The sequence below is a fragment of the Coregonus clupeaformis genome, unplaced genomic scaffold, assembly GCF_020615455.1.
Source record: "Coregonus clupeaformis isolate EN_2021a unplaced genomic scaffold, ASM2061545v1 scaf0714, whole genome shotgun sequence".
NCBI lineage: Eukaryota > Metazoa > Chordata > Actinopteri > Salmoniformes > Salmonidae > Coregonus > Coregonus clupeaformis.
This window is the reverse complement of record NW_025534169.1, coordinates 125,247-258,499: the sequence shown is the minus strand read 5'-3', so window position 1 is coordinate 258,499 and position 133,253 is coordinate 125,247. Positions and strand designations below refer to the sequence as shown.

Sequence of the window (133,253 nt, the reverse complement as noted above, 5' to 3'; positions counted from 1 at the left end):
GGACAGGCCCGACACAGCTGCGATAGGCTATACCAGGGGTATTCAACAAAATTTAAAAAAGGTCCAGTTAGAGAAAATGTTTTGAAGCAAAGGTCCAGAAGATCATAATGTCTAACAATTTAGTGGTATATATATTTAAGTAGCCTAGTAGTTCTGAATGTAATCAATAACTGACCGTCTAATCAAATTAATTCAGTGCAATTCAAAAACTTGTTGACAATATTTATTATCACGAAACATAGAACTGAACATTAGGGTTGTCCTCGACTAAAGACATTCTTAGTCGACTAACATTATATGAGTTTGTCGACTCAATCGATTAGTTGATTTAATCGACAGAGCTGTGCAAGACTAGAAAAGCGCAATATAAATGTAGTTAATTAACCATCTGTAAAACGGAGTTTCTCCGAAATTAATCCTGCAAAAGCACCACTTTAAATCTCGTGTTCACCAGAAATGTTCTCATAAGTTACTTGGAAATGAGTAATTAAGCATGAATAAGCATAAAAAATGACTTATCGACTAAAGAAATCTTAGTCGACTAAGACCAAAATCGACCGATTAGTCGACTAATCGACTAAGAGGGCAGCCCTACTGAACATATATGTATGACTGTAGATATGTACAATGTGCTCTCATTAATTAACTAAATAAAACTAGGGCTGCATGTCAAAATAAGAGAAAATAAATAAAATGTGAAAATTGTGCATTTTCAAAAAAAGTGCTTAACTTCAGAAAAATAATATAAAGGGAGGAAAAGTTTGAATTTCCCTTTTCTGTTTCACATCTTGACTCAACAGTCTCAACCAATTTTACAAATAATAAATCTCAACAGATCTTAACAATTGAACAGTTTTAGAGTATCACTTTCTTCCCCTCATATCCCACTCCACCATGTTTTTGCTCAGTGAGAGAATTGAGCTTTAGCCTGTCTTGCCAGAATTTTAAACCTGGGCTTGAATGGAGTCAGGGCCATTCTCATACACATGTGAAGGTGCTCATTGGTGAGCCTGGAACGATATTTAGTTTTAATTATGTTCATTGTGGAGAAAGCTGCCTCGCAGTTGTATGTGGAGCCAAACATGGTCAAGATGTATAGGGCTACTTTCCTCAGACCCGGAAAGCAGTCTCAGGGACCATTTGGAACCAGAAAGTGGAAGGGTCAGTTCTTACAAACTGCTCTTTCAGGGCCACATCTGCTTGGAGATCAACCAATTGCATCTGGAGAGACCCAGCATTTACCCATTTAAAGTGCTGTGTGACTTCCTTTGAGAACCCCCTGACATCTGTGATCAGAAATGGGTTCTGAATGAACATGGTGAGCTGCTCTCCAAAGCTGAAGCTGTCAAAACGGTTGCTGAAGTTTACAATCAGCTTATCAATAAAATCAACAAAAGAAGACAAATCTCTCTGTCCCTGAACCTGTTCCTGCACTGCTGGGAAGTGTACACAGTCTCCCCTGCAGGTCTTCCTTGAACACTTCAAGTTTCCTCTGAAAGGAGCGGAACAGCTGTCATCAGTTCACAAATTGAATTGTCCTTGCCCTGTAGCCTCAAATTCAGTTCATTCAGATGTGACGTGATGTCAACCAAAAAGGCCACATTATCCATCCATTTCTCATTTTCTAAAAAGAGAGAAAACTGTGTTGCCTTCTGACTGCTTAGCTCTGCCAAAAAGATGCTAATTCCCTCCTGATGGACCAAAAGCGCTCTAGCACCCTGCCTTTGCTGAGCCATCTCACATTGTTGTGCAGCAAAAGATCATCAGCATTGGCATCAACTTCTCTGAGGAATTCCCTAAGCATGCGATGCTGGTAGGAAGAGGATGCCCTGAGAAAATTTATCATTTTCATCATTGTATTCATCACCTCAGCATGCTCATCTGACAGGGAGGCACAGAGGACAGATTGATGAATGATGCAATGGTAAGATAAAAGCTCAGGATTGTCCCCTTTCAGTCTTGCTACAGCTCCTTTTTCTTTCCCTATCATAGAAGGGGCTCCATCTGTGGTTATTGAAACCACTTGTTTTGGCTCTATTCCTCTTTTGTTAACATCTCCTTAATGGCCAGGTAGATATCCTCTCCTCTTGTACTGGTCTGAAGGGGAGTGACACCTAACATGTCTTCACAGAATGTTTTCTGGGCTGTGTTGAAAAACCTGGCAAACACTAACAGCTGAGCATTGTCACATATGTCAGTGGACTCATCCACAGCTAAGCCTACACATGGTGCCTTATGCATGGCTTCATCTAGCTGGGTTAGCACATCCTGAGTTAATATTTCACTTTTCTTTGTGGCAGATGATGCTGACATGGGAATTTGCTTTATTTTATCACAAAGCTAATTTTTTTGTTTTCCCTCAAGTAGTGTTTCAGCTACTGCACTCATGCATTCTTTGACAACCCCCTCCATCTGTAAATGGCTTTTGTGTTTACCCAAAATCCAAGAAACTCTGAGGGAACACTCAAGAGCACGTTGTTGGGCAGTGAATGTGTTGCTCAGGATCCTGGTGGACTGGTCATATTGGGCTCTGAGACTACTTACTTTCTGTGATCTCAATTCAGATTTGAGTGGGTACGTTTGTTCAAAACCTTTATGTTTTGTCTCATAATGGCGTTTCACATTGCCACTTTTAATAAGTGCCACGGTTTCTGCACATATGAGACACACTGGTTTAGTGCTCCCATTGGGAAGTATGAACAGAAATGAGTCTGTCCATTCTGGATTAAATGCTCTGTTTTCATTGTCCACTTTTTCTTTTTTGGAGAGTGCCATTTGTTCCTTATTTTCTCTAACTGTTACCCTTTTTCTGCCTCACTCGTCTGTTTCGCTCCCTTTCTCCGTCTCACTCATATTTTCGTCAACTTTCTCCGTCTCACTCGTATTTTCCTCAGCTTTCTCCGGCACACTCGTCTGTATCTCTCCCTTTCTCCGTCTCATTCGTCTGTTTCTCACTCGTCTGTTTCGTTCCCTTTCTCCGTCTCATTCGTCTGTTTTCGCTCCCTTTGTTTTCTACATATATCTCTATCTTTTAATCCGACTTTCTTTTCCTTGGTAACTTGCCTCTAAAACTCTCATCTGTCTGCACTGTAGAGTCCCAATGTTTACCGCCAGGAATGCAAAGACTTCATTGGCTGAGTGGTATCACGTGGGATCGCTTAACTCACATGCAATTGGTCGGTGAGTTTCCTCATTCACAAAACGAGTACCGTAAAGACTACAAAAGCTGTGCATATTAAAATAGAAGCGCCCCGTCAGGTTTTAATTCGTAATCTTTTGTTTTGGTCCGGGTCCGTATGGGACGGCTTCTGGGTCCGGATCCGGACCGCGGTCCGCCTGTTAGTGACCTATGGGCTATACAAAACGCTACAACCCAGCAGGCTCGTCGCCGACAGAGAAACAGCCCAGCAAGCAGCAACCGAAAACCGAGCCAGGCTGCCAAGAGCTCAACTCATTCAACGCTTTCTATAGCACTACTAAAGGAAAGTGCTTATTCCTCAACAAGCTCTGTCTCGCTGCAGAATTAGACGGTCATCCACGTTCTGCAAACGTTACATTTTGGAAGTTGCCCCAAACGTCAAATGTCTAAGTGTTTTTGTTGCTTCTGCTGTTCTGTATCGTTCCATTTCTCCAAACGTCACATTTCAAAGTTAAGGGTTAAGTTTAGACACTCATTCTGAATGGTTAAGGCAGTAGTTCCCAAACTAGTGGTTGAGACCCTATGTGTGGTCGCCTGAAATGAAAATGGGGTCGCGGAGAATTTCAAAATCCTGGTATATTATATCATCTTTGTCTCTCAAAATCATTGTAATGTGGTTAACCATAACAAATCTAAATGAAAATTCATTAAATCTAAAAGTTCTAATTCAACCAGAGAGCACCCTCAGATCGTGGGAAAAGGCAGCACTTGACCGTTGCATTTGAATCATTCCCACTGTGAATGGCTAGGCCCACTATGCTATGAAACCACACACTATTGCAGAGACTTTGATATTACTGGCCACAATTGATATGGTGAAAACAATGTGTGGGACCTGGGGAGGCACAGAAACTCACATCAATACCTTTGTCAGATAACACTGTGAAACTAAGAATGTATGCTATAACTAGCAATCAAGAGGAAACTGACTGAACTACTCAACAATTTAAATGTTTATTTAACCGTTATTTAGCTAGGGACTCCCAATCACGGCCGGAATCGAACCAGGGGGTCTGTAGTGACACCTCAAGCACTGAGATGCAGTGCCTTAGACCGCTGCGCCACTCAGGAGCTCCGCCTTAAGCTCTCCAAATAGATGTTAGCTGTGAGAGGCGAGATGAATTGACTTCTGTTCGCTACATGTCAGGGGCTGCTATTCACGAGGACATAATTGTTCTGTCTCACGATTCCCGAGCATGAAACGATTCCCGAGCATGAAACGGCACAGGGGATGTTCAGTGTGCTGCGTGGCTATATTAACAAAAAACAGATTCCATGGGATCGAATGGTGGGCTTTTGCACAGATGGGGCTCCATCTATCACGGGACTGCGGGCAGGCCTCTGCACTCTAGTTATGAATGTGTCTCCCTCTGCCATATGGACCATTGTATGATACACCCACTAAGCTATAATGGATACACCGAGAGCAACTGGCGGCAAAAGAGCTGATCGTAGAACTCAGAGATATGCAGCAGGTAACTTTGATTGTAAACTACATCGCGCACGCCTGTTCGCAAAACTTTGTGGAGATATGGGATCAGAGCATGATAATGTTCTTTTCACACCAGGCTTGGTGGTTATCAAGGGGTAGTGTTGGAACAATTTTTCAAATTGAGACAGGAACTGTTATTCGCAATGGATATAAAAAACAGACTTTGTGTCTCCTTGCCGAAGGTAACAGACATATTTGGAAAACTGAACGAACTAAACGCAGGCATGCAGGGGAAATAAAAAAATCTACAGATGAGTGACCGAATCAGCGAAATCCGTTTGACTGTAATCCTGGCTCAGTTGACGTGCCAGTAAGTGAAATTGAACAGCTGATGGAGCTGTCATGTGTTTGAATGCTACAGACAACTCATTCACGAGTCACTATGGAGGAGTTTTGATTCCTGACTCAAAGGGAATACTGTGCCGTCTCCCTCCGAACATTACAACTCATGCTACGCTGATTCAGTGCTCTCGTCTGTATTAAAAACAAATATCGATCCAGGAGCGATGAGGTGTGCACTGTTGACCACGCCCCTGACTTTGAGAAGCTCCAACGCGTCATGCATCAAGCACACCCATGTCATTAGTGGTGGTGAGATGAGATACATTGTCAGACAATTTGCAATTGACTGCCATAGCTCCAATTAAAAAAGTAAACATTGACAGTTAATTACATAAATGTTTCAAATGTTTTACATGGTTGGGGTTGCGAGAATTTTCAGATATCAAAATTGGGTCGTGGGCCCAATAAGTTTGGATGCCCTGGGTTAAGGTATGTTTTGGGATAAGGATTAAACATTACCTTTAGGCACTCATTCCAAATGGTTAAGGTAAGGGTTACATTTTGGGACATGGTTAAAACCAAACAATTTAAAACAAGGGATTGAACACGCAACCTTCTGCAAAACGAAAGCCTAATTTATGGTAATAGTGCTCACTGTTGTCCCTAGTGGCCAGTTTTGAAAGCATTTTCTGACATCCTCGGGACATGGTTAGATGTCCAATTTTGACATCAATCTGGCTGTATTCCTAAAGTGAGAGTCTAAACCCAATTGTTCAGTGTACGCAGGGGCGGTGTGTTCATTAGGGCGATATGGGCGACGCACTGACAAACGGGAAAAGGAAGGGATTTTTTTCTAATCAATTATATCACGGCAACAGTAGTTCAGTGTTCTAATCTAAACGGCTGATCTGCCACAGTGCCACTAAATGTCCAATCAGGCTAAAGTCGTGCTTCAAATGCCCCCCCTTTTGGGGCGATTTCAGTCAGGTTGAAAATCGCCCAGAAGTCTGTCATAGACTCCCATGTAAAATCTATTTTTTTTCAAATATCAGAGCTTTCAATACAATCTCTATGGGTTTCTGAGGGCTTGCACTTACGCGCTTTCAGCCATACGTAACGTAACCATGAACGTAACTAAGAAAAGAGCGGGTAGCAGCGTCTCTGTTGCGACCTGCAGTGTGGCGTTATCTTATGTTTTTAATTTGTACACTTAGTGGCGTTATTTTATGTTTTTAATTTGTACACTTAGTTTACAAACATTCTGCCAACCATGGATTTCCAGTGGTGGGTTTTGGACTGATCTTGTTGATCGTGTACATACCCGCTACGAACGGACTAAATAATGAAAACGCTGCTGGCAGCGGAATCCAATACAGCAGGGAGTTTTACTACAATGCAACTCAAATACGAACGCGATGGATATCCCAATGGCCACCATCTAATACCTGATTGTCTGCGAGTGGATTACAAACCCAAATGCAAACGTGGAAAACGCGGGGGAATCAGACAACGACTTTAAAAAATTAAGAACAAACTTCCCTTACCCACCACCTTGCTGATTAATGCCCAGTCACTGAGGGGGAAAGCGGATGAGTTGTCAGCGAATCTGCGCCCCAACACGAATATCGGGAGGCCTGTTTGCTGGCATTTACTGAGACTTGGCTGGATGACAGAGTCCCGGACAGAGAAGTGGAGCCGGCCGGCATCACCCTGGTCAGAGCGGACCGCGATCTGACAGTCACAGGGAAAATCGATCCTGGTAAGAGAGCGACTCTGTACCCCGACATTGAACTGCTTTCTGTGTCACTGCGACCTTACTATCTGCCCCGTGAGTTCCCCAATTGTTTGTTACCGTTGTGTACATTCAACCAAAAGCTAATATAACAAAGGCATCAGAGATTATTTATAATCTGTCACAGAAACTGGAATCCATCTCCCGGATCAGTCAATAAATGCTTCTGGTATTGACTTATATGCTGCCCCTGTCTTCATGTTGTTGCTGGACATATCTTTTTTAAAATGTGTGTAGGTCACCTAAATCATCAGAAAAATTGCCCCCCTGAGAATTTTTCAGGAGCCGCCACTGAGTGTACGTTCTAATTGCCTGTTTTGTGTCCCCCGAGACCACAGCCACGGGGGACACGTCGACAACGCTCAGACGCTACTGCTCGGGAAGAAGAGCTGAACCCTCCTTTAAATATTTAGCAGTACTGTAAGTATATTACAAAACTGTCTTCCAAAGATTCCCTTAGCATATCCAATGCACAGTTAAAAGGGTGAGAGAGCGTTTATAGTGCAGGCTGAAATTGTTGAATTCTTTGCCAGACAGCAGAATGTGTATTAAATATTTAAGTCCATATTAGTCCCTTTTTAGGAATGGGCATAATGTCATCATCATCATTTCTTTATCATTATGCCCACATCATAATGCCTTTTATATAATACCTATATTTACTAATTAAATGTATGCATTGTTATTATCGTAACAATAAACTTATTACGGAAGGCTTTGTATAAAATAAATTACATAATGTCTTTACAAAAGTCATACTTCATTTTATATGTCCATTTTGAAAGACAAAACACCCATGTATTGTTTCAGGCTTGTGTCTTGTAATAGTAACTTTATAGATGTCCTTACCTTTGCCTGTTGAATTGGTATCTAGAATCAAATGTCTACAAGTGGAGGTGCAGCTGACGCTTTATAGCGATGTGGGGCCTAGTTGTACTTCATGATGTGATTGGTCACCTTTAGCTTGAAGGTTTTTCTTTTGTAGTCAGTCAGGTGATTTCTTGTAAATCATGAAGGTTGTTCCAGTCTGTCTAGTTCAGGTGCAGGAGCAGTTGCCCCTCCCTCGCATGCCTCCTGCCTGACGTGGGACACATTTAGAGATTCCTGTTTTTCCACGGTCAAAAGACTACAACAGCCACAAGGCTGTTGGCAACCGTGAATGCAGTTGTTTAACATAGCAGTCTACCTATTTCCTGTAGTCTCAAAATGATTAAACATTTTGTTTTAACTAATAAAGTTTACTTTCAATGTATTCTTCAAATGGAGAACATGTATTAAATAATATCATAATATCGTTATTCAAATAAGTTGACTCACCCACATACAGTGGGGTCGGAATTATTGGATCCCTTGATAAAGATGAGCAAAAAATATTATAAAATAAATCAAACAAATATTGTATGCAAAACAATACATAATTATATATATAAATATACTAATACAATTGCTCAGTCAAAGAGATTTAGTATAACAAGTAATAAAAAAAGCAATTTCAAAAAGATAGGTGTCAAAATTATTGGATGCCCTGTTTTCAATACCCTATCACCTTCCCCTTGCAAGCATAACGACGCTGAGCCTTTTTTCAACCACAACAAAATATGAGATTGGAGAACATATTAGGAGGGATCTTAGACCATTCCTCCATACAGAATATTTCCTTATCCTTGATATCCTTCATCTGCGTTTATGGACTGCCCTCTTCAATTCAAACCACAAACCCCACCATCGAAAGCTGAGACTCACATGAACACATACATGTCAGTTGTTTCGCTCTGCGATGAACACAAGCCTCACAGGACTCGTCTGAACCAGGTACCAGTTTAAAAAATATAATTGAATTACTTTAATGACAAAAAAGGGGTTAAATATGGGTAAAATAAATATATAATAATTTCCTGAGCTTTCTTATATCTCAGATATAGGACAGACAGTTTAAAACATATTTCCTTTTTTAATAAATGTTTAACTATCTGGTTTGTTATTCAGTGTGTTTCTATGGGCTAATAGCAGTAAGGCTAAATTCATTTTTTTTATATACCTACAGGGGTCTTAAAATTCAAAATCAAATAGATAAATGATCCTTGGTATGACCATCTTAAAACAATCATCCAAGGATACCTTGACTTGCATTACACACCCTCACTGAATAAAAAATGTCCATGAAATCATGTAAACGCACCCTTCTACAAGCATGAAAGAAGTTATGGACGAACCAGAAATGTGACATATCTGTTAGACAGTTCACACAGTCATCATCCAGGATGACTGTCTTGTCATCTTTTTGGCTAACCACATTGGAACATTCCAATCTTTAAGTACATGAACAGGTTTAAGCGAAGTACAGTGCCATTGTTGTCAGGAAGCTGTCTCCATGGTGATAGGAGGGAAAGGAGGCAGACTAGGGACAAGGGAAGGGCAGCCACCTGAGGTCAATAACTGCCCTACAAAGGCAAAGAGCAGTAACTATGCAAACAGCGAAACTGAGAAAAATAGCTTTACAGGGGCAATCTGCTGTTGCTACATCATTTATTTTAATTTTTATGAATGATATATACCTATTTATTCTAGAAGAATATAACTTATAAATACCTCATGAGCTTAGATCAGAACCCAAAATATATAAGCTTGTTTTACTCCAATGTTTTTAAACAATGTAAATGTAAACAAACACTGTATAGCCTCAAAACATGGTTAAAACTATCATTTTGATATCATGAATGGTCAGTCCTTGCATCCATGGCTCTGTTTATGAATTTGAGAGTGGCTACATTTCTCCAGGCCCATCCCTCAACTTTGGCCCTTTTAAAGTGTTTTGGCTGTCCAGAAAAATATATTGTAAGTAGATAAGAGATAATGCACCGAGGGACTATTATCTTATTATGAAGTAATTTTGTATGCATATCAACCATGAACACATGACCTATGACCCCTAAAATGTTGATACTGCACTCTGCCTTTGTATGAACTTAAACAACTATATGGGTAATGCAAACGCAAAGTGCATTATCTAAAATCTAAATGTGTTAAAGGGATAGTTCACCCAAATTACAAAATTACATATTGGTTTCCTTACCCTGTAAGCAGTCTATGGACATAGTATTTTTTTATTTTTTTATTTTTTAATGACAGCAATCAATGTTTGGTTTTGTTTCCAGGCAACAGGGCCGGCGTTATGGACAGGCCTTAGGAGGCCTGGCCCGCCCTACCGTACGTCCTTGCCCGTCCAAATAAAATATTAAAATATTGATCATTTATTTGACCCAGTTGCGTGCCGACAGAAAGAAGCATCCATTTCAGATAAAGCGTCAATTTCAGATAAAGCGTCCAAGCGAGCAAAACAGCGCCCCTCTGTCTCAGTATGTGTAGACCGTGTATCTGATGCTGTCTGGACCAAAAGAGTATGGCATGTCATACCATTTCTGGCCAGACAACATTAGAGACATGGGCTACACACTGTGTAGTAAGACAGAGGGGCGCTGTTTCGCTCGCTCGGATGCTTTCTCCCGTGAGATAGTTTCAGCGGAGAGGAAGAGGCGAAGCGAGAGGGCTCACTCTCGCCAAAATCTGTCCAGAGTTAACCCAATGTGTTTCTATGAGCATAATATGCAGACCTAAGCTTGTAGCCTGCCTTCCTGCCTTTGAGACAACTAATCCCATTGTTAGGGCAGAGACATGAGCCTCATGTCATTATATACAGATCTCTGGTTTCAGCCTCTTGCGAATTGGAAGGGAAAGTTGCCGGGTGCACACTGTACCAAAATTATACAATTACGCCAGCCTAAATAAAATCATTCAAAATACTTCACCAGAGAGCATGACTTCACCACAATTTTTTTTGTTGTTGCTGTGGATTGATACAAATCACAAGTGCCTAGGCCAAGGCCTATTTGGGATGCCCGCAATTTGGGAAGCGTGCGTGGCAAAAGGACTAGCTGATTGAGTTGCGGCTGTCAGTGAAAAGCATAACAAATATGTGTGAAGATAATGTGTCTTGAGTATAATTGAAAATGTTGCAACAAGAAGAAAGGGAGGGGTGTGTGGCGGATATATGGCATGTCTCTCTCCAGAATGCATGCACTTCAGCAGCTCTCCAGAATGCACTCAGCTGTCTCCCCCCAATTCGTGAGCATTCATTGTTTAATTGTGTGAATTGTTTGCCTTTGTTTATTTTGGATCAATTGCCCATTACATACAGTGGCTTGCGAAAGTATTCACCCCCCTTGGCATTTTTCCTATTTTGTTGCCTTACAACCTGGAAATAAAATGGATTTTTGGGGGGTTTGTATCATTTGATTTACACAACATGCCTACAACTTTGAAGATGCAAAATATTTTCTATTGTGCCATAAACAAGAAATAAGACAAAAAAAACAGAAACTTGAGCGTGCATAACTATTCATTGAGGTGATGTTGAAGTAGTCAGGCGCAGGAGGGTAAATCACAGAATAACAAGCTTTATTCTGCGAATACAGAGTTACGCGGTAATACGTTAAAAACACTCCAGTGGGCAAAACAGGCACACTGGAAAATACAAGGCACCCGGGGAAATACAGTGAGGGAAAAAAGTATTTGATCCCCTGCGGATTTTGTACGTTTGCCCACTGACAAAGAAATGATCAGTCTATAATTTTAATGGTAGGTTTATTTGAACAGTGAGAGAGAAAAATACAACAAAAAAATCCAGCAAAAAGAATGTCAAAAATGTTATAAATGTATTTGCATTTTAATGAGGGAAATAAATATTTGACCCCCTCTCAATCAGATTTCTGGCTCCCAGGTGTCTTTTATACAGGTAACGAGCTGAGATTAGGAGCACACTCTTAAAAGGAGTGCTCAAGGTAGCTGGGACCATAGTAACCAAGGAAAAAACAAATTGGTAACACTACGCCGTGAAGGACTGAAATCCTGCAGCGCCCGCAAGGTCCCCCTGCTCAAGAAAGCACATATACATGCCCGTCTGAAGTTTGCCAATGAACATCTGAATAATTCAGAGGAGAACTGGGTGAAAGTGTTGTGGTCAGATGAGACCAAAATCGAGCTATTTGGCATCAACTCAACTCGCCGGAATGCTACATATGACCCCAAGAACACCATCCCAACCGTCAAACATGGGAGGTGGAAACATTTTGCTTTGGGGGTGTTTTTCTGCTAAGGGGACAGGAGAACTTCACCGCATCAAAGGGACGATGGACGGGGCCATGTACCGTCAAATCTTGGGTGAGAACCTCCTTCCCTCAGCCAGGGCATTGAAAATGGGTTGTGGATGGGTATTCCAGCATGACAATGACCCAAAACCCACGGCCAAGGCAACAAAGGAGTGGCTCAAGAAGAAGCACATTAAGGTCCTGGAGTGGCCTAGCCAGTCTCCAGACCTTAATCCCATAGAAAATCTGTGGAGGGAGCTGAAGGTTTGAGTTGCCAAACGTCAGCCTCGAAACCTTAATGACTTGGAGAAGATCTGCAAAGAGGAGTGGGACAAAATCCCTCCTGAGATGTGTGCAAACCTGGTGGCCAACTACAAGAAACGTCTGACCTCTGATTGCCAACAAGGGTTTTGCCACCAAGTACTAAGTCATGTTTTGCAGAGGGGTCAAATACTTATTTCCCTCATTAAAATGCAAATCAATTTATAACATTTTTGACATGCGTTTTTCTGGATTTTTTTGTTTCTCACTGTTCAAATAAACCTACCATTAAAATTATAGACTGATCATTTATTTGTCAGTGGGCAAACGTACAAAATCAGCAGGGGATCAAATAATTTTTTCCCTCACTGTAGTATTTCTTTGTTGTAGTGGGGACAGTAACATTAGTACTCTCTAAAATATATTTTAAGGAGTGTTTTTATATAGATGGTTTAGCTGACAACTTCACTAAAACAATGTGCACGCTTCCATGGGACAGAAGTCAGACTATAGTCTTCCTAAAGAACATGAAGAAAGCCCAATACACCCTGTTCCTATTGGACGGTTGAGTAACTCAGAGATTCTAGAAAACCTTGATGTCTTTTTGACACACTTGTCTCCGGAGGAAAAAGGGGATATTGTTGCACTGCTTTTAGAATATCAGGGTTTATTATCAGATGTGCCAACTCAGACAAATGTACTAGAGCATGACATTGACGTTGTGGACTCTGCCCCAATCAAACAACATGCCTATCGAGTGAACCCTGAAAAGAGAGAGAAGCTCCGCAGTGAGGTAGAGTTCATGCTTGAGCATGGCATTGCAGAACATGGCAACAGTCCGTGGAATTCGCCCTATATACACTGCTCAAAAAAATAAAGGGAACACTTAAACAACACAATGTAACTCCAAGTCAATCACACTTCTGTGAAATCAAACTGTCTACTTAGGAAGCAACACTGATTGACAATACATTTCACATGCTGTTGTGCAAATGGAATAGACAACAGGTTGTAATTATAGGCAATTAGCAAGACACCCCCAATATAGGACTGGTTCTGCAGGTGGTGACCACAGACCACTTCTCAGTTCCTATGCTTCCTGGCTGATGTTTTGGTCACTTTTGAATGCTGGCGGTGCTTTCACTCTAGTGGTAGCATGAAACGGAGTCTACAACCCACACAAGTGGCTCTGGTAGTGCAGCTCATCCAGGATGGCACATCAATGCGAGCTGTGGCAAGAAGGTTTGCTGTGTCTGTCAGCGTAGTGTTCAGAGCATGGAGGCGCTACCAGGAGACAGGCCAGTAGATCAGGAGACGTGGAGGAGGCCGTTGGAGGGCAACAACCCAGCAGCAGGACAGCTACCTCCGCCTTTGTGCAAGGAGGAGCAGGAGGAGCACTGCAAAATGACCTCCAGCAGGCCATAAATGTGCAGTTGTCTGCTCAAACGGTTAGAAACAGACTCCATGAGTGTGGTATGAGGGCCCGAAGTCCACAGGTGGGGGTTGTGCTTACAGCCCAACACCGTGCAGGACGTTTGGCATTTGCCAGAGAACATCAAGATTGGCAAATTGGCCACTGGCGCCCTGTGCTATTCACAGATGAAAGCAGGTTCACACTGAGCACGTGACAGACGTGACAGAGTCTGGAGACACCGTGGAGAACGTTCTGCTGCCTGCAACATCCTCCAGCATGACCGGTTTGGCGGTGGGTCAGTCATGGTGTGGGGTGGCATTTCTTTGGGGGGCCGCACAGCCCTCCATATGCTCGCCAGAGGTAGCCTGACTGCCATTAGGTACCGAGATGAGATCCTCAGACCCCTTGTGAGAACATATGCTGGTGCGGTTGGCCCTGGGTTCCTCCTAATGCAAGACAATGCTAGACCTCATGTGGCTGGAGTGTCAGCAGTTCCTGCAAGAGGAAGGCATTGATGCTATGGACTGGCCCGCCCGTTCCCCAGACCTGAATCCAATTGAGCACATCTGGGACATCATGTATCGCTCCATCCACCAATGCCACGTTGCACCACAGACTGTCCAGGAGTTGGCGGATGCTTTAGTCCAGGTCTGGGAGGAGATCCCTCAGGAGACCATCCGCCACCTCATCAGGAGCATGCCCAGGCGTTGTAGGGAGGTCATACAGGCACGTGGAGGCCACACACACTACTGAGCCTCATTTTGACTTGTTTTAAGGACATTACATCAAAGTTGGATCAGCCTGTAGTGTGGTTTTCCACTTTAATTTTGAGTGTGACTACAAATCCAGACCTCCATGGGTTGATAAATTTGATTTCCATTGATAATTTTTGTGTGATTTTGTTGTCAGCACATTCAACTATGTAAAGAAAAAAGTATTTAATAAGATTATTTCATTCATTCAGATCTAGGATGTGTTATTTGAGTGTTCCCTTTATTTTTTTGAGCAGTGTATATTCGGATGGGTCTCCGACGGTTTATTTCAGAATTTCGGAAACTCAATGCCGTTACTAAGTCTGACTCGTTGTCACGCGTGCTGTAGGTGGGTGTAGTGGTGGAATCAAACGCAGGACACCGAAGTATAGTCCAACAGACTTTAGTAACTCTCCAACAAGGAAATTACGAGAACACTTGCCCGAAGGCGAAATAACGCACGAAGGCGCACAAAACAAATGCGCACTACACAGGCGCGAAAACACTCCACGCAGTGGAGGGAAGCTCAACCGAGCGAAATAGCGAACATCAGCCCTACACACGACAGACAAAAATCAGACAAAAGCAAACGAACATGAAACATACAACGGTGGCAGCTAGTATTCCGGAGACAACGAACGCCGAAGCCTGCCCGAACAAGGGAGAGAGGCAGCCTCGGCCGAAACCGTGACAGTACCCCCCCCCCTTGACGCGCGGCTCCAGACGTGCGCCGACTCCGGCCTCGGGGACGACCCGGAGGCCGCGGAGCAGGGTGCGTCGGGTGCCCACGATGGAATTCCGTCAGGAGAGACGGGTCCAAAATGTCTCTCCTCGGCACCCAGCACCGCTCCTCCGGACCGTACCCCTCCCACTCCACTAGATACTGGAGACCCCCCATCCGACGTCTCGAATCCAAGATGGACCTCACGGAGTACGCCGGTGCCCCTCGATGTCCAATGGGGGCGGAGGAGTCTCCCTGATCTCACTTTCTTGGAGTGGGCCAGCTACCACCGGCCTGAGAAGGGACACATGGAACGAGGGGTTAATACTTTTATATTCAACAGGTAGCTGTAATTTATAACACACCTCGTTCAACCTTCCCAGGACTTTAAATGGCCCTACAAACCGCCGACCCAGTTTCCGACAGGGCAGGCGGAGGGGCAGGTTCCTGGTAGAGAGCCAGACTCGATCACCAGGTGCGTACACCGGTCCCTCACTGCGGTGGAGATCGGCGCTCGCCTTATGACATCGGAGGGCCCGCTGCAGGTGGACGTGTGCAGCGTTCCATGTCTCCTCCGAGCGCCTCGCCCACTCATCCACCGCAGGAGCCTCGATCTGGCTCTGCTGCCAGGGTGCCAGAACCGGCTGGTAACCCAACACACATTGGAAAGGGGTTAGGTTAGTGGAGGAATGGCGTAGGGAATTCTGGGCCATTTCGGCCCAGGGAACGTACCTTGCCCACTCCTCCGGCCGGTCCTGGCAGTATGTTCTAAGAAACCTGCCCACATCCTGGTTTACACGTTCCACCTGCCCATTACTCTCCGGGTGGTAACCCGAGGTGAGGCTCACCGAGACCCCCAACCGCTCCATAAAGGCCCTCCAGACTCTGGAGGTAAATTGGGGACCTCGATCAGACACAATATCCTCGGGTACCCCGTAGTGCCGGAACACATGGGTGAATAGGGCTTCGGCAGATTGCAGGGCGGTAGGAAGGCCCGGCATGGGGAGCAAACGACAGGCCTTAGAAAACCGGTCCACAACGACCAGTATAGTGGTATTCCCCTGTGAAGGAGGAAGGTCAGTAAGGAAATCCACCGAGAGGTGGGACCATGGTCGTTGTGGCACGGGCAGGGGTAGTAACTTACCCCTAGGCAGATGTCTAGGCGCCTTACACTGGGCGCACACCGAGCAGGAGGAAACATAAACCCTCACATCCCTTGCCAACGTGGGCCACCAGTACTTGGCACTAAGACAGTGCACTGTCCGGCCGATACCCGGATGTCCAGAGGAGGGTGACGTGTGAGCCCAATAGATCAATCGATCCCGAACCTCGAGCGGAACGTACTTCCGACACTCCGGGCACTGTGGTGGACTAGGGTCGGTGCGTAACGCCCGCTCGAGCTCAGCATCGACCTCCCACACTACCGGTGCCACCAGACACGACTCCGGCAGTATGGGAGTGGGCTCCACGGACCTCTCCTCCGTGTCATACCGCCGAGACAGCGCATCTGCCTTACCGTTCTGGGACCCAGGGATGTACGTGATCTTAAACGTAAACCGGGTCAAAAACATATTCCATCTAGCCTGCCGAGGGTTTAGCCTCCTCGCTGCCCGGATGTACTCCAGGTTACGGTGGTCCGTCAAAATGAGGAAAGGGTGTTGAGCCCCCTCAAGCCAGTGCCTCCACACCTTTAGGGCCTGTACCACGGCTAACAGCTCCCTGTCCCCTACGTCATAGTTTCGCTCCGCCGGACTGAGCTTCTTGGAATAAAAAGCACAGGGGCGGAGTTTAGGTGGCGCGTCTGATCTTTGTGAAAGCACGGCTCCTATACCGGCCTCAGACGCGTCCACCTCTACCTGAAATGGTAAAGAGGGATCCGGATGCGCCAGCACTGGAGCCGAGGTAAACAGGTCCTTCAGCCTCCCAAATGCCCTGTCCGCCTCGGCAGACCACTGCAGACGCACCGGGCCCCCCTTCAAGAGAGACGTGATGGGAGCTGCCACCTGTCCAAAACCCCGGATAAACCTCCGGTAGTAATTCGCAAACCCCAAAAACTGCTGCACCTCCTTCACAGTGGTTGGTGTTTGCCAATTACGCACGGCTGACACCCGGTCTACCTCCATCTTCACCCCTGACGCAGACAACTGATACCCCAAAAAAGTAGACCGACTCCTGGAAAAACAGACACTTCTCTGCCTTAACATACAGGTCGTGCTCCACCAGCCTCCGCAACACTCTGCGCACCAGGGCCACATGCTCGACACGGGTCGGCGAGTACACGAGAATGTCATCTATGTACACCACGACCCCCTGCCCCTGCATGTCCCTGAAGATCTCATCCACGAATGATTGGAAAACTGACGGAGCGTTTATCAACCCATATGGCATGACAAGATACTTGTAATGGCCCGAGGTGGTACTAAAGGCTGTCTTCCATTCATCGCCCTCCCTGATGCGCACCAAGTTGTACGCGCTCCTGAGATCTAATTTAGTGAAGAAACGCGCCCCCATGCAAGGACTCAGTCATGGTCGCAATCAGCGGGAGTGGATAACTGTACTTCACCGTGATCTGATTGAGACCACGGTAATCAATGCATGGGCGCAAACCACCATCCTTCTTCTTCACAAAAAAGAAACTCGAGGACGCAGGGGAAGTGGAAGGCCGTATGTATCCTTGTCTCAGAGATTCGTCTATGTAAGTCTCCATAGCTTTCTTCTCCTCCTGAGACAGAGGATACACATGGCTCCGTGGGAGCGCAGCTCCTGCCTGGAGGTCTATCGCACAATCTCCCTGCCTATGGGGCGGCAACTGCGTTGCCCTCGACTTACTAAACGCAATAGCCAAATCCCCATACTCAGGGGGAACGTGCAATGCGGGCACCTGGTTTGGACTCTCCACCGAGGTAGCCCCTACGGAAACGCCTAAACATCTACCCACACACTGGGCAGACCACGAAATATATGGGTTATGGGTACTCAACCAGGGCATGCCCAGCACCACCGGATACGCAGGAGAGTCAATCAGAAATAGCTGAATCATCTCCTGATGACCCCCTGCGCACACATCCTAAGTGGCGCAGTGACCTCCCTGATCAAGCCCGCACCCAACGGACGGCTATCTAGGGCATGAACGGGGAAAGGGACATCAACAGGAAGAAGGGGAATCCCTAAAGCTAAACAAAATTTCTTATCAATAAAATTCCCAGCCGCGCCTGAATCTACCAGCGCCTTATGCTGGGAATGAGGTGCTACCTGTGGAAAACTCACAGGCAAACAGAAATGTGCAATAGAGAGCTCTGGGTGAGTGGGCGCCTACTCACCTGGAAGGAATCCCCAGTGCGGGACCTGTCGTCCTCTCCCCTAGGAGGCCATCCCCAGCACCTAGCCGCGGTGTGTCCTCCCCCGACCACAGTTGGTGCAGGGGATGGACCCCCTAGTAAGCCAACCCCTCTTCTCTCTAGCGCCAGCACCCCCGAGCTCCATGGGACACGGCTCGGAGGCGCTGGAGGGTGAAATGGACGGGCCCCCTCGGAATGTCCGCGGGTAGCTAGTAGGTTATCCAGCCTGATGGACATGTCGACCAACTGGTCGAACGAGAGGCTGGTGTCCCTACAAGCCAGCTCCCGACGGACGTCCTCTCGTAGACTACACCTGTAGTGATCGACGAGAGCCCGATCATTCCACCCTGCATCTGCCGCTAGAGTACGGAATTCGAGGGCGAACTCTTGCGCACTCCTCCTCCCCTGCCGGAGGAAGACCAGACGCTCCCCCGCCGCTTTCCCCTCCGGGGGATGGTCAAACACCACCCTGAAGCGGCGGGAGAACTCGTCGTACGTGATGGTGTCCGCGTCGATCCTCCTCCACTCCCGCGTTGGCCCATTCCAATGCCTTCCCGGAAAGGCAGGAGATCAGGGCGGACACGCTCTCATGTCCCGAGGGCGCCGGGTGCACGGTGGCCAGGTACAGCTCCACCTGGAGAAGGAATCCCTGACACCCGGCCGCGGTTCCATCGTAGGACCTCGGGAGCGAGAGTTGGACTCCTCTGGGTTCCGGTGCTGGAATGGGCGGACTGGCCGATGGTGCTGGCAGGGAGGGTGGCGGTGGAGGCGTTCCCCAGCCTCGAATGGTGGTGATCACCTCCTGCAGTGCGGTCCCCATCTGCAGGATCTGGTCCCGTTGTTCCCGAACCTGGTCCTCCAGCGTCGTCTGGGCTGCTGCGGCTCCTGCTGATTCCATTTTAAGGTGTGTTATTCTGTCACGCGTGCTGTAGGTGGGTGTAGTGGTGGAATCAAACGCAGGACACCGAAGTATAGTCCAACAGACTTTAGTAACTCTCCAACAAGGAAATTACGAGAACACTTGCCCGAAGGCGAAATAACGCACGAAGGCGCACAAAACAAATGCGCACTACACAGGTGCGAAAACACTCCACGCAGTGGAGGGAAGCTCAACCGAGCGAAATAGCGAACATCAGCCCTACACCACGACAGACAAAAATCTGACAAAAGCAAACGAACATGAAACATACAACGGTGGCAGCTAGTATTCCGGAGACAACGAACGCCGAAGCCTGCCCGAACAAGGGAGAGAGGCAGCCTCGGCCGAAACCGTGACACTCGTACCCTTTGCCCAGGGTGGACGATTGTGTGGACCATGTTGGCGCTGCTAAATACGTTAGAAAGTTTGATCTGCTGAAGGGATATTGGCAGGTCCCTCTAACTCAGAGCGCCAAAAACACTACTAGACTATCGAGAAGGAGACGCTCACTTTGGTACTGTCTCTTCAGCATTTCGAGGTTCATGTATTGTTCTCTACCCCTATGGTGGTCTATACCGATCACAACCCTCTAGTTTTCCTGCAAAAGACGAGCTCCACGAACAGCCGACTCCTTCGCTGGAGTCTCATATTGCAGGAGTCTTCCCCCTTGAAATCAGACATATCTGCGGTAAGGACAACTTGGTTGCTGATTGTCTTTCAAGGGTGGGCAGTCAATACGTTTTGTGTTTTGTGTTTAGCCAGTGTGTAGCCCTGGCTCACAATTTATTTTGACTGCACGTTTTGCTGTTTTGGAGATTAGTTTTGTTTTGGTTGAGAGTTATAGAAATGTACATGATTTTACCTCTGTTTTAGGCAACTATATATACAAAAAATATAAAAGATTATACGAAAAAAAAGTGGCTGTTTTGTCTTGTTTCTTTTGAAGGAGGCGACGCATTTAAGTTGATCATATTGTGGGATGGAAGTTACTTTCTGTTGGTTGTGAGCAAACTTGTCCAACAAAAATATAAGATATATTTGTTGTCTTAAGTGGGAAGGTGTTACAGGCTTTGGTTTTTCCATTTCTATTTTGAGGTTAGATGTTAGCTCATTTAGCATGTGGGGCGCACCGATTGGTGTCACCTCGTTAGTCAGTAGGTGTTACACCTGTGCTGGCTTGTCCATCTCGTTAGTCGAAGGTGTTGGCCCAGGTGATATTTAAGAGTGGCTGGCCCAGCACTCCAGTTGTGTTGAGAGTAAACACCTTTAGATGTCTCTCTCTATTTGTGATCTAGAAAACATCCCTTTGTCTGATCTTCCCTGATTTCATTTTGCTCCACTTTTTGGAGCAAAAAGGGTTTTCTTTTGTTTGGCTCTTCTTGGGCAATTTTAGTGGGCGCTCATGGTGGGTGTCTTCTAGGTTCCAGTTGTTGTTGCTAGTCAACTTCCAGTGGACATCTCCATGAGTGTTTTTCAGAACCCCTCCTAAAAAGCACTGGTTTCTTTTTGGTTGTGGTCAGTGACTCTTTGTTAGTTCCCCTTCTATTTGATCTACATTATTTGGTTTTCTTGCTGGGGAATATACAAGTGGTTGTGATTCTGGATGGCCAGATTGCTAGTAAGAATTACAAGAAACTGCCATGTGGGGAATTTGTACGTGGCTTGTTTCATCTTGTTATTCATACTGTGTCTTGTGTTGATTGACTTCACGTCAAAACTTACAGTGAGGGAAAAGTATTTGATCCCCTGCTGATTTTGTACGTTTGCCCACTGACAAAGACATGATCAGTCTATAATTTTAATGGTAGGTTTATTTGAACAATGAATAACAACCAAAAAATCCAGAAAAACACGTCAAAAATGTTATTAATTGATTTGCATTTTTATGAGGGAAATAAGTATTTGACCCCTCTGCAAAACATGACTAAGTACTTGGTGGCAAAACCTTTGTTGGCAATCAGAGGTCAGACGTTTCTTGTAGTTCGCCACCAGGTTTGCACACATCTCAGGAGGGATTTTGTCCCACTCCTCTTTGCAGATCTTCTCCAAGTCATTAAGGTTGAGGCTGTTTTGGGTCATCGTCATGCTGGAATATCCACCCCACGACCCCATTTTCAATGCCCTGGCTGAGGGAAGGAGGTTCTCACCCAAGATTTGACAGTACATAGCCCTGTCCATCGTCCTTTGATGCGGTGAAGTTGTCCTGTCCCCTTAGCAGAAAAACACCCCCAAAGCATAATGTTTCCACCTCCATGTTTGACGTTGGGGATGGTGTTCTTGGGGTCATAGGCAGCATTCCTCCTCCTCCAAACACAGCGAGTTGAGTTGATGCCAAAGAGCTCGATTTTGGTCTCATCTGATCACAAGACTTTCACCCAGTTCTCCTCTGAATCATTCAGATGTTCATTGGCAAACTTCAGACAGGCCTGTATATGTGCTTTCTTGAGCAGGGGGACCTTGCGGGCGCTGCAAGATTTCAGTCCTTCACGGCGTAGTGTGTTACCAATTGTTTTCTTGGTGACTATGGTCCCAGCTGCCTTGAGATCATTGACAAGATCCTCCTGTGTAGTTCTGGGCTGATTCCACACCATTCTCATGATCATTGCAACTCCACGAGGTGAGATCTTGCATGGAGCCCCCAGGCCAAGGGAGATTGACAGTTCTTTTGTGTTTCTTCCATTTGTGAATAATCGCACCAACTGTTGTCACCTTCTCACCAAGCTCCTTGGTAATGGTCTTGTAGCCCATTCCAGCCTTGTGTAGGTCTACAATCTTGTCCCTGACATCCTTGGAGAGCTCTTTGGTCTTTGCCATGGTGGAGAGTTTGGAATCTGATTGATTGATTGCTTCTGTGGACAGGTGTCTTTTATACAGGTAACAAGATGATATTAGGAGCACTCCCAATCTCAGCTCGTTACCTGTATAAAAGACACCTGGGAGCCTATAAATCTTTCTGATTGAGAGGGGGGTCAAATACTTATTTCCCTCAATAAAATGCAAATCAATTTCTAACATTTTTGACATGCGTTTTTCTGGATTATTTTGTTGTTATTCTGTCTCTCACTGTTCAAATAAACCTACCTTTAAAATTATAGACTGATCATTTATTTGTCAGTGGGCAAACGTACAACATCAGCAGAATAATCAAATACTTTTTTCCCTCACTGTATATGGGTAAAATTTGCTATCTAACCAACAACAGTAACGATGTACAGTACCAGTCAAAAGTTTGGACACCTACTCATTCAAGGGTTTATCTTATTTTTTACATTGTAGATTAATAGTGAAGACATCAAAACTATTAAATAACATATATGGAATCATCTAGTAACCAAAACAGTGTTAAACAAATAAAAACATATATATACATATTTTATATTTGAGATTCTTCAAATAGCCACCCTTTGCCTTGATGACAGCTTTGCACACTCTTGGCAGAATTGGTGGAATGGTATCAAACCCATGGTTTCTATGTGTTTGATGCCATTCTATTTGCTCTGTTCCAGCCATTATTACTAGCCGTCCACCCCTCAGCAGCCTCCACTGATGTATATACTTTTACATGAATCATACATGAATCTCACACACACCATGCCTAAGGCTGTCTCTCTGATATCTGGAGGTCATTGCCACCTGTCCTACTGTAGTCAATGATTAGTCCCAGTTAGTTTAGTAACAAAACCATAAACACTGTTTTCATAACTGATGGTTATTTATGATCCAACCCTTCATTCTGGTGATGTCACCGCAAAGAGGTTAAAAATATGAGTTAAAATGGAAACAGTAACATTCACACTCTATCCATAAGTGGCAGAGAAGTGTCTTGTCCTTCTAGATTCCATGTTAATATTAGATCAAGTATAAAACAGAGAGGTGTCTTGTCCTTCTAGATTCCATGTTAAAGATATAAAAACAGAGAGTGTCTTGTCCTTCTAGATTCCATGTTAATATTAGATAAAGTATAAAACAGAGGTGTCTTGTCCTTCTAGATATCATGTTAGATAAAACAGAGTACAGAACAATAATGTACTAGAAAGGAAGTGTCTTTAATCTAGGTTGAATGATTTATTAAAATAGCAGGACGTGGACATTGTTTATGTTCAGTATGATAAAAGCACAAGAAACAAACATACAGTATATCTGAAACATAAACAGTCATTTCAAATGTATTTAGTACTGTAAAACTTAACAGTAATTGATTGACAGCGGCTATTGAATGATATTATACCCCTATTATACAACTCATTGTTTGACATATTAATAAATTGTTGTGTGTCAGCTTGTGTAGAGGACATGTGTCGGTCATGATTGGTTGCTCATGGTCACGTGATGAGGTAGCCCCGCCTGCAACTTCAAAATCAGTGTCTCGGCCCAAAAGGGAATTTCCTCTAACTAAGAGGTTGTTTTCTCCCGTTGGAGACTCAGGTTCAGATCAGTGTGTGTGTGTGTGTGTGTGTGTGTGTGTGTGTGTGTGTCGCGTCTGAATGTGTGTTTGTCTCCTACCTGTAGTTTAGAGTACCATTCTACCAAATCACGCCAGTCTTCAGACCATCATTAACATAAAGTAGATTAATCAGCAGTGCAGAGAAATTACCTATGAGAAGCCTCTTTCTCACAGATCCATTCTTGTGAAAATGAACACTTAAAATCCCTCCATACTTCATGGCCTGTTGACAGGTAAAGATTTCCCCCACAGTTCTCCACTCCACCACCATCAGGCTCTCCACTCCTCCAATAGCTGCAGTAGAAACAACAGAGTTAGACTAGCCACTCTCTTAGAACCTAGAGTATGAACAACACAGAGAGTCAGTCCTACTCCTTCCACTGTGGTCAGTGTTATTACAGCAGTAGTCTCTTACCTTGGGGTGGTCAGTGTTATTAGAGCAGTAGTCTCTTACCTTGGGGTGGTCAGTGTTATTAGAGCAGTAGCCTCTTACCTTGGGGTGGTCAGTGTTATTATAGAGCAGTAGTCTCTTACCTTGGGGTGGTCAGTGTTATTATAGAGCAGTAGTCTCTTACCTTGGGGTGGTCAGTGTTATTAGAGCAGTAGTCTCTTACCTTGGGTTGGTCAGTGTTAATAGAGCAGTAGTCTCTTACCTTGGGGTGGTCAGTGTTATTAGAGCAATAGTCTCTTACCTTGGGGTGGTCAGTGTTATTAGAGCAGTAGTCTCTTACCTTGGGGTGGTCAGTGGGGTGCCGTCCACCCATTTCCAGGTCCCCTCAGTAACAGAGTCAGTCAGACCAATCCAGGCAAAAGTGACTGCTTCAAACCCATTGATGAATGCCTGTTGTGGTGGCACAGAAAAAGCATTGTTAATAATACATGATAAATACAGTAGTTCTCTCTGTCTCTGTCGCTCTCTCTCACCTGTTCCTCTTCACTGTTAATGATCACCAGGTCTGCTCCTCTCTCCAGACAGTCCTGTCTACTCTCAGTCCAGGATTTCTTCTCAGTAGAGAGGTAGTAACAGCTGCAGCCAAACCTTCTCCATCCTTCAGGACAGGACCCTAGAAGTTTGACATTTTTACTATCTTTGACACTCGAATGTTACAAAAAAGAATGTATGAAAAAAAAAAAAGGACATGAAATAGAAAAGTAAAAATATTTAAATAAAATATTCTAATAAACTCTTCCAATGAGCTGATTGAGATGTCACCTTGCAGCTTTAGGTAATAATTCAAATGTTCTGGGGATTTCACAGAGCAATTGTTTGTGTGAATTGCCTGTTTGCCTATACCTTTTACACTGAACAAAAATATAAATGAAACATGCAACAATTTCAAAGATTCTACTTAGTTACAGTTTATAAGGCAATCAGTCAATATTGCCCCACTCCACATCAATGGCTGTGCAAAGTTGCTGGTTATTGGAGGGAACTGGAACACGCTGTTGCACACGTCGATTCAGAGCATCACAAACATGCTCAATGGGTAACATGTCTGGTGAGTATTCAGGCCTTGGAAGAACTGGGACATATTCAGATTCCAGGAATTGTGTACAGATCCTTGCTACATGCAGATGAGCTTCCCTGAGACGATTTCTGACAGTTTGCGCAGAAATTATTTGGTTGTGCAAACCCACAGTTTCATCAGCTGTCTGGGTGGCAGGTGAAGAAGCCAGATGTGGAGGTCCTGACCTGGCATGGTTACACGTGGTCTGCGGTTGTGAGGCCGTTTGGACGTACTGCCAAATTCACTAAAACGACATTGGAGGTGGCTTATGGTAGAGAAATGAACATTCAATTATCTGGCAACAGCTCTGGTCGACATTCTTGCGGTCACCATGCCAACTGCATGCTCCCTCAAAACATGTGAAGAGTCGTCGTCGTCTGGTGAGGTTGTGTCTCTCTCTGGTGGGAGGTAAGCTTGGCTTATATGGCTTATATACATAGTTTGGGCTTTGTCGAGTAAAGCTTAAACTATGTACAGTGGGGGAAAAAAATATTTAGTCAGCCACCAATTTTGCAAGTTCTCCCACTTAAAAAGATGAGAGAGGCCTGTAATTTTCATCATAGGTACACGTCAACAATGACAGACAAAATTAGAAAAAAAATCCAGAAAATCACATTGTAGGATTTTTTATGAATTTATTTGCAAATTATGGTGGAAAATAAGTATTTGGTCAATAACAAAAGTTTGTCAATACTTTGTTATATACCCTTTGTTGGCAATGACACAGGTCAAACGTTTTCTGTAAGTCTTCACAAGGTTTTCACACACTGTTGCTGGTATTTTGGCCCATTCCTCCATGCAGATCTCCACTAGAGCAGTGATGTTTCCTGAGTGGCGCAGTGGTCTAAGGCACTGCATCGCAGTGCTAACTGTGTCACTAGAGATCCTGGTTCGAATCCAGGCTCTGTCGCAGCCGGCCGCGACCGGGAGACTCATGGGCGGCGCACAATTGGCCCAGCGTGCGTCCAGGGTAGGGGAGGGAATGGCCGGCAGGGATGTAGCTCAGTTGACAGAGCATGGTGTTTGCAACGCCAGGGTTGTGGGTTCAATTCCCACAGGGGGCCAGTATAAAAAAAAAAATGTAAGTCGCTCTGGATAAGAGCGTCTGCTAAATGACTAAAATGTAATGTAAATGTAATGTTTTGGGGCTGTCGCTGGGCAACACAGACTTTCAACTCCCTCCAAAGATTTTCTATGAGGTTGAGATCTGGAGACTGGATAGGCCACTCCAGGACCTTGAAATGCTTTTTACGAAGCCACTCCTTCATTGCCCGGGCGGTGTGTTTGGGATCATTGTCATGCTGAAAGACCCAGCCACGTTTCATCTTCAATGCCCTTGCTGATGGAAGGAGGTTTTCACTCAAAATCTCACGATACATGGCCCCATTCATTCTTTCCTTTACACGGATCAGTCGTCCTGGTCCCTTTGCAGAAAAACAGCCCCAAAGCATGATGTTTCCACCCCCATGCTTCACAGTAGGTATGGTGTTCTTTGGATGCAACTCAGCATTCTTTGTCCTCCAAACACGACAAGTTGAGTTTTTACCAAAAAGTTATATTTTGGTTTCATCTGACCATATGACATTCTCTCAATCCTCTTCTGGATAATCCAAATGCACTATAGCAAACTTCAGACGGGCCTGTACATGTACTGGCTTAAGCAGGGGGACATGTCTGGCACTGCAGGATTTGAGTCCCTGGCGGCGTGGTGTGTTACTGATGGTAGGTTTTGTTACTTTGGTCCCAGCTCTCTGCAGGTCATTCACTAGGTCCCCCCGTGTGGTTCTGGGATTTTTGCTCACTGTTCTTGTGATCATTTTGACCCCACGGGGTGAGATCTTTGCGTGGAGCCCCAGATCGAGGGAGATTATCAGTGGTCTTGTATGTCTTCCATTTCCTAATAATTGCTCCCACAGTTGATTTCTTCAAACCAAGCTGCTTACCTATTGCAGATTCAGTCTTCCCAGCCTGGTGCAGGTCTACAATTTTGTTTCTGGTGTCCTTTGACAGCTCTTTGGTCTTGGCCATAGTGGAGTTTGGAGTGTGACTGTTTGAGGTTGTGGACAGGTGTCTTTTATACTGATAACAAGTTCAAACAGGTGCCATTAATACAGGTAACGAGTGGAGGACAGAGGAGCCTCTTAAAGAAGAAGTTACAGGTCTGTGAGAGCCAGAAATCTTGCTTGTTTGTAGGTGACCAAATACTTATTTTCCACCATAATTTGCAAATAAATTCATAAAAAATCCTACAATGTGATTTTCTGGACTTTTTTCTTCTCATTTTGTCTGTCATAGTTGACGTGTACCTATGATGAACATTACAGGCCTCTCTCATCTTTTTAAGTGGGAGAACTTGCACAATTGGTGGCTGACTAAATACTTTTTTCCCCCACTGTATTTAAATTGTAGTTAGGTATTGTAGGTAGTTATCGTGGGTTGTTGTATGTAATTATTGTAGGTTAATATTGTATTCGGCTGAGCCCGGTGAAGCACGAATCTAGATAGCCCACTACCTGGACTAGCTAGCGGGTAGCTACTGGTAAGTATTAGCAACTGTGGATAGTTGTTTCACGCCTGAGAGTACCTGTAATTACGCCAGCTTGCTGCCTACAATAATTACATACAATAATATCTACCATTCAGCTGTTTTTCTAACCTCATTCTTCTGAAGCGTTAACGTTAGGTAGTAAGTGGCTACTGTGCTTGAAATTTAGCTAGCTTGTTGCTACCTGGATAGCTACTAAACAATAGCTGGAATGACCTAGCGAACAGACGCGAACTGGCTGAGTCAATTCAGTGGCTAGCTTTGCACTTGGCTAGCTAACAGTAGCTGCTAGGGGTAGGTTATAACCTACATTTGTGTTTTGTTTTTACATACTGGTAGCCAGAGTCGTTCAAGGGAATTCAGGACATGGGTGACTAGTTAACGTTAGCTTGGCTCTCTCTGTGTGTTCGTGCCATGGGAGGAGGGGTTTCTTCTTTGTCTGAAAGCAATGGCTAGCTAGTATGCTAACTATTCTAGCTTTCTAGCTAACCCTCCAGTCCCTCGACTTCTTGGCGCTGACAGAAACATGGATTACCACTGAAAACACTGCTACTCCTACTGCTCTCTCTCGTCTGACCATCTGTTCTCGCATACCCCGAGAGCATCTGGTCTGCGGGGTGGTGGCACAGGAATCCTCATCTCTCCCAAGTGGACATTCTCTCTTTTCCCCTGACCCATCTGTCTATCTCCTCATTTGAATTCCATGCTGTCACAGTCACTAGCCCATTCAAGCTTAACATCCTTGTCATTTATCATCCTCCAGGTTCCCTTGGAGAGTTCATCAATGAGCTTGACACCTTGATAAGTTCCATTCCTGAGGAAGGCTCACCCCTCACAGTTCTGGGGGACTTCAACCTCCCCTACGTCTACCTTTGACTCATTTCTCTCTGCCTCCTTCTTTCCACTCCTCTCCTTCTTTTGACCTCACCCTCTCACCGTCCCCCTACTCACAAGGCAGGCAATACGCTTGACCTCATCTTTACTAGATGCTGTTCTTCTACTAATCTCACTGCAACTCCCCTCCATGTCTTCGACCACTACTTTGTATCCTTTCTCTCTCGCTCTCCTCCAACACTACTCACTCTGCCCCTACTCAGATGGTAATGCGCCATCGCAACCTTCGCTCTCTCTCCTCTTCTCTCTCCTCTTCCATCCTATCATCTCTTCCCTCTGCTCAATCCTTCTCCCTCCAATCTCCTGATTCTGCCTCCTCAACCCTCCTCTCCCTCCTTTTCTGCATCCTTTGACTCTCTATGTACCCTATTCTCCCCGGCCGGCCCGGGCCTCCCCCTCCTGCTCCGTGGCTTGATGACTCATTGCGAGCTCACAGAACAGGGCTCCAGGCAGCCGAGCGGAAATGGAGGAAAACTAGACTCCCTGCCGGACCTGGCATCTTTTTCACCCCCTCATCTCTACATTTTCTTCATATTTTTCTGCTGCTAAAACCACTTTCTACCACTCTAAATTCCAAGCATCTGCCTCTGACCTAGAAAGCTCTTTGCCACCTTCTCCTCCCTGCTGAATCCTCCTCCCCCCTCCTCTCTGTGGATGACTTCCACAAACATTTTGAAAAGAAGGTTGACGACATCCGATCCTCGTTTGTTAAGTCAAATGACACTGCTGGTCCTGCTCACACTGCCCTACCCTATGCTGACTTCTTTCTCCCCCCTCTCTCCAGATAAAATCTTGCCGACTTGTGAAGGCTGGCCACCCATCAACCTGCCCAGTTGACCCTATCCCCTCCTCTCTTCTCCAGACCATCTCCGGTGACCTTCTCCCTTACCTCACCTTGCTCATCAACTCATCCTTGACCACTGGCTATGTCCCTTCCATCTTCAAGAGAGCGAGAGTGCAAAGAGTGCAAAGAGCCTTGGCGTGACCCTGGACAACACCCTGTCGTTCTCCGCTAACATCAAGGCGGTGACCCGATCCTGTAGGTTCATGCTCTACAACATTCGGAGAGTACGACCCTGCCTTACACAGGAAGCGGCACAGGTCCTTATCCAGGCACTTGTCATCTCCCGTCTGGATTACTGCAACTTCGCTGTTGGCTGGGTTCCCTGCCTGTGCCATTAAACCCCTACAACTCATCCAGAATGCCGGCAGCCCGTCTGGTGTTCAACCTTCCCAAGTTCTCTCACGTCACCCCGCTCCTCCACACCTCCACTGGCTTCCAGTTGAAGCTCGCATCTGCTACAAGACCATGGTGCTTGCCTACGGAGATGTCAGGGGAACGGCACCTCTGTACCTTCAGGCTCTGATCAGTCCCTACATCCAAACGAGGGCATTAAGCGGTTCATCCACCTCTGGCTTGCTGGCCCCCCTACCTCTGCGGAAGCACAGTTCCCGCTCAGCCCAGTCAAAACTGTTCGCTGCTCTGGCACCCCAATGGTGGAACAAGCTCCCTCACGACGCCAGGACAGCGGAGTCACTCACCACCTTCCGGAGACACTTGAAACCCCACCTCTTTAAGGAATACATGGGATAGGATGAAGTAATCCTTCTAACCCCCCTTACACCACCACCCAAAATGTTTTTTTTTAAATATATATATATATATATATATTGTAAAGTGGTTATCCCACTGGCTATAAGGTGAATGCACCAATTTGTAAGTCACTCTGGATAAGAGCGTCTGCTAAATGGCGTAAATGTAAAGTGACATTTATGGCATTGTGTAGTGGACAAAACTGCACATTATAGAGTGGCCTTTTATTGTCCCCAACACAAGGTGCACCTGTGTAATTATCATGCTGTTTAATCAGCATCTTGATATGCCACACCTGTCAGTTGGATGGATTATCTTGGCAAAAGAGAAATGCTCACTAACAGTGATGTAAACAAATGTGTACATACAGAACATTTCTGGGATCTTTTATTTCAGCTCATGAAACATGGGACCAACACTTTACATGTTGCGTTTATATATTTTTTTCTTCAGTGTATGTGTGACATTTTCACATTAAATGTAACTTTTGCAACTACTATTTAATCACACATTCAATAAGTGAGTAGCTTTGCACGAGCCTTGGCTTGAGAGAGTCCGGAACAGCTCATAGGATCTAGGCTCCTGCTCCTGTTTCTGTAGCGTGACCATAGTCACCAAGAAAACAATTGGTAACACACTACGCCGTGAAGGACTGAAATCCTGCAGCGCCCGCGAAAGGTCCCCCCTGCTCAAGAAAGCACATATACAGGCCCGTCTGAAGTTTGCCAATGAACATCTGAATGATTCAGAGGAGAACTGGGTGAAAGTGTTGTGGTAAGATGAGACCAAAATGGAGCTCTTTGGCATCAACTCAACTCGCCGTGTTTGGAGGAGGAGGAATGCTGCCTATGATCCCAAGAACACCATCCCCAACGTCAAACATGGAGGTGGAAACATTATGCTTTGGGGTGTTTTTCTGCTAAGGGGACAGGACAACTTCACCGCATCAAAGGGACGATGGACTGGGCCATGTACCGTCAAATCTTGGTGAGAACCTCCTTCCCTCAGCCAGGGCATTGAAAATGGGTCGTGGATGGGTATTCCAGCATGACAATGACCCAAAACACACGGCCAAGGCAACAAAGGAGTGGCTAAGAAGAAGCACATTAAGGTCCTGGAGTGGCCTAGCCAGTCTCCAGACCTTAATACCATAGAATATCTGTGGAGGGAGCTGAAGGTTCGAGTTGCCAAACATCAGCCTCGAAACCTTAATGACTTGGAGAAGATCTGCAAAGAGGAGTGGGACAAAATCCCTCCTGAGATGTGTGCAAACCTGGTGGCCAACTACAAGAAGCGTCTGACCTCTGTGACTGCCAACAAGGGTTTTGCCACCAAGTACTAAGTCATGTTTTGCAGAGGGATCAAATACTTATTTCCCTCATTAAAATGCAAATCAATTTATAACATTTTTGACATGTGTTTTTCTGGATTTTGTTGTTATTCTGTCTCTCACTGTTCAAATACACCTACCATTAAACTTATTGACTGATTTACATTTACATTTACGTCATTTAGCAGACGCTCTTATGCAGAGACTGATCATGTCTTTGTCAGTGGGCAAACACACAAAATCAGCAGGGGATCAAATACTTTTTTCCTCACTGTAACAGAAACTCAGATTTGTTGTGTGCAAAAATATGTGAACCCCTTCAGTCAATAGCTTGTGGCACCTCCTTTAGCAGGATAACTTGGACTAAACGTCTCCTATAGCCAGTAATTAGTCTCTGACATCTCATTTGAGGGATTTTTTGCGCCTCCTCCTTAGTCAGCATCTCGATTGGATTTACATTTTACATTTTAGTCATTTAGGTCAGGACTTTGACTTGGCCAATCCAAAACACAAATCTTCTTTCTCTTGAGCCATTGTTTGGTAGATTTGCTTTTATGCTTTGGGTCGTTGTCTTGTTGAAAGATCCATTTTCGGCCCAGCTTTAGATCCTTGACTGATGGCCTGACCTTCTGTTCAAGAATCTCCTGGTATACCTCAGAATTCATGGTTCCCTTAATGATGTGGAGTTGTCCAGGTCCAGAGGAGGAAAAGCAGCCCCATATCATGACATTCCCACCACCATGCTTGACCGTTGGGTTAAGGTTATTTTAGTGGTAGGAGGTGTTGGGTTTTCACCAAACATCGCGGGGTGTTGATTGTGACCAAAAGGTCAATTCTGGACTTCCAGAAACCTTCAGGTTTGTCCAAGTGGTCCATGGCAAAGTTAAGATGGGCAGTTTGGTTATTTGTTGACAGCAGAGGCTTCTTCCTAGCAACCCTCCCATGAATGGCATTTCGATTCAGTAATCTTATTGTTGAAGCATGCACAGTTATCTGAGAAGCAGCAAGGAGGTATGCAATCTCTAAGATGTTTGGGTTGGCTTTTACCTGATTTATGATTGTTCTTGTGGACCTTGGGGATAAGTCCATCCACTCCTAGGCCAAGTTGCTGTCATGTTAAATGCTCTCCATTTGTAAATGATTTGCCTCAGTGGACTGATGAAGCTCAAATCTTTTGAGATGATTTATAGCCTTCCCCAGACTAATGTGCCCTCACTACCCTCGTCCTGATGTCCTCAGATCTCCTTTCCTCTCGGCATGGAGTGCTTTTCATTCACCTGGATGAGTAACACCAAACTGACCAGGTTTCTATTTATCAGAAACCCGCCCAAACTCTTTCCTAATGATCTCTCCTTTGATTGGTTCATTTGGTTGCTAATTATTTACCCACCTGATTCTACTTACCTACTTGATTTAATCAATGCAACATGGGGTTCACTTATTTTTGCACCTGCACTAATACCTTTTAAAAATTGTGTTTTTCTACTACAGGCATGATTTCCTCTACACCAACATATGGTATTGGGAAATATAAACCTGTTATGTCAGATAAAAAGACTGGTTCTGATTAAATGAAGATTTCATGGTAAAAACAGAAAAATCTGTAATTGCACAGGGGGTTCACATACTTTCAAGCAGCACTGTATGTCTTGTGTCTGTATAGTTGTGCATATACCTTCGCACTTTTCCACATTTTGTTACGTTACAGCCTTATTCTAAAATGTGTTAAATTGTTTTTTTTACCTCATCAATCTACACACAATACCCCATAAATGACAAAAGGGAAGATTTTCTAATTTATTTAAAATAAAAACAGAAATATCACATTTACATAAGTATTCACACCTTTACTCAGTATTTTGTTGAAGCACCTTTGGCAGCGATTACAGCCTCGAGTCTTCTTGGGTATGATGCTACAAGCTTGGCACACCTGTATTTGGGTAGTTTCTCCCATTCTTCTCTGCAGATCCTCTCAAGCTCTGTCGGGTTGGATGGGGACGTCGCTGCACATCTATTTTCAGGTCTCTCCAGAGAGGTTCGATCGGGTTCAAGTCCGGGCTCTGGCTGGGCCACTCAAGGACATTCAGAGACTTGTCCCGAAGCCACTCCTGCATTGTCTTGGCTGTGTGCTTAGGGTGGTTGTCCTGTTGGAAGGTGAACCTCGCCCCAGGCTGAGGTTGTGAGCACTCTGGAGCAGGTTTTCATCAAGGATATAAGCACTTTGCTCCGTTCATCTTTGCCTCGATCCTGACTAGTCTCCCAGTCCCTGCCGCTGAAAAACAACCCCACAGCATGATGCTTCCACCACCATGCTTCACCGTAGGGATGGTGCCAGGTTTCCTCCAGATGTGACACTTGGCATTCAGGCCAAGTGGGCTGTCATGTGCCTTTTACTTAGGAGTGGCTTCCGTCTACATTTACATTTACATCATTTAGCAGACGCTCTTATCCAGAGCGACTTACAAATTGGTGCATTCAACTTATGATAGCAAGTGGGACAACCACTTTTTTTCTTATTTTTTTAAATGGGGGGTGGGGGAGGGGGAGGTACAAGGATTGCTTTATACTATTCCAGGTATTCCTTAAAGAGGTAGGGTTTCAAGTGTCTACCATGAAGCCTGATTGGTGGAGTGCTGCAGAGATGGTTGTCCTTCTGGAAGGTTCTCCCATCTCCACAGATGAACTATAGAGCTCTGTCAGAGTGATCATCAGGTTCTTGGTCCCTTCCCTGACCAAGGCCCTTCTCCCCCGATTGCTCAGTTTGGCCAGGTGTCCAGCTTTAAGAAGAGTCTTGGTGGTTCCAAACATCTTCCATTTAGGAATGATGAGGCCACTGTGTTCTTGGGGACCTTCAATGCTGCATAACTTTTTTTGGTACCCCTCCCCAGATCTATGCATCGACACAATCCTGTCTCGGAGCTCTGCAGACAATTTATTCGACCTCATGGCTTGATTTTGATCTGACATGTACTGTCAACTGTGGGATCCTGGAAAAAATTTAAATTAAATAGGTACACCGCTGACGCTTAGTTTTATCGTAGGACCACACCTTCACTTTATCTCCTTAATGCTGGAGTGCCAAGCAGACACTCATCGGGTACAATTTTTACAGCCTTTCATATGACTCGGTCGGGGATCGAACTCCCAAACTTCCAACTCAGGGTGGACACTAACCATTCTTAAAGATGCCACAGTGAATTATAAACGATGTCGAACAACAATATATCTAACTTCCCTTGACTGACAAAACAAAATCTAAAGGAAGTTCTAGGTAGTTCTGATTATTTCTGATCTCCTATGGCATGTGTTGAGCTCACGGCAAAACACAGTTCCTGTCATTTGTTTCTGGTCCTAATGGCCACAGCTAAGCGCTGACAATCCTTCTTGAACATGCTTGTCTGTGAGATAACCGGTCAAACTGTGGATCATTATATTTGTTTTTTTGTGGGGGGCTGTCCTTACCTTTCATTATCCAGTTCAGCCTTTCTATCTCCTTCTGTAGCTGGTCTCACTCTGCAGTGGCATCTGTAAAAGGGAAAAGTCAATCAAAATGTGTAACCGTCACAACATTGACTACAAATGTTTTAGTACAAAAAAAAAAAAACACTTACAGGAATCCCACAGGCCTATGATCACAGCCAGTAGAACACACACTGCAGCAACTCTGGAGGGTCTCTTCCACCACTGAAAATGTACTGAATAACAAATTATTAAAGTAAGATCTTTGGTAATGTGTTAATGTGTTTTACTTGTATCATCAGTGCTTTATTTGAGCTGGATCCTGCGGGAACAGGATCCGACACCTCTCCATTTTGGACTGATGCATTACAGAACCTATTTGGCTGGATCCGCTACCTTTCGTAGCATGAAAAATGATTGTTAATGTTTGCAATGTAAAAATTATGATTAAAGCGCTCAAAGTATCCTAGTTAATTCTCCTGCCCCCTAAAAGAAAATGCAATGTGAAAATGTCGATTTTCAGGCCGCGCCTGATATTCTGAGAATAATAAACTTTTAACTACTGTATTACACATGATGTTATTTCTAAATGGTTCACCTGATATGGATGAAAATACCATCAAATTAAAGCTGACGGTCTGCACTTTAACCTCGGTCATGATTTGAAATCCAAACTTTTTGAGTATAGAGCCATAAGAAGAAATGCTGCACTGTCGAGGGCACTGTAGGTAGGGGTAAGGTAGAGGCAGGTAGCCTCAATATTAACGGAGGAAACTGTAGATAGGGGTAAGGTAGAGGCAGGTAGCCTCAATATTAACGGAGGACACTGTAGGTAGGGGTAAGGTAGAGGCAGGTAGTCTCAATCTTAACGGAGGACACTGTTGGTAGGGGTAAGGTAGAGGCAGGTAGTCTCAATATTAACGTAGGACACTGTAGGTAGGGGTAAGGTAGAGGCAGGTAGTCTCAATCTTAACGGAGGACACTAGGTAGGGGTAAGGTAGAGGCAGGTAGTCTCAATATTAACAGAGGACACTGTAGGTAGGGGTAAGGTAGAGACAGGTAGCCTCAATATTAACGGAGGACACTGTAGATAGGGGTAAGGTAGAGGCAGGTAGACTCAATATTAACGGAGGACACTGTAGATAGGGGTAAGGTAGAGGCAGGTAGCCTCAATATTAACGGAGGACACTGTAGGTAGGGATAAGGTAGAGGCAGGTAGTCTCATTATTAACGGAGGGCGCTGTAGGTAGGGGTAAGGTAGAGGCAGGTAGTCTCATTATTAACGGAGGCGCTGTAGGTAGGGGTAAGGTAGGGACAGGTAGCCTCAATATTAATGGAGGCACTGTAGGTAGGGGGTAAGGTAGAGGCAGGTAGTCTCAATATAATGGAGGGCACTGTAGGTAGGGGTAAGGTAGAGGCAGGTAGCCTCAATATTAACGGAGGTCACTGTAGGTAGGGTTAAGGTAGAGGCAGGTAGCCTTGAGGTTACAGTGTTGGGCCTGTAACCGAAAGGTTGCTGGTTCGAATGCCGGAGCAGACAAGTTGAAAAATATGTTGCTGTGCCCTTGAGCAAGGCAAATAATCCTAATTGCTCCAGGGACGCTGTGCATTGGAGCCATTGTGATCATTGTCAAGAAGTCACACCCATTCGCGTTCAGAGTGAGAAAGTAAAGGCTATAGAGAAATAATTACGCTCAAATGATGAGGATTTCTATCATCTTTAACAGGAGGAAAAGTAGAATATTAGTCAAAGTAGAAAATATAATGTACCTTTACATCCCATGCTGACACATCCATTATGATTAGTTCAGTCATTTTGATAACTAGTTAAAAATAAATAAACTTTGACACCAGACATAATACTTTAGTAGGGTACTTCCTTACCTGTGGTGAGGGTTGTTGACACCAGTTGACTTTGCTTTCCATTTTCCAACACAATGCAGACAGTGAAAGAGTACTGAGTACCACACTGCAGGTCAGAGAGAGTGATGCTGTGTGAAGATGTAGTAGTGATGTGTGGTTCTGTCCCTAGACAGTGGTAGGAGATCTGGTAATGATGTTGGGTTTGGTCCAATCCTGGTGGCTGGCTCCAGCTAACAGCAGCTGATGTGGTGTCCACTGAGTCAACAGTCAGCTGGTCTGGAGCAGGAAGTACTAAGGGGAAATAGATTATTGTCAGGGCTATAGTTTAACTCCAGAAATATATTACAGGAGGATTACAGCTTGCAATTCCTTTTGATATGAAAATCCAAATAACAAGGTGTGGATACCAAAAGTTGTTTTCAATTTCAACTTATTTCAGAAGAAATAGGGAATTATTTAAGAGCTGAGTCAAAGATCCATTTCCAGAAGCTCTGCACAGGCAGAAAAACAGGTCTAATTAACTTTAAACAAAAGTCCACTGAAGTTAGACTTTGTCCTATTTTGTTCACAAGCTACGTTGTTTTTCAATGTTTGAGTTTCAACTGCTAGGGAAGAGAAGACTATGCTTCTACTAATCAGACTCAATCTCACAGGAACAAACAGGGTTGGCAGGTCAAGCTAAAATTTCTAGCCCAATGACCACTCAAAACCCACACAAAGGCCTGAAAACAAGCCCCATTTGTTTTTTCACAGCAAGGGAAGAGTTTCCATATTTATACAATAAACCCTTTTCTCATAACGCTAGAGACAATTAAGAATAAATATATTACTACAATTCGGGTTTCCTCAAAATAATAATTATTGCAAGCTTTGACATAATAAAGGAATTTGAATACGTGACAAGAGAAAATATAATTTGCCCTTAAACTCACCAGATCATTTTCCATCAACGGATGTCGATTTAACTTGTTTGACTGCTATGATTAAGCAATAAGGCATAAGGGGGTATAGTATCTGGCCAACATACCAAGGCTAAGGGCTGTTTTTAACATGACACAACGCGGAATGCCTGGGTAAAGCCGTTAGCCGTGGTATATTGGCCATATGGGTGATTCTTTAACTATGGTACTTTTCTTGTCCCTGGATGAAATAATAAAAACTAAAAAACATTTCTTCTTTTTTGTTTTTGTCATACTTACTCCACCCTAAGGGGAACTTATAAAAAATGTATCATGGCTCAATCATTCTTTTTATTATATAATATGAGGCCTTTTATGCATGGTTTTTACTGTTTTCCCTCTGTCCCTAAGCCAGACTTTGTATCTTCAACCTCGCTTAATTCTAAATTAAATATTTAAATAATGTAGATTTCAAGTACAAATGATAAAATACCATTTATTTCAATTCTACATATTATATATTGTGATACATATTCACATTTTCCTATATTTTTCATAAATAGAACCCTTGTCCCTTGGGGTCACTGTCATTTCCACCACACTGTACAAAATAGAATCCTGGGATCAGTGTTTTAGGTTTGTATATTTTAGTAACCATAGCAACAGAAACTCCACAGTGGAACACATGGCTGGATGAAATGGTGTCCTCTACAGGGGTAATGAAAAGAAGAAAAATCAAGGTAAATATGAGTAAAACTGAGAGTATGTTTATTGGTCGTCATTTCCAAACAGCTCATATTTCACATGGACGTAAAAATAACTGGATACATTTAATTTAATAATGTGTAATTTGTGTATATTTAATGCTAACTCTAAAACTAATATTAGCAGGCTAACATAGCATGAGATTTTAGAGGGAAAGTGGGGAAATGTCATTTCCACCACAGTCATTTCCACCACGGTGTTCATTGTGGTGGTAAAGACAGGTTGTGGTGGAAATGACATTGTTCGATGCTAAACAGCAAATTATTTGGGCTATAATACTGATACTAAATTCAAAACAGTTTTAACAATATTACAATATTGTTGGTAAATAAGAGAACAATAGATAAGTAGGTTTGACATGATGTCTTGGCTCTTTCTTTAAGATGGCAAGCAATACCACAGCACAGAGGTCAAGATCATACAGAGAAAGAATAAAATCAGATCCACTTAAATATGCAGAGTCCCTCAAGAAGGACAGATAAAATACCTGAAGAAAAAGCAACAAGGTGTTGTTAAATCTGTGACAGAAATGCCGAAAAGAGAACAACGAAAAATGAGAAGACAGTGGCGAATTTCTCAACGAAACAGACGTAGGGAAATGGAAAATGGTCTCAGCAGTGAATAGTTTCATGGCACATACAACACCACCACCATCACCAGACAACATGAGTGTTAATGCAGAAGACATCCCTGAAACACCTCAGCTGTGTGAGCCTACACCAGAGAGAACTCCACAGAGGAAAAGAGGGAGAAAAAAGGTTGCGAAGGCAAAAGCAAAGGTGTACAGAGATCTTAATGACATTAAACAAAAGCTTGAGGATGCCCTCAGAAAAGTTGAAAAATACAAAAAAATAAGTAATCGACTGAAGAAGAACCTGGGGATCCTAGAGTCACCTAAAATGAAAACAAAGCAACAGATGCAGCAAGAAAGCAAGCAATTAAAGAAGACACTCCTATTCCATAACACCATTATGTCAGAAATAAGAAAAAAGTATCAGAATGTTGACAATCGTAAAGCTCGGCAACTGATCTCCAAACTTGTGGCTGGCAAGATCTTAAAAAAATACCGGCCATCAACTGTCAAGTTAATGTACATCACTGAGGGGGAAATTGAAGAGATGGATAGTCTCCTTCCTGATGACCTGCTGACCATCAAAGGAACCATGCAGATACATCAGGTATCACACATGTCACTTTTGTTATGAGAGTTTAACATTTTTCAATTTATATCTCCACAGTATTCAAATGCACTTTGTTCTTTTAGATTGTCTCTACAAGACCGGAGGAGATTTCTTGGCGAGTTCTCAGCTGCTTTTGTGCAGATCCCCATCCTTGCCAGTGTTTTGGTCTCAAAAAAGTAAACATACTGGGAGCACAGAACATGGAGACTGCATTGGGGATCACCAAGTTCAAGCACACTTACCAGCACATTTCAACCCATCATAGACCTGCATGAGGGACTGATTGGAAGTTGGTGTGTGGTACGGTATGATGGGGATCCTTACCCTGGCATTATACAGGATGTGGACCCTGAGGGTTGTGCTCTGGTGAGAACCATGAGTCATATTGGCAAAAACAAGTTCTTCTGGCCTATGAGAGATGATGTTATTTGGTACCGGCCAGAAGATGTGATCAGGCTGGTCCCAGAGCCTCAACCAGTAACAAAGAGGCATGTGATGGTGGAGCCAACAGTTTGGAAAGAAATATGCTCTGTTCTTGACCATGAAACATAACTGAACCTCTGGCCCATATGCAAGTTTGACAGATACAGTATTTAGCAAATACAATGTCTATTTAGTCAGATTCAACTTGTTATTCCACATGATTACGTTTGACAGTACATGGATTTACGATATAACACACATGACAGTAATGTTTAAGTACAGAGTGTTTGCTCTGGTTCAGCATAGGCATATACGTTTTCAATTTCAAAATATATTGCCTATTTTATCTGTTATTCAACTGGTTATATTAAGGTTATGTTAAGGTAATGATGACATAAAGGATTTGCTCTAGTTTGTACTAGTTTTTGCTCTAGTTCAGCATGTAGAAAACAGTGAAGAAATGATTTGCTGATTTTTAACACAAATTCATGTTTTTTTCATTTTTGGATTGTTTTTAATTTAAAAATATTGGTGATATGTTTTGTTCACAAATGCTGTTGCTTATTGATTTGCTCTGGTTCACCACATAGAGCAGTAGAAAAATTGTTTTTAATTGGAAGTTGCCTATCTGTCATTTCCGCCACACACTGTCTCTTCCGCCACGCCATGTCATTTCCACCACAACACATATTTTAAAGTAAAACATATAAAAAACATACAATCAAACCAACTATATTCAGTGGTGTTGATAATTGTGCAGTTAGGGCTAAGATTTGTGTATACACTATACAGATTTGTGTATACATTGACCTAGTTTTAGGTGTTTTTTAGTGTAAACATTGTAAAATCTCTACAGTTACATTTCTTTAAAAAATAATAAATTACAAATTTGAACAGATATGTGTGTGCTATTTAATCAAATATATTTATAACAGAAGATATTTCATTATTTTCTCTTAAAAATACATGTTTTGTTATGTGATGGAAATGACCGTTTTCTTGGACTGTCAGATAAAAATGGCAAAAAATATATATTAGTAAATACAAATCATCACAGCCAACTTCAGGGAAGGTTTCCAGACAGATTGAGAAACCAACTGATACTAAAAAATTGTTTGTAGAAATGTATTTATTTTCTGAAACTGTCTAGCTCAAAGAGTACCATAGTTGAAGAATTACCCATATACCACAAACCCCAGGGGTTCCTTATTGCTATTATAAATTGGTTTCCAACATAATTAGAGCAGTGTAAAGTAATGTTTTGTCATACCGGTGGTATATGGTCAGTTATAAACTGTGTGGTTCCGCGTTGCGTCGTGTGTAAGAACAGCCCTTAGCCATGGTATATTGGCAATATACCACACCTGCTTCGGCCTTATTACTTAATTATCCCAAAGCTTTCAGCAAATCAGCATTCAGGGCTGGAACCAGGTTTATAATTGTAAATAAATCTCCTTTCTGCATGTGTTTAACTATAGATAAATCCGACAGGAGAATATGAGTGATGAAAGTTGAAATCTCTGAACAAGATACACTTGTTAGGCTGGTTTCTGGGTGCTGTTATTATGTGCCAGATGTTAAGACTACAAACCGTTATAAATGGCCCATTTTACGAGATTGACTTGTCATTTCAATAGGCATAGGCCACAGACTAAAATCTGGGTTTATGATTGTAATTTAATTTCATCATGGTTTGCTTAGATAAAGGCAGGTAGCCTATATCCCCTTGTAGGCCTACATCTCATTTCAGGTAGTCTAAAGTAGCCTAGACAAGATGTAGGCAAGATGTAAACAACCATTTATCAGCTTGGTTAATTCAAATTAACAGACTAATTTATTAAACATGAATAGCGAGGCGATTTAGAGGTAAGAAGTGCTTGTTTCTCCCAATAGCCTGCTGGAATACACTACTGAGGAGGGGGTCATAATTTCAATCACTGAATTAAATATTAATAATATGTACATTAACTGAATATGCTTGTCAACAACAGCCAGTGTTTATTTTTTAGAATGTGTCTTACCTGTAGCCTAATCTGACTACTGTTACCATAATAACTACTGTTCATAACAACACAAGGCTACTACAACAACAAACTGAAGTTATTGGCTATTTATTAAATGGGTTTGCCAGCTACAGGTAGGCTACACAAGTGACACCAATTGATTTGCAATGACTCCAGTGATATCGTCATTTCAACATATTTATTGTATCAAATAGTAGCCTACAATGGCATATAATTTAATAAACTACTTGATGGCCAACAGAGGCAAATGTATCACTCTCCACATTAGCCTAATGGTGTGCTGCTCTCTCTCCTCTCGCTCACGTGACTCAGCCAATAACTGTATCTCAACACACCAACACAAAATCACACCCCTTCGGCCCTCCCCACCACTCACTCAGCAACAGCCAGCCTCACTTCCTGACAGTCAGCAGCAGGTCACAGTGGAAAAAATATATTTTTTAAAAAGAGAAATGCCAATGGCGGCCGCGGTGCAACATAGAAATACCCCAAAAACCCGCAACCAATACATTTTCACCCGCGACATCATTTTCAAATTAGCCAAATATTGTCAAAAACTGCAAACACTGCAACACTGGGCACAAACATGACTCCAGTCGCATTACCACGGTAACCTCTCGGCCTTATAGGGGCAGGTGAACATTGTCTCATCTGTGATATTTTGGTGAAGACTCAGGTCACAAAAAATGTAATTAAACAATTTACCATATTACTTATTACTAGTAATAGATGTATTGTTTTAGAAACATTACAAAGCATGCTCATCCATTTTTTTGTGTTTTGTTGGTAATTTTAGCGAGGGGGAAACAAATATCTTGGCTTGTAAACAATCTGAGTGGCTAGTAGATTTTTAAATCTACCTGCAACAGTTGCTGGTGGAACAAAAAGTAAATTTTAGGCCCTGTAAGCAGCCATGCCGGGGTTCAAGCTTTGGCCACATAGCGCCACCATCAGGACATATTGGACATATTGCCCTAGGATAAGCTACTTCTGTACTCCTTACCACGCTTGCCAAATATCAGTTCAACATCGAACATGTATTTTGGACCATTCTGAATGATGTTGACTACTTTAACTGTCTTCTCCAGAACCGCTGGCTGGAGAAGACGTTTAAAGTAGTCAACTGCTTTAGATATGAGAAGAATAAGCTAAAACAGGAAGTCACACAACAGAAGTTGGATGTGTAATGTAATAACAATTAAGAGTTTCCGCTATATTAACTTAGCAAAGGTGCTGTGAAAAGAATGCTGTGATTTAAAAATATTATCCGCAATAACAAGGGTTGCTCTAAGAAATCTAAGGCTTCATGCCACAATGATTACCGCCCTGTAGCACTCACTTCTGTAATCATGAAGAGCTTTGAGAGGCTGGTTATGGGACACATTAACTCCTTCATCCCAGCCACCCTAGAGACCCACTCCAATTTGCATACCGCCCCAACAGATCCATGGATGAATCAATCTCAATTGCTCTCCACACTGCCCTCACCCACCTAGATAACAGGAATAGCTTTGTGAGAATGCTGTTCAGTGACTACAGCTCAGCATTCAACACCATTATCCCCTCCAAGCTCGTCACCAAGCTTAGGACTGGGTCTGAACACCTCCCTCTGCAACTGGATCCTGGACTTCCTAATGGGCCGACCCCTCCACCACAGTCGTGGGTGACCATTAACACAGGGGGTGTGTGCTTAGTCCCCTCCTGTACTCCCTGTTCACCCAAGACTGTGTGGCAATGCACGACTACAAAACCATTATCAAGTTCGCTGACGACACAACGGTGGTAGGGCTGATCACCGACAGGGAGGAGGTCAGTGACCTGGCAGTGTGGTGCCGGAGCAACAACCTCTCCCTCAACTTCAGCAAGACCAAGGAGCTGTGTGCCCCCATCCACATCGACACAGCAGCAGTGGAGCAGGTAGACAGTTTCAAGTTCCTCAGTGTCCAAATCACTGAATGTCCTGAAAAGGTTCTACAGCTGTACCTTCGAGAGCATATTGACTGGCTGCATCACTGCTTGGTATGGCAATAGCACCACCCCTCGATCGCATGGCGCTACAGAGGGTGGTGCGGACAGCCCAGTACCTCACTGGGACCGAGCTCCCTGCCATAAAGGACCTCTATATCAGGCGGTGTGGAAAGAAGGCTCAGAAAATCGTCAAAGGCCCCAACCACCGAAGCCATAGACTATTTTCTCTGCTGCCGCACGGCAAGAAATACCGGTGTATCAAGTCTGACACTATTGAACAGCTTCTATCCCCAAGCAATACGACTGATGAAAAAACTACAGTGGGGAAAAAAAGTATTTAGTCAGCCACCAATTATGCAAGTTCTCCCACTTAAAAAGATGAGGCCTGTAATTTTCATCATAGGTACACGTCAACTATGACAGACAAAATGAGAAAAAAATATCCAGAAAATCACATTGTAGGATTTTTAATGGATTTATTTGCAAATTATGGTGGAAAATAAGTATTTTGTCAATAACAAAAGTTTCTCAATACTTTGTTATATACCCTTTGTTGGCAATGACACAGGTCAAACATTTTCTGTAAGTCCTCACAAGGTTTTCACACACTGTTGCTGGTATTTTGGCCCATTCCTCCATGCAGATCTCCTCTAGAGCAGTGTGTTTTGGGGCTGTCGCTGGGCAACACAGACTTTCAACTCCCTCCAAAGATTTTCTATGGGGTTGAGATCTGGAGACTGGCCAGGCCACTCCAGGACCTTGAAATGCTTCTACAAGCCACTCCTTGTTGCCGGGCGGTGTGTTTGGGATCATTGTCATGCTGAAAGACCCAGCCACGTTTCATCTTCAATGCCCTTGCTGATGGAAGGAGGTTTTCACTCAAAATCTCACGATACATGGCCCCATTCATTCTTTCCTTTACATGGATCAGTCGTCCTGGTCCCTTTGCAGAAAAAACAGCCCCCAAAGCATGATGTTTCCACCCCCATGCTTCACAGTAGGTATGGTGTTCTTTGGATGCAACTCAGCATTCTTTGTCCTCCAAACACGACAAGTTGAGTTTTTACCAAAAAGTTATATTTTGGTTTCATCTGACCATATGACATTCTCCCAATCCTCTTCTGGATCATCCAAATGCACTCTAGCAAACTTCAGACGGGCCTGGACATGTACTGGCTTAAGCAGGGAGACACGTCTGGCACTGCAGGATTTGAGTCCCTGGCGGCGTAGTTTGTTACTGATGGTAGGCTTTGTTACTTTGGTCCCAGCTCTCTGCAGGTCATTCACTAGGTCCCCCTGTGTGGTTCTGGGATTTTTGCTCACCATTCTTGTGATCATTTTGACCCCACGGGTGAGATCTTGCGTGGAGCCCCAGATCGAGGGAGATTATCAGTGGTCTTGTATGTCTTCCATTTCCTAATAATTGCTCCCACAGTTGATTTCTTCAAACCAAGCTGCTTACCTATTGCAGATTCAGTCTTCCCAGGCTGGTGCAGGTCTACAATTGTGTTTCTGGTGTCCTTTGACAGCTCTTTGGTCTTGGCCATAGTGGAGTTTGGAGTGTGACTGTTTGAGGTTGTGGACAGGTGTCTTTTATACTGATAACAAGTTCAAACAGGTGCCATTAACACAGGTAACGAGTGGAGGACAGAGGAGCCTCTTAAAGAAGAAGTTACAGGTCTGTGAGAGCCAGAAATCTTGCTTGTTTGTAGGTGACCAAATACTTATTTTCCACCATAATTTGCAAATAAATTCATTAAAAAATCTACAATGTGATTTTCTGGATTTTTTTTTTCTCAATTTGTCTGTCATAGTTGACGTGTACCGATGACAAAAATTACAGGCCTCTCTCATCTTTTTAAGTGGAGAATTTGCACAATTGGTGGCTGACTAAATACTTTTTCCCCCCACTGTAAATAGCTAAAGTTGACCTTGTATCTATGTTGACCTTTTATTTCAGTATTTGCACTGTCTCTATGCACACTCACAGGGCCCTACACACTCAAAAACACACTGTCACTCCAACACACACAAACACTTACTCCATCATTTGCTCACTCACACATAATATGCACATATATTTATACTGACTCTACACACCCACTCACATACAAGCTGCTGCTACTCTGTTTATCTTCTATCCTGTTGCCTAGTCACCTTACCCCTATACGTATCTACCTCCATCACTCCATTATCCCTGCACATGTAAATATGATATTGGAACTGACTTTTTAAATATTACCTGTATATAGTATGCTTACTGACTTTTTTGTGCATTTCATATTTCTTATTTCTCTTGTGTTTTTTTGTTGTAATACATTGTTATCGATTATTGCATTGTTGGGTTTTGAGTTTGCAAGAAAGGCATTTCACTATACTTGTGCATGTGACATTAAAACTTGAACTTGTTTAACACTACTACTGATAAAGGTAAAGCAAGCAGAAGCAGATCAACTCCTTGACATAATGACTCAGCACCAAACTGCATTATGACATCTGGGGAATTTACTATCATATAGTTCTCATCAGGTAAGATACTGTACCATTACATCCCATCCTGACTGTTACGGGTTTCGGTTCTGTTACGGTTTCTCTATCCATTTCGAGGTTGACTAGGTTGGGCGCTCTGATTGGAGTCACCTCGTTAGTCAGGATGTGCTACAGCTATGCTGGCCCTTTAATAATAATAATAATAATAATATAATAATAATAATATAATAAGCCATTTAGCAGACGCTTTTATCCAAAGCGACTTACAGTCATGCGTTCATACATTTTTCTGTATGGCCTTTAAGACCTGCTGGCCCTTTAAGAGCTGCTGGCCCTTTAAGAGCTGCTGGCCCAGTGCATCAATTGGAGAGATGTTGGGAGAGCTACACCTCATGTTAGGGCGGCCATGGCATTTAGCCAGAAACTCCTGTTTATTTAGTTCCATATCCTTTTTACTCCAGATCCTGAGTTGGTGTGGTTTTGTCTTTTAGTTTGTCTTTTTGGAGGTAAACCTTAGTGGGCATCCATGGTGGGTGTATTTTAGAACCCCTTACTAGTGGTTTGCCATCTCTCAGTGGGCACCCCCATGGTGCCTTTCAGAACCCCTTTTGAAACCCTTTCTGTTTTTGGTTTGGTTGCCGACGTGATTATATTTGTTAGTTCCCTTTTCTGTGAGCGATGACATTGTGTTTGTCTTTTGGGAACGTAACACTGCACATCCATTATGATTTGTTCATTTACATTAGTCTTTTTGATAACTAGTCAAAGATTGACACCAGACATAATACTTCAATACCTGTGGTGAGGGTTGTTGACACAGGTCGACTTTGCTTTCCATCTACCAGCACAGTGTAGACATTGACAGAGTACTGAGTGCCACCTTGCAGGTCAGAGAGGGTGATGCTGTGTGAAGATGTAGTAGTGATGTGTTTTTTTTTGCCTGGACGGTAGAAGGAGATCTGGTAATGATGTTCGGTTTGGTCCAATCCTGGTGGCTGGCTCCAGCTAACAGTAGCTGATGTGGTGTCCACTGAGTCAACAGTCAGCTGGTCTGGAGCAGGAAGTACTAAGTGAAAACACATTATTGTCAGTGTTACAGTTTAACTCCAGAAATAAACTGCACTAAGAAAAGTAAAATAGTAGTCAAAGTAGAAAAGGCCTTCAATTATTTTAGGTTTGGGAAGAAATAAGCTAAAAAACAGAAGTCACACAACAAAAGTTGAATTCGTAAAATAACAAAAATAAAGGGTTTCTGCTGTATTCATTTAGCAACGGTGCTGTGCTGCTAAATTGTTGCCGCCACTCCAAAAAATATATAAATAGAAATTAAAATATGATTATAAATCCTCTCCACAATAACAAGTGTTTAACACTGTACTACTGATAAAGTTAAAGCAAGCAGAGGCAGATCAACTCCTTGACTTAATGACTCACAGGAATGGAAGAAAGCATGAATTCAGTTACTGTACTATAAACAACGTTTAATGATTTCAGCACCAAACTGCATTATATCATCTGGACAATTCACCATCATATATTTCTCATCAGGGAAGATACTGTACCATTACATCCCATGCTGACTTTTACGGGTTTCGGTTATGTTACGGTTTTTCGATCCATTTCGAGGTTGACTAGGTTGGGCGCTCTGATTGGAGTCACCTCGTTAGTCAGGATGTGTTACAGCTATGCTGGCCCTTTAAGACCTGTTGGCCCTTTAAGACCTGCTGGCCCTTTAAGAGCTGCTGGCCCATTAATAATAATAATAATAATAATAATAATATGCCATTTAGCAGACCCTTTTATCCAAAGCGACTTACAGTCATGCGTGCATACATTTTTGTGTATGGCCTTTAAGAGCTGCTGGCCCTTTAAGACCAACTGGTTCTTTAAGACCTGCTGGCCCTTTAAGAGCTGCTGGCCCTTTAAGAGCTGCTGGCCCTTTAAGAGCTGCTGGCCCTTTAAGAGCTGCTGGCCCAGTGCATCAATTGGAGAGATGTTGGGAGAGCTACACCTCATGTTAGGGCGGCCATGGCATTTAGCCAGAAACTCCTGTTTATTTAGCTCCATATCCTTTTTACTCCAGATCCTGAGTTGGTGTGGTTTTGTCTTTTAGTTTGTCTTTTTGTAGGTAAACCTTAGTGGCCATCCATGGTGGGTGTCTTTTAGAACCCCTTACTAGTGGCTTGCCATCTCTCATTGGGCACCCCCATGGTGCCTTTCAGAACCCTTTTGGAAACCCTTTCTGTTTTTGGTTTGGTTGCCGACGTGATTATATTTGTTAGTTCCCTTTTCTGTGAGCGATGACATTGTGTTTGTCTTTTGGGAACGTAAAACTGACACATCCATTATGATTTGTTCATTTACATTAGTCTTTTTGATAACTAGTCAAAGTTTGACACCAGACATAATACTTCAATACCTGTGGTGAGGGTTGTTGACACAGGTCGACTTTGCTTTCCATCTACCAGCACAGTGCAGACAGTGACAGAGTACTGAGTGCCACTTTTCAGGTCAGAGAGAGTGATGCTGTGTGAAGATGTGGTAGTGTTGTGTTTTTTTTTGCCTGGACGGTAGAAGGAGATCTGGTAATGATGTTCGGTTTGGTCCAATCCTGGTGGCTGGCTCCAGCTAACAGCAGCTGATGTGGTGTCCACTGAGTCAACAGTCAGCTTGTCTGGAGCAGGAAGTACTAAGTGAAAACACATTATTGTCAGTGTTACAGTTTAACTCCAGAAATAAACTGCACTAAGAAAAGTAAAATAGTAGTCAAAGTAGAAAAGGCCTTCAATTATTTTAGGTTTGGGAAGAAATAAGCTAAAAACAGAAGTCACACAACAAAAGTTGAATTCGTAAAATAACAAAAATAAAGGGTTTCTGCTGTATTCATTTAGCGACGGTGCTGTGCTGCTAAATTGTTGCTGCCACTCCAAAAAATATATAAATAGAACTTAAAATAATATGATTATAAATCCTCTCCACAATAACAAGTGTTTAACACTGTACTACTGATAAAGTTAAAGCAAGCAGAGGCAGATCAACTCCTTGACATAATGACTCACAGGAATGGAAGAAAGCATGAATTCAGTTACTGTACTATAAACAACATTTAATGATTTCAGCACCAAACTGCATTATATCATCTGGACAATTCACCATCATATATTTATCATCAGGGAAGATACTGTACTTTACATCCCATGCTGACTTTTATGGGTTTTGGTTCTGTTACGGGTTTCGGTTTCTCTATCCATTTCGAGGATGACTAGGTTGGGCGCTCTGATTGGAGTCACCTCATTAGTCAGTATGTGTTACAGCTATGCTGGCCCTTTAAGAGCTGCTGGCCCTTTAATAATAATAATAATAATAATAATAATAATAATAATAATAAGCCATTTAGCAGACGCGTTTATCCAAAGCGACTTACAGTCATGCGCGCATACATTTTTGTGTATGGCCTGTAAGAGCTGCTGGCACCTTAAGAGCTGCTGGCCCTTTAAGAGCTGCTGGCCCTTTAAGAGCTGCTGGCCCTTTAAGAGCTGCTGGCCCAGTGCATCAATTGGAGAGATGTTGGGAGAGCTACACCTCATGTTAGGGCGGCCATGGCATTTAGCCAGAAACTCCTGTTTATTTAGTTCCATATCCTTTTTTCTCCAGATCCTGAGTTGGTGTGGTTTTGTCTTTTAGTTTGTCTTTTTGTAGGTAAACCTTAGTGGGCATCCATGGTGGGTGTCTTTTAGAATCCCTTACTAGTGGCTTGCCATCTCTCAGTGGGCACCCCCATGGTGCCATTCAGAACCCCTTTTGAAACCCTTTCTGTTTTTGGTTTGGTTGTTGAAGTGATTATCTTTGTTAGTTCCCTTTTCTGTGAGCGATGACATTGTGTTTATCTTTTGGGAACGTAAAACTGACACATCCATTATGATTTGTTAATTTACATTAGTCTTTTTGATAACTAGTCAAAGTTTGACACCAGACATAACACTTCAATACCTGTGGTGAGGGTTGTTGACACAGGTCGACTTTGCTTTCCATCTACCAGCACAGTGTAGACAGTGACAGAGTACTGAGTGCCACCTTGTAGGTCAGAGAGGGTGATGCTGTGTGAAGATGTGGTAGTGTTGTTTTTTTTTTTGCCTGGACGGTAGAAGGAGATCTGGTAATGATGTTCTGTTTGGTCCAATCCTGGTGGTTGGCTCCAGATAACAGCAGCTGATGTGGTGTCCACTGAGTCAACATTCAGCTGGTCTGGAGCAGGGATAACTAGTGGAAACACATTATTGTTAATGATACAGTTTAACTCCAGAAATATATTACAGGAGGAAAAGAAGAAATGGCCGGCTTACAATTCCTTTTGATATGGAAAGAAATAAGCTAAAAAATAGTCACACAACAACAAAAAATGGTTCTGCAATGTAGAAAATCCAAATAACAAAGTGTGGATACCAAAGGTTGTTTTCTATTTCAACTTATTTCAGAAGAAATAGGGAATTATTTAAGAGCTGAGTCAAAGATACATTTTCAGAAGCTCTGTGCACAGGCATAAAAACATGTCTAATTAACTTTAAACAAAAGTCTACTGAAGTTAGACTTTGTCCTATTCTGTTCACAAGCTAGGTTGTTTTTCAATGTTTGAGTTTCAACTGCTAGGGAAGGGAAGACTATGCTTCTACTAATCAGACTCAATCTCACAGGAACAAACAGGGTTGGCAGGTCAAGCTAAAATGTCCAGCCCAATGACCACTCAAAACCCACACAAAGGCCTGAAAACTAGCCCCATTTGTTTTTTCACAGCAAGGGAAGAGTTTCCATATTTATACAATAAACCCTTTTCTCATAACATTAGAGACAATTAAGAAGGTAGTCTACAGTAGCCTAAACAAGATGTAGGCATGATGTAAACTGAACGATTTATCAGCTTGGTTAATTCAAATTTACAGACTAATTTATTAAACATGAATAGCAAGGCGATTTAGAGGTAAGAAGTGCTTGTTTCTCCCAATAGCCTGCTGGAATACACTACTGAGGAGGGGGTCATAATTTCAATCACTGAATTAAATATTAATAATATGCTTGTCAACAACAGCCAGTGTTTATTTTTTAGAATGTGTCTTACCTGTAGCCTAATCTGACTACTGTTACCATAACAACTACTGTTCATAACAACACAAGGCTACTACAACAACAAACTGAAGTTATTGGCTATTTATTAAATTGGTTTGCCAGCTCCAGGTAGGCTACACAAGTGACACCAATTGATTTGCAATGACTCCAGTGATATCGTCATTTCAACATATTTATTGTATCAAATGGTAGCCTACAATGGCATATACATTTATAGGCTACTTGATGGCCAACAGAGGCAAATGTATCATTCTCCACATTAGCCTAATGTCAGTTTCATTGAAACTTTTCCCCATAAAAAGAACCACGGGAGAGAGTTCCATAACTTCCATTTCAAAGTTCCACTCTGCAGCCCCCGAGATCCAAGAACTGAGCATGCATAAAGCACTTCGCTTGATACCGTTTTCTTTAAGCAGTCAACATTAGAATGTAGTTTAAACCACCACCGAACGAATTCATGTATTGCTCCCAAAGTAGTTTTCCAGTGCTTTGTCTCCATTATTTATTAATGTGCATCAGTTCTAGCCTATGAATATGTTTTATAGGAAAAGGGTTGTAAATAGGTGTCTCCATAATGACAATCTAAATAGAATACCTTACAACTGGTAAAAAGTTGTCACAACGTGCGCGCGTGCTGCTCTCTCTCCTCTCGCTCACGTGACTCAGCCAATAACTGTATCTCAACACACCATCACACAATCACACCCCTTCGGCCCTCCCCACCACTCACTCAGCAACAGCCAGCCTCACTTCCTGACAGTCAGCAGCAGGTCAGTGGGAAAAAATATATTTTTTAAGAGAAATGCCAATGGCGGCCGCGGTGCAACATAGAAATACCCCAAAAACCCGCAACCAATACATTTTCAAATTAGCCAAATAACACTGCAACACTGGGCACAAACAACTCCAGTCGCATTACCACGGTAACCTCTCGGCCTTAAAGGGGCAGGTGAACATTATTGTCTCATCTGTGATATTTTGGTTAAAAGACTCAGGTCACAAAAAATTTAATTAAACAATATACCACATTACTTCTTAATAGATGTATTGTTTTATAAACATTACAAAGCATGCTCATCCATTTTTTTTGAGTTTTGTTGGTAATTTTAGCGAGGGGAAAACAAAAGTTTTTCCTGGTAAAAAATCTGAGTGGCTAGTAGAGTTTTAAATCTACCTGCCACAGTGGCTGGTGGACCAAAAAGTACATTTTAGGCCCTGTAAGCAGCCATGCTGGGGTTCAAGCTTTGGCCCATTAGCGCCACCATCAGGACATATTGGACACATTGCCCTAGGATGAGCTACTTCTGTACTCCTTACCATGCTTGCCAAATATCAGTTCAACATCGAACATGTATTTTGGACCATTCTGAATGATGTTGACTACTTTAACTGTCTTCTCCAGAACCGCTGGCTGGAGAAGTCTTTTAAAGTAGTCAACTGCTTTAGATATGAGAAGAATAAGCTAAAACAGGAAGTCAAACAACAAAAGTTGAATGTGTAATGTAATAACTATTAAGTCTTTCCGCTATATTAATTTAGCAAAGGTGATGGGAAAAGAATGCTGTGATTTATAAATATTATCCGCAATAACAAGGGTTGCTCTAAGAAACCTAAAGATTCATGCCACAATGATTACCGCCCTGTAGCACTCACTTCTGTAATCATGAAGAGCTTTGAGAGGCTGGTTATGGCACACATTAACTCCTTCATCCCAGTCACCCTAGAGACTCACTCCAATTTGCATACCGCCCCAACAGATCCATTGATGACTCAATCTCAATTGCTCACCACACTGCCCTCACCCACCTAGATAACAGGAATAGCTTTGTGAGAATGCTGTTCATTGACTACAGCTCAGCATTCAACACCATTATCCCCTCCAAGCTCGTCACCAAGCTTAGGACTGGGTCTGAACACCTCCCTCTGCAACTGGATCCTGGACTTCCTAACGAGCCGACCCCCTCCACCACACTGACCATTAACACAGGGCCCCACAGGGGTGTGTGCTTAGTCCCCTCCTGTACTCCCTGTTCACCCACGACTGTGTGGCCATGCACGACTCCAACACCATTATCAAGTTTGCTGACGACACAACGGTGGTAGGGCTGATCACCGACAGGGAGGAGGTCAGTGACCTGGCAGTGTGGTGCCGGAGCAACAACCTCTCCCTCAACCTCAGCAAGACCAAGGAGCTGACGTGCCCCCATCCACATTGACACGGCAGCAGTGGAGCAGGTAGACAGTTTCAAGTTCCTCAGTGTCCAAATCACTGAAAGTCTTGAAAAGGTTCTACAGTTGTACCATTGAGAGCATATTGACTGGCTGCATCACTGCTTGGTATGGCAATAGCACCACCCTCGATCACATGGCGCTACAGAGGGTGGTGCGGACAGCCCAGTACATCACTGGGACCGAGCTCCCTGCCATAAAGGACCTCTGTATCAGGCGGTGTGGAAAGAAGGCTCAGAAAATCATCAAAGGCCCCAACCACCGAAGCCAGAGACTATTTTCTCTGCTGCCGACGGCAAGAAATACTGGTGTATCTTGATACTGTATCTGACACTATTGAACAGCTTCTATCCCCAAGCAATACGACTGATGAAAAAACTAAATAGCTAAAGTTTACCTTGTATCTATATTGACCTTTTATTTCAGTGTTTGCACCGTCTCTATGCACACTCACAGGGCCCTACACACTCAAACTCCATCATTTACTCACTCACACATAATATGCACATACATTTATACTGACTCTACACACCCACTCACATACCAGCTGCTGCTACTCTGTTTATCTTATATCCTGTTGCCTAGTCACCTTACCCCTATACATATCTACCTCCATCACTCCAGTATTCTTGCACATGTAAATATGGTATTGGAAATGACTTTTTAAATATTACCTGTATATAGTATGCTTACTTACTTTGTGTATTTAATATTTTGCTTGTGTATTTTTGTTGTAATACATTGTTATCGATTATTGCATTGTTGGGTTTTGAGTTTGCAAGAAAGGCATTTCACTATACTTGTGCATGTGACATTAAAACTTGAACTTGTTTAACACTACTACTGATAAAGTTAAAGCAAGCAGAGGCAGATCAACTCCTTGACTTAATGACTCACAGGAATGGAGGAAAGCATGAATTCAGATACTGTACTATAAACAACGTTTAATGATTTCAGCACCAAACTGCATTATATCATCTGGGGAATTTACCATCATATATATTTCTCATCAGGGAAGATACTGTACCATTACATCCCATGCTGACTGTTACGGGTTTCGGTTCTGTTACGGTTTTTCTATCCATTTCAAGGTTGACTAGGGCTGCAGTCCAAACACGTTATTTTTACCCCCTCAGCCCTTGCGCTAGCCACTTTCCCTCGGGGGAATCCCTGTCGAAACCGGATGCAGTTTGATAGCCATCTTAAGTGGAGGTCCAATTCACTAACGATTTAGCTTGAGGGAGCGAGTGAACAACTTTGGTCACTTGCGGGGTTGTTATGACCCACAATTCAATGCAAACTGTAGTCACATGTCAAACTCTGGTGGCCGCGAAGTATCACATTTTATCAACAAGGCTGCATTTTCGGCATGTCAGAAAAAAGTATGAAGCTAGCTTGCTAAAAAATATACAGTTCCAGTCAAAAGTTTGGACACACCTAGTTTATTTATTTGCACTATTTTAACATTGTAGAATAATAGTGAAGACATCAAAACTATGAAATAACACATATGGCATCATGTAGTGAACAGAAAAGTGTTAAACAAATCAAAATATGTTGTATAGCTTCACCTGGAATGCTTTTCCAACAGTCTTGAAGTAGTTCCCACATGTGCTGAGCACTTGTTGGCTGCTTTTCCTTCACTCTGCAGTCCGACTCATCCCAAACCATCTCAATTGGGTTGAGGTCGGGGGATTGTGGAGGCCAGGTTCTTGAAATTGTCCATATTGACTGACCTTCATGTCTTAAAGTAATGATGAAAAAGTAATGATTCTCTTTGCTTATTTGAGCTGTTCTTGCCATAATATGGACTTGGTCTTTTACCAAATAGGGCTATCTTCTGAATACCTTGTCACAACACAATGATTGGCTCAAATGCATTAAGGCACACCTGTTAATTGAAATGCATTCCAGGTGACTACCTTATGAAGCTGGTTGAGAGAATGCCAAGAGTGTGCAAAGCTGTCATCAAGGTAAAGGGTGGCTATTTGAAGAATCTCAAATATAAAATATATTTTGATTTGTTTAACACTTTTTTTGGTTACTACATGATTTCATATGTGTTATTTCATAGATTTGATGTCTTCACTATTATTCTACAATGTAAAAAATAGTAAAAATAAAGAAAAACCTTGAGTAGGTGTGTCCAAACTTTTGACTGGTAGTGTATGTGCACATTGATTTTAGCATTGGCAAATTGGCTTAGTCTCGTAGTGAGGAGCCTATAAATTATAATTATAATTAATTATAATTGGTCATTTAGCAGACGCTCTTATCCAGAGCGACTTACAGGAGCAATTAGGGTTAAGTGCCTTGCTCAAGGGCACATCGACAGATTTTTCACCTAGTCGGCTCGGGGATTAGAACCAGCGACCTTTCGGTTACTGGCACAACGCTCTTAACCACTAAGCTACCTGCCGCCCCGCGCCACCACTATTGCTAGATTCATAAACATATTTTTTGCAATTCTGAAATGTATTGGAATAAATTACCAAACTATAAAACTAGCTAGCCAGCTATGGGTAACTGTAGCTAGCTACCTGACAGGAGTGCTAGCTAGATAGGTTAGCTTACTAGGTACATGAATAGCTTTAGGTTGGTTGTTTTTAAGATTTCCATCAAGGACGTTGCCTCACCGATCATCACTCTCCCTCGCTTGGGCAAGGGACATTTAAGGTACAGTCGGATATGACGATGTAAAACGTCATTCAAGGGCTGAGGGTTTAGTGCAGAGGACTGTCTACTTTGAGTTTGAAACGCAGCCTAGGTTGGAAGCTCTGATTGGAGTCACCTCGTTAGTCAGGATGTGTTACAGCTATGCTGGCCCTTTAAGAGCTGCTGGCCCTTTAAGAGCTGCTGGCCCAGTGCATCAATTGGAGAGATGTTGGGAGAGCTACACCTCATGTTAGGGCGGCCATGGCATTTAGCCAGAAACTCCTGTTTATTTAGCTCCATATCCTTTTTACTCCAGATCCTGAGTTGGTGTGGTTTTGTCTTTTAGTTTGTCTTTTTGGAGGTAAACCTTAGTGGACATCCATGGTGGGTGTCTTTTAGAATCCCTTACTAGTGGCTTTGCCATCTCTCAGTTGGCACCCCCATGGTGCCTTTCAGAACCCCTTTTGAAACCCTTTCTGTTTTTGGTTTGGTTGCCGACGTAATTATATTTGTTAGTTCCCTTTTCTGGGAGCGATGACATTGTGTTTATCTTTTTGGAACGTAAAACTGACACATCCATTATGATTTGTTAATTTACATTAGTCTTTTTGATAACTAGTCAAAGTTTGACACCAGACATAATACTTAAATAGGGTACTTCCTTACCTGTGGTGAGGGTTGTTGACACAGGTCGACTTTGCCTTCCATCTTCCAGCACAGTGCAGACAGTGACAGAGTACTGAGTCCCACATTGCAGGTCAGAGAGAGTGATGCTGTGTGAAGATGTGGTAGTGATGTGTGGTTCTGTCCCTGGACAGTGGTAGGAGATATGGTAATGATGTTGGGTTTGGTCTAATCCTGGTGGTTGGCTCCAGCTAACAGCAGCTGATGTGGTGTTCACTGAGTCAACAGTCAGCTGGTCTGGAGCAGGAAGTACTAAGGGAAAACACATTATTGTTAGTGCAGCTACAGTTTAACTCCAGAAATATATTACAGGAGGAAAAGTAGAAATGGCCGGCGTGCAATTCCTTTTGATATGGAAAGAAATACGTTAAAAAAACAACAGAAGTCACAACATTGGTTAGATTTGTAAAGTAACATAAATTAGGGGTTTCTGCTGTATTCATTTAGCAACGGTGCTGCTACATTGTCGCCGCCACACCAATTTCTTTCAATATAAAGAATGCTGTGATTATGAATACTCTCCACAATAAGAAGTGTTTTACACTAGTACTGATAAAGTTAAAGCAAGCAGAGGCAGATCAACTACTTGATATATTGACTCACACTAATGGGAAACAAGCAAGAATTCAGATACTATAAAAACGGTTAATGATTTCAGCACCAAACTGCATGATGAGATCTGGGGAATTCACCATCATATATTTCTCATCAGGGAAGATACTGTACCTTTACATCCAATGCTGACACATCCATTATGATTAGATCATAGTTATTTTGATAACTAGTTAAAGTTTAATCAACTTTGACACTAGATATAATACTTAAGTTGGATACTTCCTTACCTGTGGTGAGGGTTGTTGACACCAGTTTACTTTGCCTTCCATTTTCCAGCACAGTGCAGACAGTGACAGAGTACTGAGTACCACCTTGCAGGTCAGAGAGAGTAATGCTGTGTGAAGATGTGGTAGTGTAGTGGGGTTTTGTCCCTGGACAGTGGTAGGAGATCTGGTAATGATGTTCGGTTTGGTCCAATCCTGGTGGTTGGTTCCAGCTAACAGTACCTGATGTGGTGTCAACAGTTAGCTGGTCCGGAGCAGGAGGTACTGAGGGAAAATAAACTGTTGTTAATCTCTAGAAACTACAGAAGGGAAAGTAGAATAGTACTTGAAAAATAAAAAAAGGTCAGCTTGCAATTCATTTTGATATGGGAAGATATAGGCTAAGGCAGAAGTCACACAACATAGGTTAGATTTGTAATGTAACAGAAATGAAGAGTTTCTGCTATATTCATTAAATTACAAGAATGGTGTAACAACAGTGGCTTGCGGAAGTATTCACCCCCCCCCCCCCCTTGGCATTTTTCCTATTTTGTTGCCTTACAACCTAAAATTAAAATAGATTTTGGGGGGTTTGTATCATTTGATTTACACAACATGCCCACCACTTTGAAGATGCAAAATATGTTTTATTGTGAAACAAACAAGAAATAAAACTTGCATAACTATTCACCCCCCCAAAGTCAATACTTTGTAGAGCCACCTTTTGCAGCCATTACAGCTGCAAGTCTCTTGGCACATCTATCAACTGGGATTTTTGTCCATTCTTCAAGGCAAAACTGCTCCAGCTCCTTCAAGTTGGATGGGTTCCGCTGGTGTACAGCAATCTTTAAGTCATACCACAGATTCACAATTGGATTGAGGTCTGGGCTTTGACTAGGCCATTCTAAGACATTTAAATGTTTCCCCTTAAACCACTCAAGTATTGCTTTAGCAGTATGCTTAGGGTTAAATGTCCTGCTGGAAGGTGAACCTCCATCCCAGTCTCAAATCTCTGGAAGACAAACAGGTTTCCCCTCAAGAAATTCCCTGTATTTAGCACCATCCATCATTCCTTCAATTCTGACCAGTTTCCCAGTCCCTGCCGATGAAAAACATCCCCACAGCATGATGCTGCCACCACCATGCTTCACTGTGGGGATGGTGTTCTCAGGGTGATGAGAGGTGTTGGGTTTGCGCCAGATATAGCGTTTTCCTTGATGGCCAAAAAGCTCCGTTTTAGTCTCATCTGACTAGAGTACCTTCTTCCATATTTTTGGGGAGTCTCCCACATGTCTTTTGGCGAACACCAAATGTGTTTGCTTATTTTTTTCTTTAAGCAATGGCTTTTTTCTGGCCACTCTTCCGTAAAGCCCAGCTCTGTGGAGTGTATGGCTTAAAGTGATCCTATGGACAGATAGTCCAATCTCCGCTGTGGAGCTTTGCAGCTCCTTCAGGGTTATCGTTGATCTCTTTGTTGCCTCTGATTAATTCCGTCCTTGTCTGGTCCGTGAGTTTTGGTGGGCGGCCCTCTCTTGGCAGGTTTGTTGTGGTGCCATTTTCTTTCAATTTTTTTATAATGGAATGGTGCTCCGTGGGATGTTCAAAGTTTCAGATATTTTTTTTTGAACCCAACCCTGATCTGTACTTCTCCACAACTTTGTCCCTGACCTGTTTGGAGAGCTCCTTGGTCTTCATGGTGCTGCTTGCTTGGTGGTGCCCCTTGCTTAGTGGTGTTGCAGACTCTGGGGCCTTTCAGAACAGGTGTATATATACTGAGGTCATGTGACAGATCATGTGACACTTAGATTGCACACAGGTGGACTTTATTTAACTAATTATGTGACTTCTGAAGGTAATTGGTTTTACCAGATCTTATTTAGGGTCTTCATAGCAAAGGGAGTGAATACATATGCACATACCACTTTTCCGTTATTTATTTTCTATAATTTTTTTAAACAAGTAATTTTTTTTCATTTCACTTCACCAATTTGGACTATTTTGTGCATGTCCATTACATGACATCCAAATACAAATCAATTTAAATTACAGGTTGTAATGCAACAAAATAGGAAAAACGCCAAGGGGGATGAATACTTTTGCAATGCACTGTAAATCATATCCACAATAACAAGTGTTTAACACTGTACTACTGATAAAGTTAAAGCAACCAGAGGCAGATCAACTCCTTGACTTAATGACTCACAGGAATGGAAGAAAGCATGAACTCAGATATTAGTGCATTCGCGAAGTATTCAGACCCCTTGACTTTTTCCATATTCTGTTACGTTACAGCCTTATTCTAAAATGAATTAAATTGTTTTTTCCCCCTTGTCAATCTACACACAATACCCTATAATGACAAAGCAAAACCAGGTTTTTAAAATTTTTTGCACATTTATAAAATAAAATAAACTGAAATATCACATTTACATAAGTATTCAGCCCCTTTACTGAGTACTTTCTTGAAGCACCTTTGGCAGCGATTACAGCCTTGAGTCTTCTTGGGTATGACGCTACAAGCTTGGCACACCTGTATTTGGAGAGTTTCTCCCATTCTTTTTAGATCCTCTCAAGCTCTATCAGGTTGGATGGGGAGCGTCACTGCACAGCTATTTTAAGGTCTCTCCAGAGATGTTCGATAGGGGTTCAAGTCCGGGCTCTGGCTGGGCCACTCAAGGACATTCAGAGACTTTTCCCGAAGCCACTCCCCAGTCTGAGGTCCTGAGCGCTCTGGAGCAGGTTTTCATCAAGGATCTTTCTGTACTTTGCTCCGTTAATCTCTCCCTCGATCCTGACTAGTCTCCCAGTCCCTGCCGCTGAAAACCATCCCCACAGCATGATGCTGCCACCACCATGCTTCACCGTACGGATGGTGCCAGGTTTGCTCCAGACGTGATGATTCCCATTCAGGCCAAATAGTTAAATCTGGGTTTCATCAGGCCAGATAATCTTGCTTTCATGTGCCTTTTACTGAGGAGTGGCTTCCGTCTGGCCACCCTACCATAAATGCCTGAATGGTGGAGTGCTGCAGAGATGGTGGTCTTTCTGGAAGGTTCTCCCATCTCCACAGAGGAACTCTGGAGCTCTTTCAGAGTGACCATCGGATTCTCGGTCAACTACCTGACTAAGGCCCTTCCCCCCTGATTGCTCAGTTTTGGCCAGGTGGCCAGCGCTAGGAAGAGTCTTGGTGGTTCCAAACTTCTCCCATTTAAGAATGATGGATGCCACTGTGTTCTTGGGGACCTTCAATGCAGCAGACATGTTTTGGTACCCTTCCCCAGATCTGTGCCTCGACACAATCCTGTTTCGGAGCTCTACGGACAATTCCTTCCACCAAATGGCTTGGTTTTGCTCTGACACGCACTGTCAACTGTGGAACCTTTTATATAGACAGGTGTGTGCCTTTCCAAATCATGTCCAATCAATTGAATTTACCACAGGTGAACTCCAATCAAGTTGTGGAAACATATCAATGAGGATCAATGGAAACAGGATGCACCTGAGCTCAAGTTCAAGTCTCATAGCAAATGGTCTGAATACTTTTTTATTTGTAATATATTTGCAACAAATTCTAATAACCAGTTTGTGTTTTATCATTATGGGGTACTGTGTGTAGATTGACGACAAACAAAATATATTTTATAAATGTTTTATTAAGGCTGTAATGTAACAAAATGTGGAAAAAGTTAAGGGGTCTGTATACTTTCAGAATGCACTGTATAAACAATTTTTATTGATTTCACTACCAAACTGCATTTCGAGATCTGGGGAATTCACATAGTCATTTTGATAACCAGAAATAATACTTAAATAGGGTACTTACCTGTGGTGAGGGTTGTTAACACCAGTTGACTTTGCTTTCCATTTTCCAGCATAGTGCAGACAGTGACAGAGTATTCAGTAGCAGGTTGCAGGTCAGAGAGAGTGATGTTGTGTGAAGATGTGGTAGTGATGTGTGGTTCTGTCCCTGGACAGCGGTAGGAGATCTGGTAATGATGTTGGGTTTGGTCCAATCCTGGTGGCTGGCTCCAGCTAACAGCAGCTGATGTGGTGTCCACTGAGTCAACATTCAGCTCTTCTGGAGCAGGAAGTACTAAGGGAAAATAAATACATTATTGTCAGGGCTACAGTTTAACTCCAGATATACACTGAGTTTACAAACATTAAAGATACCTGCACTTTCCATGAAAGACTGACCAGGTGAATCCAGATGAAAGCTATGATCCCTTATTGATGTCACTTGTTAAATTCACTTCAATCAGTGTAGATGAAGGGGAGGAGACAGGGTAAAGAAGGATTTTTAAGCCTTGAGACAACTGAGACATGGATTTTATACATGTGCCATTCAGAGGGTGAATGGGCAAGACAAAATATTAGTATGGTATGTGCCAGGAGCATACATTTTGGTCAAGAACTGCGACGGTGCTGTTTTTTTCACACTCAACAGTTTCACGTGTGTATCAAGAATGGTCTACCACCCAATGGACATCCAGCCAACTTGACACAACTGTGGGAAGCACTGGAGTCAACATGGGCCAGCATCCCTGTGGAACGCTTTCGACACCTTGTAGAGTCTGCCCCAATAGATTGAGGCTGTTCTGAGGGCAAAATGTTTGTACACTCAAATGTAATTAAATGTTTAACAGATGTCCCACTTAACATTTCTCAATTTTATAAATCAGAAAAATGTAAAAGTTGTAAAAAAATAAAGTCCTCAAGCTTTCGATAAAGATACATAACTTCCTCTCAGATAATGGCTGAATGTTGCTTCTTTCAGCCTCCCCAAAAGGCCAAAATCTCTTGATTAGGCTCAGCGTTGCACTAAGATTGCCGTAGTATTTTAAGATGTTCTAGCTAGGGCAGTGGAGGTCATGACATTTTGTCAGCTGGTTATTGTCATGCAATAGACTGCCGGTCTCACAGTAATTGACCGTGAATTAACATACCATAAAACTTATATGAAATGCTGAGTCTCAAGTAGCCTCCTGTCCTTCTTAATATCCTAACAATGACAAACATTTCAGTCAATAAACGCCTGTTTCAAATAAACGCCTGGTCTAAATTAATTATTTACGAGGTTACCATGAATTACTATGAATTGTTTACAAGGTTTAATGTTTGATTTGTTACATTAAATAATTCAGTAAAGATTCGAAATAAATGATGGCAATCAACCATTTTATAGCCAGTAAGAAACTGGCTAACAGCTGACAACTGCTAACTGGCAAGCACAAAAACAGTGAACAGCTTCGGGAGTACAGACCAAGAAATCGCCCGATCGCCCTCTAGTGGCGCAAGTAAGAACTGCCGAAAATGCACAGTTAGAGGATAATATTTATTCTGTCAAGGAAGTTATTTTTTTTCTCGAAATAGAGGCATACTAAGACAAAATAAATGTGACATGTAAATGATAACACATTAGTGCAGGATATTAATACATTTATTAAAATTCTGGAAGTGAAAGCTGGAATTAAACAATTGACTATGCAAATTAGCAAAAGCTGTGTGGTCCTCTGTAGCTCAGCTGGTAGAGCACGGCGCTTGTAACGCCAAGGTAGTGGGTTCGATCCCCGGGACCACCCATACACAAAAAATGTATGCACACATGACTGTAAGTCGCTTTGGATAAAAGCGTCTGCTAAATGGCATATTATTATTATTATATTATTATAAAGGAAATAGAAGCCTGGCTCAAATAGAAGCCTGTCTAAAAATCACCTGTTGTGTCCAGTGATTCATGCAAATAAACACCTGGGCTATGATGCGTGCCTTTGAAACATCAACAATTTTAAGAAGTCTAAATGATTTAATATACACCATCACAATAAATCAATGATTTATTTTAGACTAAAGAAACATGATGATATGAAGAAAATGTATTTCAGAAGAACAGAAGAGTTGGCCTACTGTATATTATCTGGCTATGCACCATGCCATAGGCTTGTTCATTTAGCAGACAAGATAAACTCAAGTCCCGTGCAATTATTTTATAGTAAGAAGAATATAATTGAATTCATGTGAATAAAATAGAAAGGATATTTCTCCCAATCCAGAGCCCATGCGCATATGAAGTGGCTATGCTGAGCGTAAAAGTGATCATTTGAAACAGGTCCTATATGCTAGATTTAAAGTTATTTGGCAACTTTAGTTGTGAATTACAGAAACCTTAGAATGTCTTACAAACTAAAACATATGGGCTGCATGATGGGACTATAGGGACAGAGTGCAAGCAAAAAAAGCTTCAGGCTGCACACACTGTTCTCTCATCAAGTAATCACATTTTTACCCATCAGACTAGTCTCAATTTAATCTTGTCTTTACTATACTGAACAAAAATATGAACGCAAAATGTAAAGTGTTGGTCCCATGTTTCAGGAGCTGAAATAAAAGATCCCAGAAATGTTCCATACGCACAAACAGCTTATTTCTCTCAAATTTGTTTACATCCCTGTTAGTGAGCATTTCTCCTTTGCCAAGATAATCCATCCACCTGACAGGTGTGGCATGTCAAGAAGCTGATTAAACAGCATGATCATTACACAGGTGCTGGGAACAATAAAAGGGCACTATAAAATGTGCAGTTTTGTCACAACACAATGCCACAGATGTCTCAAGTATTGAGGGATTGTGCAATTGGCATGCTGACTGCAGGACTGTCCACCAGAGATGTTGCCTGAGAATGTAATGTTCATATTTCTACCATAAACCGTCTCCAGCATTGTTTCAGAGAATTTGGCAGTACTTCCAACTGGCCTCACAACCACGCCAGCGCAGGACCTCCACATCCGGCTTCTTCACCTGCGGGATCGTCTGAGACCAGCCACCCGGTCTGTAATAAAGCCCTTTGTGGGGAAAAACTCATTCTGATTGGCTGGGCCTGGCTCCCCAGTGGGTGGGCATGTCTCCCAAGTGGGTGGGCCTAATCCATAGATTAGGGCCTAATGAATGTATTTCAATTTACAGATTATCCTGTAAGAACTTTAACTCAGTAAAATTGTTTAAATTGTTGCATTTATATTTTTGTTGAGTATAATACGTAGCTGTGCGTGGGTAAAATCACCATCTGCTACCCTGCTCAAACCACCGTATTACGCTACTCTCATCACCCCACTGGGGAACCATCGATACGGCTGGCTAGCCTATCTTCAAAGAAGCAACTTTAAGAGCGTATGGAAGGAAAATCAATTTTGTAGTTCTGTTCAGGACTACATGACAAGTCACCGGATACCAGACAACTACAGAGGAGAAAAACAAGACTTGTTGGAACCCTTTTGGACAATCAGAGACTTACAAGCGTTCCGCGAAAAGGCCCAACTACCTTTCCAAGGCGGCCCTGTCCACCGAGAGAGATACATGGCGAACCAGGCATTTCAAAGAGGGCGGCGGTTTGTGTGCAAAGTATATGGTTACAGTAGAGGAGAGTAGTTTCCGAATGTGGCAATGTTAAGTGATTCTCTCCCTCTCTTCTTTAACAAGCATCAATGTTGTTGTCATTCCGCTAGGGACCTATTTTCATCGCATTAAGTTTCCAGTCAATAACCAGTAGAGTGGGTGTGTTTATCCTGTGTTCCCATTTAATTAGCTACTAAATAAATAATTAAACACATTTCTGTAGTACTGAATCATAAGTAAGGTTCGGGTTTTTGCAGATGAAAGGAGGTTATGACTGTTCAGAATGATGATATGATACGAGGTTATGATTAATACCTCCATGGAATCCAAGATGGCGTAGTAGTGCAGTTCTGTTTTTGTCGTGTGTCTGTAAATAGCCTGTAAATACCCTGTTTTTTTTGTATTTTTCGTACATATTTTCCTATCAGACTTTTCATCCTTCTACAAAATATACTTTCCTGCAACCCGCCTCACTCAATGTGGAACGGATTCTATTATTGACTTACCTTTTATCTAGAATCTCCAGTTGAAACTAGCTAGCCAGCTAACTAGCTACTTGCTATTAGCCACAGTTAGCGGTATTTCACCCAGAACATTGGATTTTTCTGCCGGAATAATTTAATCACTGGACATTAATCACCGGATCGCAACTAGCTAGCCGCAACCGCATGGATGTTGCTGTTTGGCTAATCACCACTGCCCCCGATGCAAGCACCAGTTAGCCTCGAGCTAGCCTAGAGCCAGGCTCATATCCCGGCTATCTACCTCTAGGTCTACCGGACGGGAGTAGCCAGCTAACTAGCTACTTGCTATCAGCTACCGTTAGCGGTTTTTCACCATTGTCCGTGGCCTGCACCACCTACCAGCCAGCTCTAGTCTGGACTATTATTCGGCCAGTCTGCACTGTCTGCACAGCGTGTTATCGACCCAGAACATATCAGTTCTTCTGCCGGAATCACTGAATCACTGGACCTTTAACTCCGGATTCATCGCTACCAGCTAGCTGCAACAAAATGGACGTTGTGGTCTGGCTAATCATCCTGAGCTAGGCCCATCTCCCATCTCCCGGCTATCTACCTCTCTGTCAACCGGACGAGACCACCTAGTGTTGACACGGAGCCCCGCCGATCCTACACGACTGGTCTGCCGACGAAATCGTCTGATGTGGTTACAACAGGCTTCCCGTTACGACATAGACCACGAAGATTCCATCTGCTAGCCCCGGCCCGCTAGCACACGCTAGCCGTGGCCTCTTGCTCGCTAGTGCTTTAGCAGCCCCCGAACTACCTCCAAACTATCCTATTGCTGTTCACCGGACCTTATGATAACTCAGCTATACAGCTGATGTCTGCTGGACTGTTCCTTTTTACGGTACTGCATCCTGTTTATGTTTAGCCTCAGCCCAAACTGTGTCGTCATTACCAGCTGTTGTCTTAGCTCTCTCAAATTACACCTGTGATTGCTTTATGCCTCTCTCCCTTGTCAATATGGTTAGCTTATTGTTGTTTCGGTTATTTCTAATTGTACTATTTCACTGTAGATCCCCCAGCCCAGCTAAACCTGCCTTAGATAGCTCCTTTGTCCCACCCCCCATACACGCGGAGACCGACTCAATTGGTGCCTCCAGTGATGCCATCTCTTTCATTGTTACCCAACGCTTAGGTTTACCTCCACTTTACTCATATCCTTCCATATCCTTGTCTGTACATAATGTCCTGAATCTTTTCTACAACGCCCGGAAATCTTCCCCCTTTATTCTATGTACCCAACGCACTAGAAGACCAGTTTTTAAAGCCTTTAGCCGTATCCTTATTCTAGTCCTCCTCTGTTCCTCCGGTGATGTAGAGGCTAACCCAGGCCCTGCAGCCCTCAGTATCACTCCTACTCCCCAGGCGCTATCATTTGCTGACTTCTGTAATCGCAAAAGTCTTGGTTTCTTGCATGTAAATATCAGAAGTCTACTTCCTAAGTTTGAGTTATTCACTGCGATAGCACACTCCGCCAACCCTGATGTTCTAGCGGTGTCTGAATCCTGGCTTAGGAAGGCCACCAAAAATGCTGAAATGTCCATCCCCAACTACAACATTTTCCGTCTAGATAGAACTGCCAAAGGGGGTGGAGTTGCAATCTACTGTAGAGATAGCCTGCAGAGCTCTATCATACTATCCAGGTCTGTGCCCAAACAGTTTGAGCTTCTACTTCTAAAAATCCACCTTTCCAGAAATAAGTCTCTCACTGTTGCCGCTTGCTACAGACCACCCTCAGCCCCAGCTGTGCCCTGGACACCATATGTGAATTGATTGCCCCCATTTATCCTCAGAGTTCGTACTGCTTGGTGACCTAAATTGGGATATGCTTAACACCCGGCCATCCTACAATCCAAACTAGATGCCCTCAATCTCACACAAATTATCAACGAACCTACCAGGTACAACCCTAAATCCGTAAACATGGGTACCCTCATAGATATCATCCTGACTAACTTACCCTCTAAATACACCTCCGCTGTCTTCAACCAGGATCTCAGGGATCACTGCCTTATTGCCTGCGTCCGTAACGGGTCCGCGGTCAAACGACCACCCCTCATCACTGTCAAACGCTCCCTAAAACACTTTAGCGAGCAGGCCTTCCTAATTGACCTGGCCCAGGTATCCTGGATAGATATAGATCTCATTCCATCAGTAGAGGATGCCTGGTTGTTCTTTAAAAGTAATTTCCTCTCAATCTTAAATAAACATGCCCCATTCAAAAATACAGAACTAAGAACAGATATAGCCCCTGGTTCTCCTCAGACTTGACTGCCCTTGACCAGCATAAAAACATCCTGTGGCGTACTGCATTAGCATCAAATAGCCCCCCGCGATATGCAGCTTTTCAGGGAAGTTAGGAACCAATATACACAAGCAGTCAGGAAAGCAAAGGCTAACTTTTTCAAACAGAAATTTGCATCCTGTAGCACTAACTCCAAAAAGTTTTGGGACACTGTAAAGTCCATGGAAAATAAGAGCACTTCCTCCCAGCTGCACTGAGGCTAGGAAACACTATCACCACCGCTAAATCTACAATAATCGAGAATTTCAACAAGCATTTTTGCTACGGCTAGCCATGCTTTCCACCTGGCTACCACTACCCCGGCCACCAACTCTGCACCCTCCGCTGCAACTTGCCCATGCCCCCCCCGCTTCTCCTTCACACAAATTCAGACAGCTGATGTTCTGAAAGAGCTGCAAAATCTGGACCCCTACAAATCAGCTGGGCTAGACAATCTGGACCCTTTCTTTCTAAAACTAGCCGCCGAAATTGTCGCAACCCCTATTACTAGCCTGTTCAACCTCTCTTTCGTAACGTCTGAGATCCCCAGAGATTGGAAAGCTGCCGCGGTCATCCCCCTCTTCAAAGGGGGTGACACTCTAGATCCAAACTGTTACAGACCTATATCCATCCTGCCCTGCCTTTCGAAAGTATTTGAAAGCCAAGTTAACAAACAGATCACCGACCATTTCGAATCCCACCGTACCTTCTCCGCTATGCAATCCGGTTTCCGAGCTGGTCATGGGTGCACTTCAGCCACGCTCAAGGTCCTAAACGATATTATAACCGCGATCGATAATAGACAGTACTGTGCAGCAGTCTTCATCGACCTGGCCAAGGCTTTCGACTCTGTCAACCACCGCATTCTTATTGGCAGACTAAATAGCCTTGGTTTCTCAAATGACTGCCTCGCCTGGTTCACCAACTACTTCTCAGATAGAGTTCAATGTGTCAAATCGGAGGGCCTGTTGTCTGGACCTATGGCAGTCTCTATGGGGGTGCCACAGGGTTCAATTCTTGGGCCGACTCTTTTCTACGTGTATATCAATGATGTCGCTCTTGCTGCTGGTGACTCTCAGATTCACCTCTACGCAGACGACACCATTTTGTATACATCTGGCCCTTCATTGGACACTGTGTTAACAAACCTCCAAACGAGCTTCAATGCCATACAACACTCCTTCAGTAGCCTCCAACTGCTCTTAAACACTAGTAAAACTAAATGCATGCTCTTCAATCGAACGCTGCTGGCACCCGCCCACCCGACTAGAATCACCACTCTCGACGGGTCTGACCTAGAGTATGTGGACAACTACAAATACCTAGGTGTCTGGTTAGACTGTAAACTCTCCTTCCAGACTCACATTAAAATAATCTCCAATCCAAAGTTACATCTAGAATTGGCTTCCTATTTCGCAACAAAGCCTCCCTTCACTCATGCTGCCAAACATGCCCTCGTAAAACTGACTATCCTACCGATCCTTGACTTCGGCGATGTCATTTACAAAATAGCCTCCAACACTCTACTCAGCAAATTGGATGTAGTCTATCACAGTGCCATCCGTTTTGTCTCCAAAGCCCCATACACTACCCACCACTGTGACCTGTACGCTCTTGTTGGCTGGTCCTCACTACATGTTCGTCGTCAAACCCACTGGCTCCAGGCCATCTATAAATCACTGCTAGGCAAATCCCCGCCTTATTTTAGCTCATTGGTCACCATTGCAACACCCACCCGTAGTCTGCGCTCCAGCAGGTATATCTCACTGGTCATTCCCAAAGCCAACACCTCCTTTGGCCGCCATTCCTTCCAGTTCTCTGCTGCCAATGACTGGAACGAATTGCAAAAATCTCTGAAGCTGGAGACTCTTATCTCCCTCACTAACTTTAAGCATCAGTTGTCAGAGCACCTTACCGATCACTGCACCTGTACACAGCCCATCTGAAATTAGCCCACCCAACTACCTCATCCCTATATTGTTTTTATTTTGCACCCCAGTATCTCTATTTGCACATAATCTCTTGCACATCTAGCATTCCAGTGTTAATACTAATTGTAATTATTTTGCACTATAGCCAATTTATTGCCTTACCTCCATAACTTGCTACATTTGCACACACTGTATATATATTTCTGTTGTATTTTTTGACTTTATGTTTTGTTTACCCCATATGTAACTCTGTGTTGTTGTATTTATCGCACTGCTTTGCTTTATCTTGGCCAGGTCGCAGTTGTAAATGAGAACTTGTTCTCAACTGGCTTACCTGGTTAAATAAAGGTGAAATAAATAAATAAATAAAAATATGTTGACTGTTAATAGATGTGATTGGTAAAGAACTTTTAGAGTTTAATTTGGGAGATGGTAACTAAAGAACTGCTCTCGTGGTGCCCCAGATCCTAATGAGTTCTTGTTACATTATTCATCTAAAATCGGGTAACAATTAATCATAGTTGATTAGATAACAGTCCTCAGATTAATGTTAAAGTCAAGTCATGACACTGTCCATGGTTCTGATATGAAGATGTTGAAAGGTCATGTAACTGTTTGTTACTGTACATTCAAGCCTTAGTTCTACCTTAAATTTTAGCTCACCTCATTTTCAAAAAATGGTATCACTTAAACATTTAATAAAATATTTATAGCCTTACGGGTGGAAAAGTACAATAAATCCAGGGCTTTTGATATGGGGAAAAAAACTAAACAATCAAAAAACATAGAACATTAAAAAACCAAAAATGTTATTTGTACTGCAACAAAATCACTGTAGTTTCTGGTAAAGAGATGATGAGCTGTAATTGGGGGAAGATCTCTTACTAGTGCAGATTGTTGTAGACACAGGTTCACTCTGTTCCCCATTGCTCAGCACAGTTGAAACACTAACAGTGTACTCGGTGCCAGGTTGCAGGTTTGAGAAGGTTTTGTGGCAGTCGTCAGTAATGGCTGCGAGGGGGTCTCTTCCTGGGATGCAGTTGGATATGAAGAAGCGCTGTGGGACTTTCTCCATCCCTTCAGCATTGGACCAGTGGAGAGTGAAGGAGGTCTCTTCCAAATGGTCTATCTTTAAATCTCTGGGTGGGATCACTGGAACAAAAATCAAGATTTGTTTAGAATAGAGGATGTGCTGTTTTTGACAGAGAGTCCAAAAATGTCTCTAGGAATGAATAAAAACACAAGTTAGCCTACAGTACCTGTGGATAGGGATGCCGAGACACATCTGCTTTGGCTTCCATCTTCTCCCTCTGTAGCCACGTTGAACTGGTACTTTTTACCAGGTTGGAGACTGCTTATTTCAAGATGATGCCCACCTTTCACTCTTGTTGAGCTTGTTTCACCGTCACACCCCCAGGTCACTCTGAATGTCTGTGGTCATGTCAGCCCCTGAGGAGAACCCCAGCTCAGAGACACTGAATCTAATGTCAGCAACAGGACCTGGATGTCACCAGGAGGGGGCAGCACTGGTGAAGGAATAATGAGAGAGAAACAAACTTTATTGACAGTAAAATTACATAAACAGCAGTTAAGGGACAACAATTGATATCTTACTAAATATCCTCTTAAATTGAGATTTAAATTAAATAATATAGCTTGGGTCAGTTTATTATGTGTTTCCATACCTACCATCATCATCTGAGGCCAGCATTGTGTGCTGGTCGCCATCACAACTCTTAAAGTGTGAGAACAAAATATGAAATCAGTCATTTCTTTAAAAACACAGAACTTGTTACTTTGCTAAATGTACAACAGATATTTTAAAATCAAGATACATCAACTGCTTTTGACATACAGGTAACTGCCAAAATAAAGGAAACACTTGAGTAAATGATGGAACAAAGTATATTGAAAGCAGGTGCTTCCACACAGGTGTGGTTCCTGAGTTAATTAAGTGATTAAAACATCCCATCATGCTTAGGGTCATGTATTAAAATGCCCAGGTGCCCATTATTTTGGCTACCATGGCTAGAAGAGATCTCAGTGACTTTGAAAGAGGGGTCTCAACAGAGCACAGGGGCTTTAAAGGGTGTGTGTCTGTCGCCTGATCTCAAACCAATGGAACACTTATAGGAGACTCTGGAGCCTGAGGCAGCGTTTGACTACAATCAACAAAACACCAAATTATGGAATTTCTTGTGGAAGAACTCCAATAGAGTTCCAGACAGTTGTAGAATATATGTCAAGGTGCATTGAAGCTGTTCTGGCAGCTGGTGGGGGCCCATCTCCCTATTAAGATCCTTTATTTAGGCAGATACCTGTATATTCATTTTACATTTACATTTTAGTCATTTAGCAGAAGCTCTTATCCAGAGCGACTTACAGTTAGTGAGTGCATAAATTTTCATACATATTCCTTCACAGCGTTCCGACTTATACGGGCACTGAAGTTCTCCTGAATGTTTTGCCCATGGTGAAAGAAACAAGCACAATTGCACGTTTCATTCCATTCAACAACAAAAAAATATTGTTGGTATATATATTGGTAGCCAAAGTTGAAATAAATATGCAAGTTTAGCCCACTTGATATAAATATTATAGTCCATATGTAATTAGGTTATTTCGTTGTCTTTTGTCATGTCGGTCATCTTTTAGGAAATTGTATTAGCCGGGTCATTCCTACAATGTGGTGCATTTTGGACCTCATAACTATTGGAGAAAAAAGTAATAATTGAGTGTAGTATTCTATCAGAAAAAGGACGTCTGACTTTCAGAAAAATATATTGGTCAAACTCAGGCACTTAATTTTTTTGCTGCATTTTCCAACTTGTTAGGTGCATAATCCTAACAGGGTGGCAACTAACTGGGTGGACATTTGTTGGCTAAATTAGCCATAGTTTTGTGAGTGAACAAGTTTTAGCTAGAATAATGCTGGACCTTTGAACATGATTTTAACTTCTCTATCAAACATATTTTAACATTTTGAAATGTGGTTAATTTTCATGTAGCTTTAGAACATTGTTTTCCCACCAAAGAAATTATGACAATTCCTGAATGTGGGGTCATTGTAGGAAAGGGTTGTTTTCATAAATGGAGATTTACAACAAACTAACAGGGTGGAAAGTGATATCATGGACACAGAACATCTTAAATACAATAATAAAACACCAACATCCACTGAAGAAAAGTGTTCAAAATACATACAATTCCCTTTCAATATCCATATTTTGGTGTTTTTAAGGACGGCGGACCTTATATTTAAAGCCTTTTGGAATCCACATGTTAAACTAAATAAGAATAGATATTTCCTGGAGACAGAAAACGCACCGCATTGTAGAAATGACGCAGCCCTTGGCTGGACGCCACTTTGACACCTAACCTGGTCAATGCTAGACGGGATACAGTTTATGTCTAATTGACGTCAAAAGTTGATTTCCTTTTGCATTTAAGTTAACCCTAACCCTTTTCCTAACCTTAATTATCCTAACTTTCTGCATAATTTATCCTAACCAACCTGCTACGAAAAGTCAAACCTGGTCATTTCTGACTAATGGTATCCCTTCTAGCCCAAACCATAGAGAATGATAGAGGCCTCTAGCGGCCAAAAGGCCACGTTAGAATGGCCAGCGCCATTGAGGGATGCCATCATATTAATGTAGTCAACTGGGTGGGACTTCCAACATCACTGGCTGAAGAAGAAAATGTACTCCTTTAAAATGGAGATAGCCTCATCGGCTCTGCCCAAGCTGTCAGAGATGCTAAATAGCACAGATACAAGAGTGAGTCCTCTATCTAGCTCTATGGTTCCAACTTAAACCGAAAGTGGTCCCGTTTTTACGCGTCCATGTTGTGCGGTTTGACTGGGTGCAGCTGCGACGGGAAGTCATAGGCCATGTCTGAAATCTGTATTGCCCACTACTTACTAAAAGCACTCAATTTTCGAAATGTTACATTATTTTCGAAATTTCACATAATATAAAAAACGCCCTATTTTCGCATACCTAAAATGCCTACTAATTAAACATAAGTATGGGTATTCGGACACAACCACTGTAAAAATGTACCGCAAGTCAATTAGGCCTACAGAGCACTCATCGACATGACCACCTATCAACGTTTGAAAGAAATACACTGTATAGGCACGATTGTCTATTGTTTCTTTCGACATAAGCATGTATTATTTTAGGATAAATATATCAACATATCGGCTTAATAGATTACATCTCAGCGTCAGATCGCCGTGTAAAAGACAACACCTTTCGTAGACTTCCTTGTGCGCACTCCGCCGTAGTGGGCCTAGTTGGGTATTTGTCATTTTTACCTGCCATTTATTAGAAAGAGAAGTTGAAAACCGGGCCTTATTATGTTCACGTATCGTTGGGATAAATAAGAATTGCCTCCTAAAGAATCTTACACCTGACTTATTTAATACAAATATGAACCTACCATTTCTCCTGCTGTCGAAAAGCTTCGGGTGAAGCCAAATAAAATAGTTGTCGAATTGACTTTCCTCTTCTTCTTTTGTATAATGACAATCGCAACAATTTTATCTGCATTCCGCCACCTACTGTACAGGTAGATAATAAGGATCCTTGCAGTGCTTCTGCTGTTAAGTCATGGAGGCCCAAAAACGTATCGGCTGCAGATATAATGCTGTCCAGCTTCTTGGACACTTGTGCAGTACAATTAATAACTGTGGCTACAAATACACCTTCTTCACAATAAGTGTATCCAGATCACTTGGTTGATGTATAACATGTGCAACTGGTTGTGGTGGATCCACCGCCATATCTTCTTCAGAACTGTGGCCTCTTTCCCTTCAACGTTCTTCACCGCCTCCACATAGGAGATTTGCTTGATAGCTCAACCTCTTTCACCCTAACAGGGCACTCAGGGAATTCGGAAATATGATCCCCACCACAGTTGCAACATTTTACATTCAGACTCTTCAATAACATATTCCTTCCGTCTGTAAACACTGGACACATGGCCACACGTTTTACACTTCTTGCATTGTTTTGCACGAACGCTCTTACGGCGTATCTTATACATCACAACTTTATATAGGGTGGTAAATACTCATCAAACATCAATAATACAGAAACTTTGCTCGTTTTTCCCATTCTCCATACGGGCCAAGCAACGTGCATTAACTACTCCTGGATTTTTTAGCCTAAGATATTGATTATCAATGTCCAACTGGACGCCAGAAATAGCACATTTTACCAGTGCCCTGCTCCGACAATCACAGCTGTTCACTTCATGTGTCAATAATTTCTCGAGCCACAATGCACACTCCTTTTGTTCTTTAGATAGACACGATATCAACACCATACCACTCCAGGTTACTATGATATCAACACCATACCACTCCTGGTTACTTTGACTGCATCCACTTTTCCCAAAGCCTTCTTCGCCATCCTCATGACTTCAAAAGGGTTTCCCAAATAAACATCTTTAACAAAAAAACGTATTCCAACAAGGAACAATTCATCACTCATTTTCCACAACAATTGTAACACTTTTTGTTCCATTCTTGGACTTCACTGTTGTCCACTCAACTTTCTCGCTAACTGTCCTCGACGTTCTTTCAGCTTCAAACGACACTTCTGCTTCCGCCATCTCACGGTCCTACCACACCCCGCAGCTGAACACCCCCCCATATTCAATAAATTCAATGTGTTTATGATATAAAGAGATTGGTCACAGATATTAAATTACATAATTTTCTCTCAACCCGCTTTTTTCTACACTTTTCTCCCTGTCTCTTTCATCTCTCTCTCTCTCCCTCCCTCCATCCCTTTTCTTTCCATTCCCCTCTGTGTTCATACTTATTGTAGTTTATTTGGGAACAATCACCACAATTAGAAATACTGTTCATTCAATGAGTTGTATTTATTTTTTATGTCTTCATTTATTTTCCTATAAACAATTGTTATTTTAAAAAGTACTTAATGATAAATCGTGTACATCTTTGTTTGTGTAATGTTTAGCAGATGAATCGAGATATGTTGCATGTTTCTATAATTAAAGAATGCTGAGATTTTAAAAATAAATCAGAAGTCATTCTTTACATGTTCTTTGACAAAGATGCAATACACTTTTCTCTCACATACTGTATAGTTGTGTCATTGTGTTTATGTGAATGAGTCCTTGCAGCAATAATCAGTATATTCAAACAGGTCAGTGATTGCAGTGCTATAATACTGCAGAAAGTATTCATACCCCTTGACTTATTCCACGTGTTGTTGTATTACAGCCTGAATTCAAAATGGATTCAATTGGGGGGGTTTTCTCACCCATCTACACACAAAACCCCATAATGACAAAGTGAAAACATGTTTTTAGAAATGTTTGCAAATGTATTGAAAATGAAACACAGAAATATCTCATTTACATAAGTATTAACACCCCTGAGTCAATACATGTTAGAGTCACCTTTAGCAGCGATTACAACTGTGAGTATTTCTGGGTAAGTCACCAAGAGCTTTGCACACCTGCATTGTACAATATTTGCACATTATTTGTAAAAAAAAAAAAGTATTCAAGTGCTGTCAAGTTGGTTGTTGATAATTGCTGGGCAGCCATTTTCGAGTCTTGCCATAGATTTTCAAGCCAATTTAAGCCAAAACTGTAACTAGGCCACTCGGGAACATTCAGTGGCATCTTGGTAAACAATTACAGTGTATTTGACCTTGGGTTTTAGGTTATTGTCCTGCTGAAAGGGGCATTTGTCTACTAGTGTCACGCCCTGGCTCTGGGGACTCTTAAATGTTGAGCCAGGGTGTGGATTTTCCTATGTTTAGTTGTTCCATGTTTTCATTCTAGATCGTTTAGATCTATGTTGGCCAGGGTGGTTCCCAATCAGAGGCAGCTGTAGCTCGTTGTCTCTGATTGGGAACCATACTTAGGCAGCCTGTTTTCACTAGTCATTGTGGGATCTTGTTCCGGAAGGTTTGTCTTAACCTAGGATTTCACGTTTCGTTTGTTGTTTGGTTCTTGGTGTGTACACAATAAAGTATGTACGCCTATCACGCTGCGCCTTGGTCTGCATCTGTCAGCGATCGTGACAACTAGTGTCTGTTGGATAGCAGACAGCCAGGTTTTCTTCTAGGATTTTGCCTGTGATAAAGCTGTATTCCATTTCTTTTTATCCTAAAAATCTCTGTACTTCTTTGCCAATGACAAGGATACCCATAACATGATGCAGCTACCACCATGCTTGAAAATATGAAGAGTGGTATACAGTTATGTGTTGTGTTGGATTTGCCACAAACATAACACCTTGTATTTAGGACATACATTTCATTTCTTAGCCACATTTTTAGCAGTTTTTAGTGCCTTATTGCAAACAGAAAGGGATACCTAGTCAGTTGTACAACTGAATGCATTCAACTGAAATGTGTCTTCCGCATTTAACCCAACCCCACTGAATGCGGCAACTGAGTTTGGAAGGAAGCCTGTATCTTTGTAGTGACTGGGTGTATTGATACACTATCCAAAGTGTAATTAATAACTTCACCATGCTCAAAGGGATATTCAATATCTGCTTCTTTTTTTTTACCCATCTACCAATAGGTGTCCTTCTTTGTGAGGAATTGGAAAACGTCCCTTTTCTATGTGCTTACATCAGTGTTTTAAATTCACTGCTCGGCTGAGGGACCTTACAGATAATTGTATGTGTGAGGTACAGCGATGACAAAACACTATTAGTCATGTTAACACTATTATTGCACACAGAGTTAGTCCGTGCAAATTATTATGTGACTTGTTAAGAACATTTTTACTCCTGAACATATTTAGGCTTGACATAACAAAGGGGTTGAATACTTATTGAATCAAGATATTTCTGCTTTTCATTTAATTAATTTTTAAACATTTCTGAAAACATAATTCCACTTTGACATAATGGGGTATTTTGTGTAGGCCAGTGACCCAAAATCTGAATTTAATCAATTTTAAATTTAGGCTGTGACACAACAAAATGTGGAAACATCAATTGGTGTGAATACTTTCTGCAGGCACTGTATGTAGTGTTTGACAGTGTACAACTACATTCACAATTTTAATTGGCTGATGCGGATTTTGAGACAGAGGCAAAAAGTTTAATGTTTGTTAAAAGGGATCCCTGTTACCATATTTATTTACATTTATTGTTGTATGTTACACATTTACTTATGAGCAATTCTAATATCTTATAGTTGATATTAAGGCGTTATAAATGCACTTACAGGGAATTATATGTGTATGCATCATAGAAATTGTTACTGGATATTTAACTTGTGTTGCAGAAGATGTCTTCAAATTCAACCAAACAGAAATTACCATATCAAATCTAATAAATTATATGTGATCTGATCTCATACAGTATCATATCATATCTGATCTCATATCATATCATAACATATCTGAACAGATCCCCTAATGATGTACCCAGGAAGGTTGTGGGTGGTGAGGAACAGATCCCCTAATGATGTACCCAGGAAGGTTGTGGGTGGTGAGGAACAGATCCCCTAATGATGTACCCAGGAAGGTTGTGGGTGGTGGAGAACAGATCCCCTAATGCTGCATTCAAAACACCTGGGAACTCAGAAATCTCAGACTTCAGTATGTTCAAGACACCTGTTAAGGTGTAGATGTGTAGAAATTATGTTGAATATAATAATAACCTACATTTATCAATCTGACTCCATTATTATGTGAACGCTATAGGTCCATAATGGTATCCAGTGGGTATAGCTAAGGTTGGAGCCTTAGAAGATGCACATGTTTAGGTTTTAAGTTCAAGTTCCAGAATACTGCACAGAAGTTCTAAATGTGAATATTTCATCCAACAGGAGTATTGTGTTGCTAGTTGGGCAGAGTTTGCTCTTTTGGGACTATCCCATCGGTTCCTTTGTACTGGGTAAGCTAAGTAAAAAAAAAAAAAAAACGAACATTACCAGAGAGAGGTCAAAGACAAAACTGATCCTAGATCAGCACTCTTACTCTGGGATGCTTTGTGAATACGGGCTCTGGTCACATGTCCATGGATGACACAACCTATCTAGTGGTCAATTCTGGTACTGCTATAACTTTACTGATAACGACTGTTTTCTATCTATTAACTAAAGTGTTTTTACTGTACTACGTCAACTAATAACTGACACCATTTAGAAGGAAAACATTGGAGTTACTATTCATACATTACAACACTTAGTGTTACAGTATTCCTGACAAGTAAATGACATACCTGGATCACAGTATATAGATGTATTTAATCAGTAGAATGAACACATGGTACATATGGAACAGAATGGAAGCAAAAATAGAAAACTACTGCATTTGAAATGGATTGATAACTGTAAAAACTTAAATGAAAACAGAATCTTATTCAATTGTTATATGCACACATTAAATGGTAAAAATTGTAAATATAGTTTTTAAAAATGTCAACCACAGTTAGAGCCTACTAGACCACAGTTAGAGCCTACTAGACCACAGTTAGAGCCTACTAGACCACAGTTAGAGCCTACTAGACCACAGTTAGAGCCTACTAGACCACAGTTAGAGCCTACTAGACCACAGTTAGAGCCTACTAGACCACAGTTAGAGCCTACTAGACCACAGTTAGAGCCTACTAGACCACAGTTGGAGCCTACTAGACCACAGTTAGAGCCTACTAGACCACAGTTAGAGCCTACTAGACCACAGTTAGAGCCTACTAGACCACAGTTCCACTCCCCTGGGCCTGATGAATGGTGGACAAACTCCACATAGCCCTGGTCTCTTTAAAGACATCAAATACATATTTCAATATAGATACACATAGAAACACGTTAAGCCTAACAAAGGGAAAACCAGTGCAACTCCATAAGATAGGGGCTTACATTAGTGATTATAATTAGACTACGGTGTGAACGGTTTTTCACACACCCAGTAATTTGAAGTACATATTCCACCCTTCCAACTCTTCAATGGGTCTGATGCCGTCTGTGAGATCTCAATACAAGCCACCTCGTCATTCAAGTTACTTGGTTCCCCTTCCATCCAATAGCTATAAACAACACAGAGAATCAGAGTTTAATATCATCCAATAGAAAATAGAGAATCAGACGGTTAACCTAGTCTCCAGGCTCAATTGCTACCATTCGACAGAGAGTGAGAGAGACAGCTGGCTGAGGACAAGATTATCAGACTGTAAAAAGTAATTTATTACAACAGAAAAAAAGTCCTCCAGAACCTGTTCACTTACGTAGGTTTAAATGCTGTGTCGTCAACCCACTTCCAGATTCCGTCTTTTTTATATGCACCAATCCAGACATTCTTCTTTAATCCATGGATAAATATCTATAATATCATTTTGGAAGAAAAACAATGACCATTATTTAATCTCCACAGCAGAGGAACACTTTTACATGTGTATAAATAATAATAGTACTAGTAGTCTAATAGTAGTAGTAGTAGTCTAATGTACTGAGCCTGGTCAATAGAAATACAAGGGGATTTAGGATGTTTGAAAAGGTCCTGAGAACTTTGATATATGCCTTCTTCAGCGCTCACAAAAAAATACAAAAATGTTGCCGAGCACTGGCGCAAACTCAGGACACTTGGAGGGGAAGCGTGCTCACACCACACAGACCAATCTGCACTGACGACTGCGCCACGGCAGTTCACAATGATCAGGCAAGAGGGAGAGTACTTGATGGAAACAGAGCGTTGTTTTTAATCATTTTTGTTTGAAGCCTTCCCCAACCCATTGCCCTAACCTTAACCATAACCCTTTGAGTTGTTTCCGTTTGAACCCTGTAACCTCACAGAATTAACCCTGTAACCACATGGAATGAATGCGTCAAAAATATACTTTGATCCAGATTACGTCGAATGTCGAAGTGAAACTATGAGATCAGGTTGCAGCCTCAGCTGCTATACTATAGTATAGGTATAGATATAATCTCATGCAAACTTGCTTTGCTGACAGGAAGTATATTCTATAAATTGACAGTGACATGAACATTGGTGATACAATTATTTACACATATTGAATACTAATCAGAGATGTAGACAATGATTAATAATTATAATAATAATAAAGAAACAGTAGTATTATAGCATTACTAATGTATTCTCTATTACCTGTTCTTCTCTGCTGTTTATAACAACCAAGTCAGCACCCATTACTCTGCACTGCCGCTGACCGTCCCCGCCTGAGTCCCTCGTGGAGGAGACATAATAACAGCTGGTGCCAAACTTCCACCATTCCTTCAGACAGGGTTTCTCTGAAATAAACGAAATAGAACAGAAGGCATTTCAAAGTCTACAAATATATGAAATCTCTTCTAAGTATGAAATAAAATGATACTATAAAATACTGCACTCACCATAGAACCTAAGCCTGGTATTTAACTGGTCTCTCTCAGTGGTCCTGGTATTTAGACTATTCTGTAGCTGGTCTCTCTCGGTGGTCCTGGTATTTAGACTATTCTGTAGCTGGTCTCTCTCAGTGGTCCTGGTATTTAGACTATTCTGTAACTGGTCTCTCTCCATTGTTATTGTGCTGAGATTATTCTGCAACTGGTCTCTCTCCTTAGTTTTGGTTGTGAGACTATTCTGTAGCTGGTCTCTCTCTGTGGTCCTGGTATTTAGACTATTCTTCAACTGGTCTCTCTCTTTGGTCCTTGAATTAAGATTATTATTTAATTGATCCCTTTCAGCAGTCATAACGTTAAGTCTATCTTTCTGCTGGTCCCTGTCTTTGGTCCTTGTGGTGAGACTATTTTGTAGCTGGTCTCTCTCTTTGGTCCTGGTATTTAGACTATTCTGTAGCTGATCTCTCTCTGTGGTCCTGGTATTTAGAATATTCTGTAGCTGGTCTCTCTCTGTGGTCCTGAAATTTAGCCTATTCTGTAGCTGGTCTCTCTCTGTCGTCCTGGTATTTAGACTATTCTGTAGCTGGTCTCTCTCCTTAGTTTTTGTGTTAAGGCTATTCTGCAATTGATCTATTTCCTGTGTTTGTGTGGTGAGAGTATTCTGCAACTGGTCTTTCTCCTTAGTTTTGGTTGTGAGACTATTCTGTAGCTGGTCTCTCTCTGTGGTCCTGGTATTTAGACTATTCTGCAACTGGTCTTTCTCCTTAGTTTTGGTTGTGAGACTATTCTGTAGCTGGTCTCTCTCTTCAGTCAGGGTGTTGTAACTGGTCTGTAGCTGGTCTCTCTCTTCAGTCAGGGTGTTGTAACTGGTCTGTAGCTGGTCTCTCTCTTTAGTCAGGGTGTTGTAACTGCTCTGTAGCTGGTCTACCTCTTTAGTCAAGTTATTATAACTGGTGGGTTGCTGATCTCCTTCTTTAGTCAGAAGGCTGTAACTGGCCTGTTGGTCTCTCTCTGTTGAGTAGTGATGACCAATAACTCCACCTTTAAAAGGGAAAAGTTAATCAATTATTCAAATATGTGTAACTATCACACCATGGAAGTTTACAAATGTTTCTGTCCAAACCTTCTAAACTTACAGTAGACAGACAGGCCTATGATCCCAGCCAGTAGGAGAAAACACAGCAGCCCCAGACACACTGCAGCAACTCCAGAGGGTCTCTTCCACCACTGAAAATTAGCTGAATTACAGGGAATTATCATGTAAGGTCTTTGAACTCTCTCTGGTAATGTTAAAAATACCTATATCATCCAGGATTGTAAGCAACAAAAGCTGTGGGTTTGTACTTGAATTGATACCTGAAAATGTAACACTGGGCTTGTTGGGATACGTGTCGTCATCAATATCCATGGTCTGCATTGTTGGATTCTCCACCTGTGGTTGTATAGATTGTCTCTTACATTTCTAGAAATCAGATGCTATATTTTTCTCTGTTACTTCAGGAATCATCATCTAGATTCAGCCATGTGACCATTTTGTAGGTTTGTATCTGTGCCTTATGTATCATCAACTCAAATACTTGAGGTGAGCTTGACTTCGCTTACCCGGTACAAAGGAAAAAATAGGATAGTCCCAAGTGCAAATTTTACCCAACTAGTGACACATGCACGGTGGTCAAGTTCAATCAAGCTTACTTCAGTATTTGACATACAGTGCATTCGGAAAGTATTCAGACCCCATGACTTTTTCGACATCTTCTTAAGTGGCAGCCTTATTCTTAAATGGATTAAATTACTTTTTTTTCCACATCAATCTACACACACAATACCCAATAATGACAATGTGAAAACTGTTTTTTAGAATTTTTGCTAAGGTATAAAAAAACAAAAACAGAAATACCTTAATAACATAAGTGTTCAGACCCTTTGCTATGAGACTCGAAATTGAGCTCAGGTACATCCTGTTTCCATTGATCATCCTTGAGATGTTTCTACTACTTGATTGGAATAAACCTGTGGTAAATTCAATTGATTGGACAGAGTTGACAGTGCATGTCAGAGCAAAAACCAAGCAATTAGGTTGAAGGAATTGTCCGTAGAGCTCAGAGACAGAATTGTGTCGAGGCACAGATCTGGGGGAAGGATACCAAAACATTTCTGCAGCATTGAAGGTCCCCAAGAACACAGTGGCCTCCATCATTCTTAAATAGAAGAAGTTTGGAACCAGCAAGACTCTTCCTATGGCTGGCCACCTGGCCAAACTGAGCAATCGGGGGAGAAGAGCCTTGGTCAGGGAGGTGACCAACAACCCGATGGTCACTCTGACAGAGATCCAGAGTTCCTCTGTGGAGATGGGAGAACCTTCCAGAAGGACAACCATCTCTGCAGCACTCCACCAATCAGGCCTTTATGGTAGAGTGGACAGACGGAAGCCACTCCTTTGTAAAAGGCACATGACAGCCCACTTTGGAGATTGCCAAGAGGCACCTTAAGGACTCTCAGACTATGAGAAACAAGATTCTTTGGTCTGATGAAATCAAGATTGAACTATTTAGCCTGAATGCCAAGCGTCACGTCTGATGGAAATCTGGCACCATCCCTACGGTGAAGCATGGTGGTTGCAGCATCATGCTGTGGTAATGTTTTTCAGTGGCAGGGACTGGGAGACCATTCAGGCTTGAGGGAAAGATGAACAGAGCAAAGTACTGAGAGATTTTTGATGAAAACCTGCTCCAGAGCACTGAGGACCTCAAACTTGGGCGAAGGTTAACCTTCCAACAGGACAACAACCCTAAGCACACAGTCAAGACAACTTAGGAGTGGCTTCGTGACAAGTCTCTGAATGTCCTTGAGTGGCCCAGCCAGAGCCCAGACTTGAACCCAATCGAACATCTCTGGAGAGACCTGAAAATGGTTGTGCAGCGATGCTCCCCATCCAACCTGACAGAGCTTGAGAGGATCTGCAGAGAAGAATCGGAGAAACTCCCCAAATACAGGTGTGCCAAGCTTGTAGCATTATACCCAAGAAGACTCAAGGCTGTAATCGCTGCCAAAGGTGCTTCAACAATGTACTGAGTAAAGGGTCTGATTACTTATGTAAAACAGTTTTTTTTTAAACCTGTTTTTGCTTTGTCATTATAGGATATTGTGTGTAGATTGATGAGGAGAAAAAACAATTTCATACATTTCAGACTAAGGCTGTAACGTAACAAAATGTGGAAAAAGTCAAGGGGTCTGAATACTTTCCGAATGCAATGTAGATGTGTACTTTGTCCCAGTTACAGTTCACCTACTTAGTATCCCAGAGACTCTAACATATTACAAAATAATTAGACAATGTATAAAATAATAATATCTGGTGAAATAGAGAAAATAAATCTTACCACAGTCTTTGAGAGTTGAAAACGGATACATACAACTAAGTTATATTGGTTTGTTACGTCGACCTAATGAATGAGCATGACATGTCAGATTGGAGTAACGTGTCCACAAGTTTTTTATAGTCTAAGCGACCCCACCTTTCGTGTCAACATCAGCATTTCCTTTACCTTATTTAGCCTAACAATTATGAACTAATATACCACTGGATGGTAGGTTCAGATATGAGGTAACGTGGTTAACATGTGGTCAAGCTCAAGTCAAACTGAAAGTTCAAGTTACAGAATGCTGCATAGAAGAGTTTAATTTCCCCTCTCTCAAGCACATAAACTACAGGAGTATAGTTTATACTTAAATTTATGGTTGAATGTTCAGCTACTCCAAAATTCTAAAGCTTGGTAAACTTGGAAGGCTGAATGTGGCAAGGCAAAATGTGTCTATACCTTATTGAAAGCCCTGTCAACTGCCATTATATAACAATGTTCAGTGTTCAAACTTGGTTCTGAACTTTCTAACCCTTTTCCTGTCCCGACCTACAGTAACTCAGTAACTGGTTGTTGAACCCTGTTCAGGAGGAGGGTGCTAGAATGGTTTTAGCCAACAACAGATTCACCGAAATGTCCATGACAGGCATAGCTGGTAACATCCTAATCATTCTGGATGCAACGTTAAACATTCCCCCTTCACTTTAATGGATTTGACATCCTGCAGTCAGTGCGTCAGCATCCTGTAACGCATTTGTCATTCCCAAGTTTTCATCACTTGTAAAAATACAGCTTTCTCTTTGACATAGGGTTGCTAGCTAGCCTATAGCCTATTGTAGGGTGCTGTCTTCATTTAGACTTGCTAGTTAGCCTATTGTAGGGTCGATAGCTTTAACACCCCTGAGTCAATACATGTTAGAGTCACCTTTAGCAGCGATTACAACTGTGAGTATTTCTGGGTAAGTCACCAAGAGCTTTGCACACCTACATTGTACAATATTTGCACATTATTTGTAAAAAAAAAAAAAAAAGTATTCAAGTGCTGTCAAGTTGGTTGTTGATAATTGCTGGGCAGCCATTTTCGAGTCTTGCCATAGATTTTCAAGCCAATTTAAGCCAAAACTGTAACTAGGCCACTCGGGAACATTCAGTGGCATCTTGGTAAACAATTACAGTGTATTTGACCTTGGGTTTTAGGTTATTGTCCTGCTGAAAGGGGCATTTGTCTACTACTGTCACGCCCTGGCTCTGGGGACTCTTAAATGTTGAGCCAGGGTGTGGATTTTCCTATGTTTAGTTGTTCCATGTTTTCATTCTAGATCGTTTAGATCTATGTTGGCCAAAGGGTGGTTCACAATCAGAGGCAGCTGTAGCTCGTTGTCTCTGATTGGGAACCATACTTAGGCAGCCTGTTTTCACTAGTCATTGTGGGATCTTGTTCCGGAAGGTTTGTGTTAACCTAGGGCTTCACGTTTCGTTTGTTGTTTGGTTCTTGGTGTGTACACAATAAAGTATGTACGCCTATCACGCTGCGCCTTGGTCCGCATCTGTCAGCGATCGTGACAACTAGTGTCTGTTGGATAGCAGACAACCAGGTTTTCTTCTAGGATTTTGCCTGTGATAAAGCTGTATTCTATTTCTTTGTATCCTAAAAATCTCTGTACTTCTTTGCCGATGACAAGGATACCCATAACATGATGCAGCTACCACCATGCTTGAAAATATGAAGAGTGGTATACAGTTATGTGTTGTGTTGGATTTGCCACAAACATAACACCTTGTATTTAGGACATACATTTCATTTCTTAGCCACATTTTTAGCAGTTTTACTTTATTGCCTTATTGCAAACAGAAAGGGACACCTAGTCAGTTGTACAACTGAATGCATTCAACTGAAATGTGTCTTCCGCATTTAACCCAACCCCTCTGAATGCGGCAACTGAGTTAGGAAGGAAGCCTGTATCTTTGTAGTGACTGGGTGTATTGATACACTATCCAAAGTGTAATTAATAACTTCACCATGCTCAAAGGGATATTCAATATCTGCTTCTTTTTTTTACCCATCTACCAATAGGTGTCCTTCTTTGTGAGGAATTGGAAAACTTCCCTTTTCTATGTGCTTACATCAGTGTTTTAAATGCACTGCTCGGCTGAGGGACCTTACAGATAATTGTATGTGTGAGGTACAGCGATGACAAAACACTATTAGTCATGTTAACACTATTATTGCACACAGAGTTAGTCCGTGCAAATTATTATGTGACTTGTTAAGAACATTTTTACTCCTGAACATATTTAGGCTTTACATAACAAAGGGGTTGAATACTTAACAGCTTTTCATTTAATTAATTTTAAACATTTCTGAAAACATAATTCCACTTTGACATAATGGGGTATTTTGTGTAGGCCAGTGACCCAAAATCTGAATTTAATCCATTTTAAATTTAGGCTGTGACACAACAAAATGTGGAAACATCAATTGGTGTGAATACTTTCTGCAGGCACTGTATGTAGTGTTTGACAGTGTACAACTACATTCACAATTTTAATTGGCTGATGCGGATTTTGAGACAGAGGCAAAAAGTTTAATGTTTGTTAAAAGGGATCCCTGTTACCATATTTATTTACATTTATTGTTGTATGTTACACATTTACTTATGAGCAATTCTAATATCTTATAGTGGATATTAAGGCGTTATAAATGCTTTACAGGGGATTATATGTGTATGCATCATAGAAATTGTTACTGGATATTTAACTTGTGTTGCAGAAGATGTCTTCAAATTCAACCAAACAGAAATTACCATATCAAATCTGAATAAATTACCATATGATCTGATCTCCTACAGTATCATATCATATCTGATCTATATTACCATATCATATCATAACATATCTGAACAGATCCCTAATGATGTCCCAGGAAGTTGTGTTAACAGATCCCCTAATGATGTACCCAGGAAGGTTGTGGGTGGTGAGGAACAGATCCCCTAATGATGTACCCAGGAAGGTTGTGGGTGGTGGAGAACAGATCCCCTAATGCTGCATTCAAAACACCTGGGAACTCAGAAATCTCAGACTTCAGTATGTTCAAGACACCTGTTAAGGTGTAGATGTGTAGAAATTATGTTGAATATAATAATAACCTACATTTATCAATCTGACTCCATTATTATGTGAACGCTATAGGTCCATAATGGTATCCAGTGGGTATAGCTAAGGTTGGAGCCTTAGAAGATGCACATGTTTAGGTTTTAAGTTCAAGTTCCAGAATACTGCACAGAAGTTCTAAATGTGAATATTTCATCCAACAGGAGTATTGTGTTGCTAGTTGGGCAGAGTTTGCTCTTTTGGGACTATCCCATCGGTTCCTTTGTACTGGGTAAGCTAAGTAAAAAAAAAAAAAAAAACTAACATTACCAGAGAGAGGTCAAAGACAAAACTGATCCTAGATCAGCACTCTTACTCTGGGATGCTTTGTGAATACGGGCTCTGGTCACATGTCCATGGATGACACAACCCTTCTAGTGGTCAATTCTGGTACTGCTATAACTTTACTGATAACGACTGTTTTCTATCTATTAACTAAAGTGTTTTTACTGTACTACGTCAACTAATAACTGACACCATTTAGAAGGAAAACATTGGAGTTACTATTCATACATTACAACACTTAGTATTACAGTATACCTGACAAGTAAATGACATACCTAGATCACAGTATATAGATGTATTTAATCAGTAGAATGAACACATGGTACATATGGAATGGAAGGAAACAGAACACTGCTGCATTTGAAATGGATTGATAACTGTAAAAACTTAAATGAAAACAGAATCTTATTCAATTGTTATATGCACACATTAAATGGTAAAAATTGTAAATATAGTTTAAAAAAAAGTCAACCACAGTTAGAGCCTACTAGACCATAGTTAGAGCCTACTAGACCACAGTTAGAGCCTACTAGACCACAGTTAGAGCCTACTAGACCACAGTTAGAGCCTACTAGACCACAGTTAGAGCCTACTAGACCACAGTTAGAGCCTACTAGACCACAGTTAGAGCCTACTAGACCACAGTTAGAGCCTACTAGACCACAGTTAGAGCCTACTAGACCACAGTTAGAGCCTACTAGACCACAGTTAGAGCCTACTAGACCACAGTTAGAGCCTACTAGACCACAGTTCCACTCCCCTGGGCCTGATGAACGGTGGACAAACTCCACATAGCCCTGGTCTCTTTAAAGACATCAAATACATATTTCAATGTAGATACACATAGAAACACGTTAAGCCTAACAAAGGGAAAACCAGTGCAACTCCATAAGATAGGGGCTTACATTAGTTATTATAATTAGACTACGGTGTGAACGGTTTTTCACACACCCAGTAATTTGAAGTACATTTTACAACCTTCCAACTCTTCAATGGGTCTGATGCCGTCTTTGAGATCTCAATACAAGCCACCTCGTCATTCAAGTTACTTGGTTCCCCTTCCATCCAATAGCTATAAACAACACAGAGAATCAGAGATTAATATCATCCAATAGAAAATAGAGAATCAGACGGTTAACCTAGTCTCCAGGCTCAATTGCTACCATTCGACAGAGAGTGAGAGAGACATCTGGCTGAGGACAAGATTATCGGACTGTAAAAAGTAATTTATTACAACAGAAAAAAAGTCCTCCAGAACCTGTTCACTTACGTATGTTTAATTGCTGTGTCGTCAACCCACTCCCAGATTCCGTTTTTTTTAGTTGCACCAATCCAGACATTCTTCTTTAATCCATGGATAAATATCTATAATATCATTTTGGAAGAAAAACAATGACCATTATTTAATCTCCACAGCAGAGAAACACTTTTACATTTTTATAAATAATAGTACTAGTAGTAGTCTAATAGTAGTAGTAGTAGTAGTAGTAGTATAATGTACTGAGCCTGGTCAATAGAAATACAAGGGGATTTAGGATGTTTGAAAAGGTCCTGAGAACTTTGATATATGCCTTCTTCAGCGCTCACAAAAAAATACAAAAATGTTGCCGAGCACTGGCGCAAACTCAGGACGCTTGGAGGGGAAGCGTGCTCACACCACACAGACCAATCTGCACTGACGACTGCGCCACGGCAGTTCACAATGCTCAGGCAAGAGGGAGAGTACTTGATGGAAACAGAGCGTTGTTTTTCATCATTTTTGTTTGAAGCCTTCCCCAACCCATTGCCCTAACCTTAACCCCTAACCATAACCCTTTGAGTTGTTTCTTTTTTAACCCCGTAACCTCACAGAATTAACCCTGTAACCACATGGAATGAATGCGTCAAAAATAGACTTTCATCCAGATTACGTCGAATGTCGAAGTGAAACTATGAGATCAGGTTGCAGCCTCAGCTGCTATACTATAGTATAGGTATAGATATAATCTCATGCAAACTTGCTTTGCTGACAGGAAGTATATTCTATAAATTGACAGTGACATGAACATTGGTGATACAATTATTTACACATATTGAATACTAATCAGAGATGTAGATAATGATTAATAATTATAATAATAATAATAATAAAGAAACAGTAGTATTATAGCATTACTAATGTATTCTCTATTACCTGTTCTTCTCTGCTGTTCATAACAACCAGGTCAGCACCCATTGCTTTGCACTGCCGCTGACCTTCCCTGCCTGAGTCCCTCGTGGAGGAGACATAATAACAGCTGGTGCCAAACTTCCACCATTCCTTCAGACAGGGTTTCTCTGAAATAAACGAAATAGAACAGAAGGCATTTCAAAGTCTACAAATATATGAAATCTCTTCTAAGTATGAAATAAAATGATACTATAAAATACTGCACTCACCATAGAACCTAAGCCTGGTATTTAACTGGTCTCTCTCAGTGGTCCTGGTATTTAGACTATTCTGTAGCTGGTCTCTCTCGGTGGTCCTGGTATTTAGACTATTCTGTAGCTGGTCTCTCTCTGTGGTCCTGGTATTTAGACTATTCTGTAACTGGTCTCTCTCCTAGTGTTATTGTGCTGAGATTATTCTGCAACTGGTCTCTCTCCTTAGTTTTGGTTGTGAGACTATTCTGTAGCTGGTCTCTCTCTGTGGTCCTGGTATTTAGACTATTCTTCAACTGGTCTCTCTCTTTGGTCCTTGAATTAAGATTATTATTTAATTGATCCCTTTCAGCAGTCATAACGTTAAGTCTATCTTTCTGCTGGTCCCTGTCTTTGGTCCTTGTGGTGAGACTATTTTGTAGCTGGTCTCTCTCTTTGGTCCTGGTATTTAGACTATTCTGTAGCTGGTCTCTCTCTGTGGTCCTGGTATTTAATTCTGTAGCTGGTCTCTCTCTGTGGTCCTGGAATTTAGCCTATTCTGTAGCTGGTCTCTCTCTGTCGTCCTGGTATTTAGACTATTCTGTAGCTGGTCTCTCTCCTTAGTTTTTGTGTTAAGGCTATTCTGCAATTGATCCATTTCCTGTGTTTGTGTGGTGAGGTATTCTGCAACTGGTCTTTCTCCTTAGTTTTGGTTGTGAGACTATTCTGTAGCTGGTCTCTCTTGTGGTCTATTTAGACTATTCTGCAACTGGTCTTTCTCCTTAGTTTTGGTTGTGAGACTATTCTGTAGCTGGTCTCTCTCTTCAGTCAGGGTGTTGTAACTGGTCTGTAGCTGGTCTTTCTCTTTCTGTAGCTGGTCTCTCTCTTTAGTCAGGGTGTTGTAACTGGTCTGTAGCTGGTCTCTCTCTTCAGTCAGGGTGTTGTAACTGGTCTGTAGCTGGTCTCTCTCTTTAGTCAGGTTGTTGTAACTGGTCTGTAGCTGGTCTACCTCTTTAGTCAAGTTATTATAACTGGTGGGTTGCTGATCTCCTTCTTTAGTCAGAAGGCTGTAACTGGCCTGTTGGTCTCTCTCTGTTGAGTAGTGATGACCAATAACTCCACCTTTAAAAGGGAAAAGTTAATCAATTATTCAAATATGTGTAACTATCACACCATGGAAGTTTACAAATGTTTCTGTCCAAACCTTCTAAACTTACAGTAGACAGACAGGCCTATGATCCCAGCCAGTAGGAGAACACACAGCAGCCCCAGACACACTGCAGCAACTCCAGAGGGTCTCTTCCACCACTGAAAATTAGCTGAATTACAGGGAATTTATCATGTAAGGTCTTTGAACTCTCTCTGGTAATGTTAAAAATACCTATATCATCCAGGATTGTAAGCAACAAAAGCTGTGGGTTTGTACTTGAATTGATACCTGAAAATGTAACACTGGGCTTGTTGGGATACGTGTCGTCATCAATATCCATGGTCTGCATTGTTGGATTCTCCACCTGTGGTTGTATAGATTGTCTCTTACATTTCTAGAAATCAAATGCTATATTTATCTCTGTTACTTCAGGAATCATCATCTAGATTCAGCCATGGGACCATTTTGTAGGTTTGTATCTGTGCCTTATGCATCATCAATTCAAATACTTGAGGTGAGCTTGACTTCGCTTACCCGGTACAAAGGAAAAAATAGGATAGTCCCAAGTGCAAATTTTACCCAACTAGTGACACATGCACGGTGGTCAAGCTCAATCAAGCTTACTTCAGTATTTGACATACAGTGCATTCGGAAAGTATTCAGACCCCTTGACTTTTTCGACATCTTCTTACGTGGCAGCCTTATTCTAAAATGGATTAAATTACTTTTTTTTCCACATCAATCTACACACACAATACCCCATAATGACAACGTGAAAACTGTTTTTTAGAATTTTTGCAAAGGTATAAAAAAACAAAAACAGAAATAGCTTAATAACATAAGTATTCAGACCCTTTGCTATGAGACTAGAAATTGAGCTCAGGTACATCCTGTTTCCATTGATCATCCTTGAGATGTTTCTACTACTTGATTGGAATAAACCTGTGGTCAATTCAATTGATTGGACAGAGTTGACAGTGCATGTCAGAGCAAAAACCAAGCAATTAGGTTGAAGGAATTGTCCGACTCAGAGACAGAATTGTGTCGAGGCACAGATCTGGGGGAAGGATACCAAAAAATTTCTGCAGCATTGAAGGTCCCCAAGAACACAGTGGCCTCCATCATTCTTAAATAGAAGAAGTTTGGAACCAGCAAGACTCTTCCTATGGCTGGCCACCTGGCCAAACTGAGCAATCGGGGAGAAGAGCCTTGGTCAGGGAGGTGACCAACAACCCGATGGTCACTCTGACAGAGATCCAGAGTTCCTCTGTGGAGATGGGAGAACCTTCCAGAAGGACAACCATCTCTGCAGCACTCCACCAATCAGGCCTTTATGGTAGAGTGGACAGACGGAAGCCACTCCTTTGTAAAAGGCACATGACAGCCCACTTTGGAGATTGCCAAAAGGCACCTTAAGGACTCTCAGACTATGAGAAACAAGATTCTTTGGTCTGATGAAAGCAAGATTGAACTATTTAGCCTGAATGCCAAGCGTCACGTCTGATGGAAATCTGGCACCATCCCTACGGTGAAGCATGGTGGTGGCAGCATCATGCTGTGGTAATGTTTTTCAGTGGCAGGGACTGGGAGACCAGTCAGGCTTGAGGGAAAGATGAACAGAGCAAAGTACTGAGAGATTTTTGATGAAAACCTGCTCCAGAGCACTGAGGACCTCAGACTTGGGCGAAGGTTAACCTTCCAACAGGACAACAACCCTAAGCACACAGTCAAGACAACTTAGGAGTGGCTTCGGGACAAGTCTCTGAATGTCCTTGAGTGGCCCAGCCAGAGCCCAGACTTGAACCCAATCGAACATCTCTGGAGAGACCTGAAAATGGTTGTGCAGCGATGCTCCCCATCCAACCTGACAGAGCTTGAGAGGATCTGCAGAGAAGAATCGGAGAAACTCCCCAAATACAGGTGTGCCAAGCTTGTAGCATTATACCCAAGAAGACTCAAGGCTGTAATCGCTGCCAAAGGTGCTTCAACAATGTACTGAGTAAAGGGTCTGAATACTTATGTAAAACAGTTTTTTTTAAACCTGTTTTTGCTTTGTCATTATAGGATATTGTGTGTACATTGACGAGGAGAAAAAACTATTTCATACATTTCAGACTAAGGCTGTAACGTAACAAAATGTGGAAAAAGTCAAGGGGTCTGAATACTTTCCGAATGCAATGTAGATGTGTACTTTGTCCCAGTTACAGTTCACCTACTTAGTATCCCAGAGACTCTAACATATTACAAAATAATTAGACAATGTATAAAATAATAATATCTTGTGAAAATAGAGAAAATAAATCTTACCACAGTCTTTGAGAGTTGAAAACGGATACATACAACTAAGTTATATTGGTTTGTTACGTCAACCTAATGAATGAGCATGACATGTCAGATTGGAGTAACGTGTCCACAAGTTTTTTATAGTCTAAGCGACCCCACCTTTCGTGTCAACATCAGCATTTCCTTTACCTTATTTAGCCTAACAATTATGAACTAATATACCACTGGATGGTAGGTTCAGATATGAGGTAACGTGGTTAACATGTGGTCAAGCTCAAGTCAAACTGAAAGTTCAAGTTACAGAATGCTGCATAGAAGAGTTTAATTTCCCCTCTCTCAAGCACATAAGCTACAGGAGTATAGTTTATACTTAAATTTATGGTTGAATGTTCAGCTACTCCAAAATTCTAAAGCTTGGTAAACTTGGAAGGCTGAATGTGGCAGGGCAAAATGTGTCTATACCTTATTTAAAGCCCTGTCAACTGCCATTATATAACAATGTTCAGTGTTCAAACTTGGTTCTGAACTTTCTAACCCTTTTCCTGTCCCGACCTACAGTAACTCAGTAACTGGTTGTTGAACCCTGTTCAGGAGGAGGGTGCTAGAATGGTTTTAGCCAACAACAGATTCACCGAAATGTCCATGACAGGCATAGCTGGTAACATCCTAATCATTCTGGATGCAACGTTAAACATTCCCCCTACACTTTAATGGATTTGACATCCTGTGACACATTTGTCATTCCCAAGTTTTCATCACTTGTAAAAATACAGCTTTCTCTTTGACATAGGGTTGCTAGCTAGCCTATAGCCTATTGTAGGGGTGCTGTCTTCGTTTAGACTTGCTAGTTAGCCTATTGTAGGGTCGATAGCTTAATTTACACTGACTTGGTAGCCTATTGGAGGGTCGATAGCTTAATTTACAGCAACTTGGTAGCCTATTGTAGTGTTGCTAGCTTAATTTAGAGTTGCTAGTTAGCATATGACGTGATTTGCATCTCTGGCGGGTTGATTTGTATCTGGCAGGATGATTTTATCGATTTGCATCTAAAAGCGGGCGCCCTGCCAGTAAGGCCGGTGAGCAAGTCTGCTGTCTCGCTGCCCAAATCATTTTGGAGAGCCACCTGCCTGCTGAGTGCTTGTTGATAACTGGGTAGCTAGCCTGTTGGAGAGCCACCTGCCTGCTGAGTGCTTGTTGATAACTGGGTAGCTAGCATCTTGGAGAGCCACCTGCCTGCTGAGTGCTTGTTGATAACTGGGTAGCTAGCCTGTTGGAGAGCCACCTCTGCTGAGTGCTTGTACGCCTTGGAGAGCCACCTGCCTGCTGAGTGCTTGTTGATAACTGGGTAGCTAGCCTGTTGGAGAGCCACCTGCCTGCTGAGTGCTTGTTGATAACTGGGTAGCTAGCAGCCATGCCTGCTGAGTGCTTGTTGATAACTGGGTAGCTAGCTCTTGGAGAGCCACCTGCCTGCTGAGTGCTTGTTGATAACTGGGTAGCTAGCTGTTGGAGAGCCACCTGCCTGCTGAGTGCTTGTTGATAACTGGGTAGCTAGCCTGTTGGAGAGCCACCTGCCTTCTGAGTGCTTGTTGATAACTGGGTAGCTAGCTGTTGGAGAGCCACCTGCCTGCTGAGTGCTTGTTGATAACTGGGTAGCTAGCCTGTTGTAAGCCTTGTAGGGCCTACTATAGGTTAACCAAGATCATGTGGTTTACAAGAAACTGTATAGGACTTTAAGAAGTCACATGGTACCATCGTGGAGTGTTAGGTGGATTCCTTCTCATTACCCTGACACAGCTCCGTCACTTCTCCTTTTCTCTCACCAAACTTTCATATTTTTCATCTTTCACTTTCCTCTCTTTTTCTCTCTTGTTTCTGTAGAATATTTAGACGGATGTAAAATCTAAAGAAAGTGCTGCGTTAGCAGCCTCAAGTCAGGGCCCATATTTATCACGTCTCAGTGCAGGAATGCTGATCTAGGATCTGCTTAGCCTTTTTGATCATAATGAATAAGGTGATGTAGACACTGATGACTTGATCCCAGGTAAGTATTCCTGAGATGGTTGATCTCTAGATCTGCATTTGTTTTGCATTGAGTCAAGGTTTGGGTTTATTTCACTGAAGAAGATTCCCTGCACTGTCATTCACACAGACTACATTAACTTTAGTTACACTTCCTGCCTGTTTCCAACCACCCACACATTCTGTTGTTGCAACATGTTGTATCTGAACCTACCAGACAGCGGTACATTAGTTCATTATTGTTTGGCCAATCTTAATAATGCTCCATCACTACTATTGTGTTATGTTTGTGTTAACAACAAACCAACATGATAAGATTTAGTTTTTTCTTCATTTCACATGATATGATCATTTTATGGATTGTCTGATTCTTATGTAATGTGTTAGTGGTTCTGGGGGACTGAGCAGGGGGTGATAAAATAACATGCCAGCAGGGTTGAAAGCAAATAATCCAACTAGAGCAATGCAGACAATGGATATTGATGTCGACACCTATGCTGACAAGGCCAGAAAAATTGATGGCATTAGTGTTACATTTTCAGGTTTCAATGCAAGTACAGACAGACACATAGACAGAAACACACACACACACACACACTTTCTGATTTCATATGTAGAATGAACATATGGTCCATATTCAACTGCTGTCATTTAAATGTATTGATAGCTGTAAAAACGTACAAATGAAATCAGTATGTGGTTAAATTGTTACATCACACTATAATGGTAAATATTGATATTGCAACCACAGCCTATTAGACAAAGGCGTGTGTCCCCTGGACCTGATGAATGATGGACAAGCTCACATAGCTCCAATACAACTCCATTAGACATGGGCTACAGCACGAAACATCGTCGGTAATTTACGTTTGAAGCGACATGCACAGCGTTTACCATTAATGCGGTTTCTGCAAACATACTGTAGGGGAAAATGCCTTTAAAATACGCATTGTCTGCTGTATAGTGCTCCACGCCATAACACGCCTTGCATTGAATCCCAGTCTGTAGCCCTTTACACACGTATCCCATATACGGGTTGAACATGGCAGATTTGGACACGGATAAACGCCTAAATTGGAATGCTGTGGCTGTACAGTAACCTGCTATACATGACATCAGAGCTCAGGGTCTCCCCTTCACAGTTCTGTATGGGTTTTGACAGACAGCTGTTCTGAAATTGAGCGCTGCGCGCCACAAGAAGTTGAGCCCATTCCTTATCGCTAATTGGGAAACTTTGAAAATGTTTTGTTGTCTGAGTGAGAGAATGCTGTAAATTAAGAGGACTCAATGTATTTTGAAAGATGAGACGTTGAGGATGATAATAAATACCACGTTGATGTCATACAAGAGTCCAAATCTGCACTTCACATTTCCTTATCATAAAACTCATGTAATATAGTGTCAATGTTTATGATCACAGAATGAGCCTATGTTTGTTGTATTGTGAAGACAATTTGCAGCAAATGACGAATCTGAAAGCACTCAAGACTCCATTTTATGCGCACCAAAATTACCATCTGCTTGCATGAATTGCCTTGTGAAAGCTTAACACTGTCAAATCGTATTTTATAATTCATCTAGTCATGTTGGCAATGATTAAGCTTTCAAATGATGACAACCTGACCCAGATTGCGATTTATAATGGACTGTTTTTGGATTGCGTAAACAACAACAGTAATTGTGTGATGGAGGGGATGCAGGGCTGTTTCCAAACATAACGATTACACATTTGCTCGCTCTAGTTCCTCAACAGCACAGCTAGGAGAGCTCAACAAATCACCTTTATAGTTGAATACTATTCTTTGAGTCATAAAAGTGCATTGAAATGACTTAGGATCTGTGCACACTTTGGAGAGGTGTGTGGCCACTTGGAGACACCAGTTAGACCTTTCACTCAAACCCTAGTTGTCACGGATTCAGCCGAGGCTGCCCCTCCTCCTTGCTCGGGCAGGCTTCGGCGTTCGTCGTCCCCGGAGTACTAGCTGCTACCGATCTATGTTTCGGTGTTTGTCTTGTTTGGTCTTAATTGTGTACACCTGTTCCCAATTATGTTGTATTGTATTCCCTATATAACCCTCTGTCTTTCATTGTGTGTGATTGTTTTCGTCATTTCGGCAGTTGCTTATTGTGCGGGTTATTTTCCTCCCTGTTTGGAGGTTGTTTTGTACTCTGGTTACTTTGTTAGTAAAGTACGTTTCCAGTAGCTCGGTGTCCTGCGTTTGACTTCGCCTACCGCCTTCACGTCGCACATGACAGAATCACACACCACTGACATGGAGTCAGCAGGAGCAGCGGTGCCAGCTGGATCAATGGAAGAACGCGTACAAAAACAAGCGGCCATGATCCAGGCTCTCGGCACCGGCATGGAACGGGTAGTAAACACCATGGAGCGATGGGAGTGAGGAGGTCTGCCTACACCTCCTCCGACTATACCATCACCATCAGCGATGCCCATCGCTTCACCTCCGGGGTCCAGTGGGATTCGGCTCTCGCTCCCGAGGGCTTATGATGGCACAGCTGCCGGGTGTCAGGGTTTCCTGCTCCAGGTCGAACTCTACCTGGCGTAGAGTGTCCGGCGTGTCCGCCCTCATCTCCTGTCTGTCCGGCAAGGTGCTGGAATGGGGGGGAATAGACGCCGCTACTGTCAACTATGCGGAGTTCACCCGCCGCTTCAGGGCAGTATTCGATCATCCACCAGAGGGTAAAGCGGCGGGTGAGCGTTTATTCCGCGCAGGAGTTCGCACTGGACTTCCGGACGCTGGCTGCCAATGCGGGATGGAATGAGAGGGCCCTCATCGACCACTACCGATGTAGTCTGAGGGAGGACGTGCGTCGGGAATTGGCCTGCAGGGACACCAACCTAAGCTTCGACCAACTGGTGGACATGTCGATTTGCCTGGATACCCTGTTGGCTACCCGCGGACGTCCGGATTCGGGGCCGTCCATTCCATCCCCCAGCACTTCCGAGCCGACCCCTATGGAGCTCGGCGGTGCTGGTACCAGGGAGACTAGGAGAGAGGCCGTCCCCTGCACCAACTGTGGCCGCAGAGGACACAATGCTGGTCGGTGCTGGGGAGGGTCTCCTATGAATCGAGGCAGTAGGCAGCGCACTGATGAGTCATTCCAGGTGAGTAGGAACCCAACTCACCCAGAGCTCCCTGTTGCGCATATGTGTATTAAAGTTGTGTTTCCCGAGGTTTCTCCTCATTCCCAGCATAAGGCGCTAGTAGATTCAGGCGCAGCTGGGAATTTTATCGATCGCCAGTTTACCTATAAGTTAGGGATTCCTATTGTTCCAGTTGATGTGCCCTTCCCTATCCATGCCCTAGATAGCCGCCCTTTGGGGTCAGGGTTGATTAGGGAGGTCACAGCGCCTCTCAGGATGAAAACGCAGGAGGGCCATGAGGAGATCATTCGTTTGTATTTGATTGGGGCTTCCCTGGTTAACTTCTCATGACCCCAACATTTCATGGCAACAGAGGGCTCTCAAGGGATGGTCTGATCAGTGTTTGGGGAGGTGTGTAGGTTTTTCCGTAGGGGCAACGACGGTGGAAAGTCAGAACCAAGCCCACCACATTCCACCTGAATATGCCGATTTGGCTCTCGCCTTCTGTAAAAAGAAGGCGACTCAATTACCACCCCATCGACTGGGGGATTGTGCGATAAACCTCCAAGTAGGCGCTGCGCTTCCCCGAAGTCATGTGTATCCTCTGTCTCAGGATGAGACGGCGGCTATGGAGACATACGTCACCGAATCTCTGAGACAGGGATACATACGGCCGTCCACTTCCCCTGCGTCATCGAGTTTATTTTTTGTGAAGAAGAAGGATGGGGGTTTACGCCCGTGTATTGACTACCGTGGTCTCAATCCGATCACAATCAAATACAGCTATCCTCTCCCTCTGATTGCTAGTATGACAGAGTCATTACACGGGGCGCGATTCTTCACAAAATTGGATCTCAGGAGCGCGTACAACCTGGTGCGTATTAGGGAGATGAGTGGAAGACAGCATTTAGTACCACCTCGGGTCACTATGAGTACCTCGTCATGCAATACGGTTTAATGAATGCTCCTTCAGTCTTCCAATCGTTTGTGTATGAGATTTTCCGGGACTTGCATGGACAGGGTGTAGTGGTGTATATTGATGACATTCTAATATACTCCGCTACACGAGCCGAGCATGTGTCTCTGGTTCGTCGTGTGCTTGGTAGACTGTTTGAACATGACCTGTATGTGAAGGCGGAGAAATGTCTGTTCTTCCAGGAGTCCGTCTCCTTCCTGGGACACCGGTTGTCCGCGTCAGGTGTGGAGATGGAAATTGACCGCGTTTCGGCCGTGCACATTTGGCAGACTCCCACCACGTGAAGGAGGTGCTGCGGTTCTTGGGTTTTGCCAATTACTACCGGAGGTTTATCCGGGGCTTTGGGCAGGTAGCAGCTCCCATTACTTCCCTGCTAAAGGGGGGGTCCGGTGCGTCTGCAGTGGTCGGCTGAGAAGGACAGGGCTTTTTGGCATCTGTCCTGTTACGAACCCCGTGGCTTTAAACGTCTAGGGTGGATGGACAAGAGACCCGTAACATAATTCATGCAAATTAGTCGTGACATGGAAACAGTGAGAACAAAAACTACACGACAACCAAAACTACAGTCAAACATAAAACGTTTATTTTTGAACACACAGTAAATGTTTGGGAAAAAGGACTGAGCAGGACCCAAGAAATGAAACAATAGTGTAAAAAAACCCTAAACTGATCTTGCCTGCCTCAAGAACCGCTAAGCTACTGCTAATCATACAAAAATTACAGTGGGTGGTCCGCTCAGGTCTAACTAGTGTTTTTAGACAGTTTTCTTCCTAAAGGTAATGTATGCCCAAGGGCAACTTGCTTAAATTCCCCTTTTCCCAGAAACACACAACAAAGTTACCAAACAGAGTAACCAGCAAATGAGTGAGTACACAAAACACCACAGTATCCATACTCACATATGGAAAAATAGTCTCTCCCTACAAACGCAACTGACCGGCTTTTAAACAATGGGATGTGTGATTGAAAAACCAGAAACAGGTGGTGCAATGCAGAGGAATGTCCACTGATTGGTCCACCTCAGCAATCAGCAGACACCCCAACGACCACCAATCAGGAACATACAGGACACCTGTGATTAGGGCAGAAGGAGAGGAAAAACACAAAAAGACACAGGATACCTGTATCCGTAACACCTCGGCTCCGGTGCTGGTACATCCGGATCCCTCTTTGGCCTTCCAAGTTGAGGTGGATGCGTCCGAGGCTGGGATCGGTGCTGTACTGTCTCAGCGCTCGGGTACGCCACCAAAACTCTGTCCCTGTGCTTTCTTTTCTAAGAAGCTCAGTCCGGCGGAGCGCAATTATGATGTGGGGGACAGGGAGCTGTTAGCTGTGGTTCAAGCCCTGAAGGTGTGGAGGCATTGGCTTGAGGGGGCTAAACACCCTTTTCTCATTTTGACTGACCATCGTAACCTGGAGTACATCCGGGCGGCGAGGAGGCTGAACCCTCGCCAGGCAAGGTGGGCTATGTTTTTCATCCAATTCGTATTTACGCTCACCTACAGACCAGGTTCCCAGAACGCTAAGGCAGACGCCCTGTCCCTCCTCTGGTCATCCTGGTATTGGTCGGACAGTTCACTGCCTTAGTGGGTAGCACTGGTGGCCCACGTTAGCTAAGGACGTGAGGGTTTATGTTTCCTCCTGCTCGGTGTGCGCCTAGTGTAAGGCGCCTAGACACCTGCCCAGAGGGAAATTACAACCACTACCCGTTCCACAACGGCCGTGGTCTCACCTATCGGTGGACTTTGTTACGGACCTTCCCCCCTCACAGGGGAACACTACGATCTTGGTCATTGTGGATCGGTTTTCGAAGGCCTGCCGTCTCATTCCCCTGCCAGGTCTCCCTACAGCCCTACAAACTGCTGACGCCCTGTTTACACACGTCTTCCGGCACTACGGGGTACCTGAGGATATAGTGTCTGATCGGGGTCCCCAGTTCACCTCTAGAGTCTGGAGGGCGTTTATGGAACGTCTGGGGGTCTCGATTAGCCTTACCTCAGGTTTTCACCGCGAGAGTAATGGGCAGGTGGAGAGTGAAGCAGGATGTGGGTAGGTTTCTGATGTCCTATTGCCAGGACCAGCAGGGGGAGTGGTCGGGATATATCCCCTGGGCAGAGATAGCCCCAAAAAAAAAAAAGTAAAATGCACAAGAAATCAACTGATTAATGTTTGGATTCAGTCTTGTCAGATGAACTGTTGTGTCCTCACCTTTAGTGTAATACATTTCCCATAAACTGTTCCCTTGGGATTGCTACCATGGTTATGCATATGCTTTCCATAATTATTCTGTATTTAACATTTCAATTGAGCCCTATCCATACAGGCCAATTCCCATAAAGGTGTGCATTTTACAATTTAACAACATAACATTTTGATGTGATAAACGTGTTATTCCACCTTGTAGACAAGTACCAGAAAATCAATATATGATTAAAGATGTATGTATACTGTACTACTAGCTGTTGTAATGTACCAATACTATAGTAACACCAGTATTTCACTTCTAAATGGTGTCTGTTATAAGTTGACAAAGCACAGTTTGAAAAAAAGTTCAGATTGAACAGATAGAAACCAATGATGTATATAAACCCCGGATTGGTGATGCTATGTATTGGCCAATGAGAGGCTTTGAAGCCACCGGTCGGCCATATTGGCACTCCCCAGTAGGAGCAGTCCTCCATAGGAATGAATGGAATTCTACAGTATTTCAATGAAATGTTTCAAGGCCCAAATGACATGTATTTAAGTATTTCTTTGTTGTAGTGGTGACCGTAACATTAGTACTCTCTAAAATATATTTTAAGGAATGTTTTTATATGGATGGTTTAGCTGACAACTTCACTAAAACAATGTGCACGCTTCCATGGGACAGAAGTCAGACTATAGTCTTCCTAAAGAGCATGATGAAAAGTCAATACACCCTGTTCCTATTGGACGGTTGAGTAACTCAGAGATTCTAGAAAAACTTGATGTATTTTCGGCATACTTGTCTCCGGAGGAAAAAGGGGATATTGTTCCACTGCTTTTAGAATATCAGGGTTTATTATCAGATGTGCCAACTCAGACAAATGTACTAGAGCATGACATTGATGTTGGGGACTCTGCCCCAATCAAACAACATGCCTATCGAGTGAACCCTGAAAAGAGAGAGAAGCTCCGCAGTAAGGTAGAGTTCATGCTTGAGCACGGCATTGCAGAACATGGCAACAGTCTGTGGAATTCGCCCTATATACAGCTGTGGAAAAAATTAAGAGACCACTGCACATTTTTCTTAAAAATCAGCATCTCTGCATGTATGACAGCCATTCTATTGCAGTGTCTGTTGAATTCCAACACAGGCACACCTCATTCTACTGAATTAGGTACTGATTACATTTACATTTACATTTTAGTCATTTAGCAGACGCTCTTATCCAGAGCGACTTACAGTTAGTGAATACATATTTTTTTTATAATGGCCCCCCATGGGAATCGAACCCACAACCCTGGCGTTGCAAACGCCATGCTCTATCAACTGAGCTACATCCCTGCCGGACATTCCCTCCCCTACCCTGGACGACGCTGGGCCAATTGTGCGCCGCCCATGAGTCTCCCGGTCGCGGCCGGAAAAGTATAAAAACCACTGCTGTGGTCATCACTATCCTCTTGCATTAGGACCAGCTGGATAGCAAAAACAGTGCTAATAGTACCTCAAAAGTAATATTAATCAAAAAATAACTATTGCCCATGCCAAAAGAGTTGAAAAGGAAAGTTTTGAGTGAGGAAAGAAGGGTTCAATTCTGGCTTTACTGACAGAGGGATACAGTGAGCGTCAGGTTGCTTCCATTCTTAAAATGTCAAAGACGGCGGTTCATAAGAACAAGGTCAAGCAGCAGACATTGGGGACAACAAAGCTACAGACCGGCAGAGGGCGAAAACGACTCTCTACTGACCGGGATGACTGCCAACTCATTCGAATGTCACTCAACAACCGTAGGATGACATCAAGTGACCTACAAAAAGAATGGCAAACGGCAGCTGGGGTGAAGTGCACGGCGAGGACGGTTCGAAACAGGCTCCTAGGGGCAGGGCTGAAGTCGTGCAAAGCTAGAAAAAAGCCCTTCATCAATGAGAAGCAAAGAAGAGCCAGACTGAGGTTTGCAAAAGACCATAAGAATTGGACCGTAGAGGACTGGAGTAAGGTAATCTTCTCTGATGAGTCCAATTTTCAGCTTTGCCCAACACCTGGTCAGTCTAATGGTTGGGACGGAGACCTGGAGAGGCCTACAAGCCACAGTGTCTCGCACCCACTGTGAAATTTGGTGGAGGATCGGTGATGAACTGGGGGTGCCTCAGCAAGGCTGGAATCGGGCAGATTTGTCTTTGTGAAGGACGCATGAATCAAGCCACGTACAAGGTTGTTCTGAAAGAAAACCTGCTTCCTTTGCTCTGACATTGTTCCCCAAATCTGAGGATTGGTTTTTCCAGCAGGACAATGCGCCATGCCACACAGCCAGGTCAATCAAGGTGTGGATGGAGGACCACCAGATCAAGACCCTGTCATGGGCAGCCCAATATCCAGACCTGAACCCCATTAAAAACTTCTGGAATGTGATTAAGAGGAAGATGGATGGTCACAAGCCATCAAACAAAGCCGAGCTGCTTGAATTTTTGCGCCAGGAGTGGCATAAAGTCACCCAACATCAATGTGAATGACTGGTGGAGAGCATGCCAAGACACATGAAAGCTGTGATTGAAAATCAGGGTTATTCTACCAAATATTGATTTCTGAACTCTTCCTAAGTTAAAACATTACTATTGTATTGTTTAAAAATGAACGTGAACTTATTTTCTTTGCATTATTAGAGGTCTGACAACACTGTATCTTTTTTGTTATTTTGACCAGTTGTCATTTTCTGCAAATAAATGCTCTAAATGACAATATTTCTATTTGGAATTTGGGAGAAATGTTGTCAGTAGTTTATAGAATAAAACAAAAATGTTATTTTTACCCAAACACATACCTATAAATAGTAAAACCAGATAAACTGATAATTTTGCAGTGGTCTCTTAATTTTTTCCGCAGCTGTATATATTCGGATGTGTCTCCGCGGTTTATTTCGAATTTCGGAAACTCAATGCCGTTACTAAGTCTGACTCGTACCCTTTGCCCAGGGTCGGCCGATTGTGTGAACCGTGTTGGCGCTGCTAAATACGTTAGAAAGTTTGATCTGCTGAAGGGATATTGGCAGGTCCCTCTAACTCAGAGCGCCAAAGAGTTGTCTGCTTTTGTCACTCCTGACGGTTTGTTTTCCTACCTTTGTCTTCCGTTCAGGTTGAAATGCTAAGACCCTTTTGGTCTCTTCACCAGTGCTAACTGCTCCAGATTTCCGTCGTCCATTTGCTTTGTACACCGACTCCAGCGATGTAGGAGCAGGGGGAGTTTTCCCCTTGGAAATCAGACATATCTGCAGTAAGGACAACTTGGTTGCTGATTGTCTTTCAAGGGTGGGCAGTCAATACGTTTTGTGTTTAGCCAGTGTGTAGCTCTGGCTCACAATTTATTGACTGCACGTTTTGCCGTTTTGGGCATTCGTTTTGCTTTGGTTAAGAGTTATAGAAATGTACGTGATTTTACCTCTGTTTCTCAAAACTTCTGCGTTTTAGGCAACTAAATAAAAGTTAAGGGGAAAAAAGTGTCTGTTTTGTTTTGTCTTTAAGTGTTGACAGCCAGTAGACACCATGTTTATATTGAAGGAGGCGATTATTAAGTTGATCATATTGTGAGAGATGGAAGAAACTTTCTGTTGGTTGTGAGCAAACTTGTCTTAAGGGGTAATGTGTTACAGGCTTTGGTTTTTCCATTTCTATTTTGAGGTTGGATGTTAGAACATGTAGCACGGGTGGTGCACCGATTGGTGTCACCTCATTAGTCAGTATGTCTTACACCTTCTTCTTCTATGGTATCTTGGCGATCACACAATTGAATGTGTATCCCGCCACCTACTATGCGGGATGGAAACAGGATTCCCCCTGAAAAAAACTGAACTACCAAAAACGACCAAAAAATGAATAAATCTAATAAATCAAACAACTTTTCTAAAAAATATATGAATATAACAGATCTGATCCCACACAGGCTCAAGGGGGAACATGGGAGCGGGTCTTCCGGCTCCAGTACAACCTTGTAAGTCTTTCGATGTAAAATCCTTGAGTCCCAAAAACCTTTCTGCTGCAGCCACAATAATGTCCAGTTTCTTCGACTTCTTTGAGACTTGTGCCGTACAGTTTATAACTGTGGCAAGGAGCGCAACAAAATCCACCTTTTTAACACACAGGGTATGTTTTGTCTGGCAGCAAACATTTACTACATGCTGTGGTGTATCCACTACCATCTCTTCACTAGCATCACTTGTTTTCTCAATTATTTTAATCACCTCCACATGGAGATTCGATTGACCGCTAACTTTTGCCACCTCAATCTCCTTCACCCTTACAGGGCACTCCAGGAACTCAGGATCATGATCCCCACCACAATTGCAACACCGTCGTCCTTCTACACACCTTTCTTCAGTATACTCTGTTCGTCTGCACACACCATTGAAACATGGCCAAATCCTTTACAATTCTTAGACTGCAGTGGTTTGGGAACGAAAGCTCTTACGGCGTATCTTACATAACCAAGCTTCACATACGCAGGTATTTTCTCTTTATAAAAAAACAACAGGACCGACAGACTTTCTTATTTTTCTCCATTCACCCAGCGGGTCAGACGCCGAGCACCAACCACACCAGGAATTGTCTTCAGGTATTCAACCTGAACATCTGTTATCACCCCTGAGATGACTCCTTTGATGGATGCTCTACTCCGAAGTTCAAAACATAAAACTTCTGTTGTCCGGATTCTTTTGAGGCCCACTACAATCTTCATCTGCTCTTCAGAATTACAATGAATCAAAATAAGACCACTCCTGGTCACTCTGACAGACTCCACTTTTCCCAGCGCATACTTCACCATTTTTGACACCTCAAACGTATTTCCCATATCCTTACTCAACAAACACATCCCAACAAGAAGCCATTCATTATCATTTACACACGGATCCTCCACTCCAGTTTTAGACAATTTCCTTCTTGTTCCAGTTTTCGATACTACTATTGTCCATTCAGAACATTCGTCTTCACCATATTTACTGGACGCGCTGCTTAATTCGAACTCACCATGTGTTACACCTGTGCTGGCTTGTCCATCTCATTAGTTGAAGGTGTTGGCCCAGTGCTCCAGTTGTGTTGAGAGATGTGGAGGGTCAACACCTTTAGTTGGTGCTCCCTATTTGATTTCTATGAAAACATGCCTTTGTCTGATCTTCCCTGATTTCATTTTGCTCCACTTTTTGGAGCAAAAAGGGTTTTCTTTTGTTTGGCTCTTCTTGGGCAATTTTAGTGGGCGCTCATGGTGGGTGTCTTCTAGGTTCCAGTTGTTGTTGCTAGTCAACTTCCAGTGGACATCTCCATGAGTGTTTTTCAAAACCCCTCCTAAAAAGCACCGGTTTCTTTTTGGTTGTGGTCAGTGACTCTTTGTTAGTTCAGATGTTCATTGGCAAACTTCAGACAGGCCTGTATACGTGCTTTCTTGAGTAGGGGGACTTCGCAGGCGCTGCAAGATTTCAGTCCTTCACGGCGTAGTGTGTTACCAATTGTTTTCTTGGTGACTATGGTCCCAGCTGCCTTGAGATCATTGACAAGATCCTCCCGTGTAGTTCTGGGCTGATTCCTCACCGTTCTCATGATCATTGCAACTCCACGAGGTGAGATCTTGCGTGGAGCCCCAGGCCGAGGGAGATTGACAGTTATTTTGTGTTTTTTTCCATTTGCGAATAATCGCACCAACTGTTGTCACCTTCTCACCAAGCTGCTTGGCGATGGTCTTGTAGCCCATTCCAGCCTTGTGTAGGTCTACACATCTTGTCCCTGACATCCTTGGAGAGCTCTTTGGTCTTGGCCATGGTGGAGAGTTTGGAATCTGATTGATTGATCGCTTCTGTGGACAGGTGTATTTTATACAGGTAACAAACTGAGATTAGGAGCACTCCCTTTAAGAGTGTGCTCCTAATCTCAGCTCGTTACCTGTATAAAAGACACCTGGGAGCCAGAAATCTTTCTGATTGAGAGGGGGGTCAAACACTTATTTCCCTTATTAAAATTGTTGTTATTCTGTCTCTCACTGTTCAAATAAACCTATCATTAAAATTATAGACTGATAATTTCTTTGTCAGTGGGCAAACATACAAAATCAGCAGGGGATCAAATACTTTTTTCCCTCACTGTATATGGGTAAAATATGCTATCTAACCAACAACAGTAACGATGTACAGTACCAGTCAAAAGTTTGGACACCTACTCATTCAAGGGTTTATCTTTTTTTTTTACATTGTAGAATAATAGTGAAGACATCAAAACTATTAAATAACACATATGGAATCATGTAGTAACCAAAACAGTGTTAAACAAATAAAAACATATATATACATATTTTATATTTGAGATTCTTCAAATAGCCACCCTTTGCCTTGATGACAGCTTTGCACACTCTTGGCAGAATTGGTATCAAACCCATGGTTTCTATGTGTTTGATGCCATTCTATTTGCTCTGTTCCAGCCGTTATTACCAGCCGTCCTCCCCTCAGCAGCCTCCACTGATGTATATACTTTTACATGAATCATACATGAATCTCACACACACCATGCCTAAGGCTGTCTCTCTGATATCTGGAGGTCATTGCCACCTGTCCTACTGTAGTCAATGATTAGTCCCAGTTAGTTTAGTAACAAAATCATAGACACTGTTTTCATAACTGATGGTTATTTATGACCCGAGCCTTCATTCTGGTGATGTCACCGCAAAGAGGTTAAAAAGATATGAGTTAAAATGGAAACAGTAACATTCACACTCTATCCATAAGTGGCAGAGAAGTGTCTTGTCCTTCTAGATTCCATGTTAATATTAAATAAAGTATAAAACAGAGAGGTGTCTTGTCCTGGAAGTGTCTTTAATCTAGGTTGAATGATTTATTAAAATAGCAGGACGTAGACATTGTTTATGTTCAGAATGATAAAAGCACAAGAAGCAAACATACAGTATATCTGAAACATATACACTCATTTCAAATGTATTTAGTACTGTAAAACTTAACAGTAATTGATTGACAGCGGCTATTGCATGATATACCCCTATTATACAACTCATTGTTTGACATATTAATAAATGATTGTGTGTCAGCTTGTGTAGAGGACATGTGTCGGTCATGATTGGTTGCTCATGGTCACATGATGAGGTAGCCCCGCCTGCAACTTCAAAATCAGTGTCTCGGCCCAAAAGGGGAATTTCCTCTAACTAAGAGGTTATTTTCTCCCGTTGGAGACTCAGGATCAGATCAGTGTGTGTGTGTGTGTGTGTGTGTGTGTGTGTGTGCGCGTCTGAATGTGTGTTTGTCTACTACCTGTAGGTTCAGAGTACCATTCTACCAAATCACACCCAGTCTTCAGACCATCATTAACATAAAGTAGATTAATCAGCAGTGCAGAGAAATTACCTATGAGAAGCCTCTTTCTCACAGATCCATTCTTGTGAAAATGAACACTCATAATCCCTCCATACTCTTTGGCCTGGTGACATGTAATAGAATTCCCCACAGTTCTCCAATCCACCACCATTAGGCTCTCCACTCTTCCAATACCTGCAGTAGAAACAACAGAGTTAGACTGGCCTCTCTCTCAGAACCTAGAGTATGAACAACACAGAGAGTCAGTCCTACTCCTTACACTGTGGTCAGTGTTATTACAGCAGTAGTCTATTACCTTGGGGTGGTCAGTGTTTTTACAGCAGTAGTCTATTACCTTGGGGTGGTCAGTGTTATTAGAGCAGTAGTCTCTTACCTTGGGGTGGTCAGTGTTATTATAGAGCAGTAGTCTCTTACCTTGGGGTGGGCAGTGTTATTACAGCAGTAGTCTCTTACCTTGGGGTGGTCAGTGTTATTATAGAGCAGTAGTCTATTACCTTGGGGTGGTCAGTGTTATTACAGCAGTAGTCTATTACCTTGGGGTGGTCAGTGTTATTAGAGCAGTAGTCTATTACCTTGGGGTGGTCAGTGTTATTACAGCAGTAGTCTATTACCTTGGGGTGGTCAGTGTTATTAGAGCAGTAGTCTCTTACCTTGGGGTGGTCAGTGTTATTATAGAGCAGTAGTCTCTTACCTTGGGGTGGTCAGTGGGGTGCCGTCCACCCATTTCCAGGTCCCCTCAGTAACAGATTCAGTCAGACCAATCCAGACAAAAGTGACTGATTTAAACCCATTGATGAATGCCTGTTGTGGTGGCACAGAAAACACATTGTTAATAATACATGATGGACAAATAAATACAGTAGTTCTCTCTGTCTCTGTCTCTCACCTGTTCCTCTTCACTGTTAATGATCACCAGGTCTGCTCCTCTCTCCAGACAGTACTGTCTACTCTCAGTCCAGGATTTATTCTCAGTAGACAGATAGTAACATTTGCAGCCAAACCTTCTCCATCCTTTAGGACAGGACCCTAGAAGTTTGACATTTTTACTATCTTTGACACTCAGATGTTACAAAAAGAATGTATGAAAAAATTAAAAAAGGACATGACATAGAAAAGTTAAAATATTTAAATAAAAATATTATAATAAACTCTTCCCGAATGAGCTGATTGAGATGTCACCCTTGCAGCTTTAGGTAATAATTCAAATGTTCTGGGGATTTCACAGAGCAATTGTTTGTATGAATTGCCTGTTTGCCTATAGCTTTTACACTGAACAAAAATATAAACGCAACATGCAACAATTTCAAAGATTCTACTTAGTTACAGTTTATAAGGCAATCAGTCAATATTGCCCCCACCCCACATCAATGGCTGTGCAAAGTTGCTGGATATTGGCGGGAACTGGAACACACTGTTGCACACGTCGATCCAGAGCATCACAAACATGCTCAATGGGTGACATGTCTGGTGAGTATTCAGGCCTTGGAAGAACTGGGACATTTTCAGATTCCAGGAATTGTGTACAGATCCTTGCTACATGCAGATGAGCTTCCCTGAGACGATTTCTGACAGTTAGCGCAGAAATTATTTGGTTGTGCAAACCCACAGTTTCATCAGCTGTCTGGGTGGCAGGTGAAGAAGCCAGATGTGGAGGTCCTGAGCTGGCGTGGTTACACGTGGTCTGCGGTTGTGAGGCCGTTTGGGACGTACTGCCAAATTCACTAAAACGACATTGGAGGTGGCTTATGGTAGAGAAATGAACATTCAATTATCTGGCAACAGCTCTGGTCGACATTGTTGCAGTCACCATGCCAACTGCATGCTCCCTCAAAACATGTGAAGAGTCGTCAGTCGTGGGTGAGGTTGTGTCTCTCTCTGGCGGGAGGTAAGCTTAGCTTATATGGCTTATATACATAGTTTGGGCTTTGTCGAGTAAAGCTTAAACTATGTATTTAGATTGTAGTTAGGTATTGTAGGTAGTTATCGTGGGTTGTTGTATGTAATTATTGTAGGTTAGTATTGTATTCGGCTGAGCCCGGTGAAGCACGAATCTAGCTAACCCACTACCTGGCTAGCTAGCGGGTAGCTACTGGTAACTATTAGCAACTGTGGATAGTTGTTTCACGCCTGATAGTACCTGTAATTACGCCAGCTAGCTGCCTACAATAATTACATACAATAATGCCTACCATTCAGCTGTTTTTCTAACCTCATTGTCTGAAGCATTAACATTTACATTACATTTTAGTCATTTAGCAGACGCTCTTATCCAGAGCGACTTACAGGAGCAATTAGGGTTAAGTGCCTTGCTCAAGGGCACATTTACGTCATTTAGCAGACGCTCTTAAACAGAGCGACTCACAAATTGGTGCATTCACCCTATAGGCAGTGGGATAACCACTTTACAATTTTGGGGGGGGGTAGAAGGATTACTTTATCCTATCCCAGGTATTCCTTAAAGAGGTGGGGTTTCAAATATCTCCGGAAGGTGGTGAGTGACTCCGCTGTCCTGGCGTCGTGAGGGAGCTTGTTCCACCATTGGGGTGCCAGAGCAGCGAACAGTTTTGACTGGGCTGAGCGGGAACTATGCTTCCCGCAGAGGAAGGGAGCCAGCAGGCCAGAGGTGGATGAACGCAATGCCCTCGTTTGGGTGTAGGGACTGATCAAAGCCCGAAGGTACAGAGGTGCCGATTCCCCTCACTGCTCCATAGGCAAGCACCATGGTCTTGTAGCGGATGCAGTGGAGTGTGTGGAGGAGGGGGGTGACGTGAGAAAACTTGGGAAGGTTGAACACCAGACGGGCTGCGGCATTCTGGATGAGTTGTAGGGTTTAATGGCACAGGCAGGGAGGCCAGCCAACAGCGAGTTGCAGTAGTCCAGACGGGGAGATGACAAGTGCCTGGATTAGGACCTGTGCCGCTTCCTGTGTAAGGCAGAGTCGTACTCTCCGAATGTTGTAGAGCATGAACCTGCAGGAGCGGGTCACCGCCTTGATGTTAGCGGAGAACGACAGGGTGTTGTCCAGGGTCACGCCAAGGCTCTTCGCACTCTGGGAGGAGGACACAACGGAGTTGTCAACCGTGATAGCGAAATCATGGAACGGGCAGTCCTTCCCGGGAGGAAGAGCAGCTCCGTCTTGCCAGGGGTTCAGCTTTAGGTGGTGATCCGTCATCCATACTGATATGTCTGCCAGACATGCAGACATGCAGAGATGCGATTCGCCACCTGGTTATCAGAAGGGGGAAAGGAGAAGATTAGTTGTGTATCGTCAGCGTAGCAATGATAGGAGAGGCCATGTGAGGATATGACAGAGCCAAGTGACTTGGTGTATAGGGAGAAAAGGAGAGGGCCTAGAACTGAGCCCTGGGGACACCAGTGGTGAGAGCACATGGTGCGGAGACAGCTTCTCGCCACGCCACTTGGCAGGAGCGACCGGTCAGGTAGGGCGCAATCCAGGAGTGAGCCGCGCCGGAGATGCCCAGCTCGGAGAGGGTGAAGAGGGAGGATCTGATGGTTCACAGTATCAAAGGCAGCAGACAGGTCTAGAAGGACAAGAGCAGAGGAGAGAGAGTTAGCTTTAGCAGTGCGGAGAGCCTCCGTGACACAGAGAAGAGCAGTCTCAGTTGAAAGACCAGTCCTGAAACCTGACTGGTTTGGATCAAGAAGGTCATTCTGAGAGAGATAGCAAGAGAGTTGGCTAAAGACGCACGCTCAATAGTTTTGGAAAGAAAAGAAAGAAGGGATACTGGTCTGTAGTTGTTGACATCAGTGGGATCGAGTGTTGGTTTTTTGAGAAGGGGAGCAACTCTCGCTCTCTTGAAGACGGAAGGGACATGGCCAGCGGTCAAGGATGAGTTGATCAGCGAGGTGAGGTAGGGAGAAGGTCACCGGAGATGGTCTGGAGAAGAGAGGAGGGATGGGGTCAAGCGGGCAGGTTGTTGGGCGGCCTGCAGTCACAAGTCGCAGGATTTTATCTGGAGAGAGAGGAGAAAGAAGTCGCATAGGGTAGGGCAGTGTAGTGGGACCAGCAGTGTCATTAGACTTAACAAACGAGGATCGGATGTCGTCAACCTTCTTTTTCAAAGTGGTTGACGGGAAGTCATCCACAGAGAGAGAGGGAGGGGGATTCAGCAGTGAGGAAAATGTGGCAAATAGCTTCCTAGGGTTAGAGGCAGATGCTTGGAATTTAGAGTGGTAGAAAGTGGCCTTAGCAGCAGAAACAGATGAAGGAAAATGTAGAGAGGAGGGAGTGAAAAGATGCCAGGTCGGCGGGGAGTTTAGTTTTCTTCCATTTCGCTCCAGCTGCCCGGAGCTCTGTTCTGTGAGCTCGCAATGAGTCATCAAGCCACGGAGCTGGAGGGGAGGACCGAGCCGGCCGGGAGGATAGGGCACACAGAGAGTCAAAGGATGCAGAAAGGGGAGGAGAGGAGGGTTGAGGAGGCAGAATCAGGAGATTGGAGGGAGAAGGTTTGAGCAGAGGGAAGAGATGATAGGATGGAAGAGAGAGAGTAGTGGGAGAGAGAGAGCGAAGGTTGCGGCGGCGCATTACCATCTGTGTAGGGGCAGAGTGAGTAGTGTGGGAGGAGAGCGAGAGAGAAAAAGGAAACAAAGTAGTGGTCGGAGACATGGAGGAGTTGCAGTGAGATTAGTAGAAGAGCAGCATCTAGTAAAGATGAGGTCAAGCGTATTGCCTGCCTTGTGAGTAGGGGGACGGTGAGAGGGTGAGGTCAAAAGAGGAGAGGAGTGGAAAGAAGGAGGCAGAGAGAAATGAGTCAAATGTGGACATAGGGAGGTTGAAATCCCCCAAAACTGTGGGAGTGAGCCATCCTCAGGAAAGGAATTTATCAAGGCGTCAAGCTCATTGATGAACTCTCCAAGGGAACCTGGAGGGCGATAGATGACAAGGATATTAAGCTTAAATGGGCTAGTGACTGTGACAGCATGGAATTCAAATGAGGAGATAGACAGATGGGTTAGGGGAAAAATTGGAGAATGTCCACTTGGGAGAGATGAGGATTCCTGTGCCACCACCCCTCTGACCAGATGCTCTCGGGGTATGCGAGAACACCATGGTCAGACGAGGAGAGAGCAGTAGGAGTAGCAGTGTTTTCAGTGGTAATCCATGTTTCCGTCAGCGCCAGGAAGTCGAGGGACTGGAGATTAGCATAGGCTGGGATGAAGTCAGCTTTGTTGGCAGCAGAACGGCAGTTCCAGAGGCTGCCTGAGACCTGGAACTCCAGGTGTGGGGTGCGTGCAGGGGACCACCAGGTTAGAGAGGCAGCAGCCACGCGGTGTGGGGCGTTTGTGTAGCCTGTGCAGAGAGGAGAGAACAGGGATAGGCAGAGGCATAGTTGACAGGCTGTAGCAAATGGCTACAATAATGCAGAGGAGATCGGAATGAAATGAACTAAACATCTGGGAGAGTAGAGAGCAGGGCCTCCCTCACCAAAAACTTCTACCTCAGAAACTATAATTGTTTCACTGAACCACCCGAACAAAAACTCTACCAACTTCCACCTTTAGAAATCAGAATTGTTGTGAACCACAGCGGTTCAATGTTTAAAGGAATAGACTCAACCCACTTTATTCAGCTAGCTAACTATGACACCATAGCTAACTAGCATGCTATGACACTAAGCAGATAATTCGGCTATGTAGCACAACTATATTGTATTTAGCTACTACAGTACAGTTAGCTGGTCATGTTGGCTAGCTAGCAATGGCCACTGTGTTGACCTTGTTTGAAGAACGGCTAGCTAGCTAACTTGCCCCGGCACCACCGAAAAACAATGCCAACCTACAGTAACTACCCACAACAGCCCACAATGCCTAGCTATGATGCCATAGCTAACTAGCATGCTAGCATCCAATAACACACAGTTTAGCACCAATACTTGGTTACAACAAACTACCAAGAGTGTGTTAACACACTAAACAGATAATTCATGTCCGTGTCTAGTTCCTTTCATAACGCAGCAAAAATTAAACGTTGGCTAGCTAGCACATTAACACTGGAAACAACTCTCCACCGTTGCACTAAACAGATAATTACCAATAAACGTTACCAGTAGCTACCCGCTAGCTAGGCTAGCATACCAAGAGTGTGTTAACACGCTAAACAGATAATTCATGTCCGTGTCTAGTTTCCTTTCATACGCAGCAAAGATTAAACGTTGGCTAGCTAGCACATTAACACTGGAAACAACTCTCCACCGTTGCACTAAACAGATAATGACCAGAAGGTTAACATTGGTAGTAAGTGGCTACTGTGTTTGAAATTTAGCTCAGCTTGTTGCTACCTGGATAGCTACTAAACAATAGCTGGAACGACCTAGCGAACAGAGACCTTGAACTGGCTGAGTCAATTCAGTGGCTAGCTTTGCACTTGGCTAGCTAACAGTAGCTACTGGTAAGTTATAACTCTACATTTGAGTGTTTTGTTTTTTACATACTGGTAGCCAGAGTCGTTCAAGGGAATTCAGGACATGGGTGACTAGTTAACGTTAGCTTGGCTCTCTCTGTGTGTTCGTGCAGTGGGAGGAGGGTTTCTTCTTTGTCTGAAAGCAATGGCTAGCTAGTATGCTAACTATTCTAGCTTTCTAGCTAACCCTCCAGTCCCTCGACTTCTTGACTGACGGAAACATGGATTACCACTGAAAACACGCTACTCCTACTGCTCTCTCCTCGTCTGACCATGTGTTCTCGCATACCCCGAGAGCATCTGGTCGGCGTGGTGGTGGCACAGGAATCCTCATCTCTCCCAAGTGGACATTCTCTTTTTCCCCAGACCCATCTGTCTATCTCTTCATTTGAATTCCATGCTGTCCAGTCACTAGCCCATTCAAGCTTAACATCCTTGTCATTTATCACCCCTCCAGGTTCCCTTGGAGAGTTTATCAATAGAGCTTGACGCCTTGATAAGTTCCTTTCTGAGGAAGGCTCACCCCTCACAGTTCTGGGTGACTTCAACCTCCCTACGTCTACCTTTGACTCATTTCTCTCTGCCTCCTTCTTTCCCACTCCTCTCCTCTTTTTGACCTCACCCTCTCACGTTCCTCCCTACTCACAAGAGCAGGCAATACGCTTGACCTCATCTTTACTGGATGCTGTTCTTCTACTAATCTCACTGCAACTCCCCTCCATGTCTCCAGACCACTACTTTGTATCCTTTTCTCTCTCGCTCTCCTCCAACACTACTCACTCTGCCCCTACTCAGATGGTAATGCGCCGTCGCAACCTTCGGCTCTCTCTCCCGCTACTCTCTCCTCTTCCATCCTATCATCTCTTCCCTCTTCTCAATCCTTCTCCCTCCAATCTCCTGATTCTGCCTCCCTCAACCCTCCTCTCCTCCCTTTCGCATCCCTTTGACTCTCTATGTCCCCTATCCTCCCGGCCGGCTCGGTCCTCCCCCTCCTGCTCCGTGGCTTGATGACTCATTGCAGAGCTCACAGAACAGGGCTCCGGGCAGCTCGAGCGGAAATGGAGGAAAACTAGACTCCTTTGCGGACCTGGCATCTTTTCACCCCCCTCCCTCTCTACATTTTCTTCATCTGTTTCTGCTGCTAAAACCACTTTCTACCACTCTAAATTCCAAGCATCTGCCTCTAACCCCTAGAAAGCTCTTTGCCACCTTCTCCTCCCTGCAGAATCCTCCTCCCCCCCTCCTCCTCCCTCTCTGTGGATGACTTCGTCAACCATATTGAAAAGAAGGTTGACGACATCCGATCCTCGTTTGTTAAGTCAAATGACACTGCTGGTCCTGCTCACACTGCCCTACCCTATGCTTTGACTTCTTTCTCCCCTCTCTCTCCAGATAAAATCTTGCGACTTGTGAAGGCTGGCCGCCCAACAACCTGCCCACTTGACCCTATCCCCTCCTCTCTTCTCCAGACCATCTCCAGTGACCTTCTCCCTTACCTCTCCTTGCTCATCAACTCATCCTTGACCACTGGCTATGTCCCTTCCGTCTTCAAGAGAGCGAGAGTGCAAAGAGTGCTAAGAGCCTTGACGTGACCCTGGACAACACCCTGTCGTTCTCCGCTAACATCAAGGCGGTGACCCGATCCTGTAGGTTCATGCTCTACAACATTCGGAGAGTACGACCCTGCCTTACACAGGAAGCGGCACAGGTCCTAATCCAGGCACTTGTCATCTCCCGTCTGGATTACTGCAACTTCGCTGTTGGCTGGGCTCCCTGCCTGCGCCATTAAACCCCTACAACTCATCCAGAATGCCGCAGCCCGTCTTGTGTTCAACCTTCCCAAGTTCTCTCACGTCACCCCGCTCCTCCCCACACTCCACTGGCTTCCAGTTGGAAGCTTCGCATCTGCTACAAGACCATGGTGCTTGCTCTACGGAGCTGTGAGGGGAACGGCACCTCCGTACCTTCAGGCTCTGATCAGTCCCTACATCCAAACGAGGGCATTGCGTTCATCCACCTCTGGCCTGCTGGCCCCCTACCTCTGCGGAAGCACAGTTCCCGCTCAGCCCAGTCAAAACTGTTCGCTGCTCTGGCACCCCAATGGTGGAACAAGATCCCTCACAACGCCAGGACAGCGGAGTCACTCTTACCACCTTCCGGAGACACTTGAAACCCCACCTCTTTAAGGAATACATGGGATAGGATGAAGTAATCCTTCTAACCCCCCTACCCCCACCCCCCAAAATGTTTTTTAAAAATATATATATTGTAAAGTGGTTATCCCACTGGCTATAAGGTGAATACACCAATTAGTAAGTCGCTCTGGATAAGAGCGTCTGCTAAATGACGTAAATGTAAATGTAATGTGACATTTATGGCATTGTGTAGTGGACAAAACTGCACATTATAGTGGCCTTTTATTGTCCCCAACACAAGGTGCACCTGTGTAATTATCATGCTGTTTAATCAGCATCTTGATATGCCACACCTGTCAGGTGGATGGATTATCTTCGCAAAAGAGAAATGCTCACTAACAGTGATGTAAACAAATTTGTACATACAGAACATTTCTGGGATCTTTTAGCTCATGAAACATGGGACCAACACTTTACATGTTGCGTTTATATATTTTTTTCTTTAGTGTATGTGTGACATTTTCACATTAAATGTAACTTTTGCAACTACTATTTAATCACACATTCAATAAGTGAGTAGCTTTGCACGAGCCTTGGCTTGAGAGAGTCCGGAACAGCTCATAGGATCTAGGCTCCTGCTCCTGTTTCTGTAGCGTGACCATAGTCACCAAGAAAACAATTGGTAACACACTACGCCGTGAAGGACTGAAATCCTGCAGCGCCCAAAGGTCCCCCTGCTCAAGAAAGCACATATACAGGCCCGTCTGAAGTTTGCCAATGAACATCTGAATGATTCAGAGGAGAACTGGGTGAAAGTGTTGTGGTCAGATGAGACCAAAATGGAGCTCTTTGGCATCAACTCAACTTCGCCGTGTTTGGAGGAGGAGGAATGCTGCCTATGACCCCAAGAACACCATCTCCACCGTCAAACATGGAGGTGGAAACATTATGCTTTGGGGGTGTTTTTCTGCTAAGGGGACAGGACAACTTCACCGCATCAAAGGGACGATGGACTGGGCCATGTACAGTCAAATATTGGGTGAGAACCTCCTTCCCTCAGCCAGGGCATTGAAAATGGGTCGTGGATGGGTATTCCAGCATGACAATGACCCAAAACACACGGCCAAGGCAACAAAGGAGTGGCTCAAGAAGAAGCACATTAAGGTCCTGGAGTGGCCTAGCCAGTCTCCAGATCTTAATCCCATAGAATATCTGTGGAGGGGAGCTGAAGGTTCGAGTTGCCAAACGTCAGCCTCGAAAACCTTAATGACTTGGAGAAGATCTGCAAAGAGGAGTGGGACAAAATCCCTCCTGAGATGTGTGCAAACCTGGTGGCCAACTACAAGAAGCGTCTGACCTCTGTGATTGCCAACAAGGGTTTTGCCACCAAGTACTAAGTCATGTTTTGCAGAGGGGTCAAATACTTATTTCCCTCATTAAAATGCAAATCAATTTATAACATTTTTGACATACGTTTTTCTGGATTTTGTTGTTGTTATTCTGTCTCTCACTGTAAAATTAAACCTACCATTAAAATTATAGACTGATCATGTCTTTGTCAGTGGGCAAACACACAAAATCAGCAGGGGATCAAATACTTTTTTCCCTCACTGTAACAGAAACTCAGATTTGTTGTGTGCAAAAATATGAGAACCCCCTTCAGTCAATAGCTTGTGGCACCTCCTTTAGCAGCGATAACTTGGACTAAACGTCTCCTATAGCCAGTAATTAGTCTCTGACATCTCATTTGAGGGATTTTTGCGCACTCCTCCTTACTCAGTATCTCGATTGGATTTACATTTTACATTTTAGTCATTTAGGTCAGGACTTTGACTTGGCCAATCCAAAACACAAATCTTCTTTCTCTTGAGCCATTGTTTGGTAGATTTGCTTTTATGCTTTGGGTCGTTGTCTTGTTGGAAGATCCATTTTCGGCCCAGCTTTAGATCCTTGACTGATGGCCTGACCTTCTGTTCAAGAATATCCTGGTATACCTCAGAATTCATGGTTCCCTTAATGATGTGGAGTTGTCCAGGTCCAGAGGAGGAAAAGCAGCCCCATATCATGACATTCCCACCACCATGCTTGACCGTTGGGTTAAGGTTATTTTAGTGGTAGGAGGTGTTGGGTTTTCACCAAACATCGCGGGGTGTTGATTGTGACCAAAAAGGTCAATTCTGGACTTGTTGGTCCAGAGAATGGACTTCCAGAAACCTTCAGGTTTGTCCAAGTGGTCCATGGCAAAGTTAAAGATGGGCAGTTTGGTTCTTTGTTGACAGCAGAGGCTTCTTCCTAGCAACCCTCCCATGAATGGCATTTTGATTCAGTAATCTTATTGTTGACGCATGCACAGATATCTGAGAAGCAGCAAGGGAGGTATGCAAATCTCTAAGATGTTTGGGTTGGCTTTTACCTGATTTATGATTGTTCTTGTGGACCTTGGGGATAAGTCCATCCACTCCTAGGCCGAGTTGCTGTCATGTTAAATGCTCTCCATTTGTAAATGATTTGCCTCAGTGGACTGATGGAGCACCTGATTCTACTTACCTACTTGATTTAATCAATGCAACTTGGGGTTCACTTATTTTTGCACCTGCACTAATTCCTTTTAAATCGTGTTTTTCTACTACACGCATGATTTCCTCTACACCAACATATGGTATTGGGAAATATAAACCTGTTATGTCAGATAAAAAAAGACTGGTTCTGATTAAATGATGATTTCATAGTAAAAACAGAAAAATCTGTAATTGCACAAGGGGTTCACATACTTTCAAGCAGCACTGTATGTCTTGTGTCTGTGTAGTTGTGCATATACCTTTGCACTTTCTCCACATTTTGTTACGTTACAGCCTTATTCTAAAATGTGTTAAATTGTATTTTTTTTACCTCATCAATCTACACACAATACCCCATAAATGACAAAAGGGAATACATTTTTTTTTGTGACATTTTTGCTAAGTTATTTAAAATAAAAAACAGATATCACATTTACATAAGTATTCACACCCTTTACTCAGTATTTTGTTGAAGCACCTTTGGCAGCGATTACAGCCTTGAGTTTTCTTGGGTATGATGCTACAAGCTTGGCAAACCTGTATTTGGGTAGTTTCTCCCATTCTTCTCTGCAGATCCTCTCAAGCTCTGTCAAGTTGGATGGGGAGCGTCGCTGCACATCTATTTTCAGGTCTCTCCAGATCGGGTTCAAGTTCGGGCTCTGGCTGGGCCACCCAAGGACATTCAGAGACTTGTCCCGAAGCCACTCCTGCATTGTCTTGGCTGTGTGCTTAGGGTGGTTGTCCTGTTGGAAGGTGAACCTCGCCCCAGTCTGAGGTTGTGAGCACTCTGGAGCAGGTTTTCATCAAGGATATAAGCACTTTTGTCACGAGTTACAAAGCCAGAACCCAGAAGCAGACCAGGACAAGGTAAGTTGAAACGAAGGTGAGTGTTTATTTACAAATTCAAGAGTGATGCTGAATAATCCAGGGAACAGAGCGGGCGGCGTTGGTTAGTTGTTGGGGGTGCAGTGGTTGATCCAATCATGGCTCGGCAGCCGCCGACCACCAGGCAGAGGTTGGATGAAGGTTCCGGACGAGTGACTGCAGATGGAACAAAACGGAGGTAAGTAAACAACAAACCAACAAGGTGCAAAACAACAAAACTAACGCTAGAAGCTCTAAGACTGATACTCTGGTAAACCTACTGTTCATGGCTACCGATCCGGCAGGGAATGGATGTTAGGCCAGAGCCTAAGAAGGGTGATGATCAGGACCAGGTGTGCAGATTGCTGATGGGATGCAGGTGCGGAAATCAAGAGAGCTCCCGGAGCGTTCCAGAACCCTCGGGAAACTGGAGATCACGAGCAGAAAAACTAGTCCACAGACAGGACCCGACTCAGACTGCCGGGATCGTTACAGTACCCCCCTCCGGCCATAACGCCACCGGGCGGACTCCCGGAGCGCCAGGATGGAGGCGGTAGAAGTCACGGATGAGGTCAGCATCTAGGATCTGTCGCCGCGGAATCCAACTCCTCTCTTCAGGACCATACCCCTCCCAGTCCACGAGATACTGGAAACCCCGGCCCCGCCGTCTGGAATCCATGATGCGTCGCACCGTGTAGGCAGGACCACCTCCGATCATCCGAGGAGGAGGAGGAGGAGGCGGAGGAGGCAACAGAGGACTGAGGAAAACAGGCTTGAGGCAGGAGACATGAAAGGTGGGATGGACTCTGAGCGTCCTCGGGAGTTTGAGTCGAACTGCCACCGGATTGATCACCTTCTCCACCACAAACGGACCAATGAACCCCGGTAACAACTTCCCTAGACTCAGTCCGTAAAGGAAGATCCCGTGTGGCCAACCAGACCCTATCTCCGATGGTGTAGGTGGGAGCGGGGATCCGGCGACGATTCGCCTGGAGCTGATACCGGTCCGAAACTCTAAGGAGTGCCTTTCTGGCCCGATGCCAGGTCCGGTGGCAACGCGAATATGGGCCTGAACAGAAGGCACTGAGAGCTCCTTCTCCTGAGAAGGGAACAAGGGAGGTTGGTAGCCATACAGGCACTGGAAGGGAGACATCCCAGTGGCAGATGTAGGGAGAGTATTGTGGGCATACTCAACCCAAGGCAACTGAGAGACCCAGGAGGTGGGGTTGGAAGAGGCCAGGCAGCGTAGCGTGGATTCCATCTTCTGGTTGGCTCTCTCCGCCTGACCATTAGATTGGGGGTGAAAACCAGATGTGAGACTGACTGTAGCTCAATGGCCAAACAGAAGGACTTCCAGACAGCAGAGGTAAACTGAGGGCCACGGTCGGAAACGATATCACTGGGCAACCCGTGGACCCTGAAAACCTCCCTAACCAGGATCTCGGACGTCTCCGAGGCAGAGGGAAGCTTGGCAATTGGCACAAAGTGGGCGAACTTGCTGAATCTGTCCACGATAGTCAGAACGACCGTGTTCCCCTCAGAAGCGGGCAACCCAGAGACAAAGTCCAGGGCCAGATGCGACCATGGTCGCGGGGGAATAGGAAGGGGGTGAAGTAGTCCAGAGCTGGGCCGATTGGTACTCTTATTCTGCGCACACACTGGACAGGCAGCAACATAACCCCGAGTATCCTCGGCCATGGCAGGCCACCAAAAACGTCTGCGAAGAAACGCCATCGTCCGAGCCACGCCAGGGTGACAAGCCATCTTGCTGGCGTGGGACCATTTGAGGACCGCAGGACGAACCGACTCAGGCACAAACAACCGACCGGGTGGACCGTTACCGGGACCGGGCTGCGTCCGAAGAGCCGCCATCACCTCCTCCTCAATCTTCCACCTAACAGCTCCCACGACGCAGTTCCGGGGGAGAATTGTCTCGGTCTTGGACCCACTCTCCTCCGTCTTGGAGAACATCCGAGACAAGGCGTCCGCCTTGCCGTTCTTAGATCCAGGTCGGAACGTCAGGGAAAAAATTGAATCGTCCGAAAAACAACGACCACCTGGCCTGACGGGAGTTGGGGCGTCTAGCCGATTGCACGTAAGCAAGATTCTTGTGGTCAGTCCAGACAATAAACGGCTGCTCCGCCCCCTCCAACCAGTGGCGCCACTCCTCCAAGGCAAGTTTCACCGCGAGAAGCTCCCGGTTCCCCACATCGTAATTCCTCTCCGCAGGCGAAAGGCGACGAGAGTAGTAGGCGCAGGGATGGAGTTTACTGTCCGTGGAGCATCGCTGCGACAGGATGGCGCCAACTCCCACATCAGACGCGTCCACTTCAACGACGAACTGACGGGCCGTGTCCGGTTGAGAGAGAATCGGTGCGTTGGTGAATCGCCTCTTCAAATCCAGAAACGCTCGATCCGCCTCCGGATTCCACTTGAAGCTCCTGATACCGGAAGTCAAGGCCGTTAACGGAGCGGCCACACGGCTGTAATCCCGGATGAATCTGCGGTAGAAATTCGCAAACCCCAAAAATCTCTGGAGCTGCAATCTCGTACCGGGCTGGGCCCATTCCAGAACCGCTCTAACCTTCTCCTGGTCCATCCTAATCTCTCCCCTGGAGATGATGTACCCGAGAAAGGATGTCGTGTGGGCGTGAAACTCGCACTTCTCGGCCTTCACGAACAGGCGATTCTCCAACAATCGCTGCAGAACCTGCCGGACATGCTGGACGTGGTCGGAAGGTTCCTTCGAGAAGATCAGAATGTCATCCAGGTAAACAAACACAAAGAGACCGATCATATCTCTCAGGACGTCGTTCACCATACTCTGGAATACCGCTGGAGCATTGGTCAGTCAAAACGGCATCACCTGATACTCGGTGACCCATCGGTGTATTGAAACCCGTCAACCACTCGTCTCCCTCTCTGATCCGGACCATGTGATACGCATTGCGTAGGTCTAGCTTGGTGAACACCGTAGCACCCTGTAAGGAGTCGAAGGCAGAACTCATCAAAGGCAGGGGATACTTGTTCTTGACCGTGATGTCATTCAACCCCCGATAATCAATACACGGTCGAAGAGAGCCATCCTTCTTACCCACAAAGAAGAATCCTGCCCCCAGGGGTGATGACGAGGGACGAACGAGACCAGCAGCTAGGGACTCCTTGATGTAGGTCTCCAAAGCCTCACGTTCAGGGCGGGAGATACTGTATAACCTTCCCTTGGGGTAGACAGCTCCAGGGAACAGGTTGATGGCACAATCATATGGTCGGTGGGGAGGGAGTGACAGAGCCTTCTGCTTACTGAACACTTCCCCCCAAATCGTGATATGTCTCGGGAACCAGGACAAATCTGGGGGGTTTAGCCTCAATCACCTGACTGGGAACCGAATGGGGACAGGCAGTCTTGAGACAGTTAGCATGACAATCAAGGCTCCAACTCGTTACCTTGCCCGTCACCCAATCGAACGTGGGATTGTGTTCCTTCAGCCAGGGGTATCCAAGGACCAGAGGAACATGGGAAGACGGCAGAATGAAGAATGAAATCATCTCCGAATGATTCCCGACAACAGCATCTTAACCGGTTCAGTCCTCATCGTGATACGTGCCAGACTACTGCCGTTCAGAGTGGTCGCTTCAATGGCTTCCGGCAATTGCTCCTTGGAAAGCCCCAGCTGTTCCACCAACTCGGCATCAAGAAAGCTTCCACCGGCACCTGAATCGATAAAAGCGTTAATCGCTAAGCTCTGATTCCTGTTCACAAGGGTAGCCGGAAACGGGGTCTGACAGAGGTACTGAGAGGTTGAAACTGGCTCGCTAAAAGTCCTCCCAACTTTAGCTGAGCCGGGCAGTTTGACGACCGCCGGGAACAAGTGGAGATGTAATGTCCCGAGCTACCACAGTAGAGGCAGCAGTTGGTCTTACGTCTATGTTGACGCTCCTCCTTGGTTAACCCGTGCCGCCCCACTTGCATGGGTTCAGAATCGGGAGAGAGGACCTCTCCACTAATCCTTTGTGGTGGAGAATGATCGACGTGTTCTGGTCCACCCCCGACCCGACTGGGAACTGAGAAGCTGATCGATTGGACGGACCCCATTGCTTCTCCCTCCTTCGCTCTCGGACTCGATTATCCACCCGAATAGACAAGGCTACCAAGCTGTCCAGGTCACTAGGCTCGGATAGGAGATCAACTCATCCTTGAGCTGCTCCGACAGACCCTGGTAAAAGGCCGCTTGCAGAGACTCCTCATTCCACCCACTCTCCACAGCCAACGTCTTGAACTCGATCACGAAGTCGGCCACGCTGCGAGTTCCTTGGTGAAGCGAAAACAGGCGCCTAGCTGCGTCCCTCCCTCGGGGCGGAATGGTCGAAGAGCTTCCTCATCTCGGCCGTGAACCCCTGGTATGAAGCCATGCAGGGGTCTTGTCCGTTCCCAAACGGCTGAAGCCCACTCCAGCGCTCGACCACGCAGCAACTCAATCACAAAGGCTATCCTAGCCTTGTCTGTGGCATAAGAGTAGGGCTGTAGATCGAACACTAACCCACACTGCATAAGGAAAGAACGGCATCTTCCCAGCTCCCCCTCATATTTATCCGGCGTCGGAACCTTGGGCTCACGGAAGGACACAGCTCCAGACGCGGCAGGCGAGATGGGTGAAACCGGTAGTGGATCCTCCACCGGAAACTTGCGCTGGTTCTGGACCTCCGTCAGACCGGTAGAAAGGTTCCGAACTGACAACGCAATCTCCTGTAGTGCCGTGCTATGTTGTCCCAACATCTTCTCCTGATGGGAAATGGCATGGCGAACAGAGTCCAGGTCCGCTGGGTTCATTACTGGCCGGATCGTTCTGTCACGAGTTACAAAGCCAGAACCCAGAAGCAGACCAGGACAAGGTAAGTTGAAACGAAGGTGAGTGTTTATTTACAAATTCAAGAGTGATGCTGAATAATCCAGGGAACAGAGCGGGCGGCGTTGGTTAGTTGTTGGGGGTGCAGTGGTTGATCCAATCATGGCTCGGCAGCCGCCCGACCACCAGGCAGAGGTTGGATGAAGGTTCCGGACGAGTGACTGCAGATGGAACAAAACGGAGGTAAGTAAACAACAAACCAACAAGGTGCAAAACAACAAAACTAACGTTAGAAGCTCTAAGACTGATACTCTGGTAAACCTACTGTTCATGGCTAACGATCCGGCAGGGGAATGGATGTTAGGCCAGAGCCTAAGAAGGGTGATGATCAGGACCAGGTGTGCAGATTGCTGATGGGATGCAGGTGCGAAATCAAGAGAGCTCCCCGGAGCGTTCCAGAACCCTCGGGAAACTGGAGATCACGAGCAGAAAAACTAGTCCACAGACAGGACCCGACTCAGACTGCCGGGATCGTTACAACTTTACTCCGTTCATCTTTCCCTCAATCCTGACTAGTCTCCCAGTCCCTGCCGCTGAAAAACAACCCCACAGCATGATGCTGCCACCACCATGCTTCACCGTAGGGATGGTGCCAGGTTTCCTCCAGATGTGACACTTGGCATTCAGGCCAAAGAGCTCAATCTTGGTTTCATCAGACCAGGCAATCTTGTCTTCATGTGCCTTTTACTGAGGAATGGCTTCCGTCTACTATAAAGGCCTGATTGGTGGAGTGCCTCACAGATGGTTGTCCTTCTGGAAGGTTCTCCCATCTCCACAGAGGAACTATAGAGCTCTGTCAGAGTGACCATCAGGTTCTTGGTCACTTCCCTTACCAAGGCCCTTCTCTCCCGATTGCTCAGTTTGGCGGGGTGGCCAGATCTAGGAAGAGTCTTGGTGGTTCCAAACATCTTCAATTTAAGAATGATGGAGGCCACTGTGTTCTTGGGGACATTCAATGCTGCAGACATTTTTTGATACCCTTCCCCAGATCTGTGCATCGACACAATCCTGTCTCGGAGCTCTGCAGACAATTTCTTCGACCTCATGGCTTGGTTTTTGATCTGACATGTACTGTCAACTGTGGGACCTTATATAGACAGGTGTGTGCCTTTTCAAATCATGTCCAATGAGTATAATTTATCACAGGTGGACTCCAACCAAGTTGTGGAAACATTTCAAGGATACATTTCGAGTCTCATAGCAAAGGGGCTGAATTCTTATGTAAATATGGTATCTGTTTTTTTATTTTTAATAAATTGGCAAAACATTTATAAAAACCTGTTTTCGCTTTGTCAAGGGGTATTGTGTGTAGATTGCTGAGGATTTTTTCTTTATTTAATCCGTTTTAGAATAAGGCTGTAACGTAACAAAATGTGGAAAAAGGGGTCTGAATACTTTCCGAAGGCAATGTACAGTTGAAGTCGGAAGTTTACATACACTTAGGTTGGAGTCATTAAAACTCGTTCTTCAACCACTCCACAAATTTCTTGTTAACTAACTATAATTTTGGCAAGTCGGTTAGGACATCTACTTTGTGCATGATACAAGTAATCTTTTCAACAATTGTTTATAGACAGATTATTTCACTTACAATTCACAGTATCACAATTCCAGTGGGTCAGAAGTTTACATACACTAAGTTGACTGTGCCTTTAAACAGCTTGGAAAATTCCAGAAAATGATGTCATGGATTTAGAAGCTTCTGATAGGCTAATTGACATCATTTGAGTCAATTGGAGGTGTACCTGTGGATGTATTTCAAGGCCTACCTTCAAACTCAGTGCCTCTTTGCTTGACATCATGGGAAAATCAAAATAAATCAGCCAAGACCTCAGACATTTTTTTGTAGACCCTCCACAAGTCTGGTTCATCCTTGGGAGCAATTTCCAAACGCCTGAAGGTACCATGTTCATCTGTACAAACAATAGTACGCAAGTATAAATACCATGGGACCACGCAGCCGTCATACCGCTCAGGAAGGAGACGCGTTCTGTCTCCTAGAGATTAACGTACTTTGATGCGAAAGTGCAAATCAATCCCAGAACAACAGCAAAGGACCTTGTGAAGATGCTGGAGGAAACAGGTACAAAAGTATATATATCCACAGTAAAACGAGTCCTATATCGACATAACCTGAAAGGCCGCTCAGCAAGGAAGAAGCCACTGCTCGAAAACCGCCATAAAAAAGCCAGACAAAGGTTTGCAACTGCACATGGGGACAAAGATCGTACTTTTTGGAGAAATGTCCTCTGGTCTGATGAAACAAAAATAGAACTGTTTGGCCATAATGATCATCGTTATGTTTGCAGGAAAAAGGGGGTCGCTTGCAAGTCGAAGAACACCATCCTAACCGTGAAGCACAGGAGTGGCAGCATCATGCTGTGGCGATGCTTTGCTGCAGGAGGGACTGGTGCACTTCACAAAATAGATGGCATCATGAGGAAGGAACATTATGTGGATATAGCAGCATCTCAAGACATCAGTCAGGAAGTTAAAGCTTGGTCGCAAATGTGTCTTCCAAATGGACAATAACCCCAAGCATACTTCCAAAGTTGTGGCAAAATGGCTTAAGGACAACAAAGTCAAGGTATTGGAGTGGCCATCACAAAACCCCTGACCTCAATCCTATAGAAAATATGTGGGCAGAACTGAAAAAGCGTGTGCGAGCAAGGAGGCCTACAAACCTGACTCAGTTACACCAGCTCTGTCAGGAGGAATGGGCAAAAATTCAGCCAACTTATTGTGGGAAGCTTGTGGAAGGCTACCCAAACGTTTGACCCAGGTTATACAATTTAAAGGCAATGCTACCAAATACTAATTGAGTGTATGTAAACTTCTGACCCACTGGGAATGTGATGAAAGAAATAAAAGCTGAAATAAATCACTCTACTATTATTATTTCTTAAAATAAAATGGTGATCCTAACTGACCTAAGACAGGGAATTTTTACTAGGATTAAATGTCAGGAATCGTGAAAAACTGAGTTTAAATGTATTTGTCTAAGGTGTATGTAAACTTCCGACTTCAACTGTATGTGTTTATTTCTCTGTATTTAAAACAGGGCTGTCCTTACCTTTGATATTACAATTCAGCCTTTCTATCTCCTTCTGTAGCTGGTCACGCTCCATAGTTCTAGTGTTCAGTCTATTCTGTAGCTGGTCTCTCTCTGTGGTCCTGGTATTTAGACTATTCTGTAGCTGGTCTCTCTCGGTGGTCCTGGTATTTAGACTATTCTGTAGCTGGTCTCTCTCTGTGGTCCTGGTATTTAGACTATTCTGTAGCTGGTCTCTCTCGGTGGTCCTGGTATTTAGACTATTCTGTAGCTGGTCTCTCTCGGTGGTCCTGGTATTTAGACTATTCTCTAGCTGGTCTCTCTCGGTGGTCCTGCTATTTAGACTATTCTGTAGCTGGTCTCTCTCGGTGGTCCTGGTATTTAGACTATTCTGTAGCTGGTCTCTCTCGGTGGTCCTGGTATTTAGACTATTCTGTAGCTGGTCTCTCTCGGTGGTCCTGGTATTTAGACTATTCTGTAGCTGGTCTCGCTCTACAGTGGCATCTGTAAAAGGGAAAAGTCAATCAAAATGTGTAACTGTCACAACATTGATTACAAATGTTTTAGTAAAAAAATTAAACAAACTTACAGGAATCCCACAGGCCTATGATCACAGCCAGTAGAACACACACTGCAGCAACTCTGGAGGGTCTCTTCCACCACTGAACATGAACTGAATCACAAATTATTAAAGTAAAATCTTTGGTAATGTGTTTATGTGTTTTACTTGTATCATCAGTGCTTTATTTGAGCTGGATCCTTTGGGAACAGGATCCGGCACCTCTCCATTTTGGACTGATGCGTTACAGAACCTATTTGGCCGGATCCGCTACCTTTCGTAGCATGAAAAATAATTGTTACTGTTTGCAATGTAGAAATTATGATTAAAGACCTCAAAGTATCCTCGTTAATTCTCCTGCCCCCTAAAAAAAATGCAATGTGAAAATGTCGATTTTCAGCCCGCGCCTGATATTCTGAGAATACTAAACTTTTAACTACTTTATTACACATGATGTTATTTCTAAATGGTTCACCCGATATGGATGAAAATACCATCAAATTAAAGCTGACTGTCTGCACTTTAACCTCAGTCATGATTTCAAATCCAAACTTTTTGAGTATAGAGCCATAAGAAGAAATGCTGCACTGTCGAGGACACTAGGTAGGGGTAAGGTAGAGGAAGGTAGCCTTGAGGTTACAGTGTTGGGCCTGTAACCGAAAGGTTGCTGGTTCGAATGCCGGAGCGGACAAGCTGAAAAATATGTTGCTGTGCCCTTGAGCAAGGCACTTAATCTGAATTGCTCTAGGGGCACTGTGCATTGGAGCCATTGTGATCATTGTCAAGAAGCCGCACCCATCCCATTCGCGTTCAGAGTGAGAAAGTAAAGGCTATAGAGAAATAATTACGCTCTAATGATGAGGATTTCTATCATCTTTAACAGGAGGAAAAGTAGAATATTAGTCAAAGTAGAAAATATACTGTACCTTTACATCCCATGCTGACAAATCCATTATGATTAGTTCAGTCATTTTGATAACTAGTTAAAAATAAATAAACTTTGACACCAGACATAATACTTTAGTAGAGTACTTCCTTACCTGTGGTGAGGGTTGTTGACACCAGTTGACTTTGCTTTCCATTTTCCAGACTATTTTCTCTGCTGCCGCACGGCAAGAAATACCAGTGTAATACATTGTTATCGATTATTGCATTGTTGGGAAAGGCATTTCACTATACTTGTGCATGTGACATTAAAACTTGAACTTGTTTAACACTGTAGTACTGATAAAGTTAAAGCAAGCAGAGGCAGATCAACTCCTTGACTTAATGACTCACAGGAATGGAAGAAAGCATGAATTCAGTTACTGTACTATAAACAATGTTTAATGATTTCAGCACCAAACTGCATTATATCATCTGGGGAATTTACCATCATATATTTCTCATCAGGGAAGATACTGTACCATTACATCCCATGCTGACTGTTACGGGTTTTGGTTCTGTTACGGTTTTTCTATCCATTTCGAGGTTGACTAGGTTGGGCGCTCTGATTGGAGTCACCTATTTAGTCAGTATGTGTTACAGCTATGCTAGCCCTTTAAGACCTGCTGATTCTTTAAGAGCTGCTGGCCCTTTAAGAGCTGCTGGCACCTTAAGAGCTGCTGGCCCTTTAAGAGCTGCTGGCCAAGTGCATCAATTGGAGAGATGTTGGGAGAGCTACACCTCATGTTAGGGTGGCCATGGCATTTAGCCAGAAACTCCTGTTTATTTAGCTCCATATCCTTTTCACTCCAGGTCCTGAGTTGGTGTGGTTTTGTCTTTTAGTTTGTCTTTTTGGAGGTAAACCTTAGTGGGCATCCATGGTGGGTGTCTTTTAGAACCACTTACTAGTGGCTTTGCCATCTCTCAGTGGGCACCCCCCATGGTGCCTTTCAGAACCCCTTTTGAAACCCTTTCTGTTTTTGAAGTGATTATATTTGTTAGTTCCCTTTTCTGTGAGCGATGATATTGTGTTTGTCTTTTGGGAACGTAAAACCGACACATCCATTATGATTTGTTAATTTACATTAGTGTTTTTGATAACTAGTCAAAGTTTGACACCAGACATAATACTTTAGTAGGGTACTTCCTTACCTGTGGTGAGGGTTGTTGACACCAGTTTACTTTGCCTTCCATCTTCCAGCACAGTGCAGACAGTGACAGAGTACTGAGTACCACCTTGCAGGTCAGAGAGAGTGATGCTGTGTGAAGATGTGGTAGTGATGTGTGGTTCTGTCCCTGGACAGTGGTAGGAGATCTGGTAATGATGTTGGGTTTGGTCCAATCCTGGTGGCTGGCTCCAGCTAACAGCAGCTGATGTGGTGTTCACTGAGTCAACAGTCAGCTGGTCTGGAGCAGGAAGTACTAAGTGAAAATACATTATTGTCAGTGTTACAGTTTAACTCCAGAAATAAACTGCACTAAGAAAAGTAAAATAGTAGTAAAAGTAGAAAAGGCCTTCAATTATTTTAGGTTTGGGAAGATATAAGCTAAAAAACAGAAGTCACACAACAAAAGTTGAATTCGTAAAGTAACAAAAATAAAGGGTTTCTGCTGTATTCATTTAGCAATGGCGCTGTGCAGCTAAATTGTTGCCGCCACTCCAAAAAATATATAAATAGAAATTAAAATATGATTATAAATCCTCACCACAATAACAAGGTGTTTAACACTGTAGTACTGATAATGTTAAAGCAAGCAGAGGCAGATCAACTCCTTGACTTAATGACTCACAGGAATGGAAGAAAGCATGAATTCAGTTACTGTACTATAAACAACGTTTAATGATTTCAGCACCAAACTGCATTACAACATCTGGGGAATTTACCATAATATATTT

At 43.4% G+C, this 133,253-nt stretch overlaps 1 protein-coding gene, 5 long non-coding RNA genes and 1 other non-coding gene across 7 annotated transcripts; 1 reads left to right on the top strand and 6 right to left on the bottom strand.

Moving 5' to 3' along the window:
- The first annotated feature begins 2,435 nt into the window (after positions 1–2,435).
- On the top strand, positions 2,436–2,925 carry LOC123485507. The gene is made up of 2 exons (XR_006659035.1): positions 2,436–2,517; positions 2,704–2,925. It is a non-coding gene; the product is annotated as an uncharacterized LOC123485507 (long non-coding RNA).
- A 21,164-nt stretch (positions 2,926–24,089) lies between these two features.
- Positions 24,090–129,958, bottom strand: LOC123485508 (C-type lectin domain family 6 member A-like). Its single transcript, XM_045216453.1, has 4 exons — positions 129,895–129,958; positions 24,683–24,822; positions 24,505–24,599; positions 24,090–24,096 (listed from the first exon to the last, which is right to left on the bottom strand). Exons 1-4 carry the CDS (start codon positions 129,947–129,949, stop codon positions 24,090–24,092), a joined length of 297 nt encoding a protein of 98 aa, XP_045072388.1. The 5' UTR covers positions 129,950–129,958.
- LOC123485505 lies at positions 35,253–62,158 on the bottom strand. Its single transcript, XR_006659033.1, has 3 exons — positions 62,032–62,158; positions 58,233–58,493; positions 35,253–35,324 (listed from the first exon to the last, which is right to left on the bottom strand). It is a non-coding gene; the product is annotated as an uncharacterized LOC123485505 (long non-coding RNA).
- On the bottom strand, positions 82,853–85,130 carry LOC123485504. The gene is made up of 3 exons (XR_006659032.1): positions 85,071–85,130; positions 83,047–83,122; positions 82,853–82,928 (listed from the first exon to the last, which is right to left on the bottom strand). It is a non-coding gene; the product is annotated as an uncharacterized LOC123485504 (long non-coding RNA).
- Positions 88,679–91,037, bottom strand: LOC121561937. Its single transcript, XR_006659030.1, has 4 exons — positions 90,903–91,037; positions 90,658–90,800; positions 89,755–89,849; positions 88,679–89,556 (listed from the first exon to the last, which is right to left on the bottom strand). It is a non-coding gene; the product is annotated as an uncharacterized LOC121561937 (transcript).
- On the bottom strand, positions 91,851–94,397 carry LOC123485503. Its single transcript, XR_006659031.1, has 4 exons — positions 94,321–94,397; positions 92,302–92,377; positions 92,081–92,182; positions 91,851–91,985 (listed from the first exon to the last, which is right to left on the bottom strand). It is a non-coding gene; the product is annotated as an uncharacterized LOC123485503 (long non-coding RNA).
- Positions 129,959–130,080: 122 nt separating the features above from the next.
- LOC123485506 lies at positions 130,081–130,539 on the bottom strand. The gene is made up of 3 exons (XR_006659034.1): positions 130,463–130,539; positions 130,345–130,377; positions 130,081–130,175 (listed from the first exon to the last, which is right to left on the bottom strand). It is a non-coding gene; the product is annotated as an uncharacterized LOC123485506 (long non-coding RNA).
- Between the last annotated feature and the right edge of the window lie 2,714 nt (positions 130,540–133,253).

Coding starts and splice junctions, on each gene's coding strand:
- LOC123485508 (XM_045216453.1), bottom strand. CDS start 129,949: ATGGAGCGTGACCAGCTACAGAAGGAGATAGAAAGGCTGAATTGTAAT. Junction 24,823..129,894: donor GCTGAATTGTAATATCAAAG/GTAAGGACAGCC, acceptor TCAAACTTCTAG/GGTCCTGTCCTGAAGGATGG. Junction 24,600..24,682: donor TTAACAGTGAAGAGGAACAG/GTGAGAGAGAGC, acceptor CCACCACAACAG/GCATTCATCAATGGGTTTGA.